General features: G+C 54.0%; 4 protein-coding genes and 2 non-coding genes across 7 annotated transcripts; 2 read left to right on the forward strand and 4 right to left on the reverse strand.

Moving 5' to 3' along the window:
* Nucleotides 1-7,761: 7,761 nt before the first annotated feature.
* Nucleotides 7,762-15,281, reverse strand: PPP1R15B (protein phosphatase 1 regulatory subunit 15B). Its single transcript, XM_009809067.2, has 2 exons — nt 13,722-15,281; nt 7,762-10,708 (listed from the first exon to the last, which is right to left on the reverse strand). The coding sequence occupies exons 1-2, from the start codon at nt 15,279-15,281 to the stop codon at nt 10,496-10,498; spliced, it is 1,773 nt and encodes a 590-aa protein (XP_009807369.2). The 3' UTR covers nt 7,762-10,495.
* Nucleotides 15,282-16,761: 1,480 nt separating this feature from the next.
* Nucleotides 16,762-32,147, reverse strand: PIK3C2B (phosphatidylinositol-4-phosphate 3-kinase catalytic subunit type 2 beta). Of its 2 annotated transcripts, XM_059831317.1 has the most exons (33): nt 31,236-32,147; nt 29,396-29,496; nt 29,121-29,275; nt 28,834-28,954; nt 26,485-26,596; nt 26,298-26,377; nt 26,155-26,218; nt 25,761-25,907; nt 25,423-25,456; nt 24,890-25,085; nt 23,800-23,922; nt 22,771-22,938; nt 22,476-22,587; nt 22,256-22,398; nt 21,353-21,409; nt 21,221-21,271; nt 20,978-21,071; nt 20,779-20,873; nt 20,522-20,702; nt 20,325-20,432; nt 20,146-20,238; nt 19,894-20,023; nt 19,504-19,640; nt 19,203-19,372; nt 18,872-19,028; nt 18,668-18,777; nt 18,336-18,537; nt 18,079-18,203; nt 17,884-18,001; nt 17,593-17,674; nt 17,390-17,496; nt 17,178-17,306; nt 16,762-17,102 (listed from the first exon to the last, which is right to left on the reverse strand). In XM_059831317.1, exons 1-33 carry the CDS (start codon nt 32,145-32,147, stop codon nt 16,914-16,916), a joined length of 4,803 nt encoding a protein of 1,600 aa, XP_059687300.1. In that variant the 3' UTR covers nt 16,762-16,913. The 2 variants fall into 2 exon arrangements, with proteins under 2 accessions (XP_059687300.1, XP_059687299.1); XM_059831316.1 differs by having other exon boundaries at nt 21,221-21,409.
* Nucleotides 32,148-42,632: 10,485 nt separating this feature from the next.
* Nucleotides 42,633-42,705, forward strand: TRNAK-UUU (transfer RNA lysine (anticodon UUU)). Its single transcript has one exon. It is a non-coding gene; the product is annotated as a tRNA-Lys (tRNA).
* Nucleotides 42,706-42,865: 160 nt separating this feature from the next.
* Nucleotides 42,866-42,938, reverse strand: TRNAK-UUU (transfer RNA lysine (anticodon UUU)). Its single transcript has one exon. It is a non-coding gene; the product is annotated as a tRNA-Lys (tRNA).
* A 426-nt stretch (nt 42,939-43,364) lies between these two features.
* Nucleotides 43,365-64,293, forward strand: MDM4 (MDM4 regulator of p53). The gene is made up of 11 exons (XM_059831213.1): nt 43,365-43,454; nt 49,812-49,918; nt 52,677-52,751; nt 54,198-54,331; nt 54,783-54,832; nt 57,741-57,802; nt 58,570-58,666; nt 60,048-60,208; nt 60,768-60,902; nt 61,461-61,541; nt 63,327-64,293. Exons 2-11 carry the CDS (start codon nt 49,844-49,846, stop codon nt 63,879-63,881), a joined length of 1,425 nt encoding a protein of 474 aa, XP_059687196.1. The 5' UTR covers nt 43,365-43,454; nt 49,812-49,843; the 3' UTR covers nt 63,882-64,293.
* Nucleotides 64,294-79,892: 15,599 nt separating this feature from the next.
* On the reverse strand, nt 79,893-81,983 carry LRRN2 (leucine rich repeat neuronal 2). The gene has a single exon (XM_009809013.2). The coding sequence runs from the start codon at nt 81,981-81,983 to the stop codon at nt 79,893-79,895; it is 2,091 nt and encodes a 696-aa protein (XP_009807315.2).
* Nucleotides 81,984-139,674: the final 57,691 nt, after the last annotated feature.

Genomic DNA, 139,674 nt, shown 5'->3' on the forward strand with positions numbered 1-139,674 from the left:
TCGGGCGCAGAGCAGCCCCGCGCTGCGAGAAGGGACAGCACCCGGCTTGGGAAGCGCCGAACAACTCCCGGTCCCCCCAGGAGCGAACACTTGCTCAGCTCAGACCTTCCACCCAGACTCTGTTTGCTGCAAATAACCAAGGAGGGAGGGAAAAAAAAAAAAATCCCAACCAAACCCATCAACTTAACCCCCTCGGAGCCGGGCTGCCACCCTGCCTGCGAGCCGGGGTTCGGAGGGCACCCTCCCAGCAGCACGGCATGGCTCTCCAAATGACTCTTCAGGGCTAGCCCGTCACAGCTTCCTCCACTGCCTACTCAGTGTAATTACCGTCAATTAACTCGGGGTGAGTAATTATGGAGTTGTTACTTCCCTCTCCTGTTCATTTCAAACAATGTCAAATTCTTCTCCCCGTCTGATCTCGCAGCCAAGCCGAGGCAGTATGTAGGGCACCCTGATGATTATCTGCAGCACTTTCGGAGCTGCCCAATGGGTATTTTCTCTCTGCTTGTTCTTAGCCGTCAATTAAATGTCTTTTAAGGGGAAAGGTGGGGTCTGGGAGGCACCTGGGCTGGGTGACTGCGAAGGAGGCAATCGCCCTCGTGTCTCAGCGGCGCCTTTGCAAAGCTTCTCATGGCACAAGGAGAAAGATGCTGGTTCGGGAGAGGCCTGAGAGGCGGAAAGGAAGGAGCTGGTCCCCAAAGTAGGGAGGAAGGGGCTTGCCCTACTGAGCTGAAGCGCAGTCCCCACATCAGAGCAGTTCCCTGCCAGGATTTGGGGAAACCAGTTCACCCGAAGCCTCAGGAAGGCTCTTCCTATAGTTCTTGGAACCACTGGGTAAGAAAAACACGTCTGGTTAGTCCCAGCGAGCCCATCGGGGGAGCATCTGATGGGACCCTGGCACAGCAGGGAGCGATGCCACAGTCCTGGGCATCGGTTCGCCCGGGGAAGCTCCATTTCGTGGAAGAAATGCTTGGCTGCAAACTGCGGGCCAAGCTCGTGTCCTGCCTGTGCCGTGGATGTGGCTTGAGGACCGCACAGGCGAGAATGTGCTCAGACCCCCACGCTTGCAGCCCCGGGGGGGCTCAGAGCACGGCTGGCCAGGATGATGTTATGCATTAGCTTTTTGCAAGACTGGGCTTTTTGCCTGGGTTTGGGATGAACAGGGATAGCGTTACACCGAGCCTGCCTGGCCCAGTCGGGTTACGGTCACGCCAGGGTGGCCGGGGAGTTGCCACCCTTATAACGTTCCCATCTGTGAACCCGGCTGCAGAGCTAAACGTCAATCACCGCCCGATTAACGACCACAGGAACTCCCGGGGCTTTGATGCTGCGATGCACCCCGAGATTGGGGAGGTCACGGCATGACACTGAGGGAGGCAGCTCCACTTCTCCTGCCTCCGCTCTGCCTCCACAGCCACGCGGGGTCCGCACGCTGGAGCCAAACCACGGCGAAGAAATCCCGGAGCTTAATGCTCGTGGGCAAACCTTGGGAGCACACAAGCAGCTCGGTGTGGTGGTGCTTCATCTCACGGAAACGCAGCCTGGGAGCCAGGACACGCCACTCCTCACCTAAAATAGGCATCTGTGGACAAAGCTGCCACGTTAAACAATTTCCATCGTGGTTTTTTGGGGGGAAACCCCCATAGCCAGCCCTGGCTGAGAGATGGCTTGCGGCACGTGTTGGCTCAAGGCAGAAATAGTTTTATAAAGTCAAACGCGGCAAGAAGTCTGCTCCTAAGCTGTCCTAATCCTATTTCAGCGCTGGGGGAGGCACTGTCGGGAGAACCATGGTGCTCCTGGAAACAATGGGTCCCCACCGCTCGCAGATGGGGTTTTCTTCACCGGGAGCAGCCTCTAACCTGAGTCACAGCTCACACGCGGTGTTAATCCCCAGCACAAACATTTTGGGGACCCGGGTCTGCGAGCGGCTCCAGGCACTGCTCCCGAGACGCTGCTGAGCTCTCCCCATGGTACACCTTTCAGGACTGAGCTTTCAAAACCAATGCCAATCTATTTATATAGATGTGAAATAGAAATCTTAAGAGAACCAGAACCGAACAAGCCCACCCTGCAGTCCCGGGGTTAGGACCTTGTGCATGGCCCTCACCTTCCAGCCCAGGGCAAAACCTCTCCGATGGTATGCGGGATCACGGTCCACGCCAGATAAGCTCATCTGATCTTAAAATATTTCCTTCCTTCTCTAGTAATCTCAGGGGAGGGATGCATTTCCCTGCCCATACATATTCTCAGGGTCCCCCTCGCTTGGCCATGGCAGTCACAGGGGACCCACTCATCAGACACTAACATCAGAAAGGAGGAGCTGGGGCAGCCCCCAGGGTAAATAACGCTGAGGATCTTGGAGGGCTTTGTAGGACCTTCAGCCAAGAATCCTGAGCAGCTCCAGGCTCTCTTCTGCCAGGTAAATAAATCAGCTTTTATTGCTTTCCACAAGAGAATTTTTTTCCCTATTTCTTTGTATCTTAATCCAATGGAAATTCAAAGGGGAAATACCAGTGGGGCTTTTTGTTTTCATTTGGTTTTAAATCCTTTTAAAAGCTCCTTGTTCACAACCACCCAGGTTAGGAAGGAAGGGGACAGCAAGCAAGCACACACCGAGGTTTTCTTTGCAAAAACACCCATATTCACTCTTTCTACTGATGGTCTCACGGAGGCTCCCACAGCATCGGGTACTGCCACCTCGGCCCCGTGTCCTTCCTTTAGCGGGGACACGGAGAGACAGGGAAGCCACTGGTCTCCCATGGGACCATCCTGAGAGCAGAAGCCCATGTTAGGGGCAGCCCTGCCCACCGGTGGGGAAAGGGATTTGTGCCGGGACCAGGCACAAGGAGGAGATGGAGAAGAAAGCCCAGCAGATTTATTTGCCATAGCAAAAACTAGCCCCAGCACATCAGCCGTCTTCTGGAGACGCGTGGCCACTGGGAATTCCAGGGGCACCAGGTCACCCTTGTGTGCGAGACACTGGTTTGGGCAGAAGGATTTTGCTTGCCCACATGCCAGGAGCAGCCCGGCACCGCCGTCGCCACGGAGCAGCCACCGGCAGCCACCTCCTCCTACGTGCCCGCAGTGCCGAGCCTTCGCTTCCAGCCACGGTGGGACCACGCAGAGAACAAAAGGCAAAGGGAGCGAAGCATGAAGAAAAGGGCTGGGCTGGGTGAGCAACGGCATGACTCTGGCACCGCTGCGGCTTGGTTGCGGTCAGAGAGGACGTCTGACCCCGGCTGCTGCCTGACACCCAGCTCCCAGCCCATCGTGGGTGACCTGCCCTGCCGAGGAAGGCGAACGAAGGCTGAGGAAGTTTCCTGCGTGGAGCCCTCATGGGTCAGATGTTAGGAATGCCACAAAACTGGGCGTTTCTGTGCAGAAAGGGATGGTTATTGCACTTGCCCCACATTTGCCCGTCCCGCCCTGATGCTCGCTCCAGAGCAGGATGGCACACCACCTTCGGGCCACCGCGGAGGGGTGGGTGGGAGGGGGCTGCACAGGGGGACCCACTCGGCCAGAAGCGCCTTGGGGTGGCGGTGGCCCCGGCAGCGTTGCTGGCTGCGAGTCCCACACTGCCGTACGGTTCTGGCACCATCTCCTGGACAAAAGCTTCTGCAGAAACAAGACCAGAAATGCAGTTGCAGAGCGAGTCGGCCAGGGACTTCACCCGGCCCATGATGCACCCCGAGATGCGCGTTGTGCCCCCTCCTCAACTGTCAATAGACAACAGCCTGCCCCCCGTAACTTCAAGCTGTCATCTCCTTCCTTCCCTTTACTCCACACGCTGCCCATCCAACTGCTCGAAGACCCCACCTGGGAGCCAGGCTGGGGACACGACGGTCACCGCACCACCGTGCTTTGCAATACCGGGGCAGGCAGGAGCACACCGCTCCCTCTTGGCTTTCCCAGCTCAAGCGCAGGGACCAGTAATCACCTCAAGCGAGAGGGAGCTGCTAAGCAAAAAAGCCTAATTGCTTCGTATTCTTTATGTCTGGTTGTAAACTGCTTGTAATTTGATAGATGGTGCCAGGGAACGCCGCTGCCGGGAGCGCTGGTGGGTGCCGTGCCGTGGATCCTACCATGCTGCTACGCTGCAGCCCGGACACCCAGATTGCAAGCAGATGTTTAACAGCCTTTTATCACCAATCTGAGTAACACATTTACCACCAGGCACGGCAACCCACCGCTCCCACATCCACCCCGAGAACGCCAAACCCAGGAAGGGCTCGTTACCATAGCTCCCACCAGCCGGCACGGGAGGAGGCATGGAAAGGTGCCAGCAAAACATCCCCCCCAGCTCTAGAAGTGAAATCTTTTTAACCTGCTCTTGCTTCCCCTTCGCCGGAAGCCTTGCTTAACCTCAGATCTGGCCTAAATTCTCTCAGCAACCTGAAACAGCAAGCCTAAAACAAGAAGCCTGGTGTGTGAGAAGGAAAGGGGAGAAGGTGCCGAATCCAAATGCCCCCGCGGGGTCTTTTCTTCTCAGCACAAAGTCCCTGCGAGAGACCTGGGACCGTATCCCAACTGCTCGCAGCCGAAGGCTGCTCTTTGCATGCAAAAGGGCGGCAGTCGGTAGCTATTTTCTGTTTCTGATGAGGCGCCTCGTCTCTCGGTGACGGGGAAGGAAGCTAGCCAGCGTTTCCCACGGGGCGAGGAGCAGCTCCCGCCGGGCTGTCACGCAGCAGTGGGGTAGGAAGAGCTGCTCCAGGGCAATGTTAAACACGCTGCTTCCATTACACAAACCTCCACAGACCCATCGAGCATCAAAGCCCTATTTCCCAAGCAGGGCCCTTCTTTGCTCTGCACCTATCAGTTATTCTTTGTGGCAGCTACCTTCCCTGAAGACAGGCTTTTAGATTTAGCTTAAGATAGCACCATCCAGAGCTGTCCAGACCGTACCCGTGACAAAGATAGCAGGAATTTATCTTCAACAGCTTCGTTTTACAGCTGGTGGGCTAGTGCAAACCAGGTTTGTCCCTCGAACAGTAAACCGTGCTGAGAAAGACCTCCTTCCCCACAGCGCTTCAAAGCTCCGCGTCCTGCCTGCCGGAGCTGGGCACCCCAAACAGCACGTTTCTACATCATTTGTTGGATTATTGCGGGTTTTTTTTTTCCAGGAAGCAGCACACCTAGCGATTGGAAGAGGAAGAATGAAGACAGTTCACGTGTCTAGCAAAACGCCGCATGTCATCCTGAAAACAAGAGATAGGCAAGGAAAGCAATGAATATCCGACACGCTCCTACACAGCTGGGGCGGCTACAAAGCAGCCAGCGTTTTTATTGCTAACAGCCTTAGCGTGAGCATTAGCAGGAGGGGCAGATGGATGCCTCCTACTAATGGGCTCTAATCCTTTATACCCTCAAGACTAATGGACAGCTTTTACAAGACTTCATTTCCCCCCCCCCCCCCGCAACACACACGCTGAAATAAACCTTGGATTATATCCGAGTTGCAGCCCGTCAGGTCGGGGCCGTGCGGCTGCAGAGCAGCAGACTCTCCCTGGAATTGCAATCACGCTGTGAGTCACAGTGTCATTGCCTTCTCCTGCCTGCTGGTTTCAGAAGAAACCTGCTTTTGTGGGACCAAACCAGCTCCGCAGCACTATTAATTTGCAAATGGCATTTTAGTGGACGCAGTCAGTAGTGACTACAAAAATAGCAGCTTATTTACTCCCCGTGTGCTTTGCTGACAAACAAGTTCTTAAGTCCCGTGGAGAAGACACAGCTACCAGAGCAAGAACAATCCTACTCTATCACAGATAAATCGTCAACTAAACTCCAACTGCAGACCTCAGTGCTGATAGAATAAAGAAATCCAGCAGGATTTCTATGTTCCAGATGGCATCTGGATGCTCTGCCAGATACATTGAAGCTTTCATTCAGCACACTAACTGTATTTCTTTAAGCTATCTCACTGAATAACGAGAAATTACAATGTTCATTTTTAAGGCAGGTTTTACAGCCAGCAGAACAGGTGAATGTGACTTTTTAAAACCACTGCGGTTCATAATTATTAATGTTTACTATGTTCAGCTTTGCTCACTATTTTAAACAGAGTATTGCAGGAAGTTCAGACGATGTTTTTCCTGGTCTAGTCCAGCACTTTGCTACACATACAGAAACATATTCTTACAGAAACAAACATACATACTCTTATAGAAACAAACAAACATACATACTCTTACAGAAACAAACATACATACTCTTACAGAAACAAACATACATACTCTTACAAACATACATACTCTTACAGAAACAAAACATACATACTCTTACAAACATATATACTCTTACAGAAACAAACACTGCCCAATGGTGTTTTAGAGATGCCCAGACAAGATGCAAGCACAGGGTGAAACATGGCTTGTGCTGCAAGACAGGAGCAGATAGTCTATAGCACCATTGCAGTGCTGAGCTCTAAGCAGCACTCTTCTTTAAGGCATAAACTAAGTAACTTGAAAGCTCTCCCCCCAAAACGTTGCTCTGGAAGAGGCCTGACCCAGCCGTGGCCCTTGAACTCATTCCAGAGATTCCTATGCCATGACCACGTCACACGCGGAGCATTAGCTACTAGTGACACTCATCACCGGTATCCTATCGCTGCTCCAGGGGAAGTTAGTCAGCAGGGATTTGGCTGAGGCCAAAATCCTCTGCCCAGCCAGGCCAGCCTCGCCCCCCAGCAAGCCCCTGGGAACCCCTGGAAAAGCTCATCTGTGCCTGCAAACCTCTCCAGGCACCTTCACCCCTTTGAGATAGGACGCCCACGTCTCGTTGCCGCCCTGGTCTGTGCCCGCAGCAGCGTGGAGCTTCCAGCCTCCTTCTTTCCACCCGGCAAAGAGCCACTGACCCAACCAGCCCCAGCCCAGGGGCAACAAGGCCCTGGGGAGCACCCAGCTCCTGCGAGGCATTTTGGCTTCATGCTCATGGAAGACTGTGCCAAAATTATGGTACTGCCTAGTCTAAAAAACACGGAGTGATAGACGCAGCTTTACAGAACATGAAAATCCTTCATTAAAAATAATTTTGTGGATAATGCTGTGCAGAACTAAGTGTCACTGGGCACTGCCACCTTTCATGTATTCTGAGCTCCTTACCAAACATTTTACTCCGATTCATTAAAATGTAAACAAGGGAATAAAACATTCACTGCATTATAGGTCAATGCTACATGGCAAAACACAGGGAAGTGCTCTGGCTCTTCTCTAATTAAAGACAGAATCAGATGTTTGACACCTTCGAGTCACTTCTACTCACAAGGCAACGCCTCAAATTTGTTTCAGTGCAAAGCCTAAAAATACTTTAAAAAAACCCCCTGAAATACCTTCAAAACCATGTATTCATATTTAAAGTTATGCTAATCAAGGAGCAAACTAAAAACCAATCTCAACTTCAATTAGGGCAACAAAATGTTTAAATCCTTGCTTCCACCAAGCCAACCCCTAATTTGAATACAAGTAATTGCACTTGCACACTTTGTATTTCAGTTTAAAAGCTTCATGAGTACACGGAGCCCTAACGATCACGCAGAGTTACTGGTTCGGAAGGGAAGTCACAGGAGTGCCTGCTTCTAGATTACCATCACCTCCTCTGAAACACAGAACGTGATAAAAAAAATTAATATCCTCCTAAAGCTAAACACACATGCACGAATTGTGCTTTCACACAGCTACCCGATGTCTCCTCTAAATTCTTTCAAAGAAAAAGAATTTGGCATTATCTTGCAAATATCTTTATTACAATTTACAGATTAGTTCTGAATAGTTTTATTATGTACAGAAATATAACTTTAGATATAAAAACCCAACAAACTCGACACAAATCAATTAAAATCTGTATAAAGCCAATGTTGAAGGTTTTCTAACTTTCTCTAAATTATACAAAAATAAAATCTGGTAATTACAGTTTCGATTTAAAGTTCAGCAAGTGTTATTTTTACTGTCTCGCTCAAAGCACTTACACATGTACACATCCTGTATGACCATTTTAAGAGATGCGATAAGGAAAATGGTGACAACCAAGTTTAGCTTCCTTTTAAGATGATGTTTATGGTGATGAATTTAGTGTTAGTTTCCTGTCACATTACACTGGATACTTTGAAAACATGAGGGTTGAGAGGGGGAAAAGCTTACCCAAGCAGGTATCTTTCAGTGAGAATCAGCAGTGTTAGAACAGAGTGCATGACACACTGCAAGTTGGAAAAAAGTAATTTCTCAAATGTTAGAAGGACTTTGGAAGTAGCAGGTTCTAATCTAGTTTACATCCAATTTGTCAATCCTGTTCGCTTCCAGCTGTAGCCTTTTCCAAGCTTCTGCAAACAGTGGATCGGTTTTTGCAGGTGTTAAGTCACACCACTCTAAAGCTTCTTACAAGCACCAGTAAACCAAGGGAGTTGTCCAGAATAACTGAAGCACCAACAAGTTCTCCAAGATCGAAGAAACTAGGGGAGACATGGAAAAATGACTCTAGTGTATTTTACCATGAGCAATGAACAGCATTTTTGCTTTCCAGTCACATTTGGACCATAAGTCAACAAATTTTCTATTGTAATTCTACATTTATCATCCTGCGTGCTTTTCCTAAACTAAAAAGCAGAACACCTGTTATCAAATATGACACAGGAAAATGAACTCCTAAAATTTAAAAGTTATTTCACAGGATTTGAAGGCATGATTAGAATTATGATTTCACAACTCAAACTATCTTTTGTAGGAAAGGAGAATCCAATTCCCTTTTTATGCCATGGGGATGAAGAACGACATTGCTGCATTGCTTCCAAGTAGCCAGTCTGTAAGGCTGTATTTTAACTTTACATGACAACTCTACTGTAGTTCATGGTTAACCCTCCAAATTTCATAATTGTAACACTTCTAACTTGGAGCAGAGAAAGGGAATTTTTAAATTCAAGGAACAGACTTCATGCAATAAGAATAAAGTATAAACCCAAAAACTCTGAAATTTTTGAGAAAGAATTAAAAGTAACGGCCAAAAAGATGGCACGATAAAGCAGAAAAATCAGTAAAGCTCTGTGAAGCTCTTCTGTACCTGTGATTTTCTTTCGAATTAAAAATTGAAGTCATTACTGAGATGACAAATCTGAAGTACTTTAGGTTTCTCCCTTAAAAAAGGGAAACTATTCTAGTCAGCTGAATGAAACAAGTAGCAAATAATTTATTCACACAACTTTGTGCCAACAGATAGGAATTCTTTGATGTTTGGTATTTATTCCATTGCATGACCTCGTACCTGCTTGGGTAACAGCCACACAACATCATTCAGGTCCAAACACATATCCAAATGGTGCTGTTTTTTTATTTTTGACTGAAACAACAATGAAACATTTTAAGTTAGGAACATAAATAAGGAGTGTTTTCCTTCCACCGAGGACCTCAACTTTCACCCCAAACGTGAAATGTTATTTTGGTACCAGATGAACAAAAGTGCAGACACATAGAGGTATTAATACTGGCTTTTGGTGAAGAACACAGATTTGTAGCCTTAGATTTCCATAAGTCAAAGATAATTTTCCTTACAAGTACCAGAACAAGTGTATCGGGTACAAGAAATATGAAGAATCCTCCACTTCAATCCATCTTCAGAAAGCAGAATCAATTACAGCAAAGTTACTCTAAGATTAACTAAAGAACTAGGGCCTAGTTCCCTCTGTGTGGCTACCTAAATTCAAACTATCAGCCATAGCCTTGATAGTACCTTGAAGCTTTAATCATTGATCAGGATGAGGCCTTCCATTGCCCTAAAAGCAAAGAGGTTTGGTGCACAAGCAGCCAACACCCTTTGGGACAGTACTGGATAAAGGTATTTATTTAAATAAAGACAAACCAAAGGGCTTGTAGTGCACCAGAGTTCCCCTGAATCCCCCAGTGTGCTAGACTGAAATATTAAGACATCAAAGCGTCGCATAAACACTCAAACATTAGATTACATGCAAAACTGGGATCGTAAAAGGAAGGAATAAACTATCTGCTTTGCACAGTAAAGTTAACGTTATTAGCTAACAAAATTTTGAGACTTTTGTACAGGTTAGAGAAAATGGAGAACCACAAGAAAGTAGCAGATACCTCTAGAAACTTTAAATCAAAACTGCAATAACTAGGTTCTGAGGCCCATAAATATTTCCTTCAAAATAGGTTTTGCTTTTTCAAAGTGCAAAAATCCAACTTAATAGTCACCACTTCTCCACATACGGCAGACAAGGCATTTTTGGAATGGATTTAACCTAAAGCAGTCTGTTTCTCAAGTGTTACTTAAAAGGAATGCAATTATACCACCCTTACCCTTGATGATACTCAAAAGGTTTTGTTTGGATATCAAAATGGGACATAGGTATATTCATTGGCTGAATACCAAACTGGGAAAAAAGTGTTAAAATCCCACTTCTCTCCCCATTTCAAAATAGCACATGCAGCTGCCACTTCTTGTTTTGAAGATGTTCATGAGTGCTTAGGGTCACACAACTACCAAATCTTTTAAGGTGCTAGAAGAGATCAATGCTCTTGTAGTAGGTTTCTTGGAGTCTATTAAATACTCTTTGTCTATGCTCTGTTGTGAAGCAGTATCCTATGGCTTCTTCTGTTTCTTGGATACGTTTCTGGAACCTGCATCCATCTCGTGCAAGCTCTTCCCAGGGTCCTTTACGATCCTCCTCACTGCTTATGTAATACTCGGTTACTTTTTCAAGGAAGGTTACCTGGAAAAGACAAGTCGTTTAGTAAAGTGTTAGCCAAACACACATGCAAAAGGAGCTTGGTATTTATTTGCACATGTGATTTTTTTTTTACTATTTTACTATTATGCCTAAAATAGCAAAAAGCCTGAGATATGCTACCAGTTCATGCTAGGTCTCTGCACCACCTAGGCCAGAGTATATTTCACCTCTCAGCTTTAAAAGCAACCAGTTACTGACTTCTCCCTCTACCAAAAGTAGTGCTCAAACTACTACAGTTTCTAAACTGCGGCCTAAGAGGCCTCTTTAGGTTGATAGCAGATCACACAACATTCCCTGTGAAATAACACCCCCTGACATCAACACTGGGTTATAACCTCATATGGTTCAAGCAGGTTACTCAGTAGGACATGCCAGGACATTCACTTAAGGCTAGAAATACGCTACCGGCCAACATCTCCAATTACTGAAGCTTACATAATAAAAAGGAGGAAGAATCATTGTTCTGTGGAGTAAGCAATCATGTGAGTCAGCTCGTACTTCAGCACCAGGAAAAAAAAAATAAAAAAAGAAATCACACTATGCTACAAATAAGGAAGCAACACTCATCACTATGTGAACAGAACAAACCTATCTATTTAGAGCTGGTATCAAATTCCAGTGTATTTAAGTTCATGCACGGAAACTCAGTCGAAGTCATGGCACTTTAAAATACATATAAAAACTTTCCCTCTTTGCTACTTTTAAGAACTGTTAAGCTATTTTAAGAAAACAAAGAAACTTACAGGCTCAGGATCGAAACTTGACAGTATTTAGACTATTTCTATATTAAGGATTTAAGTCTTTCTGTTATTGAGCAATGAGCAAAAGCCAGACTATTTCAGGCTCCTACTGAATTATGTATTGCTTTTCATTTAGCTGTACAAAAGGCACAAAACTGAAGGACAAACTAACTAGCTGTCAGCATCCATCAGCTCTCAGACTAGGACCGATTCTTCAAGACAAGCCAAACACTGTTATTACAGACAACTCCACTGAATTTGCTGCAGGACGGCTACTTCTGGAAGGTCAGAAAAAACGTGGGGAGGTACGAAAAAACTTGCTGCTCCATTCCTACGTTTTATTAACACAGAACCCTAGTTTCACACCCCGTTCATGCTAATGCAATGAGGAGTGTAGAGCGAGACTGCTTTTTGCAGTAGAGCTATCTTCCGACCTTCACAGAAAACACGAAGATAACAGTTACAGAAGAGATGACCTACAGGAATAATCGGCAGTCGAGGATACAGAGCCAGAAGAGACTGGGTGAAAGCAACCTCTAGAAGTTACCTAATTCTAGCGCAGTGATCCCAAATTACTGCCAAGTTGTCTGTGAAAGCAGGGGCATCAGACCCCACATCTCCTTGCATAGTATCAATGCATTGCTAGCTCAGTGAAACAAACCACTCCCAGGTTTTATGACTTTACAAACACGAATACTGCTGCTGTTTGATTGCAGGATGCCAGATAGGAAACAGCATTGAGCAGGATGAATGACTTGAAGATTTCCTGGGAATACCTCGGTCACTGCTCTGCAATCTCTGCTCTGTTTTGCAGACGGGCCTAATTAAGTATCTGCTTTCAAGCAGACGGAGTTGTTACATCAGCCTATCCCTTTGTGAGTTTCTACCTTACATCCTTTTTACATCAGTCCAAGACACCCTTGGGCACAATTACTGGATTTTGTAACATCAAGCTAAATATTGCGTCTAGATCATAGTTCTTTCACCATGTCAATAGATTACACAGAGTCAAACAACAAATTAGTAAAAAAAAAAATTACTATGGTTAAGTTTACATCCCTGACACACAACAAGATTTTAGGTCACAGCAGTATGAACTTATAGCAGGGTTCGTCAGTGCCACCTTACAGCATTTCACGCAGATGCTGTCACTTACAAAGGCCCTCTTGCAGAAACTGTTTGAGTATTTTCCATTTAGATTAAAATTAATAGTTTATCCTGTGTGAACCATTAAATGCCACTTGCTCTAGCAAAAGCAGGTATGAAGTTACCTCCAAGTGAGGCTCTCAATTAAAGGAGCAAGCAAATCCCTCCACTGTAAGAATGCTAAAGCAAGCATTATACAGCTTTTCTATTTCGATAACTTGTTACACTAGTGTATTACCCTGGGACCTGGTATCACAGCTCGTACGAATGTTTGAAGTATCAGGCAAGATTCAGACATTACACCCGAAAAGCCATCTTGTACATCTGTAGCACCATAAAACTCCTGAGAAGACAAATTTGTTCATTACTATTTACCGGAATCCTAGCACATGTATTAAGAAGTTTTTTATGGCACTAACTCCTCATAAACACATTACATGTCCAGTTTGTGCTCAAAAGCCCAGTTCCACACTACATCCTTTTAATAAACGACTGCTGAATTATAATGGTCTCTTAAATGAACATGGGAGTATTACTATATTCTCTATTGAAACTTCAGTGGCTTACTGCAGCATGTGTTAACCCACAACAGAAGAGTTCTTCCTACTCCAAAAGACATTTGTAACTCTAACAGGCTTGTCACAAGTCCTAAAACGTTTACAATGGTTTAAGTCTCGATTACACTACGTGCACACAAAGGTCCTAAAATACTTTGTCAACATTATTCATAACACAAATGGGTACTTTCCAGAGGAAAAACTTAAGTCACAGTTCTCATGTTTCTCTGATGACGAGAACTACATTACAACACACGTACAGAATGAAAACTACGTCTTAAAAGGAAAATTTAACTTCAAGTCTAGAAAAGAAATGTGAAGAAATTATCTGCCCTGTGTCACTGAATTACGAAATCTACCATCACGTGTAAAGGATGAGGCACGCTCATTGCAGTCAAATAATTAGACCATAAGCTCATGGGAGCATGATCTGCCTACTGCTGTGGCTGGAATCCTGGCACAAGTGACCTCACCCACTTTGTGCAATGTGGGTTTGTTGTGTTTGTTTTTTTAAGCATGCCCAAAACACAAAAACATAAATGAAATATATACCTTTTTCCGCTTGGTACTTCTACATTTCTCATCAGAAAGAATGCCATGCTGCACAAAGTCAGTGACCTCACAGTTATGTTTTTCCAATTGCACCCGACAGACAGTTAAGTGACTATGCTCAGAAGCAACCAAACACGACCTCTCTGCTCCTTTCAAACCAGGCGTCCCTTTTTTCTCTGCTGTTTGAAAGGCTGCCTTGAAATTCAAAGGATTATATGGATCATCTGAGGTACAGAACGAGTTCCAAAGTTTCAAGTTCTCTGCCTCATCCACACTGCTACAGTCCCATTCGTCCTCCTCTTCAGAACTAGGGTCAGGAGAGCCCGAAGACTCCTCTGCCCACGAAGAATCTTCCTCCTCCTCCTCCTCCACATCCGACATATCCTTTCCCGGATCGCTGGAAGATGTCTGAATGGTGGCTGTGAAGTTCTGAGGGTTGTACGGATCCAAACTATAGAAGGAATTCCAGAGATGAAGCCTTTCCCCGTCCTGGCTACTGGCATCTGAATCTGAGGGGAGCCCTTCGCTATCAAACCCGTCGTCGTCATCATCATCCCAGTCTTCCTCATCATCCGCACTCTCCTCCCCACTGGAAACTCCCCCTATAATATAGTCTATTAATTTATTCGCACAGGCAGGTCTGGCTGAAACGGGAAGGTTTTGCTCTATTTCGGAGTCCTCATCATCCTCTTCAGCCAAGGCTTCCCCCTCAAGTGGCCCCTTCTCAGCTGAACCCCTCAACCCCTCCTGCTCCAAGGGACCACCTCCAGGTTGTCTCCCGGCGTCGCTCGGCTCCTCGGGCCGCTTCAACTCCCCGGCGTCACACCGCTGCTCCCGCCGTCGCCCTATCTCTTCTTGACAAACGCCCTTGTGCTGCTGCTCCTCCTCCAGGCTGTGATAGCCGTGGTCCGGGTCTGGCACGGCCAGGCCACCGCTCGCCAAATGCCATCGCTGGAGAAAAGCCAAGCGCTTGCTGCGGAGGAACTCAACCTCCGGCAAGCCGCCGCGGGCAGGGCAGCCTCGCCAGGCCTCCGCGGGGACCTCGGCGCGCAGGGGCTGGGGCAGATGGCTCTTGCCAGAGCAGCAGGCCTGGCCCTGCTGCGGGCCCAGCACGTACAAGTCCACACGCGGTACGGGGAAGGACACCAGGCTGCTTCGCACCAGCCCGGTTCCCCAGAGGCCCGGCGGGGGCTCCGGGCCGCCCTCTCGACCCTTCTCCAGGGGCTCCTCCGGCCACGGCAGCGTCTCCTCGACCCAGTCCAGCGAGGCGGCCGGCTCCGACAGCAGCAGCGGCGGCTGGGGGCTCTTGGCAGGCGGCTGCCCGGCGGCGGGGCAGAGGGCACTGCTCAGCGCTGGGCCGGGCAGCAGCCGCTGCAGCAAAGCGGGAAGCGGGGAGAGGAGCTGCGACATCAGTCGCAGCCAAGAGAAGGGCGGGCTCGCCTGGGGCGAGGCGCCGGCGGGGGCCGCGCTGGGCCCGCCCAGCTTGGGCCAGGCCGCGGCGAAGCCCAGCCGGGCCCGCCCCAGGCCGGGGCCGGCGCGTTCCCGGCCGCTCGGCTCCATGAGCGGCGGCGGGCAGAGGAGGCTCCTTAACGTTCCCAGCGGTGCGGTCGGGCCTGCGGAGCGGCGCTCCGTCGAGGGGCTGCGGGGCGGCGGGCGGTAGGCGGCTTCCCTCGGGTACTCGACTCCATCCTGCTGCGGGCGGTGACACAAAATGGCGGCGCGGGGGCGAGCGCAGCGCCTCAACCCACCCGCGACCGGCGCGAGCCCCGAGGGGCGGAGCGCACCCCACGCGCAGGCGCCTGCCCGCCTCCTTATCGTCACAAGGCGCCGCCACCACCCATTGGGCACCGGCGCGGCGTCGCAAGGTCCCCGCCTCCCGGGGGGCCGTCGCCAGGGCGGAGGCCCCGCCCCTCCCTCCGCGTGGGGATTGCATCAGCCGGAGGGCGGCGGGCGCCGCGCAGCAGCGCCCCCCCTGGCGGCGCGGCGGGTCGCAGCGGGGCGGCCCCGACGGGGCGGCCCCGACGGGGTGCCCCGGTCCCGGGCAAGGCCGCCCCAAGCGCGGGCAGGGGCAGCTGCCCGGCCCTAGCGAGGGGCTTTTTGGGGCCGCTCCACCCGGCTGCCCACCCCCCGTTAGTGTTAATCACCTGTTTGTGGGTGCATTTCGTCAGTCCACGGGGTAACGGTGGCCCCCCGTGGTCAGATAATTACTGGGGAGATGAGTTGGAGGGGACGGGGTCTCCGCGTGTGCCAACGGGACAGTGCCTGGGGACCGAGAGAGCCAGGTACCAGTCCCCCCCAGGGCTCGGCCTCCCGGGCCCTGGGGTGGGCAGCGGTGCGGGCAGAGGTGCAGGCAGGGCCCACACACCACCCCATGCATTTCATCTCCTTTATTTTCACGCCACCATGTTACAGGCAGGAGGGTCCCGACGGCGAGAGGGTGCCAGCTCCAGCAGCCCCAGCCGCCGGCGGGGCCAGGCTGCTTCCCCCCCCTCCACCTCCCGCTAGATACAATATTTAAAACTTTTAATATAAAGGTTAAGTTCATTATTCTCGATCCTGAGAAACATTTTGTCCGTTTACGGAGCTCTCGCTGTAAACAAAGCACCACAGGCACCAAACCTGCACCGCGGCGCAGGCGTCCCCGGCTCCGGGGCTGGATGGCAGGTGAGGAGACGGATGTCCCCACCGGCACGGGGATGGGAAGGGTGGCCAGCGGTCCCCTTCCCGTGACGTTGAGGAGATCGGCCGCATGGGACATGGGACGGCTCCATGCACAGCCCTGCCACACCGCTCTCCTTTGGGAGCGAATTCCCCGAGATGGGAATTGCCCGGATCCAGGCAGGCAGCTCCTGGCTGGAAATATACCCGGGGCTCTGCGGGTACACACACCCCCAGCCCAAAGTGAACCTCCGCGACGTCTCCCCTCTCCTCTCTGCCCCGGTGCCTGGCCGCACGCTACTTGTTATTAAAAAAAATTAAAATACGGATATCCCAAAGGAAGAAATACCCCCCGAAGCGCCCACCGGTCCTCCCTGCCCCTCCCTCCCCACATTGCTCCCTTGACACAAGGTAAACTTAAAAAAGAAGACGCCTGCGGCAGCGCCCATCGGTGCCCAGTCCCTATGGGCACATCCCAGGGCAGGCAGAGCCGCGATGGCAGTGCTGTGGGTCCCCAGCCCTGGCAGTGGGACCTCAGAGGGTGCCGTGGCCACGGGATCCCAGGGCGAACCAGCCCATCTTCTCCTGGGCCAGGTCGAGGTCCCGCAGGCGGATGCCGACCTCCCCGAGGAGGATGTTCTCCCAGAAGCCTTCCTCGCTCAGCACGCTCAGGCGCAGCTCCCGCTGCTGCAGGTCCCCCCTGGGGATCCCGTCGTAGACCAGCTGTGGGGCAGAACAGGGCAGACCCTGAGCCACGGCCCCCCCGGACCCCCCCATCCCCATCCCCATCCCACGTACCATCTCATTGTAGGTGGGGTTGCAGGTTTTTCGGGCCACTTTGGTTTTCCTCTTGGTTGTTTTTTGGGGGTCAGGCAGCAGGTAGGTCTTGACGTAGGGGTCAGGGTCATTGCCATCCTGCAGCGGCGGCTGTGGGGCAGAGCAGGGGCACCCCGTGAGCCCGGCAGTGGGGCGGACCCCGACCCCGCCACTGCCGGGCACCGCACACCTACCAGCCCCCGGATGTGCATCACCATGATGAAGAGCTTGTTGTTCTTGTAGGAGATGGAGAGCTTCACCTCCCCGCCAACCTTCCCCAGGGGCCGAGCCCACGTGGCATCTGCAGAAGAGAAGAGGGGCGTGGGTGGGACGGGAGCCCCCCACCATCGCCCGTGCGGTGCCAGCCGGCTGCCGGCACTGCCGCCTGCCCCCCTACCTGCCGGCTTCGGGGTCGGGTTGGTGCCAGCCGCCTTCTCGTCCCGTGGCAGAGGGTGGAAGAAGGTGTAGATGAGGTCGCACTGCGGGGCGAGGAGGTGACGTTAGCAGTGACGGTAGCGACCACGTCCCCCACCATTCGGGACGGGTGCACGGTGCAAACACTAATGCTTTTCGTGGTGCATTGGCCCCCAAACTCTTTCCCACCTCGCTGGCGTCCCCAGTACTGTCCCCACCTCTCGGGAGGCAGCAGTCCCCCTCCGCCCCACTGGGACCCCCCCCAGCTCCGTACCTCCGCCACCTCGGGAGCTGCATGGATGAGGTGCCAGATGTAGCCGTTCAACTCCTCCTTCCGCCGCTCGGCCACCGCTTCGCCCCGTGACCGCCCGATGACGAACCTGCTGGGGAAGCTGCGGGGACCGACACTCAGCAAAGCCCGGGGGGCAGTGGGGAGCCCCGGGGGTCTGCTGGGGGTCTGCGGGGGTACCTGGGCAGCAGTGAGGAGGGGAAGAGCAGGCGCAGCTTGTTGTGCAGCTCCTGGAACTCCTCAAAGGTGCGCTGCACAAAGGCCACCTCGCCCGGGCTCTCCCGCTGCACCTTCACCACGTAGGTCTGCGGGGAGATGGGGCTGTGATGTGGGATGGGGACCACGGGGTGCCCCGAGCCCATATGGGGCCAGGGAAGAGCACCGGGACAGAATCGCACGAGTTGTCCCTTTGCCTGTCCCCAACCATCCCCACTCACGTAGCCCTTGCTGGGGTTGAAGACCCTCTCGTGGCGGCAGAGGAAGACATCGCGGATCCGGCCGGACGTCTTGATGGTGTGCGTGCGAGGGGCGAAGGAGAGGGTCGGGCGGGCGTCGGAGCCCGTGAACTTCATCTGCGCCAGGTTGTGGATGAAGAAGTTGAGCTTGGTGGCGACGCTGCCCAGGCTGGACTCGATCAACCTGCAACAAGGCTACCACACGCTCAGCACAGAGGAGCCCGTCAGCGTGCCGAGCCGGAGCCGGTGCCTGTGCCTCCGTCCGAGGGCTCCCTCCATCCTCTCCTGCCCCATCACCCACCCATGTCCTCTACCTGGTGAAGTAGGTGGTGGCATCGGCATCAGAGTCCTGTGGCCTCAGGGCATCGTAGACGTACTTGAGGTCCTCCAGGTCGGAGAGCTCGGGGATGCCACAGGACAGCATCTGGGAGGCAAGGCAGGGGGTGAGGGCAGGCAGCGGCAGGAGGACCCCTCTGCCGTGCCTGGGGGGGACGGGCATGCGGCCCCCCGGCTCTCACCAGCCCCAGCAGGTTGAGGAAGAGGTGGGTGTGCTTGCGGATCAGGTTGTAGGCCTGGCAGCACAGGTCGACGAAGTCGTGGAAGCGGCTGGAGGGCTTGTCCCCCCCGTTGATGACGTACGCCATGTCTGAAGTGAAGACGAATGGTGCCCGGTCCCTGCGCCGGGGAGGGAGGGACAGAAAGTGAGCATGGCTGGGGGTGACCCACCAGCGGGACCACAGCATGAGATTTCACCCCATGAAATCGGGGTGAACCCTGATGCTAAAGAGCCACAGCCCCGCAGGGACGAGCCCAGGCGAGGGGGAAGGGGATGCCGGAGGCATTTCTCACCTCTTGATGTTGCCGAACATCTGCGCGTGGCCCAGGAACCTGCCGAAGTCGATGTGAAACATGTGGCCAGTGGTCTTGAGCATGATGTTGTCATTGTGCCGGTCGCAGATCCCCAGCACGTAGGTGGCCACACAGCAGCCAGCGCAGGAGTAGATGAAGTTTTCCACAGCCTGGGAGGAGGGAGGGAGGGAGAGGTGGAGCCACCAGGCATGGAGAATGGCTGGACACGTTGGGAAGTGAGAGGTCTTGCTGCTGGAGAGTGGGGCACGAAGAGCAGGGACCCTGCCAGGCTCTTTCTCACCTTCTCATACTCATCCTCCTCAGGGTTGTGTTTCTGCAGCCAGTCTGCCAGCGGCCGGTCTTTGAAAGAGCCCGTCACGCCGTGCTCCACCTGGATTTTGCGTAGGGTCTCGGCGTTGGGGATCATCTCCACCATGCCTGGCAGAGCCGAGACAGCAGCGTGAGACGTCTGTTCTGCCTGGGGGGCACCGAGACCCCAGCCCCCCTTTACCACCCACCCAGCCGCTCCCCGGCTGTCACCGTTGAGCGACAGCCTGCAAAGCCACCTTCAAAGAGGTGGGATCAGACCCGAAGGTGGATGGATCACAGCTATCCACAGCAGCTCCCCTCTAACCGACCCCCAGGACCTCCTGGGACCCGATGCGGCTGGGGGATGCCGATGCCGGGTTACCTCGTCCGCGGCCGGTGGAGAAGCAGCGGAAGATGACCATGCGCATGTCCAGCCCCTCCTGCACCCAGATTTTGTTCATGATCCGGATCATCTGCAGCGTCAGCATGTCCTGCCGCAGGTCGTCGCCACACTGCGAGCCGCAGGGGAAGAGCCATCAGAGCCGGGGGGTGGAGGGGGCAAAGCTGAGCTAGCCCCGTGCGGGCTGGGGCAGCCGTGCCGGGGGTTCGGGCACCGCCGGCAGGACAGGCTCACCTTGAAAATGACTCGGATGTTTTCCCCGAGGGGATCAACGTTCTGGAAGGAGAGCTTCAGGGGGACGGCGTTGGAGTTGAAATAGGAGCAGTCCTGCCGCGGGGAGGAAGGCGCAGCCCGTCAGGGTGAGCCGGATGCGGGCAGAGGAGCCCCCCGATGCCCCCGGCTCTGGCACTCACCCGGGGCACGATGCCCTTCACCAGCAGGCTGGGGCTGAGCGGCAGCCGGCACGACCCGTTCGCCTTGAAGAACTGCTTCACATCCTCCAGCCCCTCGCGGAGGATGCCCTGTGGTCAGGGTCAGGGTGGGCATGGGACAGGGGGCTGGACACAGCCCAGCACCCCCCTGCACCCCCTCCCACCACCCCGGCACCCACCTGGCGTGCGGACGGGGCGGCATCCCGCACTTGCTGGGCCAGCCTGGCCAGCGTGCTGACGAGCAGGCACTGCCGGTCAAACTCCTCCCGCAGCCCCTTCCCGCAGCAGCAGAGCAGAGCTGCCAGCAGGTACTGGTAGCGGATACTGAACTGGGAGTCCTTGAGGCCGTCCTTCAGCAGCCTGCTCAGAGCAGGGGCACACGGTGTCAGGTGAGCCCCAGGGTCCCCCCCACTACTCCCAGCCCCGCCAAACCCACCAGAAGAAGTAGTGAGTGATCTTCAGGTCGCAGATCGCTCGCTTCATGAGGAAGCGCACCAGCGGGCTGTCCAGGTAGCACTCGTACTTCAGGGCCTGGAGAGGGGACCGTTTTGGGGCACAGTGGGACCGGCATGCACCCCATGCCATGTCCCGCTCCCGGCACGTGCCCCGCACCGTGTGCCTGTCCCACCACGCACCTGAACCAGCTGGGGCAGGTAGTCCAGCAGCTCGGTGTCGGAGATGGAGTCGATCCACTGCACGGCCGTCCTCCTCACCTCCTGGTCCGGGAACCTGCGTCCGAGACAGGCGTCACGAGACAGGCATCACGGGGACAGCATCCTCAGCATCCCCCCCCATTCCCACCGCTGCCCTCTCCCTGCCTGCACAGGGAGGGCAGCGGTGCCCATCCCATGGCGCTCGCAGCCCACCCAGTTGCTTACGTGGCGTGCAGAAGCCCCAGGGCATCCTGGTGGCTCATGTAGGTCCACTGGCTGAGCAGGGCGTAGATGTCGGGCAGGCAGGCCCACTCCCAGCTGGGCGCGCTGGCCAGCAGCATGGGCAGGGCGCCGGGCGCCGCGTGGCAGTAGTAGCGCTTCTCCCACAGCCGCTTGCGGTCGGCGTCCATCAGCCTACGGCAGCGGGGGGACGGGGGGACGGGGGGCACGGCTCAGGCTCGGGGCAAGGGAGGGGATGGCATGGATGGGATGGGGCTGGCGGGTTGGGGATGGGGCATCCCTCTGCCCCCACCATGCATGGTGCACGGGACATCGACAAAGCCCTCTGAGCCCTCCCTGCTGCCCCACCACAGCCCTGCCCATGAAAAAGAGCAGTTGATGGAGAGCAGGATCCTGCCTGCATCCCCCCTGGCTGGGGCAAGCTCAGCAGACAGGTCTGCGTGGTGCTGCAGGATGCTGGGGGCTCCTTCCCATCCCCACACTGCACCCCGTCCCCCAAGGGACAGCCAGGACCCGAGCACCCCTGCACAGGGGTGACTGAGCTGCTGCAGGGACGGCCCTGGCTGTCCCCCTGCCTGGGGACCCCCGAGCCAGCCGGGCTGGCCGTGCACACTGGGCATTTTTTGCAAGGAGCGTCAGCACCATTCTGCGCAGCGGATCCCGGCGCAGCTGCCGACACCTGATCCTCCCGTTTATAGCCAGTGCCGGAGGACTCTGGCCAGCTCGGCTGTGCTGGGCTGGACGAGGGGCCGGGCAGCTGTCCCTGCTGGGGGGGACGTGGCCGGAGAGACCCTCCCCAGAGAGGGGCAGCCGGGGAGGGCAGAGCGCAGGACCGACGACAGGCAGCTGTGGGCAGGCAGCTCTGCCAAACGCCAGGCTCCAGCCTCATCTCCGGCCACCAGCAGCCAGAGGCAGGGTCAGACCCTCAGATACCCCCTCTGCGTGCCAGGGCAGTGCTGGGGGTATATCAGCAGAGTCCCTCCTGGCAGGGTGATGCCATCCCCCCCTCCGGTTGCTTACCAGTAGAGCGATTTCTTTTGCATCGCCTCCCGCAGCTTGCGCTGGTCCTCCTCCCCCAGACTACCGAACTCGTACTTGGGGCTGAATTCGGCCGCTGGTGGGCTGGTGAACTTCACCTCGAAGGCGGAGGTGGGGAAGTCGATCTGGGGCAGAGGTAGAGGGTAAGCGGGGACCATGTGCGTGTGTGTCCCCCCCGGGACCCCCCACCGCCGGGACACACCTGCAGGATGACGCTGTCGGGCTGGTTGAAGTTGGGGGCACTGGACCTGGCTCTGGAGTTGTCCTGGGTCGCCGGCCACAAGCCCAGGAGCTTTCGCCCACAGGTCAGGACCCTGGAGGAGAAGGAGGGGTGAAAGCCTTGCACTGGGGGCTGCTCTGATGGGGCAGGAGGGTGGCATTGCTGCAGTGATGCTGTCCCCATGCTGAGCCAAGGCGCTGGGGACCCTCCTGCCCCACCCTGGGGATGCTGGCATGGTCCCTTCACCATGCCCATCGTGGCAGGACACCCCACGTACTGCCTGAAGTTGAAGAGAGGGGTGGTCACCCAGCCCAGGGCCTCGGGGACCCGTCGCTGCTTGTTGGCGTCGGAGGAGCTCCCGGGGGGCGGGATGGGCACGGCGAAGAGCGTGACACTGAGCAGCGTCTCCCGTGGCAGACGGTTCACCTGGACGGGGAAGCAGATCCTGCAAGAGACAAGCCAGCAGCTCAGCCATGCCAGGGATGGGCACTGCCAGTGCCCTGTGGCACCAGCCAGCCCCCCGCCGTGGGATGCCAAGCGTGCCCTGGGCCAGCCCAGCCCTACAAACGCCTTTGCTGCTGGCACTGGGGGTGCCACGTGCCCCCTGGCATGGGACGGAGGTCCCACGTCATGGGCAGACACCCCGTGAGAGGCAGCAGGGTTCGGGGAGAGCTGGCTACTGATATACCCCTATCCTCTCCCAGCACCGGGGAGCCCTGCTGCTCTCTGTCCCGGGAAGGTGACCGCGGGGCCATGGGGGGCCCCCGCCGCACACTGACCTCGTCCCGCGGCCGGGGTCTGCGTGGGACCCCGGGGCTGAGGCTCCTCTCCGATGTTCCCGGGGAGCCCAGGGCGGCAGCTACATCCCACCCATGGGTGGGCACGGGCAGGGGATTGCCCCACGGAGGGGACCGGCACGGCTCCGGTCCCCGCTGTCCCGCCGGCCGCTCTGCGCCTGTCCTTGGGGGGCACCGGCGCCTTCTAAAATTATCCTCTTCCCATCCCCACCTCCCCATGCCGCTGCAAATGCCAGGCGTGGCGAGGGCTTGACACAGCCTCTCTGCCTGCTCCCGGGGCTATTTTTGGAGCAGATCCCCTTTCCCGGGTGCAAACACGCAGGTCCGGGGAGGGCAGGGCTGGCGCTGGGGCTGGTGCTATTCGCAGGGATGACACAAGAGCTTCTGACACCCAAAAACCCGGGAGAGGCGCGGAGAGGAGCCACTGGAGCAGGGGAGGAGGAGGAGGAGGAGGCAGGGGATGGCACTGGGCACCCCCTGCCCGCCCCATGGCTGAGGTGCTGCCTTACTGCTGGTCCCATATGATGAGGTGGAAGAGGTATTTGTAGACGTGGGCTTTCCTGGTGAGGAGGGGGCTGCACAGCTCCTTGCCGCCATGGCTGAGGGAGCAGGAGAGGTAGAAATCTTCATAGCTGCAAAGGGAGCAGAGGGAGCCGTGAGCCGGGCGGGGGCTTTGCCTGGGGCAGGGGAGCCGGCACCCAAGGGTTCACCCCACCATGGGGCAAACCCCATGCCAGTGGGGTGGAGAGGATGGAGGTGCTGCCCCTCTGCGTCTTCCCCCGGCTGGGCTTGGGAAGGGGGCTGCGCCAGGGAGGGGGCGCAGAGCCAGGAGCCCCCATCCACATCACCATATGCCACCACGCATACCATCACACGGGGGGCTGCCGGGGGGGCCCTGCCATGTGGCAGGTGCCGAGCGACAATCCGGGGAGGGCTGCGGGGCGCCGGAGGTCAGGGGATGCTGGCATTTCCCAGGCTACCCGCTTTGTTCGGAGCCAGTCATCAGGGGGAATACATTAAGGACAGGACAAAGGCGAGGGGTCCCCGGCGGGGCGGCTGCTGCCGGCACCGCTGCCTCGCACGCCCTCCCCGCGGCGGGCTCCTGCCACCCGCCTGGACCCCCACCGTCCCCCCACGTGGGGCCGAAAGCGGGTACGGGCACGAAGGCACCTAACAAAGGAGCACACCACTGATGTGGGGCGAGGGCAGCCTGGCCCCGCTGCACCGGAGCCATCTGTCACATCCCCACGGTGATCGTGAGCCTGGGAGTGATGATGCAGCCCCGGGAATTTGTGGGGTTGGGATGGGAGAGCGTGGCAGAGCCCGTCTCACCCGCTTGCACCCAGAGCCTCAGGCATCAGCTGGCTCTAAGCATCCCTCACCACCCGTTGAGCACCAGCATCCCCATATTCCTGCCCTTTAGGAGGCTTGGGGTGGGATAGCTCTTATTCCTTCCATGCCTGCTGAATGTCTGGGACAGGGACACACTGCTCAGCCGCCCTGAGGGGAGAGATGCCCCCCCTACGGTGTATTTTACATGGGTGCGAGCCCCAGGACGGGCAGGCAGAGGCTGAGCAAGGTCCAGGCGGCTGCCCTTACCTGGCAGCCCAGGTGATGGGGATGCGGTGGGTGGCGTAGACAGTGAAGGAGAGCGGGCAGGAGAGCAGGCGAGCCTCCTGCACCACGCCGTGCTCCCGGCTCCCGTGCACGGCCGTCTGGAAGTCGGCATTGAAGGTGCTGCAGTAGAGCTCAACCAGGTCGAGGATGGCGGCCGTCAGGCTCTCCACGATCCTCTCTGAAGGGGAGGCGGCAGAGGGGTGAGTCGGGGCGGCTGCCGGCCCCGCTGCCCCCGCGGCATCCCTCTGGGATGGGGTCAGGATGCTGGAGGGATGCTGAGGCCAGACCCTGGGCAGGTCTTCCCCAGGACAAAGTGTGTGAGAGAGAGAATTTCAGGCTTCCCATTTTGCCGAGTTCGTGGGGAGGAACAACAGCCATTGCCTCCAGAAACCCTCTTTTTTTTAGCCAGAACGGTTTCAAACACATTTTTTGCCTTAATAATTGAGGGGGAGGGGTTTGTGGATTAAAAGCACCAAGAACTTGAGCCCAGAAGGGGAGGAGGAGAACAGAAATACCTCGATTTTCCCTCTTGGCCAGAACATTTGGATCCTGTTGAGGAAAAAAAAAAAGAAACCACAAAAGCAACATCAGAATCAGCCCCGCGCTGTCGGCAGGGAGCAGCTCGCCAAGACAGCCGCTTTACGTAACCAGCCTGGGCTCCTCGGCTGCCGGAGCAGGCAGCACGGCCAGGCAGCTGCCTGCTCCCAGCTATTGAGGAATTTTCCACGTGGTACAGCGGGAGGAAGGAGGGAAAGAAGTCAGATGTGAAAACGTGTTTCCCCTCTGCACCTCCTGGCCGAGCCCCCTGGTCCTGCATCCCCCAGGGACCAGCTCCCCGGCACCCATCGCTTACCTTCTGGATTTTGGGCTGCATGCGGGAGGGGCAGGGGGGCATCTGGTTGAGGGCTGCCGTGATCTCCTGGGACTCCACGGCAGCCAGGGCGTTGCAGATGGCCATGACCGACTGGATCACCCGCTCTGCCTTCAGCGGGAAATCTCCCTGAAAGGAAAGGCAGAGGGGGGGCTGACATGGGACCCCCAGGCACCCGAGGGGGCAGGGGCTTCTCCCCGCAGCCCACACACCATGCATGGGGAGGTGCATCAGCCCGTGCCTCAGTTTCCCCTACTTTCACAGCCTTTCCCCTTCTCTGATGCATCCTTAGAGCTCCACAATGAAAAGGGGAAAAAGTCTGCAGCAAATAAGACAAGGTGACCCCAAAAATGCCCCCTCCATCCCCGCTGCTCACCTCGGCTGCCAGGAAAGCATCCACCTCATTGTGGAAGGTGTCGAAGAGAAGACTCAGGGCCTGCCTAGGGGACAGAGGGCAGAGCTCAGCCCTGGCCAGGCGGGCACCCAAAACGGGGGCCGGTGCCACCGTGTCCCCCCTACCTGCTGATGGTCTGCTTGATGGGCCTCTCCTGCAGGTGGATGTAGTGGTTGAGGGTGGAGGGGCTCTGGTCATCATTGGCCTGGAGATGGAGAGATGCTGTGCCGTAGCTCGGCCGCGCACGGGTGCTCCCGCAGCAGGGAGATGGCATGGGCATCCCCGCGCTGCTCCCCGCACCCGGGCACCCACCGTCCGGGCCAGGTCGTTGCGCACCCCCTTCCTCTTCATCAGCTGCAGGCGGATGTCGATGTCAAACTTCCTGCAGTGCTGGATGTACTCGTGGCTGCCCAGCGCGTGCTTGCTGCGGGGACAGAAACGGCACGCTGAGCCCGCAGCCCTCTCCATCCTATGTGATACCCCGAAATTCATCCCAGGATGCCCCACCCCAACACCCTGTGGCCAGGCACGGTGTTGGCCACAGCCACCTTCACTGCAGACGGACATTCGTGGCACCCAGTCGCTTGCACTAGGAAACCTGAAGAATAAACTATTGTTTTCCCTCCTTCCCCTGCGCACTCAAAACGCCGTGCCTGGCCCAGCTGGCGCGACGGAGCCGGGAGCGGAGGAGCCTGTCGTGCCTGGACCTGCCCGCCGATGTGTGGGAAGCAGAGCGTGGACCCGAGGAGCCAGAGAATGCTCCGGCTGACAGTGGGACCGGGGTGAGCCCTGGAGCGGGGGGTGACAGCCTGGTCCCACCGTGCCCACCGCCACGGGCAGCCCCCCTGGAGCGGGAACCGCAGAGCTCACCGTCCAGACCCGCTTTCTTTGCCAGCTGCGGGGGAGAATGAGCCGATTCAGCCCTGGCTGGCGCGGCAGAGCCATGGGCACGGTGCTGAGGGGGTGCGGGAGGCTCCAGGCAGGATGGAGCTGCAACGGCAGGATGCGGCGGGAGGGGTTGGGATAGGCACCCACCGGGGCTCACGGGGCTGCAGCGGATGGGGACACGGAGTCCGATGGGCGCGTGGCCACCGGTGCTGAGTCCTGTCCCGTGGGCAGGAGGACGGGGAGGAGGCATGTGGGGAAGGCGCTGCAGGAAGCCTTGCCCGCAGCCAGAACACGCTCCCGGGGCCGGCATCCTGCGCACCCCTGCCTGGTCCTGCCTCCCCCCTGCGCCTTGCAAAAGTAAATGGGCAGCAAGTGACAGCAGCTCAGGCTGGTTTGCAGAGCCCAAGGGCCTGACTGGCTCCACACAGAGGGTTTTGGCACTTCCAGCATCTGGGGGATGCTGGGGGAAGATGTGGAAAGAAAAGATCGGCAACAAAAGGGCTTTATGTCCCAGGGCTTTCTTAAAGGTCCTTTGAGGGCCCTGGGAGATACAGCAGCGCCTGCCCACACCGGCTCCCAGGGAAACGCTCGCTGGGCATGGGCTGTCCCGCTCCATGCCCAGGATGCTGTTCCCTGCCAAAAAAGCAGGAGGTTCATCCCTTTGGGAAACGGTCTCCAAGGTGGCTGGATCCATCCTACAGCTGGGTGCTCCCCAGCAGCCCTGAGCCACCTGCAGCAGAGGTCTGCTGCACAGGTCAGATGTATGGGAATGCTGCTGTACTCATGGCTAGTTAACAGCTTGCACCCCTGCTGCGTGCAAGCACATGTGCACACACATGCACACACGTGTACACACGTGCACTAGGCTGCTCAGTAGCACGAGGGCTCAGCACCGATGGGAATAACCCCTTCAGGCGGCCGTGCCAGGCAGCCAGGAGCAGAGGCTGGGCTCCGCTTGTTTCCGCACGGGTGCGGCGCAGGCTTTCCTGGGCTGAACAATTCCCAGCCGCCCCTTTAGGGCCTAAATCGGCAGCTCCTGGAGGCCATGGCAAAGCTCCTGCAGATTTCCCACGGCAGGGCCAGGCCCAGGGCAGCTCTCCAGCAGCGGGAGCTGGCTCACTGCACCGAGCCGCCGGGAAGGATGGCGTGTGCTTTTGCACGCGTGGCTGCTGCCGCTTCCCCTGCAAAGAGCTCTCCTGAGCCGTCACACCCCAAAACCCCTATGGAAACGCAGCCTTCCTCCAGGAAAGGCAGCAAGGCAGGGAGGGCAGGAGGGATCTCTGCAGGTCTCAGTCCCCATCACCCATCCCAGGCTCTGCAGCCGGAGGAGCCCACTGCAGCGCTGATGCTCCCGTGCCCCCCACACCCGCTCCCCCCCAACATGTCCCTTTTCCACCTTCTCCTGCAATTTAAACAGCAGGCTGGGAGAAGCCAGGCTCTGCCGCTCCGCTCAGTGACACGCTGTTATTAATACTCCTCCAAAGAGCTTTTTTGGCAGCTCCCTGGTTTTCAGGCCCTTCTCCAGGCGCGTGGGGCTCAGCGTGACGGATACCCTGCCACCGGGAAAGATGGTCCCAACATGCTGTTTTTGGCAGGAGCATTGCCGTGGCTCAGGAGGCAGGAAACGGAGCGGAGAGGCTCCTGCTGTGCACGCTGGGATCAGCCCTGACCATCCATCATGCCTGGCCGAGGCCACGCGTGGGGCGAGCACGGCCGAGCACGTGAGCCTCGGGATGCCTGGGTTGTGTCGTGTCCCCCCCAGCTGACACTCACTTCTGCAGGAACTCCTCCAAGCCGCAGATCTTGAGCACGAAGTCCTCGACGTCGATGGTGTGCAGCTCGTCGTGCGTGTAGCACAGCGCCTGGTAGATGAGCAGGTCCACGGTGGAGGAGCCTGCGGGGAGAAGGAGCAGCGTCCTGAGCCCCGGGGATGGTGAGACTCCCCCCCCGATCCCCCACCCAGGTGTTGCTGGGGTCTGTCCCTGCTTCCCATCACGCCAGGTCCCCCCTGATTGCTGCAAGGGGGAAGGGCAAGCGGCTGCACGGCACGGGACACTTACAGTCGCAGGTGAAGGTGAGGGGCTCCCGCAGGCTGTCACACACCACCGTCACCTTCAGGCTGACGCCGTGACCCAGCTGCTCGGGGCTGAGGTTGACGGCGCTCCACACCAAGCCGGTGAGGGAATAGTCCTTGGTGCTGTAGCCAGACCGCAGCCTGCGGAGGCAGGGACAGGTCAGAGATGCTGCCCTGCTTTGGGTTTCACTCCACCCCCTAAAACCCGCCTGTTTTGGGGCATTTTGCAGTGGGATGCTCCAGGTCTGGCCGGGTACTCACACGTCCAGCATGTGGCAGAAAGCAGCCACCTCCTCATCCCGCTCCTCGGAGACTTCGAAGAGCTCGTAGCCATTGGCGAAGGAGTGCGGCCGGGGGGCAACCTACGGGGCAGAGCACGAGCCCATCAGCCGGCTGCAGTGTCCCTGGGGGCTCCAGCCCACCGCCCGCCCGGGGTGGGGTTTGCCAGATCCCCCCGTTAGAGCACGGGGCACCGAGAGCCTTCGCTCGCCCCGGCATGGCTGCGGCAGGGGGAAAGGCAGCTCTGCAGCAGTCCGGGGGGGACGTGGTCCAGCACCGGAGAGGTTTGGGCCAGGCGGGCACCAGCCGCAGGACGCATCGCCCATGTCTGCACCAGCACCTTCCCCACGGCTGGGAGAAGGGAGATCCGAGGTCTCGCTGCCCCCAGCCCCTGCCCACAAAACTGGCCGTTTCCAGGCAGTTTCCAAAAGCCCCAGAGGGAAGATACCCCAGCGGAGATGAGGGACGGGCAGAGACAGACCCCAGGATGCGGCAGGACGGGCAGGGACTGTCCCCAGGCCACAGTGTTGTGCTGCAACAGAGCCCTGCCCTGCATGCTGCTCTCCTGCCGCGGTGCCGGGGCAGGCGGCACCGCCGTGCCAGGCTCCCCCCGCACATGGGGGTCTCCGGGCCTCCATCGCTCTTTCGCAGCGAACAATGGCCCCACTGTCAGAGCAATTAACCCAGCCAACAGCTAACAGGAGGCAGAGAAAGGCAGAAAACACAGCAGCCGCAAAAGACAATTTTAATGCTCTTTTGTAATTAGTTTCTGGCACCAAGAAAGCTGAGAGTGACTTACATAGCCCCCACCAGCCGTCCCCGGCTGCATCCCTCGCTCCCCAGGGAGGAAGGTGACTTCTCCGGTTGTTTATCTCCTCCTCTTGCCAGAGGCGGGATGAGCCACACCAGAGCCAGGGCTCTGCCCCTGCAACGGGCACCCCGGCGGGGACAGGGGACCTGGCAGCCCCGGGAGAGAGACGGCGCTGCCAGCAGCCCCGCAACGCCTCCGTGTGCAGAGGGGAGGTATCCCACTCACTGCTCGACAGAGGGAAGAAGGGAGCTGGGATAGGAAAGGACATTGCGAGCCGAACAGGAAAGCGATCACCCGGCTCTCAGGAGGAGACTCCCCACTCTTTCCGGAGGATCTTGTGACATTTCATGAGCTGGCGGGACACGAGCCCGCTGCAAAACACCTGCAGCATGGCCTCCGGAGACAGCGGCACTTGGATCCCTGGCACGGCAGCTCCCAGGCGCTCGTGTGCCGAGCCAGCCGTGGGGCCGGGCACTGCCCGTGCTCTCCTGTGGGCAGCGGGCTTTGGCTGTGGGGTGACAGCGATGGTCTGGGTGCCCTCCGAGGCTGTGGGCAGCCCCAGCGGTGTCTGGGCATGAGGGTGCAGAGAGGAGGCAGCGCTCCGGACGGCTGCGCATGGAGCATCCCACCTGCTCGGTGGCAGTGGGACAATGACCAGGTGGGACTTGCCCTTCTGCTTGGCTTCCCGGCCCCGGTTCACCTGCCCTGGGGGGTTTTGGCCATGACTATGGGATCCTGCACCCCCTGGGGAGATGTGCAATGTGGAAGGGTCTTATTAACCCCCAGGGACAGTGTCTCAGGGCGCAGATGCCTCCGACCGTGATGTACAAACAAGACTCTGAGGAGCCCCAGTGATGGGACAAATAAAACCAATGCAGATCAAAGGAAACACAGCAAAGCCGCAGGCACCCATGGCCCCGTTCACACCCCAGCGCTGCGTTTCCAGCTCTCCCCAGCACCTCGGCTCCATCCCAGCCCCACTTCCAAGGCGGGGAGAGAAAAGCCTCTTACCGGGTCGATGGAGATCCTGCGGTTCTTGTTCGGTGCCAGATTCTTCCGATTGCCAAAGCGGGAGACGTATGTCCGCGGTGGCACCTGGGGGGGCATGGTCTTGCTCCGTGCCACCGGCTTGCCACTCGATTCCTTCTCGAAGATGCTCCTGCCCTCCTTCCAGCCGCGGGCAGCTTCCCGCAGCACTTCTGACTCGTAGGTGGACTTCAGGTTGAGGCAGGTGATGGCATCGTTGATGCCACTGTAGTCAGCGATGCCGTACGGGTCCTCCTCGGAGATGCGGCGGCCGAGCAGCTTGCCGTGAGCCCGCTCATGGGCCGCCGAGAACATGTTGATGTCCCTGGGCTGGGGTCCTTTGGAGGACGGGGGGGATCCCTTCCCCGAGCGCTGGTTCCCCTCGGGTGAGCTCCAGAGGGGGTGCCGGGGGGGCAGCGGGGGTGGCGAGAGCTTTTTGGGGGAGCCGCCCCCGCCGTCATGGGGCGAGGTGCCGTTGAGTGGCTCCCCGAGGAAGTCTCCCCCTGACCCCTCGAAGATGTACAGGTAGTCCCCGGCCAGGGGTCCCTTCAGCCAGGGCTGGGGGTCTGGCTGGGGGGGGCTGGGACCATGGGGGAGTCCGGGGGTGGGAGGACCCTCGGGCACCACCGGGATGTTGTAGCTGAGCGTGGGGTCGGAGCCGGAGAGGCCACGTGCCGCTTTGATGCCGGCACAGCCGTTCCTCTCGGCGGGGTCGTCCCAGGAGATGAGAGGCTGGTCTCCCCGCTGCTTGGCCTGGCTCTCCTCCTTGTCCTGCCGCAGGCGGGACAGCGCGTCGTACTCCATCTGCAGAGCCTCCGCCAACGCCAGCTCCTTCCGGCTGATGCCCACCGACTCCAGGGACTTCCAGTGCTCCCCATTGCCACGCGTGGCGGACATCTCTCCGGGGACCAGGACCTCTTCCTCCCGGGCTCAGGGGTCAGGAGAAAGGCATGCTGCACCGCCGGCCACCTGGGCGGAGGGGAAAGGCAAGGGTTAACGGCTGCGCAGGCTACGATAAGGATAATGAAAGCTGGCTAAGGAAAGCCAAGGAGGGTCAGGTTGGCAGTGTCAGTGGTACAGCCCTTCCTCTCTGCAATGGAAAAAAGGAATCGCTCAGCAATGCGACGGGTTAAATAAAGATTTTGCTGCTGCCCACTCCCCCAGGACCCCATGGCCAGCAGGCAGGCAGCGCAGGCAGGGCTGGTCGGCCCCACAGCAGCTGCTGGGGCTATTGCTGGAGCCCGACGTTATTTCCCCGAGGACAAAATAAGACATAGAGCGGGGAGGGCAGCGGGGCCAGCGCCTGCAGCTGGGGCTGACTCAACCTGCAACCCCGCTGCCGCGGGGAGCCTGCCCCGGCACGAGCTTCGCAGTGGTGCCGATGCTCCAGCAGCGTGCTTCAGACATGGCTCTGAGCTGCCTTACTCACCTGTGACCATCGCAGCTTTGAGAAAAAGACAGCCTCTGGCAGCAAAACTAGGGCTTTTTGAAGCAGAAAGGAAAAGATGAGAGAGAAGGGCAAGGAAGGGACAAGACAGGGTGCTGCCCCCCTTGCCCCACCGTGCCGAGGTGGAAGAGGATACTGCAGCAGCCTGGGCAGCGAGGCACCAACCTCCCGTGGCTGGTCCCACGGGTTTTATCCGGCAGCACGCTGCTCTCTCCCTGTCTGAGGGCCGCGGCATCCCATCCCCAAACCACGTTTCCGCAGAGAGAACTATGCACGGCCCGGGACAGCCGGGAGCACCCGCTGCTCACCGGATCCCGCTGCTGTTTCCCAGCACTGATCAGCCTGGGCTGCTTCAGTGAGCAAGAAATGGGGCACGGTGATGGGCACCCAGGCATCACGCTCAGCTCTAATACCCACCGGCAGCCCCAGCCCCTCGAACGGACCCGTGGGTCCCTCCAAGCCTCTCTGCAGTGCCCGGCGCTGCGCAGCCTCCAAACCCAGCTTTTTGTAGCGTACAGCTGCACAAGCAGAGAGGCAAAACAGCCGAATTGGAAACCGCTCCCTGGCCCCTGACCAAAACCCGCGGAGGGCGGTGACCGCAGCGGGGGCTCTGCTCTGCCCGGCCAGCAGCATGTTCCCCGGGGAAGGATGTTTCACCTCCTCTTCCCTTCCTAGCAAAATAAATAAAGAAGTGGATGTTAAACAGAAGAGTGGAGTGAGCCCAAAGGCCCTGGAGATGGTCAGCACTTGAAATCTCTAGAGCCAAGAGGCAGCTGAGTATTTTCAGGCTCCGGCCAGGGCTGGCTCACGAACCTCAGCACGGGGAAGACACGGGACTGCCGCTGCCACCCGGAGCTCTCCTCTGCCCCACGCCGCTCGCTCTGCATCGTGCAGGGCTCTGGTTGATGCCCTGATTTAGGGCGAAAGGGTGCGACCGCTCTTTCCAGGAGATTGCAAGCGTTTCTGCTGGAACGCGCTGCTGGGGGCTGCGGGCATCGCTGAACCCAAAGACCTTCCTCAGTGCCCGTGGTAGGGGGGGTGCGCTTGTGGGGCAGGAAAGCCCTTAACCACGAAGTGCAGGAGCGGGGAGAGGACTGGCAGAACCCGCCGCTGCCTGCTCTCACCCCCAGCGATGGAGGAGCCCATCTGGCACAACACGTGCCCCCCACATCCCACCCCATGGCATGGGGCAACCACCTCCAGCCTGGGCTACGCCGGTGACCACCCTCCTCTGGCACATGGCACCTGGTGGAGCATCACCATTGTCACCAGGCTGGTCCCCTCTCAGCCCGGTTGCTGATTATCACCCGTGGCAGCCCCCCCCAGACACATCACCCCCTCCCCACCCGCAAAGGGGCCCTCCTGACCCTGGGGCTGTGCAGGACCAGATGGCTGCTAATTAGCCCAGCCCAGGCTTCGCCCGCTGCAGACACTTTTCCTGCGAGCGAGGCAGGTTTGACCCCCTCACCGGCACGGGTACCCTCTTGGCCCCCCAACACCAGGCTGGCCAGGCACCTCACTCAACCAGCTTCCTTGTGCTTTCTAACTGGAAAAATGGCTTCGGGGGGGGGACAGGCTATAAACATTCCCTTCGCCGGCATTTCAGTCCCTGCTGGCAGCCGTGGGCTTTTCCCGGAAAAATAGAAATCCCAAAAGCTGGCAGCCTTGGGTTTCTGGAAGCTGAACAAAGAAAATCTGCTTTTAACCCAAAAGCAATAAAATCAAACTGATTTTTGTGGCTGACAAAGCCACAAACCCATTCTCATCTCCAAGAGAAGCATCTGCATCTTGCTGACATTTTGAGCAGAGAAACTCTCCCGCACGGTCGAGCCGAGGCTCCTGCATGGATCGGTGGGATGCAGCCAGACCCACAGCGGGGCAGCAACAGCAAACCTGGTCCTGCCTCCGCCGTGAGCCGGGCAGGCACCATCGGAGCAGCCGGGAGACGGGGATGGGGAAGCAGGCACAGCGACCCCGTGGTGCCAAAACCAGCTGGAGAAAAGCTGCGCAGGAGGGGACCGCATGCAACCCGGGGGACATCGCCTCGGCTTGGGGACACCATGAGCATCTCCTTGCCTCCCGAGCCGGTGCGGCAGCCGGACTGAGGTGATGCAAACCCACGTGGAAGAGCCCCAAACTCTCCCAGTCGCCCTCCAAGTCCTTGGCCAGGGGCAGGACCAGTGCTCAAGCAGCACCTCAGTGGTGCTGCCAGTTCCTGTTCCTGGAGGTTTGGTGAGCGGCCACTCGCGTTTCCACTGAACGCCTCTCTCCCCCCAGCAGCCTGTTACAAAAACTACCCGGGACTGCAAACCATGGGTTCGGTCTCAGCACGGGAGCTCCTGAGGCGGGAGCCAAATTCCAGAGGAGCAGAGACAAGCAGATTTTTTTCCTCTTTAAAATACTACTACTAATAACATAGGGATGATTTTCTGACTTTAAATTTCCTGGCATTGGCCATGGTCACGTCAGCCTCAGGAGACCCATCCAGCCTGGGATCCCACCTTTTGGAGAAATGCTTCGCTGTGCTGCCTTACTGCGGCTGCAGCACAGGGCTCGGCTGGAGGCACACAGGAGGGAAAACCACTTGTCCACTGGAAACCCTTTGCCCTAAGCCCGAATTATGGTTTAACACAATTTTCTTCACCGTTTGCACCAGCATGGGCCTGTAAGGCAGATTGCAGCCTTGCAGGGAGCCACACGCAAGCACCACATCCCTCCTGTAACCCACCAGCAACCACTGCTCTGCTCTGCGTGGCCACATCAGCAGAGCGGAGGGACGTTTCCCCATCGATGCGCTGCCCAGGTGCACAAAGCCAACCACCTCTCGGGGACAGCCCTCGAGAGCATCAGCGCTGAGACCAAAGGGCAGCAAAACCAGCTCCAAATCCTCTTTCGGAACCTCTTGCATTTTTAAACGTGATTTCAGAGCATCTGCTGGTTGCACCACGGCCCCTTGTCCAGCTGCCAGCATTGGCACCCTGCCTGCCAGCCTGGTCAACACCCTGCCGGGCTCCGCATGCCCTGGAGCACCCTCAAGGATGGGAAGGAAAGGGAGGCTTGGGGTGAGGCTTTCACGCCTGCATGCTGGCAGATCCCACAGTTTATTTCTCAAATACCAGAACAGTGGGATCCACCCAGGAGCAGCCCAGCCCGACGGCAGCCCTCAGGTCCTCCCCCACGAGGGCTCAGGGGCTCCGTTATTCCCCTCAAAATCCCTCCGCACCAGTCAGTCCTACTCTGCAGTGGCTCTTGGGGACAGCCTTTCTGCAGGGCTTTGGGGCGGAGGATGGACGGGCTGTCCATAGGGCTCTCCCTGTCCCCACACCCCGCATCGGTGGGACAGGGAGGGATGGTCCCAGCCCTCGTGCAAAGAGCTGAGCATCAGGTTGGGGCAGGCTGGGGGTGACCCGGGGCGGGGAGCTCAGCACTGCTGCAGCCACCCCATGCCCATCCCTGCTCCTGGCAGCTGAGCAGCACCTTCTCCGTGCAGGGAGGGATGAGGGAAGCCGAGCAGAAAATAGCCCTACGGGATCCCACGGCGGAGCAAACGCCGCAGCCAGCCCTGCCTCCCCATGCCTGGGGATGGGAGCCCGGGGCAGAGCCAACGTGGCTGGCGGGGGCTCGCTGCGCACCCCCGGCTCTCCCCATCCCTCCCTCCCTCCCTCCCTCCCTTCCCCCTCGCAGGCAGCTGCGTCGGGAGCAGATAGAAATGTCCGAAGCATCTGGGAAGACATCAAACATCTGAGGGCGAGGAAGCAAAGCAAGCCCCGGAGGGGCACCTCCCCGGGGTGTGGGAGCCGGGGATGGAGGTTATGCCTATCAGGGGAGACAATTCACACCCATTTATAATCTGGCGGAGGGAGGAGCGGCCATGAGAAGGATAAAGCACCAGCCTTCACCTCTGGGGCTGCGGGTCCATCCATCCATCCTGCCGCCCCCTCTGAACAGGGCGAGCCGCTGGGTTCCCAGCCGCCGGAGCGGCCCCTGCCCAGCCAGGAGGATGGCGGGGGCTTCCCTGCCTTGGGGACACGGAGCCTGCTCCTGGCTGCGTCCCCAGCCACATGCCATTGCTCTCGCTGCAAGTCACAGCACATCGTGGGGCGACAAACCTCCCTGGACACACTGGACCACAGCGCTGCCCTCCAGCAGTGAGGATGCTCCTACATCTGCGAGGTAGAGCCAGCCCCTCGTCCCATGCAGCTCGTGGCATGGGGGATGTCAGGTTCCCAGGGCCCCCACCAGCTCCAGCACCCCCCAGAACAGGTGGGACGCAGCTCCCCCCACTCCAGAAGGAGCCCTCTGGTCTCTATTCTCCTCTTCCCCTCCAAACCTGGAGGGAAACAGGGCCTTTTGGGACCTCCCGGGCAACGCCATAACCATGGAAAGCCCTTTGGGTAGGTCTCCAGGTGGTGTTTCGACACAGCAAAACTCAGGATTTTCATCCCAGTTTGGAACTGGAGTTCCAGAAAGGGAACCTGGTCTCAAAGGTCATTGAAAAACGAAACCGAAACCCAGAGCATTTCATTCCTGGAGCCATACTCAGTGCTGCCAAAACACCACCGTCAAACCCAAAACCCTGCAAAACCAACACTCCGGAAGTGCTTGCAGCGAAAACGGCATGATTGCCCCCAAAACTAATCCCAGCAGACATTCTCAGGCAATTCTGTTTGTATTCCCCAGTTTGCAGACAAAAAGCCGAACTCCAAAAGCCAAAGGAGCTGCGCTCCTAGGAGTTTGCAGAGGGGGTTTGGAGCTGGCTCCCCCCACCAGAAGCTGTCACCAGCATTTCTTGGCAGGGCGGTAGGAAGGGCCTGGAGCTGATTCCTGTCCCCCGGGATCTGGCCCCGCAGCTGGGGTCCCTGCACCGCGCTCCAGCCCCGCTTCACCCCCAAGAGCCGCCCTCACCGCGGGCTGGGCACGAAGGACACGGCTCCTTCCACGCACCCCGAAGCCTCCCATCACCGGGGCAGATCTGCAGCACTCGCCGCTGCAACATAGAGACCTACAGCATCCAACCAGTTCGTTATGTGCAGCAAAATAAAAGCAGGCAGCTGCCGTCCTGCACACGCCGAGCTGAGCAAATGCCTTGAAAACAGCCAGCGTCACTCGCTTCCAACCTGTTGCCTTACGGCAGGAGTTTCTTCCTCTTCAAGCCGATACATCTCCTATTAATAGCAGAGCAAAGTCCAGTCTGGTCCAAGCTCTCCGGAGGAGGCAGGATGTGAAGCTGGCTGATGCCAAAGGCTCTTCCATCATTTTTCTACGTATTTCCACCCTCGGGAGGAAATCCTGCTCTGGGAAGATGGGTCGGGTTTGGGACGGGAAAGCCCCCAACTTGGGGCAGCCAAAGGAGGGAGCTCTGCAGAGGAACCACCCAGAGCCCCTCGCAGCGGGAGCCTAGTCTGTGATGGGGACAGTGGAGGGGACAAGGGGGTGTCCCAGCCAGGCGTGGGGCAGGAGGCAGCCTGGGTGGGGGAATGTCAGAGCCCCCCTTTGCAGTGAGGTGCAACAGCCGTACGCTCGGCTGCACAGGAGATGCTGAACCTCACCCAGCACCTGCGAAGCGATGGGGGCGTGGGGAGGAGGGAGGGTGGGTCCCTTCCGCAAAGCCACCCACCGCTGCATCCCACCCACCCCCGGCGTTCCCACGTGGCAGCTCTGGGCCCCACAGCAGCTCTGAAAACGGGGGCCAAGACACCCCCGTGCCTCCTCCTGCTCCCTGGCCCCGGGGCACAACCGCAGTCGGACTTTCCAAATGACTCAACCCTCACTGCTCCAGCGCCCAGCACCCATCCCCAGGGTCAGGTTTTCTTGGTGCTCGGCCTCTCCGGGGGATGCTGGCAGTCAGGCTCTCCCCGACGCAGCAGCTCTGGCACTCGGCTCCTATGCAAATCTTGGCTTCCTCCGCGGCGAGCACCCGGCGTGGTGTGGCTGACTGCACGACGGCGCGGGTGTACGTGCACCCAGCTGCACACCAGCGTGCCGGCAGTGATCTCGCGTGCACAGCCTGCACAGGGGCTCAGCTAGGAAAGGAGGGGCTGGAGTCCTATATAAGCCCAGGACAGCCGAGCAATGTAAAGCACGGCACCTCCCGGGCCTCGGTGCTCCTTGCTGCACCAGCACCCAGGGGAAGAGTCCTGCCTGCACGGCAGAGCTGGGATGGGCTGGCGAGCGGTAGCGTGCTGCCCTCCCTGCCGGTGCTGCCCTCTGCCCCGCAGCCCAGCAGCCTGGGTGAGCCCCAAGGGACGGATCCTGCTGCTGTGATTGCAGCTGGACCCATGCCATGCGCTCCACAGGGCTGTTCCCTGCTGCCACGGGGCTCTCCCCAACCCAGATGTTCCTGCAGCTGAAGCAGTGGGGTGCACTGAGGACACGCAGCAGCTGGGGTGCACCCCCCTGCCCACAGCACCCTGTTGGGGTGCAGGGTCCTGGCTGGCCCCACGCTGCATGCCGGACCCAGCCCGGTCTGCAATGGGAACCAACTCCTTAGGCTTCTCAGCCCTGCTCTGCCCACAGGATTTACATGCCATAGAAGAGAGCCGCAGCCCAAGGAGATGCCACAGGCACAGGCCGGACACATGCAGCTCCTCCAGAGCACCCGACACGCAGGGAAACACCTCACTCGGGACAGAGCCATCGATGATGCTGCTGCTACAACCCTGGTGGTCCCTCCCCACGGCTCAGGACCGCAGGACCCCCGGCCTCACCGGCACCCTGGCCTCGCCTGCGCCTCCCCTGCCCCGCAGCCCGGGGTGCTGGCGGGCACCGGCTGCACACACATCCTCAGTGTGCATCCAGGCAACGCTCCCGCACACACACACACGCACGGAGCACCTACTTACACTGCAGCACGCAAAAAGGACTGGCGCCTGGCTGTGTGGCTGCTGGGCTGGAAAGGCAGCTCCTTTTGGCTCCGGGCAGCGGCGTGGATCCTCTCCCCGACCTCGCTTCACTTGGTATTTAGGAGGGTGCTCCCGAGGCGAGGTGGGGCAGGTGCCTTGCCGGGGCAGTTAGCCCGGGAGAGCCGGGTGCCCCATTTGCCAGGCAGGTTTCCCTCACCCCACAGCTCCCTGCTACCCCATCCCTCCCGCTTTGGGAGGAAAAGATTGATTTTTCCTGATCACACTGGTGCTGGTTCACCCCGGCCCAGATCCTGTGAACAATTACATTTGTGCTTGGCCTTACACACACGAATAGCTGTGGTTAAGTCAATATATCTCCTTTGCTTAGGGGTAATAGCTCGCATATCTCTGGAGTTTACTGTTAAATACACGCATGAGCATTTCTGCAAGTTCAGGATCCAGAGCACCGTACCGCAGGAGCGGAGGGAGCATCGCAGCTCGCTGCAGCACGCCCAGCATCCTCAGAAGTGCTTTCTGCCCCCACGCACCGTACCCAGAGCCCACCGTGGCTTTGGTGGGACGAGCTGACCCTTCCTGGCCGCACACTGAGTGCTGGCCTGTCCCCATCCCTGTCCCCATCCCGGTCCCGGCGGGGGGACCCTGACATGATGGGAAATAGCAGAAACCCCAGCCCTGCCTCTCTACTTTGCTGATGGGCAACTTTGCAATTTGACGGGGACCGTTTCATTGTTCTGCTCATAAAAATAACCCAACTTCCCCCAACCCCCCCAACCCCGCCCGACGGTGCATTTCAAGAGACCGGACCCGCACCGCGCCCTGGGGGTGCAGCGCCCGGCCCCCCCCGCCCGCCGCCCCGGGGCTTTTGGGGTTTTCAGCCCTGGAAAAACACAGGGCTGGGCCGGAGCTTTGGGGCAGCCCCGTGCGCGACCCGATGGAGCTCCCGCATCGCCTCCCAGGAAGGGAAAGGATTTATACGTATATAAATCAGTATTTTTTTCAAGGGGAAAAACCCGGAACGAGTCGCTCGTTGGAGGAGCCGGTCTGCTCCCACCACCCGTGTGTGTGTGTCCCCCCCCGCCGCCGCCGTGCTCCCCCCGCTCCCCCCGGGGCGCAGCCCTACCTGCTCCGAGCGGGCTGCGGCGGCGGGCCGGGCCGGGCTGGGGCCGGGCGGCGGCGGGGCCGCGCCGCGGCGGCGGCGGGAGGAGGAGGAGGAGGAGGAGGAGGAGGAGGAGGGAGGGAGGGAGGGAGGGAGCGCGGCGGCGGCGGACAATGGAGGGGCGCAGCGCGGCGCGGGGCCATCTCCCGGCGGTCCGCCGCATTGCACGGCGGTGGGGGCCGGGGGCGAGGCGGGACTGGCCCCCGCCGAGCCCCCGGTGCCCCCCCGGGCTTCCCCCTACGTGTCCCCGGGACGTTCCCAGCTCTCCCCACGGAGCCCCCGGGATGCCCCCCGCATCTCCCTATCCCGCATCGCCCCCGCGCCGCTGCCAGCGGGACGGTCGGTGGGCGATGGGACGGTCGGTGGGCGATGAGCCGCTCCCGGTGCGCTGCCCTGGCCGCGGCCCCGGCCCCCTCCACCTCCCCAAAACGCCGCAGCCCCATCCGCGGGGGCATCCTTGGGGTCCCCATCAGCGCCCACCTCCCGCTGCTTCCTACGGGGCCGGTTCCTCCAGGGGCGCGGGTGCTCCTCTGGGGAGCTGCAGGAGGGTGCTGAGACACCCCACTGGGGCCAGGGTGCTCTTGCTGGTCCCCAGAGCCCCCCAGATTAGGGGGAACACGCTCCCGCCCGCAGCAGCCAGCCCTCGGGCTCGGGGGGGAGCAGGGGCAGAAGTGGCTGCAAAAGCACATTGTGGGCAACAGATGTGCTGGAGCCGTCGCAGCGGTAGCTGCAATTTGTTTTTGCAGGCAGCTGGCCCTGCCAGGCTCTCGCAGACGGGGGTAATATTCACCTCCAAAACCCTGGTGCCGTGCTGGAGAGCCACAAGCCGCGCTGGGAGGGCTGCGGGTCACAGCCTGTGGTTTGGGTTTAGTGGTGACATGGTATTATCCCAACCTCCCTGAAGATCCCCAGGAGATGGGAGGATGGAGGTTGTTGCAGGATTCACCACGCCATGTGGGGGGAAGCCGGGACTCAGGGGTCTCCTGGTGCCGCTGGGCACCCCCAGGCTCCATCTCCCACCAGGCCCCGATGGAAAAATGGCCCCAACCAGCACCGCATCCGCCTGTAAAACCCCACGGACATTGTCACTCATGGTGTGGGGACAAGCTGCAAGCCGGGCTGTGAGTGGGCGTGAGAAATCCCACTAATTAAACGCACCCCAGTATCCCCTGTGCTGGGATGGATTATTCCCTGCGCTGCTTCTCTTCGCACTTTCCCTAACTCCCTCTGAAACACCCCAGGTTTCTCCATCGCTGCCCTCCCAGCCGCACCGCCCTATTGAGCTTTGCTGCGGCGGGGGGAAGCGGCAGTGGACCCCCAGGGCCCGCGGTGGGGGCACCCCCCGCTCCTCCGCAGGGCACCCCGGGCCCGACAGCCCACACTGCACCTACGGTAAGAGTAAGGTGCGGGATCAGCCCGCGCTGGTTTGTTTGTGTCCCAGGGTGTGCGATAACCCTGGCACTGACCAGCTGGCTGGCGAGTGTCCGTGGGGCTGGGGGCTGTAGGGGGGGGCAGGCAGGAGGGGGGTGCAGGCAGGAGGGGGGCAGGAAGGGGGTGCGGGCAAGAAGGGGTGCAGGCAGGAGGGAGGTGCAGGCAGGAAGGGGGTGCAGGCAATGGAAGGGGGTGCAGGCAGGAGGGAGGTGCAGGCAGGAAGGGGGTGCAGGCAGGAAGGGGGGATAGGCAGGAGGGAAGTGCAGGCAGGAAGGGGTGCAGGCAGGAAGGGGCAGGCAGGCAGGAAGGGGGTGCAGGCGGGTGTAAGCAGGAGGGGGCAGGCAGGAAGGGGCAGGCAGGAAGGGGTGCAGGCAGGCAGGGGGTGCAGGCAATGGAAGGGGGTGCAGGCAGGAAGGGGAAGGCAGGCAGGGGGTGCAGGCAGCCGTGTAGCGTGATGTACAGGCAGCGCAAACAGTCTTTTCAGAGCCCGGATAGCTCAGTCGGTAGAGCATCAGACTTTTAATCTGAGGGTCCAGGGTTCAAGTCCCTGTTCGGGCGGTAAATTTTTTTTTTCCCCTCCCGGCTATTTTTTTCCTCCCCTCAAAAGCCTCTTACACCGCGGCAGGAGCGGCTCTTCCCGCGGGGGGGTCCCGGCTGCGCCCCTGGCAGGGAAATAAAAAAGAAAAAAAGGGAGGATGAGAGGGGAAAAAAGACTTATCGCCCGAACAGGGACTTGAACCCTGGACCCTCAGATTAAAAGTCTGATGCTCTACCGACTGAGCTATCCGGGCTCTGCATAACTGTTTACCGGGCCGCTGTTATCACCGCGCACCGGGCCGGGGGGGGCTCGCCCCGGGCTGCGCGGGGGTGGCATCGGGGAGCTTGTACAGAGCCAGGGAGGGGGCGCAACCCTGTACCGGCGGGGTGGAGGGAGGCACGGGAGGGCCTGCACCGGGCGGGAGGAGCGGGGTGCAGCTCCGCAGCTCATTAAGCGGTTCCGGCGAGGGGGGGCTTGCGTGGGGCTGGGGGGACACGTGCTCCGTCCTACAACCCGGTCCTCCACCGCGGGGGGGCGGGCGCGCACCCGGCGCGGGGATGCCGTCCTCTCTAGGGGCAGCTTCCGGGGCGCTCTATGGCGCGGCCCCGCCGGGCCGGGCGCCCCCGCGGAAGCGCCCGCGCAGCCATGTTGCCTACGAGGGGAAGTGGCGGCCCGGAGCCCCGCTAAGATGGTGGAGAGGAGGCCTCGGGGGGCGTAGGGCCCCCCACCCACCCCCGGGGCGACCTGGGGCCCATGGAGCAGCTATAGGGTGAGCCCGCCGCGGGAGGCCGGGACTCGGAGGCGCAGTGCTGTGGTGTGGAGCAGGCCCGGCCGGGGGAGCGGGGAGGGCGGCGGGAGCCGGGGTGAAGGCGGCTGAGGAGCCAAGAGCGAAGTGCGGTGAGGGAGCCGGAGGGCCCAGGGGTCGGCAGAAGGCTCCCCCCCACCCCCCCCCGCGGAAGCGGTGCACTGTTGGGCCCGCGGTGCCCCCGGGAGGGGCCTGGGGGGGGCGGGAGCCTGGCAGCTGGCTGCTGACAGCGAGGGCTCTGCGTCTGCTTTTACAGCCACAGGAACCGTTGCTGCGTCTTATTTTGAAAGCATTTTTGCTTGAAAATTAACTTCATGGGCAGGAAAAAATAAAAAATCAGGTGTCAAAACCAAGTTTTAAGCCTTGCCGTTTGACCGAAGGAATCGCGTTTCAGCAGCATCATCCCGCAGACTAGAGCGGTGCTGTGCACCTTCGCTTCGTTGTGCTGGAAGCACAGCAAGGGCTCTGTCTTCATGAAGCCATGCTCCGAGAGCTGTGCAGCTGCTGTTCCAAAACATCCTTCCAAACTTTAACTATTGTTCTGATCATATTTCCTGCTGAACACTTTTAAGGACGTCTTACTGTTGGCTGACAGCTTATGGTTTGCAGTTAGCTGATGCTTATACCATCTGTTCCAGTAATAAAAGGAGATGCAACAAGTGTTTCTGCATTATTGCATCTTTTCCAGAGCACACTTTGCTTTCTAATCTTCTGCATACCTAATGGTTATCTGCAGCATTGATAACTTTGGCAGCATTTAGAGTAAAATTTTCAGAGAAATGTGATATATCGTGACCACAGCAGAGCTGACTGGGACTGTTTGTTGCCATGTGTCATCTTTTGCACCATGATTTTAACCTTAAATGCAGCCGTGCTTTTCCAGAGCAAAACACTGCCAGAGGCTGTGCAGTTTAACGGTTGGAAGTAGCTGCTCTGCTATTATCAACAAGAAAGTATTTTCAGGGAGGGATTAATAACTCAAAGATCAGATGTGTAATGTTTCACGCATTAAACAGATGGACTTTAAAAGATGAAGCCTAGTTTCTAGGCTGATCAGTTCTGACACACCCTGTCTGGAGTAGTGCAGAATTTAGGGCTGTAACACTCACCGGGTTATAACGAGCTCAGCTAAACCTACAACTATGCAAGACTTATGACAGAAGCAGAGTTTAATAGATGCAAATGATGAACTTCTAGAGAAGAGATAACAAGTGAAATTGAAGGGGCCACTGAAATACAAACACAGTGTTGCTACAAGAACTTGGACTTGTTTCTGCTCTGGTATTTGTTCGTTTAATGTTCTCGAGCAGCTCTAAGTTACCGCATTGCCAGCGTGGGTGGCCCTGCTCCAAGCAGAGTAGCATGGGCTGTTCCTTCCAGGTCGGGCAGGTGCCAAGCACCACCCTGCGTTACACCCACTGCTAGGAGACTGCACGGGAAACGTGCTCATTGAAAAAGGTTAAAATTCATATCCCAAGTGCTCTTCAGAAGTGTACTGTGGACTTTGTGTGGCAAACAGACTTGTAACAGGACTTTGAGTGCCTATGCATTTAGCAACTCTGTTAGGAGTAGAGCAAAAGCCCCTAGATGTTCAGCAATATGCAAACTTGTAAGTGAAACATCACACAGCTAGTCTTGCTGAAGATGTGATTAAACTAAGGGCTTTTCTCATTTTTCACTGCTGCAAAAAATAGGTGATTATTAGCTTCAGTTTGACTCAAGTTCTAAAGTACTTGGCTCAACACTGAGGAGAAAGACAGGAACAGTCAGCATGGTCACTTCAGGGTATTATATAGCCCTTACCTGATGAAGAAGCTTGTTTTCATGATCTAAGTACTTCTTGCTCCATGGTTGAACGCGTTAAAATAATGACAGTGATTTGACATTCTCTTGGGGAAGTATCATGCACAGTGGGGTGGAAGTGCTGCCCCATTCCAGACATCACCAGCAACAAAGCAGCAGCAGCTGATTTAGGGAGATTTTCAGAGCAATTTGCCAGTGTGCCTTTTTTAATTGACACAATCAGTTTTGCTTTTCCTCCTACTAAACATGTTTTGCAACAAAAAGAGTGTTGCATAACATTTGTATTTGTTAACTACTAACATTTGTCAAAGGTTGGCTAATTTTGGTGCATTATTGGCAGACCTTTGGGGAGCAGCACACAATTTGTGGCAGATGCATCATGTCAGCAACAAAACTCATGTCAGGTGAAATTCAGAATGAAAATGTTTTTGTATTAGAAGATCTGGATTTTACTCCAGAGCAGTTGCCAAAAAAGGAACTGTTTAAAAATCAGTGTTTCAGCTAAACATTAAAAATAGTAGCCCTGCCTTTTGTTGCTGTAAGTAATGCATTAAATGACTTCTCCGTGGTGAAATTGAGCTTTTCTCTGGATACTTCTCCTAGCAGAGGAGATTTTCCCTGATTCAATGCCAAGTCAATATCAAAGCAACAAATTAGAGCACTTAACTGAGCACAGGACAGCAAGAATTGAAGTCAAGCAGTCTATAAAGTGTGAAATCTATTAAACCATGTCATTCACAGCCCAGTTCTCTCTCCTCCTGCTGCTGCTTCCCAGCCCAAAGCTCCCAAATAACCTGCCAATACTTGCAAGGTCTCATGACGCAAAATCGTGACAAGGCAGCATTTGTTGGGAGGTGGCAGCAGAAGGGCAACTTGCACGTTTCCTTGGCTGGCATCGCATGGCTCTCGAAGGACATGTATGAACACAGTGATGTGATCAGGTGAAATGAAAGGTAGAAGCACTGATACAGCATTGATGGAGCTGAGGATGTAGTAAGGCATGGTTTACAGGGAGGAGTAATGGTGTTTCAGTTGCAAGCCAGGCGAGATAAGTGAGCAGAAGGACTTGCAGGCATGAAAACTTACGAGGACTCACACTGATAGGGACAAACCTAATTAGCTCTGACTCAATTGTCAGATTAGTGCTTGTTTAAAGCCTCCCCTCCAGGGCTGCTCACTACATGATACTGTACATGAGACTGCAAGTTTGTTTTCAGTAGAAATTTTGCTTTATTTGAAAGCATGAAGAAGGACGATGCTGAGGACAAGACTTAAATGTCAGACCTTAACCCACTGTTGAAGTGAGCCATTAGAGAGACCACGGATACACCGAACAATGTCTAGTTTACACTCCCTGCTGTGTTTTGACTTTGCACAGAAGTTAGAAACTGTATTCTTTCCTTAAAAGAAGGAGACTTTAAAACAAAAACAGAACTTGAATTAGAAGTTTAGCTTCAACTTTTCAGACACTGCTATCAAGAAAAGTCTACACACGCTATGCTTGCACTCTTCTGGGACTATTGAGATCTTCTGTGTCAAACCTTTCCTTCTGCAAGCATCAAAAACTATGGTCTAGTGGCGTTTTGATCTCTTAAGAGAAGGAACTTTTACTCACAAAACAGGCAGATGACTTGTTCTTGCAGCATGCATGACCATATAAAGTGTTCAAGTGGAAAAAATGGTTGTTTCATGACTCCTTTGTGATTCATGGTTTCCTCCAAGTCATTACTCCAGTCCAGTGTCATTTTCTTATATATGCAGCTCCAAAGCTATAGAAGGGAACAGCACTAAGTTCACTGGTGCTTCGTTAAGTTGCCTGCAAATTAGTTTAGACACTTCCAGGGTTGTGAGGTAAAATATTTGGCATAAAATAGGCAGGAAAATAGAGTTGCAAGGGAAGGTTCAGTAGGGCTCTCTGAGCAAGAAGCTTCTCGGTTCTCTAGGAATTTCCACCATTGGTGTTTCTGGCCAGCCTCTGTACTCAGGGTGGTAACATCAGTGAGATTTGATGACTGGTGGCTGCCTCCATAAATCTTGTGGGTACCTGCAGCCTAGACATGTTTTAGAGCTTGAATGCTTGGGAAGATAGCATTCGGTCATCCCAAGATTAATTTCTAATTAAAGGAGGTTAGTAATACTAAGAATCAAACTTACCAAAATACAATTTATCTGTAAAAACTGGAGTCAAGGCACTAACTTGCCTGCCTTTCTTTAATAAAACCAGTATTGAAACAGTTAAAGTGATCTTTAGTTGACTCTCTTAACCCAGGGGTAGGAGAGTCCCTTTCCAGGAATGCAGGGTGGGGAGAGGAAATCCACTGTTTTCTCTTATTTCAGCTGTTTTTCACACCAACTCAAGCGCTTATCAGAAGCTGATGTATTTAGCGACTCCCTCTCCTGACTAGACAGTTGGAGGCAGGAGCGGTTTTTGAAAGAGCGACTCAGAGCTCAGAGCAGCAGCAGGACAGGGAGCCCAGCCAGACGTGGCAGAGCTTCTGGGGAGGCTTCACTCCTGCGCCAGGACCCGCAGACTCCTTTTGGCAGGAGCAAAGGGACTGCCTGGGAAACCGAGGCGGCAGCTGGCCCATCCTAGTGATACTCCTTATAGCAGAGAAGTTCAAGGTTGGTAAGTTGGTCTGCAGCTGGTACAAAGTACAGCTCAGCTTGTAAAGCGTAAAGGATCGTGTGGGCAGCTTGTGTTGCAATGTGTTTGGCATTATCAAGTAGAAACCTTAGTTAAAATTTAAGACACTGATAACTGGAATTGGTTTTAGCTGTTATAAGTCACTTATTTTGACTTACTACCTAGATCTGGTCACTATCACTGTTATTTACCAAACCTGAACATTTGGTATGCTTCAGTCAAGCTTTCCTAAATATTTAGAGATATATTTGATTTTGGGAATGATTTATTCCTGATAGTGATTTAACTTCAGAGAAATGTAACGCTATAAGAACTATCAGAAGCCTCTAACAAAGTCATTATAAGTCCTGTTTAATAGATGGGGCAGGGGAGGGATAAGGGTTAAATGGTTACCAGTGGTTAGTAACTTGAATTAGTGCTAAAGCTCAGATTTTTGTCATTACTGAGGTTTCTGCCTTGCCTGCTAGGTAGATGCTCAGCCGGTTTTGTCTACATCTAAAATGTCTGGTTACATTCCTCAGGCATAAGTCTGACTACTTTGCTAGTATTCACTTTTTAATGTAGCTCATTATACTGGCTCACACTCTTTATAACTGATGTAGTAATAACAAATTCATTTACTACATCTGGAAAATTCTGCGATAGACAATTTAGATATTGCTTTGAAAGTTTTTGGCTTCACATTTTCAAATCTAATTTAAACTACTGCATGGTTTAAAAGTTGACACTTCTTCCAGATTCCACACGGTAAAAACTTTCCCAAAGTTGCATCTCTGTCAGCAGATTCGGGAGCCAGTCTTTTTAGTTCACCTCATGCACTAGCCTTAAGTTTACCAAAATGGTAGTTGCAGAGCTTGTTTCAGTATTGCCTGCAGAAGTGCAGCCAGATTCACATTGAAATGGAGATTTTGTTGTAACTAGGTCCAGGGACACACAACAATTTTACAGATACATTGGTCTGAGCTTTAGTGCTGAAACTAGGAGGTCAAGACTTAAGTTTCTTCTCCAGCAGGTTCAAGTTACTTTTTTCCAGTGGCTAGTTAATTTTAATTTATATTAATTTAAATATAAATAAACTTTCAAACCTGTTTGTGGGGTAGATTAAACTGGATTGTGCTGTGAACATGAGTCATTACAGATCATTCTGCATATGAAGCTGTGCTCTTTCAGTGGATACTGAAACTGATAGGGCTTGACAAATTCAAATAGCTGCAGGACTTCCCCTTTTGTTCCTTTCCAGGAAAGGATCATGTCACCTGCTCACCCAGTAATGCTGCTCAAACTGTTAATTTACAGCCTGCATCTAGTCATTTGTGATGAAGGCTGCAGCAGCTTTAGCAAGTCTTCAGCTCTTGGAAAGGCAGGTGGGGAATGTGTTAATCATTGCCATCAGCACTGACTACTCCTTTTGGGCAATCAGGGGGTTGCTGTGTTGTGAAGATTTCCATTGTGGTTGATTGTGACTCAGCTTCTATTTCCCCCCCTCTGACTCAAGGATTTCACTGTGTTAAGAGTTTGCCAATGGCTTGATGGAGACTGGCAGTTCCCCAAGTTCCTCACCATGCTGTGCCACTCCTAGAGATGGGCAGAGTCAAAGAACCCTCAGTGCCACAGCAGATCTGTCCCAGTTGTTCTCACATGGCTGTTTGTCAGGCACTGGGCAGCTGGATGCAGCTCGGGTAGGACAAGGCAGATCAGTTTGGACAGAGCAGGTGAGGGGCACAGTAAGATTAGCATTATACAGCAGTCATTTAGGACATGCCTGCAGGGCTAATTTTAAACATTGGTTTCCTGAAGCTTCTAAGAAGTGGAAGTGGTTAAACTCAAGACCAGGTTTCTCAGCTTAACTGGTACACGACCCTTCTCATTTGTAGGTTTGTACTATAAACAGCTAATCACTGCCACAATGACATCTTCAAGCTCTGCCCAGCATCCAGCAGCTGAGAATGCCTGCAGAACTACGCTCGGACAAGTTAACCAGGTAATTATCTCTCCTACTTATCTTCACTGCTTTCTCTTCACTAAAGCAGTAATCCCTTCCATCAAATCAAAGCTCTCTGAGTGCATTTAAGTAAGAATAATTTCACCTGATAGAGTAGGGCTTTTATCCTGAGGAGTTGTGTTAGCTTTCACTATCAGATCAATGATTTATGAACATTTTTAAGGGAGAGGAGGGGAAAAAGCAGTTAAAACTGGCCATACAAGAAATCGTATGATGCATATTTTTGTGCTGGACCTATACTTGAAGAATTCCACATACAGCATTGCTCCTAGCGCTGGACTCTGTGACAGCTGCATTGGAGCTTTGTAACCCTGTATGCTGAACTTTGTCTAGCCAGTAATGCATCCCCATGCCTTTTCTGCGGTCAGCTTAGGTAAGTATTGAACAGGTAGTACTCCCGTTATCGACTGTTCCTAGAGTGTCCCTGGAACAAGAAGTAGTTGTAGCTGCAAGCCAAGGCCAACGTGGCAGGTGTGTGGTTTGAGTACATCAGTCTGGCTCTGTCACATCATGTTGACAGCCAGTCAGAGAAGAGAAATGTGCAAACAATAACTGGACAAATCTGGTCTAAAAATCAGGAAGGTGTCTCTAAAACAGGCATCCAACCTTCCAGAGCCAATTCATTATAAAAGACATCTCCACAATATGAGGGGATGTGGCAGGAATGGAAATAAGCTGATAGGAAGTTAAGACATCCTTCCATTTGAGGCTTAATTTAGAAGCTTTGAAATGTAGCCAAGTCCTGGGCAGAATTGATGTATACACTTATTTATTCAACTCACTCTGTATGAAAAAATAAGTAGGCTGTGATATTAGTAGCAAAATATTGATTGTCAACACTCAGTGTCCTAAGCAGTGTGCAGAAAACACTTCCATTTTGGCTGTACTGTAGTAGCTGAGGGCCCATTTTAAAAATGATCAAGCTAACTAGGTTGCTTCTTTAATCAGAAGGAGATATATAAGAAGTTACTTCAAAATCCATTTGAGAGTGGTTATTAGAGAAATGAATGAATGCAAACACATAATTTCATTTTATTATAAAGCATGTGCTGATTCAAGCAGTTATTTGAGTTGCACTGAGCTTTTTCCTAGTGAAAAAGCTGTTCTTGAGAAAGAGAGACTTGGGGCTGGACACAAGCTGTTCCATTTGAGATTGAAAATGCATTTAACAAACATAATAATGAGAAAACAGGCAGACCAGACACATTCACAGAGGAGGTGATTTTTTTTTACAATACCAGAAAACTGCAGAACCAATACCTTGCCAAGATACTGTGATAGCTGAGTGACAAATTACATTTGTGACAAGCAACCAAAACCTGCTCTGCTTACCTTGTGCAGGAAAATGGTGCTGCAGTTGAGGTTGTCTCTTGAGGTGACATTGCAGGGCTGGAAGCAGGTTCTGCTCCTTGGGGAAGGAAATGGAGATTGCAATTGCATTTATATAGGCAGAAAGGAGGGGTGGGTATGAGACACAGGTGAACCCACCTAGCATTGATAGGTGAAGGCCTTTACTAGCTAGCACAGATTATTACATGCCTTTGGAGGATAAGCCTTGTCAAAGTGTAGGGGAAACAGTAATGAACATCGTGTGCTGAGGACTGGACTTTCTGTCCTGTGACAGCTTGAAATATCTTGCTGTTGTAGCATCTGATAGACAAGGAGAACGGAGGAGGAGATTCAGTGTGGGAAATGTGTGCATTAGTATACAATATTGCACACAATTGTGTAGCATTCAGAGAACAGTGAGGGCTTTCTGACGTTTTTAGGGAACACAAGGCATCAGATCATATGGTGGCACTCTCCTAGGAATTGTTAAAATTCTTGTGAAATAGATGAAGTAGCAATGTAGGGGGAAAGTAGCTATTTAAAACTTGCTGCTGTTTTATGTAGCATCATCTGCCGCCTCTGCCACTCAAAGCTGCTTGGGGGTGTGGGTGAAACCTAAAGGGGTTGTGGAGCAGTTGCATCGTTCCCAGGGTGCTTTATATTTTATATAATAAAGATTTTGGCTGATGACTGAGATCCACAGAAAATACAGGTTCTGATCCTTGGTGTTAATTAACCACACCTTGTGTTTAATGCAGTCTTATTATTATGTGCCTATTCATGGATCCTAATAAATACATACTCCCTAAGGTCTGTACAAGAGCAGACCCGATTTGTTTGCTGCACTCATTGAGAAAATTCAGGCATGCTGCTCTTGAAGTGGCAATCTGAATGCACCATCATTGCTCCTCAATGTATGACTCAGTACATTTGGTTAGTCACTGCCTAGGACTCCATACCAAGGGTCTGAGTTTTCAATCTTCCCTCACAGGATGAATGACATCAAAGTTAATGGGACAGTGTGAGTGATTAAAGCCTTTAGAGCCGGCTGCCCAAATTCCTTGGCTTTTTTTGTCTTGCATTTGAGTCAGAATGATTGTGCTGATTTTCAGTCCTTCTAGCTTCTTTTTAAGCATTTGTCCATGCAGATTCCTTGTAAAAAAGAATACCAGCCTTCAGCAGGTTGGCCTGAGGCAAGCAGTGCTACTCCACGACCTCCAACTCATACCACCAACTCATACCACGTTGTCAGCTCTGTGCTTGGTGTGACAGTCTTACACAGGTTGACTTGGGCAACTTGGGTTTGTTAGCTGTGATATGCAGTCACATGTGCCAGGGTGACCGTGCTTTCTCTCAGCAGGGCACTGCTTCGTGTCATTCGAACAAAACTCTGTGCTTTGTGTTTTAGGTGCGACCCAAACTGCCGCTTCTGAAGATTCTGCAGGCTGCAGGCGCCCAAGGCGAAACCTTCACACTGAAGGAGGTGAGCTCAGTTTCTAGGCACTGAAACTGTGCCTGTCCCTGGTTGTTTGGGAGATGGCGCTTTGTGGGGAAGGGATGGGACTGGCTATTAATTTTTCTGTACTTTGAAGCTCTATCTGCAAAATTGGGATACCTTACCTGTAGGGCTGTTGTGATTTGTTTGATCAGAATTAGTATTGAGACCCCCTGGGGGAATTGGAATAGGAGTGTGAAATATTAAAGAAAATTATTTATCCTGGAAAATCAGAAACCTCTTTAGAGAAAGGCGAGGTGGGATAGCCACATTCCCGAGAGCGTGTAGGAGATTCTGTTCAATTGTCTTGCTTTCTGCTCAGTGCATGAAAGCCTTAAATATTGAATTCTAGCTGATACTTTTCTCTTAACTTTCCTTTGAAATGGCTTGTCAGCTAAACCTAAGAGACCCTGTGAATTCATTTATTTTAAGATTAAAATGCAATATGTGTACAAGATTAAAAAAATGACACTGACTGTGATTTACAAGAGTATCCTGTCTGCAAAGAATTAAATGCAGTGGCTTTTCATTATGAATGTGTCAGATACTCCTGCAGAGCCCTGTGACTTATTTTAAACACTTATGCATTTAAATAACTTACTTAGCTTCTAAAAATTTTTGCAAAACCAAATTGAATGGTTTAAATGGGGGGAGTTGAGTATTAAATGCAGGTTACTTGTATAGATTAACATTTTAACTCAGTTAAGTCAGTTTTTTCTGCAGTGGAGTCCTGTTAGCAACTTTTTGGTGACACTATCATTCAGGAGGGTTACTTTGGTGGGTAATGGGGGGTGGAACCTGCCCATATTTTGCTCAACGCAGTTTGCTTTCTCCTCATGTACTCCGGATTCCTCACTGTAGCAGGCAGTGTCCGTTAGCTCTCAGAGGACGTTTCCTCTCCATCCTTCTTTATGATACTCATGTGCTTATTTTTGCATCTTGCAAACTGTCTCCTGAGGGACAGCGCTGTAACTTGTGGTCATCCTTTAGTAATAGCTTATTCTGTTAACTGGGAATACCTTCTGCCTCCTCCCCACCCACTTCCTTCTCTTCTTTACTCTGAGTCGAACAGCAGCAGCCTCCATCTGCAGCTCTCACTGAGGGAGACTGCCCAGATAATACTGTTACCACCCATGTCGTGTTCCGTTTTAATGTGGGGTGGCAGAGTGACTTCTGTTTATCCATCTTCCACTCGATTTTCCTTCTTGTCAAGGGTTAATAGTTACAAACCTTACAGCAATGTGGTAAAGTATAATTCTCTTGTAGTTGGGAGGCACTGACAAATTGCAGATGTGTATAAAAAGCAGGTACTATTTGACTCACACTGTATAGGGTAGCAGGAGGCAAGTATCATAAACTAAAGCAAGTTTCCAGGGTCTTTGGTGTTTCAGTTTCAACTGCAGATATGGCTAATGATATGTTATGTATCCACAGGTTATGCATTACCTAGGACAGTATATAATGGTGAGGCAGCTATATGACAAAAGGCAGCAGCACATCGTCTATTGTGGAGGAGATCAGCTGGGAGAACTGCTGGGACTGGAGAGCTTCTCTGTAAAAGATCCAAGGTAGGAAAAAGTGACCTTTAGCATACGTTGTGTTACAGAGGTTGCTGAGACACGAGAGTCTTGGTATTGCTGTTTCTGTTCACTGTTGCATAAACCTCCATGAATACCAGGTGCCCTGCTCAGTGACTTACTGGTAATGCATTTGACAAGTTTGAGTTTAGCTCCTTTGTTTTGAAGATCCAGTTCTGAATGGTCCAGGCAGTGAGCTGCTTGAGGTGACATCTTTTCTGCATCTTCTTAGGCCCTTGATCTCACACTTAAGCTAAAATCTGCATCCTTCAGTTAAGTTCTGAGCTAGACTTCTCTGTAGCAAGCATTTAGGAGTGGCAAAAAAACCACTGCAGTTTACAGCATCTCTCTGGATAATGAAAGAGAATTTCTGTCCCTGTTTTAAAAGGGTAATGCTGTTTGGTTTTGTGAGTATAGTCAACTGTCGCCTTCTTTTCCACAGCCCAGTCTATGACATGTTGAAACGGAACCTGACTTCTGCTGCAATGGCAGGTAGGTTTGTCACAGTATGGGCAAGTATATTCAATATAGTGTTGATGTAACTTGGGTAAGTAATGATATTAGAAAAAGAGAAATGTTTCTGAAATTGGAACAAACTGCTAATGAAGGCTTTAACAAGACAATGTCTTTGAATATGTGCTTTTTCTGTGTGTCCGCCATCAGTAGCTGTGATATGAAATCAGTTAGCTGTTTGAGTAGCGTGGCTGCCTATAACCAAACCTCGGAGCAGCAGACTTGCTCTGTCTGGAAGCACTCTGACAGAGTTAAATACAATGGATGTACAAATCAACGTGGCTGAAGTATCCCATCCAAATCATTATTGATTTCTCAGTCTTTTCTCAGTTTCATAGCATGCTATGACTTCTCGCTCTCACCTCGTTTTATACTTTCATAGTCTTGAGACTGAATAGAAGAGTGCTGGAAATCCAGCCTAGTTCTGCAAGCCAAAGAGGTCTGGACTTTAATGAAACACTTGAACCTTTAAAGGTCACTGTTACTTTCCCAGCTCATAAGAGAAATCAAATGTAGATACATCAAAAGTCCTTCAGTCATAAATTAGAATTTATTCTTAAATTAATCTCAGCTGATGGCTTCCTTGCAGCCAGTTCCCATTGTACAGCCGGTAATCTTAATTTGAAAAAAAACTTCTGATGAAACCACAAGCATGCAAATCTTGAGGGAGCTGCACCAGGAGAGTTGTGGAGTCTTGTGCTGTACTTCCTGGGGTCTCTAAGCAGATAATATGGACTTAGTTCTTTATAAGGGCTTAGTCTATTTTTGCACACATACATAAAAGCTTGGGCAAATTTAGAAACTGAGAAAACATGGCCCTAAACTGCTTAGTCATCTGCTTTGAGCCATGTATTGGTGCCTCTGAGGTCCCCCCTTCTGTATTTATATAGAAGAATCTTCCTAAGCGGACTCTCATCTAAACACATTACCTACAGAGTAACTGTGTGAGTGCTGTTTCCCTCGCTGGTGATGCCCTGGCCTCTTCCCTATAGGCAGTGTATGTGGAGAGCGAAGGATCCCAGCGAAACACTCTCTCCTCTGCTGCCATATCCCCTTCTACTTGGTGTGTGCATCTGTCTGTGAGCATGTGGCTGGGTGTGCGTGTGTGGTCCAGTCATGGTGTAACTATTTTTAAACCTGCCAAAGGAAATACTGTTCCTTTAGGGAGATGATCACTGAGTTATACCACCGTGTCTGCTTGTGTATGTGTGTGACTATAAAACGAAACAAGCTTGGCAGACCAGACCTTTGATGAATGCATAGTAAGGATGAATGTAGGTATTGTTTTTCCTTCATTGCAACACAGGAATAACTAGAAGTGCCATAGGGCTTAAAGAGGTCTTCATGTTTCATGTTTTGTAATAGCCGCTTGTATTCATTAGCCCAATCAGTGCTTATCAGCACATCATTTTGCAGATTATCTCAGCCAGTTCTTTAAAGTACACTCATAGAAAGAAAAGTGACTGCAGTACATCTTGGTAATAAAGACTACGCTCTTACGTAATGCTCTTTATCAGATGGTGTCCTTACTTGGCTAGCTTTCACTCTGAGTATGACTCACATGAGGTGTATTTAGGAATACCTCACTTTAAGGACATTTTGTGTTCAGTTCCTAGTATATGTTGGCTTGGAAAAAGAAAGCCTTCCAAGAAGTGGAGTGTCTTTTCACACAGTGTTTAAGGCTAGTTTGCGTTATTTATAAAGTGTTAGAAGGGTAAGTCTTCACCTCTTCTAATGCCCCTGCAGAGCCAAAACAATTATCGATGAGCCAATTGGCTTCTGTTTTCCATCAGGTATTAAATAATCAGTGACTGCAGAAGCTGTAGGGTGATAAAAGGGAAGAAAAGAAGGCTGAACTAATGCATGGAGAGCAAAGAATATGGGATAGAGCCGTGTCATTTTGTGATCCTGTGTTTTGGTCCATTTTATGGACCACTTGGTGGTCCACTTTTCTGCCTACAGCAGCAGTTTTCAGTATCTTCATATCAGTGCCATGATTCATGGTGTGAATCGTACTGTTCATGTCTCCCTGGCATTCAGCAGGGAATTTCTCTGCTAAATTGAAAGGGGAGCAAGTAGGAGCCATCCTTGCATCTTTTGTTCTCTAGCAAGTCATTCTGTTTGAAGGGTAGACTTTCTAAGTGCAGCTCTCCTATTATGTAGAAAGATTTCTGTTAATATGATTGTTCTTGCTATTTAGATTGGCCTTCTAATTAACTCTCAGTGCCAGCATAATAATCTGGATTAAATTGTGTTATGGATGTGTACACAGTTACCCAGGAAAGAGCTTGCTGTGCATGGAATTTTCCCTTCTTCAGTCCAGCCGTTGTTCTTCATGCCCACACCCTTTAAGAAAGGCATTTTTCCTGTCTCAGCCTAAGCTGAAAGAGATGATGTCCTTAGGTATTTGTAAAAATCTTAGTCTTATCAGTTCACCTTCTTCATCATGGATCTCATCCAGCCTTCAAGTGAGAGTCCCCACCCTCTGCTCTTGCTCTGGGTTTCTGCCTCCATGCAGACCTCTTGCATAAAGGACCTAAGACTTGTGATGGCAGGACAGCCTGTTGGAAAAAGAATAGTTTTTCTACTATTTTCTATAGGTTCTTACATGCTGTGAGGTTTCATCAAGCTTCATCTCCGAGGAGGCACAGACTCCCTATTCCATAGGCTGCTGCCTCCATATGTACCTCGCGAAGCCTAGGGAATACTGGAGTAATGCCTCTAGGAAATGGCCAGCTTTATAAGGAAGAAAGGGCTCTGTTTCTCTTTAAGGTTTACTTAGAGGTCTGCCAAGCTTGGCTCGTTGGTTGCTTGCTGAAGACCCTCTGTGTTGTGAGAATGGTTATTACCAGGGAAGGTTTTTTCTTTTGTTTTACCTGCCATCTAGATGCTGCACAGAATCTCGCAAAGGAACAGAGCGTCGATAAGCCAAGCCAAGACCAGCTGAAGGTAAACCCACTGCCTGGTGGTTTCTTTTGTTGTACAGAGTGCCCCTTCTCTGTACCTGTGCATGGTGGACTGCCAGAACTTTGTGCTGCTTGGCTGCCAGGTCCTCACCTTCCTGAAAAGTTCTTGGAGTCCACAGAGCAGGGACAGAGTGACCCTTCTCTGTTCTCTTCATAACAGAGTACCAGTCTCTGAGCGCGTTTCTCTGGGGTGTAGCACTTCTAGTCCTCAGTTCCTCCAGCGTGCTCTGTATTTTCATGTCTTTCCCCCCTCTCTCCCATCCCCTCTCTGAGTAGGAATTGCCAAATAATTAAGCTTTCTAAAATGTGTGAACAAGTTTTGTGTTTAGTAGGATTGTTTTCAGAAGCTTTCAGATAGAATCTGAAACCTAGGAAAAATCTTTGCACATCCAAACTTGTTTCCAGGTATATTTTGGGATTAAGGTAGTCTGATCCGGGAGGTGTCTGTTCACACTGGGAGCCAGAGGGTCACAAAGATCCCAGTATTACTGCATTAGAGATGGCAACTTCTGGACTTTTGCCAATTTAAAGATTTTTCCTAGGTTGCAAGTATATTGTTTGTGCTGATTACAGATGCATTAGCCTTCTTAAAGGGTTAATAGTGTGTAGTTTTTGTTCAGAAACCTTTTATTTCTCTTCATAACTTCTTGATCTTGTACTGCAGCTGGTGACTCGGAATGGAAGTGCTACATCCCCTTGTCCCTATAAGCTCTGATGGACTAACATCGGTTTTTTCCTTCCTTCATGCAGTTTAGCCGTCAAGAAGGTTCTGACACTGGCATCATGGAGGGTGAAAGCAATGCTTCTGCTTTGTCTACCTCAGAGCAAAAATGTGAGAATTACGAAGGTGAGTGCCAGCTTTTCCGCAGTAACACAACGTGTACAAGCTTCGGCTCCTTCTCCAGTGTGACACGCTGAACTCTGCATCAGCAAAATGCTGGAGGAGGGTGTTGGGAGACTAAAAAAAACCTATTGTGGAATATTATCTTTAAAAATCATCGTTTTATGCTAAAAATTGAAAGAACTGTAAATGTTCACCAAAGGTATTCCATGATAGACATGTTTTCTAGCTTGGATATTTGGTCTCATAAATAAACAAACATTTTGAATAAAATGGCAGGTTAAGCCCCAAAAGCACATCTATCACTAAACAACGCCATGAAAAATCTTACAGACCTTGCTGGAAGGGTATTTTGAATGCTGAAATTACACTTGTATCTATTTATCTTCCCAAGGGAGACTCTCCTCTGATTACATAGAACACAGCCTGAGCCGTCTGCAGTCATTACCTGCAAACCAATCAGGGAACTGAATAACAATGGAATTTTTTTTCTATCCAGCTTAAGTGTAATACAGCTCCTTCATATTTAGACATTTCCTTTGTTTTAATGTCTGAGGATTTCTTGCTGGTTCACTCATACCGATTTCTGATGTTATGGAAACAATTTTCCTGTTTTTCTACTTTCTATTCTCACGTTGTTCTCATATCAAGGAATCTAATTTGTAAAACCAAATCTTCTTTGCAAGTGTGAGTATTTCGAGATCAAATGAAAGTGGTAGATATTTTCCTGGCTGCATGTACAAAAGAGGTAGAAACAGTCCTTGTCTGTGCCTTTGAAACTCTTGGCACTGAAGAGAGATAGACTCAAGGTTATCTTGAAATTCAGACCGCTGAGTTTAGGATCATAGACTAAACTGCACGGGCTAAAAAGGAGGCTGAAGCATGAGGTTACGGAGGACGGATTCTTACCTTCCTGCTTCCTATTTTGGGCCTGGCTTGGGAATTCAGGAGCTCCCATCACTGGAAATTTGAACTAAATTCAAACCAGTTCTTTCTGCATCTTAAGTCACTCAAGAAATCTACTCAGTGTTGACTTGGTTAGAGCTCTGAAAGAAGTGTCTGTGTTTCTGTATTGAGTCTTAAAAGGTAAAGCTAAAGAGAACCTGTACTGCTACAGAGATGCTGGGAACACTGGGATGCTTCCCTGACCTCTGATGGCTGTGCAGTGACTGTTTTGCCAGGTTCACTTGGGTAGATACGTGAGTACAGATGTGCAGCAGATCTAACATCCCAGTACACTCATGCAAACCCCAAAGCTCTTAGCAGTAACTGGCTGTAAGAAGGAGCAAGAAAGGTTTCTAAAAATCGGATGGCGCCAAATTTTTCTCTGCTAGTCTCTTAAATAATGTAGGTGTGGCATGACTTAGATTCTACTTGGCTCTTACAGACAAAGACTTAATAGAAAACCTCTCTAAAAGCAAGAAGCCTAAACTGGACCTAGTGTTTGAGGAATGGGATGTAGCTGGTCTTCCATGGTGGTTTTTAGGCAACCTCAGAAGCAATTACAAGTCCAGAAGTAATGGATCAACAGATATTCAGACTAACCAGGTGTGTAGACATTTTAAATAGGTGCGCTGTATTCTCTTCCTCTTCTCTTTTGGGTTCCAAGTAAATAAAATATTCTTTCTTTCCCCTTCCCATTCCAGGATTTTCAGCCTCTCCCTTGTGTGTTCCTGTCCCAGCCTTTCACATCAGGTCATTGGTTACCTTTAGTGTTCTTAAATAAACTAGGCGCTCTCTGAAGGCTATGTTCAGCCATTGGAGGTCCTTCGACACTGTAGAGCATTGGTTGTATTTCAGGAGTTGCCCCTTTTCTGGGTTGAAAGTTGTTACGTGGTGCAGATGGCTATAACGTGGTGGCCAGCTGCTGTACAGCCGGCTAGCAAGGGGAATAAGCATAGTGCTGCTTGCAAAAAGGGGTGTCTTTGTGAGAGTAGTGAGCTGTCCCTTTCTCTCTCAGGGGTGACTGGAGAAGCTGCCCAGGGCTGAGAAGGCTGTTAGTGAGGAAAAGGGGAGAGGCGTTCTCTGTGGCGATGGCTGCGGTGCTGGTACTCCTGCTGCTGATAACCTGAGCTCTAAGTGGTCTCTCCTGTTTCTTTTCCAACAGGACATAGACACTGCCGTTGTTTCGGACACTACTGATGACTTGTGGTTCCTCAACGAATGCCCGTCGGATCAGAGCAGTGCTGCAGTCAAGGTGGAAACGGTTGACTGCGAGGAAGTGAAAGAAGGTGACAAAAAGGTACCTCTTCAAACAGCCACAGTGCATGTGTTCCACAGGTTGGCCTTGTTTAATTGATCTCATGGTGCTGTGCTGATTTTGGAGGAGCTAAATCTATAACCATCCAGAGTTTAAACTATGTTTAGAAAAGGCTGTCACCATTCCATACATGGGGTGATAGCTTTCCTGTGTAGTCAGTCTGCTTGGGTTTTGGTTTAAATGCGTGTATTTTCAAGGCACAAACTTCATTTAAGATTGATTAAAACTCTAGCAGCAACTTTACTATATTTCTAGCCAATATCTGCAAGACTAATAAATGAAAAGACTTGAAGAGGAAAATCTCGGCTGACGTTGTGTTAGCATGAGTTGACCACAGGCAAATACAACTGTAAAGCAGCCCAGCAACAATTATCAACATTCAGGAATAGATACAGTACATAAAATGGCTTTTCTTTCACTTCTAGAAATGGCTTAGTTCTCATGACAATGATGTAGACATGTCGGTTTTGTTGTACAGTGCCAGGCACATTATAAACACAGATTGCTGTGCCCCTCTAACAACACATCCGCTCTTTCCAGGTGACCGAGGATACATGTTTGCATGACTTTGAGGATTCTCAATGCTTAAGTGATGACACAGATACAGAAGCTGCTTCTGAGGTAGGCATCCTTTAAGTCAGCGTTCCTTGCTCGGAGTGTGCTGCATCCTAGCTGTAGTTGGAGAAACTTGTCCTACAGCTACTACTGGTTGTGGTAGGAGAAGCTGATTCTTGCATGGGTTTCAAAGGCCAAGAAAAAGAAAAATCAAGCAAAACCCCCTTTTTTGTAACCTACATGAAGGAACGTACTGAAGTTGGCTTGACCTGGTCTGGTTTGTTTTGGATAGGGCTCTGCTAAATTCTAAACTGGATGGGGATTGAGCACAGGCAGCCCATGAATGCTCTGACCCACCCAGTCCAAAGACACCAAGCGTCTCTCCTGGCCACAGAGCAGTCCTGGAAGTTACGTGATTTTGGCCACTTTTTGTGGCAATGTGAGAGAATTTACACATGCTCTAGCTAGGAGGGGTTTTTTGACTAGGAGATTAGGGTCCTTGTTTCTACATTGTTTGTCCCTTTTGTGCAAGGTAATGTAGTGTCAGCATGGGCAGCCACTGGCTTTTTCCTCATGATTTAACTTGTCCCTTCACACACCCAGGAAGTGAATGAAGATTAGGCCAGCAGTTTCCAGCATGGTCAGTCTAATGCTATATGAATTTAGCATTAACAATATCCATGCATGTTTTAATAAGGTTAATTCTGTACAATTCTCTATTGTCCTCTGAAAGGAAATCTAGAGTATAGTCCTTGGCAGAGATTCGGAAATCTAAAGTAGGCACTTTGTAATCACTGAAGTGCTCATACTCAAAAAAAACTTAGTGGAAATTTCTGTGTCAGGATCAGGGTTCCACTAAGTCCTGGGTGTCCAGGCCAGCTCTGAAGCTGTCACTTGGTTTGTTGTAGTCTCTGAGATGAGAAGAGAATCCACTTCTCATCTCACCCCATTTTTCTGAGATACTTGTATGGCCTTTGTCAGGAGGAGAGCCTGCGTACCTGCTGGTGTAATGTCTTTGCCCTTGCAGTGCCTCTGCAAGGACCACAGAGAGAGGACCACACCTCTTTTCCCTGTTTAAATGAAAAAACAAGGTGGAAAGAGAGAATAAGCAGTAATTACTGGGTTGTTACCCCTCCCCACTACCCCATTCCTCTTCTGAATTCCCTCATGATAGCTACTGAGGGACATCAAATTTGTGTTCTTTCATCTGTCCTTTTTTTCTCCCAGTGCTGCAGGCTGCCTTTTGAGGTTTTGTTGTAAGTCAGCAAAAGTGCATCATGATACTCTTTGCAGCTGATGGCACCAAAAATTTTTAGCATAATTTTCTAGAGTGTGCGTGCTTGACAAATGAGGATGTCCCTGGCATTGGACAGCTGAATCATAGCTCTGAACTTGGGCAGCTCTTGCCCTTGCTGTGTGGGGTAATCAGGTAAGCTGCTATTAGTTGTGCAGATTCAACAGATGCTAAGTGATTAGTGAGTCTGGGAAGTATATTCCTGACTGATTCCAGGAGCTCTACCCTTGAATTTAGAGTGAGTTACTGAAAATTCAATAAACTGCACAGCTTGAGAACATTGTATTCTTCCAGAGGCTGGGAGGAAGAAAGGACAGATTTTAATGCTTAAGAAGAGATCTGCATCTGTAGAATGCACAGGGGTAGTCAAATTCTCCTCAGACTTTCTGAGGTGCTGATAATCAAACTAGCAATCATGCATTCGCAAGCTTATACTCGGTAAAAAATGTCCTTTTTTGATGAAGCGTCTTTGCTGCTTTTCCTATGTAGAGGAAACGAGTTGTACGCAAGAATACACTAACTTGCTGCTGTTTTTGTCTGCCTCAATCATTCCTCAGGACTGCTGGCAATGCACCAAATGCAAGAAATTTAACTCTCCAGGCAAACGGTACTGTTACCGCTGCTGGGCCTTACGGAAAGACTGGTACTCAGATTGTCCCAAACTGGCTCATTCTCTTTCTCTGTCCAACATCGATGCTATACAAAACAAAAATGATGATGAAGGGATAGATGTCCCAGACTGCCGAAGGACTATTTCTGCTCCAGTTGGCCAACCCAAAGACCTGTACATGGTAGAAAACAAATCATGTGTAGATCCCTGCAGCTCTATTGAGTCTTTGGATTTGGCACGAGGATGTGAAAGCAAGGAGTCTCTGTTGCATTTCACTGAGCATAAAAAGGAGGAAGAGATACAGTCTTTAGAGAGTATAAAAAAATTACTGAACCCTTGCTTCTTATGCCATCACAGACCACGGGATGGGAATATTGTCCATGGAAGGACTGCTCACCTTGTGGCCTGTTTCAAGTGTGCAAAGATGCTGAAGAAAAAGAGATCACCTTGCCCAGTGTGCAGGAAAGAGATTGAGATGGTGATCAGGATCTTTATGGGGTAGTTGTGCCAGTTCAGGCATTCTCCACCAAAAGGTAGCATACAGGCTTTCTTGCACTCATACAAACCCTAACTTCAGAGCTCGGCCAGTGAATACCAAAGAGAATTAACATTCAAATCTGACCAAGAACACTGAGGAATTGTCCGCATTAAATTGAAGCAGCATCCACTTTTCAATGTCCATTTAAATGAAAGCCTGTGGGGAGCAGGGAGTGACTAGCACGTTGGTATCAATGCCCTAGCTTTGAAATTGTCTATACCTTCTGATTTCAGCTTGGTGGTGTTACTAGGGTTCTCTGTTCTGACAAGTGGTCCTTGCAGAAAACAAGTGTTCGAAAGTTATAGCTTTGGCTGTTGGAGTGCTGTTCTCCAGTAAGTCAAATCCTGTGCAATGCCTTCTAAGGGGGGAGTCTGCATCTGAGATTATATATATGCAGGGGTGGCAGGGGTGGGAAAGAGGGCGGGAGGGAAGGGTAGACCAAGTTGTCTGCAATTTAGATAAGCCATTTCTCCAAGGATCAGTTCTCCTGAGGGCAGTGAGAAGTAAAACATCTGCTTTCTGAATTTTTTTTTTTTTTTTTAATTTAATGTAGGTTTGTTAGATAAGGTGAAGGTCCTTTTGCTCCCAGGCTTGAAGTAAGTCCTCCCAAACTTATAGTCCATAGCTACGTCGGGTCACATGTCACATGGCAAAAGAATAGGGTGTTATACTTTGCTTTGCTATTGGATCTTTTAATTTCTCCTGATTTCTTTTTTTCTTTTAAATACAGTTCTATGTCATCTTGCATAGCTTTGCTGAATCCTGTCCAAGGTTAGCTCAGAATCTGGTCTGACGGCTGGATTAATTTATAACAGCTCTGTGCATGTTTTGGGATGTTCTCCTAACTCTGTGCTTACAGCACCATTGCAACTTCTACCTGCCTCATCTCATCAGGCCAGTCTAGATAGAAGATACTCAGTTTAGAGGGTGATGTGGCTTTAAAAACAGGATATGGGCCTTTGAGAGAAAAGAAATAATTCCTGTAAAGCACTGATTGCAGCTGGTTAGTCTATGGGCTGTATTTGGTGTTAGTTTTTTTAATTTTCTCCGCTGTTTTTTTTCCCCTGTGATTTAACGCTTCAAATCTGTTTTCAGCATTTACGTTATCCTTCAGAGCTGTGTATGTTGCTCTACTGGCTGTTAAAACTCAGCTAGAATTGCAATTTCAAAACATCTAACCCTTTTCTGAGATCGTATCCTAGAGTGTGCTCAGATCTTCCTCAGCCTTCCTGTTCTCCAGAGCTTTGGGGGGCCTGCGTCATGCAGCAGTAGCAATAGTGCCTTCACCTTTCAGACGTACAGGTATTTGAATTCAGTACAGTGTGTGGAATAAACCCTGTTTTGTCATCGTCCCTGTAATTCCCTCTCTGATCTAGGAAGTACAGCTGAAGACAGAAAAAAAAAAAAAGAGACGATAGCGCTCATACCTCAGTGCTTCTTTAGGCTGTTCCCCCTCGTTTTCCACACTCCTTGTGCTGGTCCAGCCCTGGCAGGTTCAGGCACGCAGTGGAAGGCCCCAGAACCTGCCCAGCAGAAGGTCCCAGCAAACTGCGATGTCAAAGTTGTTGTTTCTCTGCAAAGATGCCAGAGTAGGTGCTATATGCAATCACTGCCAAAAGTCAGATCTACTATATATTTTGCATAGTATTGTGATTATTTCTATGTTGGCTATAATTTAGACTAGTATTGTTGGCTGTTATTTGCAGTTGTATTTTAAAAATCAGAGGGTAACTGTCCAGTGTTTTGGTGCACTATCTGTAAGTCCATGGGAATCAATCCACATGGAAAAGCTGACTTATTGCTCCCTTAGCTAAAGGGCTGTTGAATTGCTGGTGATGCACTTTAATCATGCTAAGATCAGCAGCGTTACCGTCTGGAATGACAGAAGGGAGCTCCTGTCGGGTAATTTCTTTCCTTTTCAGGTAGTTTCTTTCCTTTTAAGGGCTCAACAGTGTGTTGTGGCACTTTGTGGCACTTCTGAATACTGTGAATTCCCCCTCACCCCGATTGCTTCTGAGAACTAAATGTTTTGCTAAAAGCAGTTTTTACTGAATTGTTCAGATCTGGCCGCACTGAAAAGCATGTAATTTGTGTTGACCAAAAAAAAAAAGCGAGGAGAGTTTAAGTTCCAGTAATGGGGTTGAATATGCCTGCCAAAATCCTACTGAGACCTGTATGTAGCTTTCATTATTAAATGAAAATTGTTGTCAGTGTGGCGGTTTATGATAAAAAGCAAATCTGCAGGATAACTTTCAGTGTAACGACGTTTGGATCTGTGACTTCTTATTCGGTGTAACCACGGTGTTTACAACATGCATTTGTCAAGTTCTTAATTCTTTTTAACTGAAATAGTTAGTGGACATAAGATATCACAATGTTACAGCCGATTTTCCTTCCTATAGAAGAATAAGCTATTGCAGTGCAAGCACATTGTGTGGAGCTGTAACTGCCCAGGTTGTAGCTGGCGCTGGGGGGGGGGCGGGGGGGCAGAGTTTTGGTGCAGGAGAAGGTGAGAAGAATGTTTTATTGCTTTAACTTAAGTCTGAGTCTAAATAAGTAGCAATTTGGCAAGAACTGCTCTTCTGACACTTTTTAGGAAGTGCAGCCTTGAGGTATGGGTTGAAGAACTAGCTCAAAGCACTCAGCTACAATACTCACGTTGCAGCGCAGATGACATATTGGCCAGGCAGTGCTATTACTTTCCTTTTCTACAGATGCAGCAGTGAATGTGAAGTCCTAATTCAGAAACCCATTTTTTGGAGCATTGAGCATTTACCTGAGATGGGTGTGAACTCGGGTTCTCCAAAAACATCATTGGTGTCTGGTAGTGGATGACAGTTGTTCTTTCTTACAGTGGTTTTACTATGAAGTGCAATATGAGAGAAGAGGTCCTTGGTAATCTTTAGCAGTCATTGGTGCACATCTTTTAGGAGAAGTGTTGAGCGCAGCTGTCTTTCAATGCCCAGACTAGAAAAGTTTATGTTTCACTGCTTTTTTCTTCAGTGACATTGGTTGCTGTTCCTCAGGAACCTGCTGAAGTCTCACTAGCACAAGTGTACCTGTAGGTCAGGTTTCATTTCCTAGATCCCTCAGCTTTTCAGCCAGAAGTTTGGGCACCAGCTATCCCCAGAACCAGCAGATTTCTTACTTTGGTGGTTATTTAAATACAGTATGGGAACCATGAGGCTCGCAACTGTATAGTGCCATTCAGCACATTATAGTGCTCTGCAGTGTGAAACCGTATGCGTATGTATGTAAACCCTGTATCGGCAGCCAGAGGTACACACTTTGCATTTACTCCTGAAAGTCTTTCTGATTTAAGTGCCTCTTCTCAGTTACCCTCCGTGACTCTTGTTTACTGACAACGCACAGCACATCAACCATTTCTTCAGCTCTCCCTTCAAAAATTTCAGTGTCTCTCCTCTGTTGAGATGTATTTTCGAGCCAATTTAGCCTAAACAAATCCTCTACGTGAATTACAAAGATCCTTTGGAGCAGCCCCCCAGAGTGCTTATTTCTTCTGAACGGTGGGTGTTTCCACAAAGACGACTATGAACTTTGTGCCTGTGTTACGTATTTATTACGGTGCATGACTATGATGGAAACCATAATGTAGCTTGCCAGGGTCTGCTCCATCCTTCTGGGTCCAATATAGATAGTATCTGCCACTGAGAAGCTGTCCTTGCAGAAAAAAGTGGCTGTTGGGCAAATGGAAGTGGAAATGGAGTGGAAACTTGAGTGTCTCAAAACCCATCGCGGTAACTTGCTTTTGCCTGCTCACACACTGCCTGTTCTGAACTTCATCTTCCAGTCCTGGAAGAAAAAATGCTTTCATGAGAGGCCTTGAGTGAAGGCTGACCATTTTGGAAGATGCCGTGCTTAAGCGATTGAAGGAAGAGCCAGGGCGCTGGTCTCCATTCTGTCTTTGTCTATAAGCTGATCGAGGAACTCCTCAAGTCCTGTGCGTGCTCTTTGGCCACCTGGACATTGGCAAGCAGCGTCAGGATCCTTGAAAAGGAGGTACTGCGAGGCTGTTCTATCAAGAGCAAGAATGAGGCCCACAAATGATATGGGGGTGATAAACTGTGCATTTGGAACAGCTCCAGAAGCACAGATGACCTTTGGACAGCAGCTTTTCTGCTCTGGAAATCCTTCTTTGGTTATCTGTCCACAATGGCTGGAATTTTCCTTGCTCCTTTGAAAACATGTAAGATGCTGCTTGTGCCTGCACAGTAGTGTCTGGCCAGCAGAACGGTCAGCTGCCACAAGCTGGGTTACGCATCCCATGCTCTCTGCACCTTATTACGAGTAATACAGGCAGCTGTTGTGATTGCAGTCCTGTTTTTCTGTGCTATTTTACCCTGGTAATGTGCACTTGCTGCCCACACATCTGTGGGCTGACCCCATGCCTGCTACGCTGAGCGGGTGCTTCAAGAAGACGCAGCCCACTGAGCTCGGCAATTACAAGACATAACCACGTCTGAGGATCAGTCTGAGAAGATACATGAAGCAGGCAGGAACGTGTTGTACCTCTGGCAAAGATAAAGACTTGCTGTTCTGGAAAGAGTGATTTCCAGCTGGATCTCCCCAGCACCCTTCCCTGCAGCCCGTTGTTCCCAGATAGATTTTTCTTGTTTAGAAAAACTCCACGTCTCAATATACACCCACACAGTCAGTGCAGTAACAAGCAGGAGCGCTTGCTGAACAGCATCTGTGTGTTTGCACTATTTAAAAAAAAAAGTATATGTCACAAAATTGATGACCTGTTTTTATGTCCTGCGCATAATGAATTTAATTAAAATTGAGCGCATTCTATGATAACTTAGGTTTATTTTTTCATTTGTACTGCGTTTCGAGGAAAACCTTTAAGTAAAGGCCTGTTACCTGTTAAGCAACCTGTGATTTTCCTGTGTGTCCATTTCCAGGGAGGGAGAGACCTCTTGTCCACCCCAGGATGCGTCTGCCTTGCATTTGGGAGGGGAGGCTGTAGCATGAATGTACATGTTTGCACAAGCCAGCAGGAACAGCAGCAGGGGAATGGCATAGGCTTCATCTCCTGAGCCAGCTGAAGTAGTATTTGTTGTGTTTTTAAGCTGATTCCCCAGTCCCATTGCCACCAACAGCTGTAGCCATTCCAAGGTTCCCAGGAGGGGCAACCACCCCATCATTCGCTTGTGGTAGTGCCAGGAGGTGGCTTAGCCCTTCTCCAACTGTTTTTAGTGCCGTTTGCTTTGCCTGTGGGATGGAAGTAGCCCTGGTGCAGGCAGCGTGCACCCACTGCACCCCGGCGTGGGGAGCTCCCCGGACGGGCGCCTCACTAGAGGGCACCCGCCGGCCGTGCATGGCATGGAGCGGGATGCTGGCAGTTCCCTCGCAGCTCACATCTCCTTGCCTCCAGGCTGTGCAGACCCAACCTTTACGGCATAAACAGGTTGCGCTGAGGGACATGAGTCCCGTGGTTGGGGTTTGGCTTTCCTTATTTGCCTCTTGGTTTACTGGTGGAGCCCAGCAGGCTGCATGTAATCGGGAGAAGACAGATGAGCGCGCTCGGCTCTTTTGTGTTGTAAGCTGGCCCCACGCATACCCAGCAGTGATTTATCACTAGGTGCTTGCCAAGGAGGAGGTGCTGCTTCATAGTGAAGAGCATCTTGATTGCTTTGTAGGAAAACAATAAAACTCCACCTGTGGTGTTGGAACAGGAGAACAGAGCCGGTTCCCCCACCCCAACATGGGGATACCTCCTGGCAGGGGCAGAATTGGTTGTATCGGTGGTCCTGCCCAGCTGCCCCTGCTTGTTCCCTGCCTGTGTTTCTACAAGCAGCTGGAGGTAGGGCTGGTGTCCAGGATGACCTGTTGGCGGGCAGCTGGGTGGCACCCAGCAGCCCTTTCCATTCTGTCCTGCAGCAGCTGTAAGAGCAGCAATTAGACTTGCTGGTAACCTCTGCTAATCTTCAAGCCTGCAGGGAAGTTTCTGGCTCTGCCCCCACAGTCCTCTGCCTGGGTAACCTCTCCTTGCACCCTGCCAACAAAACCAACCTGTCCCAACGTGCTCCAAAGCACAGGAGCTGCATAAAGCAGAGCATCTTCCTCCGTCCTGTTTGCCGGGGGCTGCGTTGTGCTGGTGAAATCCCCCACCCTCCCTCTGCCCGCCCTGGGTGAATGGCAGCTCTCTGCCAGCGGCAGGCAAAACAAATCCTTTAACAGAAAAGGTATTGGAGCAAGGTGGAGGTGTTCACCTCTGAATCAGACTTCTTAACAGGGGAGGCTGGCCAGATGCGTGCTGAAAGGAGATGGCTGTTCATCTCATACAGGAAACAACAGCATTTCATCTTCCTCGCAGGTGCAACCACGATGTGTTTCTGTGGGGAAGGAACACTATTCTGTATCTTAGAAAATAAAGGATCCTTTTTTGCTGTAGGCTGTCGAGTAGCCAGAGCTTGATATTCCAACCCTGCTCAGCTTCTGCCCTCTGAAGCCCCTCCACCTCACCATGCCTCTTTTTCCTCATTTTTTGTAGGAAGGTGATGATTTTGGGGCAGCGTTTGTGGCACGCCCAAAGTCCCTTAAGCAGTTGCAGGACTGTGCAGCAGCACCCTCTAAAACCTGAGCTCTTCAGTCTGTTGCTGGGAGCCAGTGGCACTTTTTTCCTCTGCCTTGGGGTAACAGACAGCAGAATCTGGCCCACTGAAAATAAATAGTCTTGCTTCATCTAAACACCTTCCACAGAATTGTCAGTGACCCAAATGTCGACACTGGGAAAAAGAAGAGCTCTCTGAAAGCCTATCTTTCTGATGTGAGCCACACCGCTGCTGTCCCAGCTGCCAGCACAGGCTGGGTGACCCCCTGAAGGTCTGTTTGGGTTCTCCAGCTGGAGCTCACTGGGGCGAGGAGGCAGGCAGTGCGGAACCTCGCCAGCAAAGCAGGCTCAGCACCACCGGTTCGGGCTGCCAGCACACAAAAACCAGGGTGGTTTTCAGAAAAAGTGCAGCTTTCTCTTTTAGCAGTTAAAGCCTCATTAATTGGAAGATTGAAATGGCCACACAATTGGAAACTGGCGTCACAGCCCCAGCGGTGGGTCTGAACGGGGGTTAAAGGGACCCAGCGTGAGACCCCGAGCTGATGGGGTCTGGGGAAGCGGAGGGAAGTGCTGCGGGGGCCGAGCCGCCTCCTGCACAAAGGATGGCGGGCTCTTAGATCCACACATACCTGTTGTTTCTGGAAAGCCAGACCAGCCTCTCTGCACTTTGCCTTTGTAGCTGTGTTTAATGAGACGGCGGTGCTCTGCCTCAGAGAGGAGCAGAGCCCCGATGCCCGCCGAGGACTTGCACTTCCCCGTCACAGCATCAGAGACATCCCCATACTGCAGCAACCTCTAGTTTAGCCAGCGGTAAATTGGGAAGGATTATTTACCGGAGTGATTTAGTGAGATGCTTTAAATGGCATGTAAATGTTTGCATATTGCTTTGAGCGTGGGAACAGCTTTACAAGTGCTAGCTATTGTTATTTTCCTTTGGAAACCATGTTCTCCTTAAAATCAATATCACAAAGAAGAATGCGTGAGCAAGCTGGTTAACTTGCTACAGTACTCTTATTATTGCCCTTAGCAGAGAGGATTATAACCCACGCCGCCACAGCCCTTCGAGCTCTGGGTGTTACTCTCATTTGGTGTAAAACATCGCTTACTTCATCACGAGAGAGCGCACTTACCTCTGACCCTTGCTTGCAGAACTGTGTTTTCTGCTCATACCTAGAAATACAACATATTGCAGTCAGGCCTTTAAACTATAAAAACCCCCCCAAAACAACTGAATGCACAGAGATTACAGTGCTCTGGCTGAAAACACAAGTGCAGAAACATTTTGCCATCCATCAGCTGTGCTACGGAAGAGGACAGCGAGCGTGGTCTCTTCGTCGTGTGGGCAGAGCAGGCTCTCTGTCCCTCACTGGTAACCCTGAGCTGCTGCGCTCTGTGGAAGGACCTGGGGGTTGCCTGATGCTTGGTGACCTGGAGTGGGCTTAATGGTGGAAACGTTCGAGTATCCTCCCTGGCCCCGATTCTGCGCGTGCTTTCAAGTCCCGCTTGCTCCCCAAGTGCTTGGGTAGGTGCTTTGGGCTTTATCCCGAAGTGGGGCTTTATCTGGTAAGCTGGGAAGCGTGAACCCCCAGCTGCAAACTCTCATTTTTGGGTGTCCCCCCCCCCCTTTTTTTTTTTTTTTGCTCATCCCCCCTGCTTTGCAGGAGCCCCAGTGCAGCCCTGAGCGGTCCATGGATGCCAGGGCAGAAGGCCGGTGCCTGCCCTGGCTGCTCTCCCAGCGCTCCCCGCAAGCTGTGCTCAGCTGCCTGGAGGAAGCAGTTTATTCCTGCCTTGGCTGGAAGGGGATATTTTATTTATCTCCTTGGTGACTTTATCTGGATTTAATGTTCTATAGGTGCCACTTTTATCTGTCTCCTCCCCCCTTTCCCTTAACCTTGTTTGTATAATCACTGTGCCCAAATTAAATATTTACTGTTTTATCTGTACTGGTGAGCCTCCCACTTCCCTTCCACTTTCAATTAAAGATTTACTAGGTGGGCATCAGCACTTCTGCAAGGCCAACAAACCAGCCCCCCTCGTTAGATTTTTTTTAAGTGCTTCGTTATCATAGTTCCACAGAGCACATCATAAATCAGATCTAAAACACACCAGCACGCACGCACTCACCCCGCAGCGCCTGGCTTCAGCCGTGCAAGGCTGAGCCCGAAAGCTGCAGGGTATGAGGAGCAGGACGGGCGGACGTGTGTCTCTGGAGGGGTCTCCGGCTCCCCCAGGATGCTGGGTGGCGGCGGGGGGGCTGGCAGGGATGCGGTGATGCTGGGCTGCACTGGGCAGGGCTGGGTCAGGCACCGCTCCCACCACAGCTCTGGTCTGAGAGAGGGAGGATGGCGGTCTGCCAGGCAGAGCCGGTACCCAGCCTCAGGCCACGTTAGGACAGGGCAACTTACTGCAAAACAGGCAGAAACAGGGGACTTTCTCATCACTCTGCTGTAATATTTATAATTAACCAACTTTTTAGATCAATATTTTATTGGGAAGGTTGCTGGGGTAATTCATGCTTTGAGCCTATTCCCTCCATGTGAGTGAAGCCTGGGCTATTAGGAATAATGAACTTTTTGCTAGTTACCTTTAGTGAACTAATAAATTTTTAATGCTAGCTGGAAATTTAATAATGGAAATTTAGTCAGTGACCTCAAAACTTACAGAAAAAGGTGAGGGGAAGCGGACGAGGCAAAGCAGTAGGAACGAAGCAGCAGGCAGGAGCAGGCGAACGAAGCCCAACCCAGGCGGCTTCGGCAGGGGATGCCAGAGGGATGCAGGCGAAGGAGCCGGAGGACCTGCAGCCCCACGCACGCTCCGTGCTTGGCACAGCCACGCAACTGTTTGATGGAGAGCGGGAGAACAGCAGGATTTCCAGGCGAGCTGTTGAGCCGAGGGGTTGAGAGACACCATCAGCTTCTGGCCCTTCCTCAGCTGCTGGGCACCGCTGCAACGCACGCTGCGTTTTATTTCCAAGCAGGAGAGAAAATGCTTTTACCCCCCACTTTTTCCCCTCACCACCCTGGGCTTTTTGGGAAGAGCCCAGGGCTCGGCATTGCCAGCCTCCCCCCCAAAGCAGCTATTTCCCCCCCTTGTCAGCAGCCGAGCAGCTGTCAGGGACCTGCATTATTTATCTGCTCGGTAACATTTACTGGGATCTAGTGTTTAATAACTGTCACTCCAATATATCTTTTCTTAATCCCCTCAGATCTGTCGCTGTGGCAATTTTAAATATTTATCAACACAGTTTGTGTGTTCACCGTTAAGGTTGCAATTTTCCTGTAATTAAAGATTTACAAGACACTGCTCAAGATTTAGAGAGGATTGACAAAGATCAAAGCTGTTTGGTATTCGCACGAGAAACCACCAGCTCCCCGGAGGTTTTCTGCAGGACCCCGATACACGGGTGACAGTGCCAACCCCCCCTTTATATCTGGTTATTTTTGCTGTTGCTTTTAACCGGTTTTGCTGGCTCTCATTGCCAAGCCACACTTTGCAGAGTGGGGAGCTTTTGCCCCCCTCCATGTCTCCCCATATCTTGCTAACACAGCTGAGTCTCTCTCAAAGAGAGAGGTTCCTTGGGGCCTCATCCAGCCCTGGGGAGAGACCCCCACCCCTGAGAAGGGCCCTGCTCACCCCACAATGGCCCCACCGGTTCCTGCCCTTGCTGCCTGCTCCTGCCGCCACCAAGCTGGGCTCTGGCTTGTTATTCCCTATTAATATTCCCTCCCCATCAGTGTGAGCCCTGCCTGCCTTTCCCTACTCCGGCTCTCTTCCCATTTAGCCACATGCAAATCCAAAATCAAATCTGCCCCTTACCCCACCTAATTAAGATTTAATCTGGTTCCAGGACAAGTCAGGAGCAGTGAGGGTACCAGGGGTGCCCCATGCATCCCCCTGGGAGCAGACCCCAGGATGGGAGCAGGGTGCTCTGCCCCTTGCCCTGGGGTGGGCACAGCCTCCCGCACCCTCACTCGCTGTGGGGTCGGACCCCAAGCACCCCAAAGTGCCACCTGGCTGCACATGTTTCTTAATTAATTATCTAAGCCTGTCTGGCACAGGCAGCACGAGCAGACCCAGTGGGCAGCAGCAAGCACCCATCTCTCACCAGGACCCACAGCATCCATGGTCTGTTGGCACCACTGATGTCTCCTGTGCTGCTGCACGTCCCCAAGTCCTCACTCCTCCAGAGACCCCCTGCACCACGGGACAAATCCAAGCCGCAGCCTCATCCGCTACAGCATCCTCTGCAGATGGCTTGGCCATCAGGAGAGGAGCCAGCGCTGGGAGGGGAGCTGGGCTTCCCAAAGTGCTGCCGGGCAGAGAGGGAAGGCGAGAGCTGCGAGCAGCCAGCCAGGGCTGTGAAAGCAGCCAGAGCAGTGAATTGCAAACCACCCTCAGAGAGGTCAGTGCTTTTCTAGCTTCAGACAGCTCCGAACTGACGTTGTGCCACCTCTCCTGCCCTGCTGCTTTCCATCAGCCTGATTTTAGCCTCAATTGCCCACTTGAGCGCAGCTGAATCCATTTACTCGGGCCAGCCGGGCTGCTCTAGCAGGGGGCTGCTGCAGCTCTGAAAGGCTGGAAAAGGCAACGGGAAATAAATGAGCTGCAATAATTTCTCCTCTGTGACTCCTGCCTTCACCGCATCTTCCTTTCTTTGGTGACTTCTGGATGTAAAGGCCAAAGAAGTGCTTGTCTCCTGACCCCAGCACATGTGCTTGGAAGGGGAAAAGGGACCGAGGACCATAAGTCACTAAGCAGCTCCCTGCCTCAGTTTCCCCACCTGTAGATTAGTGGTAAAGGAGGGAAGGGGAGAAGTGATGAAGCATTTGGAAAGAGAGCTGCTTGCCGTGGAGACTGACAGGTAGATTTTCCTGGAGGTTTTGAAAGCTGCACCTGCTTCATCATAATAGCATCATGCATATGGATAACACCGCTGACATTTCCCAGGGAGGTTGGGTGTTTTAATTTAAATCATTTTTGAGGAAGTGCTGGAGAGAGGAGGAGAGGTCTGCTTTGATTCTCTAACAAACTAATAAATACGTGCCTGTTGTGCTCCTCCCAGAGCCTGAAAGCCTTTGGGGCAGGCAGGCAGGTAGGTAGCCCGGTAGCCAGCCCGCCCGCCAGCCCTGCTGCCCAGTGATGGGTGCTGAGAATGGGGCGTCTCCACCGTGGGCCCCTCGGTGGGTGCAAGGGCTCTGCAAAAGAAGGACGCAATGATGGAGCCACTCCAAAAACCCTTTTTATTAGGTGCTTAAAATAGAGCCTGGCACACAATGTTGTCGGTTGGCTTTGTCGAGAGAAGCTCCGTTGCGTATGAGATCCATGATGCTGTTTGCACTGAGAAAGAGGAGGAGGAGGAGGGGTAGAGGGCAGAAGAAGCAGAAATGAGGACTTTTACTGCTAGCCTCAAAGTGAAGGTAATAAAAAAATTTAAAAAAGAAGAGAGAAATTACACCTGCCGAGCAGCTAAGGGAGAGTGGTTTATGGGAGAGAAACCAGTGCCCGGGGGTGAGACCTGATGGGACAGACTGGAGGAGAAGCATTTCCCGAAGAAGCCTTTGACATCCCAGATGGATGGAGGGGGAGGACCAGGAGGTGACGGGGTGGCCTCCCCCCACCCATCGGCCCCCCCCGCACCCCTGGGCTCGGCTGGCAGCAGCCAGGAGGGATCTCAGGTGTTGGTGACAGCCTCTTGGGCTTGAGAAATTTGGGAGCCGCTTTACTAGAGCATCTCTTTGAGAGCTGCATCCCCACGTGGTGCTCGGAAATGGAGACTGCTGCCCCCCGCTACCGGTAAAGCTGCTTCAGTGCTTAATGACTTCTGCTACTTAAAAAAAAACCCCAACATCTTGTTTGTAATTTGAGTTGCCCTGGCTCTTGCCATGCCTTTGGGAGGCAGATTAAAGAACCCTCTAGTCGAGAGCATCCTGGGTCAGACATTACTTTCCCCCTTTCCGAAGCATCTCTGGTTCCTGCCACGTCCTTGCTCTCTGGGCTGGGAGACGAGACCCCGCAGAGTGAGCCCACCTCGGTGCCCGGAGGGCTGCTCCCCCTTGAAGGGAACTTCAGATACCATTAGATTTTGCTGTGCCTAAAAAGCCCCGTTCCCCCTGCCTGGCACCCCAAAATAACCCACGTGCACCAGCAAAGCCTCCCTGGGTGCAGAATCCAGCTTCCAGGCAGAGGACGAGCTGTAAGTCCCCATCACGAGCCCTGTAAAACTTTGCAGCCGCTGTAACTCACCCGGCGAGGTTCATTTTTGGCCGGATACCTCCTGATGAGGAGTGTGAGCATCGCTCCCCTGTGCGGGGGGGCTCGATGCCGCAGGGAGGGTGGCAGCCGGGGCTGGTCCCCCAGCAAACCATGCTGGAAGCCGCAAGATGTGGAGGGTGAAACGTGCCGCAGGGCTGGTGTGAGACGCTTGGCACTCCCCTGCCTCCTCCAGCGAGGGCTGGCTTTAGTTCAGCCGCCTGCCTTGGACGCACCCGGTTGTGGCCTCTGCAGGAGGAATGCTCTCCGAGCAGATGGGACCTTGTCCCCAGGGATGACAGGGGACGGTGCTGGTGAGGCTCTGCCCACAGCCGCTCCATTCCATGTGCCACATCCAGGCTTGGGTGCGGGGGACAGGGAAGGATTTATGGAGCATTTCCTCCAGCACGGCGCCCAGGAAAAGCTGGTTGGTGCTTTAATAATAAATAACAACAGCAATAAATAGTCTGTGAGGCACCTACGGTGCTCTTGGTTGATGTCCTCAGAGGATGGGAGGGGATAGGAGTGGTTCACAGCAAAGCTCCTGTTTTGGGGCACTGGGGGGGGTGATTTGGCCACCCCCCTCCCATGGGGAGCCTGAGCTGGAGCACCCACGCGGGGACACCCGGTGCAGGGGACACACCGGGAAACGAGTCCTGCAGTGGTGGGTGCCTCTCTCTGAATGCACTGCATAGAGCTCCTCGGGTTGCTCTGGTTTCAAAGGAAATCAAATTAATTGCATGTATCTTGCATTTTAATCTCCGGCTCGCAGGCACGGCGTTTAGATGGGAACAGACAATTCAGGCAGCGGCTGAACCCTCACTTCCCATCCCAGCGTGGTGGCAGCAGCCAGGATAACCGTGATCAAAGAGGCTTTGTCTCTACACCTACAAAATTACAGCCTTTAAGGGCTCCGTCCTTCCTTTGTTTGGGAACTGATGCTGTTTTTTGCAGGGAATGGGATGGCAGAGGGGAGGGGAGATGCAGGCGCTGCCCGGCTGCCTGGGGCTCAGCCCATGCGTGACAGGGATGAGCAGGATTAAATCAGGGACACGTTTACACCGGGGAAATTTCTCAGCAACTATTTCCACATGTTCCAGCACCAAATTAGCTGAATCACAGGGAATATATTTTGCATTTAAGTTTCCCTGCTATACAACAGGCAGAGGAGAAAGGCTGTTTCAGGCCCTGAGTCTGCAAACACTGACGGTTGCACACCTGAGTGGAGCCGGCGGGACAGCCGAATATTCAAAGCAGATCATGACTCTAATTCCGTGAAGTATTTAAGCCTGCACTTAACTTTCAGCTTGTGCTTAGGGTGCCTGGAGATCTCGCTGGGTCCTGAACACATGCTGAACCGCTTTGGCGAGTGGTGATGGTGTGCTGAACAGGGACCGGGGAGAGCCATTACCCTCCAAAATAATTACCCGGCGAAGGCGCAGAAGCTGTTTCGCGTGCCTGGCTGAGCGCGGAGCTTATCCAGCGGGGAACCGTCTCGCCTTGGCTGGAAGATGAATGAGAAGTTCAAACAGCTTTTTACTGTGTCAAGGTTTTCTAGTCCCTTCAAAGCCCCGTGCATGCAGCAATTGCGCTGCACAACCGGCTTTGCCCGAGGGGGCACCACGTCTGCATGGAGACGCTACCTCCTTGGGGTACCTGCACCCCATCACCCCCATCAGCCCCCCAGGTCTGCCTGGGATGTTTTTCCTTGGTCTTTCCCGTAGAAAGACCCCCAGGTGAGGTGCCAGGCAGGCTCTGACTGCGCCCATGCCCACACCACGGGCTGCACTGGGGGTCTCTTGGGGCCGGGTGTTGGTCAAGGCACGTTTTGTTTAGACTTGCAGTTAAACTGACCCCCAAACCCCCCACCTCTAACAAGCAGGGATTAGGTTTAGGCCCAAGCAAAGGGATGGCTTGTTCACGTTAACCAGAGAGGGGAACGTTGCCGGCAGCATCAGCGCCTGTCAAGCGGGAGGGGAAGGGCTCCTTCAAGCCTCACCGATTTGGGTTCGCCGTGTCCCTTGGTTTGGCACAACCTGGGGGGGGGACTGGTTTGCCCACCGTCCCCTTTCATTTGCAATTTTAATTGCTTATCAGAGAAAGAAGCGGCAACAGCCCAGGTTTTGCATCCTTCCCTTCACCTCCCACCAGGTGTGCAGTGATGCACCGGGCACATGCAGGGGCTGTGTCACACGGGGACTGTCCTGCGGAGCCCCCCAGCCCCTCCTGCATCTGAAGCAAGGGGTTCCTGCCATGAGGCTCTCCAGCTGCACACTGGAATACAAAGGATTTCCTTTTTTTTTTTTTCCTTTTTTTTTTAATACAAAAACAGAAAAGCAAGAACTCCCTCCCCCTCTTTTCTTCCCTTTTTTCCTCTTTTTTTCTTTAACATTATCCACAAAAGTTTACAAAATAGCATTGAGATTACGCTTGCGGGATACAGGACCCAATCAACTCTAGCAGAAGCTGGCCAGCCCTGCAGGGATGCCAATTAAGGGATGCGTCACCATCATCATTTCTGTCTCTTTTGCCCAAAGTCCCCTCCTTTCCTCTCTGCTTCCCTCCGGCTGACGGCAGCGAGGAAACGACAGGGCAGGGGGAAGGCGCCAGGGGTGGGTTTGTGGCTGATTATCTGAGTGCTCAAAAAAAAAAAAAAGAAACCCAAAAAAGAAACAAAAAAAGAACATGTATCCCAAAGGGAAAGGCCTTTTCTTGTATTTCCAAAACAGGGACTGTCCAGCGAATGAGCTGACACCTCTGGGGTGTTTCATGGTGCCAGGGGGACGTGGGGAAGGGGTGATCTGCTGATCATCTGTATGGCTCTTCGACCGCTCGGGGCACCATCCCCTCAGGCTCGGGCCCCTCTGAGCCCTCCTGGCTGCCCAGCGGGTGCTTTTGGGAGCCATGCACAGATCCAGACCCTACACATGGATCCAGACCCTGCCAGGACCACAAAGAGGCTCTGCAAGCCCCGTGGCCAGCTCTGCTCCTCTCCATCTGCCACGCCGCTTCGACTCTTGGTCAAGTCCATGAAAGTCCTTGTTTTGTTCAGTTTTGTAGTTTAGTTATTTTTTTGGTAAAAAATAGTTTCTCCCCCCCCCCCCCCCAACCAGCCCACCCCACAGTCAGCCCCACCAGTGTATCAGCCTTCAGCAGTCCAGGGGGGCTGCTTGCACCTCCACGGCCAGGAGCTGCCCCCCACGCTGCCCCCGAGCCCAGGGCTGGGCGAGGGGGGGATAGACCACGCGCACGGCTGTGACATCCAGGAGCAGCTCCCCGGCCCTCCTGGGCTCTGCCCTGACACCGTAGCGAGCTACGAGGCTGGCGGCAAGGAGCAGGAGACAGAGGACCAGCACCGTCAGGAGGCTCTGCCTGCCCTCCAGCAGCCGGTAGCGGTGGGCAGCCTCTTTAGTCCTGGCGTTCACGCAAGCCACCTTGGCCTGCAAGTCTACAAAGGCCACGTGGAGGCAAGCCCAGTACTCCGTGTCCTGGTGGAGCCGGGTGATGTTGTATGTGTGGGTCCCCATGGGGATCCGGGCCACATTGGTCATGTCCAAGTTGGAGCTAAGCAAGAAGCTGGACCAGGTGAGATTGGAAGAGATGGTGTTGAGATGCGGCTTCCAGGCAACCAGGATGTGGTACGCCTGGACATCCACCACCACCAGCTCCAGGCTGTCCTCGCTGAGCGGGAACGAGTGGTTGACCATCATACTAACGCTTTTGGTGTCTGCCCCGAGGAGGTTGTGAGCCACGCAGGTGTACAGCCCGGCCTCCCGAGCTGAGATCCCATGAATCTCCAGCGTCCCTTCAGGGTGCACCTTGTACCGCCTGTCTTCTGCGTAGGGGATCAGCTTCACCCCTGAAGGGGTGACCCAGTAGATCTCCGGGTCCGGCTCTGCCAGAGCTCGGCAATGCAACGAGACATTGTCACCGTCCGCCACCTCTAAGTGGGAGGGGAAGCTCTTGGTGGAGATGAGAGGCAGGCACCGATCTGTCATCTCCCGGAAGGGGACATCCCGAATGTGCCTCCTTTTGAGGTCGGGGGGCTCAGCGCACAACGTGGACTGGGGTTCAATGAAGCGGATGTGGTTTTCCGTGCTGTTGACCCAGCGGATGACACAGTCGCAGCGGATGGGGTTGCTGTGGATACTGATCTCCTGCAGATTGGGCAAGGACTCGACCGTCTGCTTATGCAAGGCACTTAGGGCATTGTTGTTGAGCATGAGGGTTTCCAGTTGGGGAAGGTGGTGGAATGCGTTGGGGTGGATAAAGGACAGCTTGGGGTTGTTGGTCACGTCTAGCTTGGTCAGCTCGGGGAGGTTGATCAAGGCAAACTGGTCTATGGACACCAGCTCCTCCATGTTGTTGAGACCCAGCTCTTTGAGGTGCAGCATGTTCGTGAAGTCGCTTTGCTTGACCCTCTGCAATGGGTTTTTGTTCAGATCCAGGAATTTGAGGCCAGGAACTTGCTGCAGCGCCCGCTTGGGGACATTCATGAGTTTGTTGTCATAGAAAGAGAGGCTCTCCAGGCTCTGCAGCCCTTCCAGCGCATAGTCCGAGATCTCCCTCAGGTTCATCCCAGCCAAAACCAAACTCCGCAGGTTTGACAGGGGCCTGAAATTCATATCCAAGATTGCGTCCACCCTGTTGCCTCCAATCATGAGGATCTCCAGGCTGGGGAGCATCTGGAACCAGCGGCTGTCGACTGTCCGCAGCAGGTTGGAGTTGAGGTGGAGGCGCAGCAGGCTGCCGAGGCCAAAGAAGGCGCGGGGAGCAATCCTGCGGAGCTGGTTGTGGTTCAGGTAGAGCTCCTGCAGGTTGCCCAGCCCGGGGAAGCTGCCATCGGGCAGCTCAGAAAGCTGGTTCTCCTCCAAGTGCAGGCTGAGCAGCTGGGGCATGCTCTTCAGGCCAAAGTCCCAGACATCGGAGAAGCTGTTCTGCGACAGGTCCAGCTCCGAGAGGTTTCTGAGATAGTCCAGCTCACTCTGCTCAAGCCTGGCGATATTGTTGCTTTGCAAGAGCAGGGTCTGGGTCCCCTCCGGCAGGTCTTCCGGCACGGCAGAGATAAACAAGTCATTGCAGTCCACCGTGGCAGCCTCCCGGTACACCGAGCGGGGGGTGTACCACGGTCTGATCTGGCAGACGCACTGCGGTGGGCATTTGACCTTCCAGGGCACAATGGGGATGGCAGTGGCGGCCACCACACAGAGCAGAAGCGAGCTGGTTTGGAAGCGTCTCATTTTTGGCTGGTGGGACCGGCTTCCTCCCAGGCAGGAAAGGCTTATGGGGCGCGTCGGAAGCAGGGCATGGGGCGACAGCCAGGTGGGGACAGCATCCACGGGAGAAGATGCCCCATGCAAGCCCCTGGCACCGATCAGCCCCTGCTCTCAGCTGCCCTGCCTGGCCACCACCTCCGAGAACACATAACACCGTGACCAGGGCTGGTGCCTTCAGTCAGAGCTTCGCCTTTTCTTCCTCCCCAAATGATTCATTTCTGCACTTGGCTGCATCTTCCAGGTTCCTTCTCAAGGTCATTCCTGAAAGAGGCCAGACAACAAGTTGTGTTAGAGGAGACCTCATGCATGTGGCAAACAAGTATGTCAGAGTTTAGTCTGTTTTACATCCATAGCATTAACGGTTCCCTCCCAGCCCAAGAGGTTTGGAGTGTAATTAGCCCACGGATGCTCTGCCCAGGGCCACCAGCAGCCCCGGGACCTCGGCCCAGCCTGACTCAAAGGCTTTGCCATGTGCAAAGCTGGAGCTGCAGACACCAGGAAGAGAAAGTTTCCATGGGGTTAACTTTCCTCCAGGCTCCCAGGACTCTGCTTTCTGCCCATTATCCTCCCCAGCACCAAGTGCCCCCATCCAGGAGCTCCCAGCCCTATTCACAGACCCCTAACGTGTTTGTCCCCAGGTGGGCTTATGGAAGAAACATGCCCCCAAGCACAGACCTGTTTCTTGGCATCTCTTGCAGAAGCCCTGCAGCAACACAGGTTCCCAGGCTCAGAGCTCAGTTTGCTTTGCACTGGAACTGGTTATTCCAGACCCATCTCATCCCTTTTATTTCTATGTTAGCAAAGCAGCAAGCACACCTACCTTCACACAAACTCGGGGCTCAAGGCTTAAAGTAGCCAACACTGGGGGGGCTGGTGGCCCAGAGGGCTGATGCTGAACAGAAAGCCAAGCTTTTAGGGAACGAGTAGGACATGAGTGAGCACAGCCCCCTGCATGATCAGGCTACAGCAGCCACACGGCCCCCTACACAAACCAAACCCAACCCAACCCAACCCAACCCAACCCAACCCAACCCCCAGAATAAAGCCCCCCAGCTCCTTTTAAAGCACTGGCCTGGGGTGGGGGCAATTTCATGGGAGCAGAAAACCCTGACTGGGCTCATTAGAAGCTCCTGGGGGAATGCAGAAGCCCCTTAACCCCCTCCATGCTGGGTACGACCCTGGATTTGCCCCCTCGCCTTGCACCCTTTCTGGGGAAGAAGGGTTGGGGGTTCCTCGGTGGGGCGTTCAGCGAGGGGCTGGGGTGGGCGTGAGTCCCCCGGCACCTCCCTGCCCCTCTCCCTGTCCGACTGTGGGGTTTGGAGGAGCCAGAGCTGGCCACCACCCCACCTTCGATTTTTTTTTATTTGCTACAGCTCTCCTGACCCATGCTGACACAAATCAAACCAAGCCCCAAAGCTTCTCCCCATCTTAAAAGACTCTCACGCAGCAGGAAAAACATTAAAAAGCAGCCAGAGTGGGAAAAGAAAGTTTATCTCCAAGCAGCTCTATTTTATCACCCCCTCGTTCTCCCTGTAAAGGGCTTCCAACCAAAGTTTATTCAGCATCGACTGATCTAAGCCTTGTGCCAGAATTGATCCCGCGCACTTCCCCTCTTGCCTGCTGCGAGGGCATTGGCTTTTAAACCATCTCCCAGAGAAACAGCATTAAAGAAGAGGAAGGCTGTATTGATTTCTGCATCCTTCTGATGGACCCTCATCTTTCTTTTTAAGTGCACAAGCATTTCTGTGACTATAAATCTCTCCGGCCATTAAAATATTATAAAATCTTTTCTCCTTAAAAAAATAATATGGAGGAATGGGGTTTTTTTTTATTTCCTTAAAGCTGTGATGAACAGCCCAGAAAAAGCACCTTGCTTCAAACTCCATTTTACAGGGAAGACTCCCCAGCTCTGCTCTTGGGTGATATCTCTACAGGGTTTGTGTCTGTAACTGGGTTTTATCACTTTTGCCCAGCATGGGATGGGGTTGTGGCACTGATGGCTGTGGAAAATCTTGCATACAAGATGATGCTGTAACAATCCAGGTGTTTGTAGAAGTAATAGGATCAGAGCTTGCAGAAAAATGTCATTTTTTGGAAACTCTGGGTACTAAACTTCGTACTTCATGGTATCAAATGGCACAGAGCAAACCAAACAGGGAGGGCATCGGCAGCGTGTGGTCCCTGCTGTGGGGTACAAACCCCGGGGAGGACAGTCCTTGCGAGGGACGGAGCTGACCCCCCCTCTGCCATGACAGCCCTGCTCTCTGGTGACAGGAGTGACACCCCAGGGACCTGCACCATGAATTCCTGCAGTTCAGCCATGGGGTGGTGGGGAGATAGGGAAGGAGAGGGCAGGAGCCTGCTGGTTCTCTTTTATTTGTTACCCAGTGAAGTCAGGCTCATTATTTTTTAATTAGGCACCGCAGAAGCCTTCAGGTAGCACGCAAACTCATTTAGCCTTTTATTGCGCTGCACCAGAGGTGGATGGCGGGATGGACCAGGTGGTCCCGCAGCTCCCACGGCCACGGTTTTTGCTTCTATCGCTTTGTTATTTGGGTTCAAAAGCCTCCCCCTGCGGAGCCGCATCCCCGCCAGCCTGGGGAGTCAGTGCGGGAGCCAGAGCTGGCGAGGGTGAGGGACGGGGGTCCCGGGAGAGGGTTGGCCCAGGGGAGACTCGGACCTTGAGGGGCTCACGCAGGGGAGCGTCGTCGTCGATTCCCCGTGTGCAGCTTTGCAGTGATTCATGTGCACAGACGCACATGCACACACGTACCCTGAACTCCCACCCACCACATCCATCCGCAACGCCCCAGCAGCACCAAAGCACCCACCGTGCCCCAAAAGCCCTTCTTTTCCCCCCAAACAGACTCAGGACACAGAACAAGACAGGAAAGCGGAGGGACCTGGAATCTGAGGCTAACAAATAGAGAGATCAGGCTCGAGACACGGCTGAGGTTGGGAGGCCAAGTGGTGTCTCCCAGGGAACCCAGATTTCATCTCCTCTCCAAGACAGACGGATTTGTTGCCTTTGCAGGTGGTGGGAAGATGCTGCCCCAGATAACAGGAGCCTTGGTAAAACCGGAGAGAGGAATGGGGACAGCAAGGATGAGTGGTGTTGTGGGTTGCTGGAGGGTTTGCTGGGGACAGGGACCCCCTCTGCGGCCAGACTGGGCTCTGGCGAGGTCACAGGTCCCACATTCCCCCCCAGCAGCGACAGCCCCCGGCTGCTATTTCGGGCTCTTCCTCCGCGTGGGCTGCGGTGCGGCGAGAGTGACAGCAGGGAGCCGGGTGACATTTCTGTTTGGAGTTTATTTTTTTCCAAAAATGTAAACCCAGGGGGCTGAAACATTTGCTGCAGCGCCCTGAACATTGGGAAATGGAAAATACCCCCAGTTTCCTTTTTTGCCCCAGCAGGACCCAAGCCCGGTCCCCACAGCGGGGATGCCACTTATGTCTTCCATAGTTTCCCAGCAGTTACCCAATTCCTTGGTCTCCCCAAGGCATTTCTGTGAATTCCACCTCCAAGGCTGGATTTCTCCCAGGTACAAAAGTCCATCTCCCCTTCCACACAACTCAAGCGTGATGGCAAAGAAGCTGGAGCCTTGGTATGCCTTTGGTAAGGATTTTATCCGGAGGTGGTCCCCAAGGACACGAGACACAAAGTGCCAGAGCCAGGCAGGAGGTCTGTGGCACTGCCCCAAACAGTACCAGCCTGAATTTGCAAGCCCATGACATTGTCTGCGGTGTCACTTGCTGATGGGGGGCTCAAGGAATCTCTTTGCATCTCAGCCAGGTGTGCTCAGGGATGGAGAGGGGGATACAGCAGAGAAACGTGGAAGGAGAAGGAATAAGGGGGAATGAAAGCACCACAAGGAGATAAAGAAGGAGGACCAAAGGTGAAAAGGAGAAAGGAAGGGACAAAGAGACCGTCAGAGAATGAGGTCGGGAGAGGGAGATGAGACGTGGAGTGCAGGAGAGATGGGGTACGCAGCGCCGGGGAGAGGGGAGTGCGGCTGCGTGAACAGGCGGCAGAAACCCAGGGAGGGAAAAAAAAAAAGTAGAAAAGCAATGAGAATGAGAATTGATGAGGCACAGAGAAGGGAAGAGTCTTTTCATCAGCAAGTTTGCTGGATGAAGCCAGGAGATAAATCACCCAGTGGAAGGAGCCTTGGTCTCAGTGCTTGCACCGGCTGCCTCTCTCCCTCTGTCATCTGTCTAATAGCCCGGCTTTGGGAGATAAATGGCTGCAGCTGAGCCCCGGGCTCTCCTGCCCTTCCCTCTCCCTTTCTGCAGCCAGAAGAGCCCAACGCTTCCCCCAGCGTGCTGCTGGGCGGGAGGCGATGGACAGCCCCTACACCCCGAAGGGATGGGGGGGACCCCGAATACTCCCGGGGTCCCTTGGCTGGGGAAAGCCGGGAGCGAGGCCGTGCTGAGCCCACAGCTCCTCTCTGCAGGCAGCAGCTCTCCCACGGCGATGTCCCCAAGGGGTAGCAGACGCCCCAGCCCGCGCCGCGTCTCCCGGGGGGCCGTGAGCTCCTGCCAAGCCCCTGTCTTTTCTGGGTGACGGCTTTAAGCAAGCAGTGCACACAGCAGCCTGTGACACGGCCATCGCTCTCGAAGCTTTCCAGCGCTGCCGCACTTCGGCGGCTGCTAAGCCTTCACGTCCCTGTCACCGGCCCTGCCAGCTGCCGGCGGAGGCAGATGAGAAGTGGCAGTCGGATGCTGTGGGAAAATCCTCCCCCACCCCATCCCCACTGCCTTTTGCTCTTTTCGACAGCGCGATTCAATTCTGCAGCCAGCCCTCGGGAGAAGACGTGGCGGCAGGGAGCCGGCGGCTCTGCTGAGTGCAGGATCCGACCTTCGTCCTGCCCGGGGTGGGAGGATGGGAATGACCCCGGCGTCGTGCCCTCCGGCTTTGCCGGGTTTGCAGCCGGAGGCGTGCACACACTGCTGGTCCAGCCTGGTCCAGCCTCTCTGCTGACTGAGACAACTCCAGACGGAGCCGTACGGCCCCACTGTATTCCCAGAAAAGGGATTTTTTTGGCACATCACCTCGCCCAGCTTTCAGCCGCGTCTGCTCTGGGCTCAGGACTTTCCACGGTGGCACCCAGCAAAGTTTGTCCTCTCAGGCTGAGGTCACATCTCCCCTGTTTAAACCTTTGTGTAAAAGCTCCCCTTTTATTTGTGATAAAACCAACAAGAATTAAACAGGGTTCTGTATCAATTACTCGTAAAACTTAGAAATAGGGTACTCTGCTGTTATCAGAAACGCTCCTGTATCACTTTTTTTATCTGGAAGGAGATGCTGTATTAAATCCTGCAGGGCTTTGCTGTAATGGCCAGTTTTATGAGGTTGGCTCTGGCGTCTTATTGTCTGCAAGGCTGTCACCATCCCCTGCCCCAGAGCAGCCGGCATGTCTCCTCCAACCACCATCCCTGCCAGATAAAAACTCCTTGGGAACACCTATTTTCAGCGGCGCTGAGCACCCACAGCGTGCCTGGCAGCTGGAAGCAGCTGTGTGCGGTTCACCCGTCGAAATCCAGGCTGGGGGGAGAGAGGAGAGGGACCGCGTGGACTCTGGGGTCCCCACAGCCCAGCCCTGCCCCTGCTGCGTCGCGATGCCAGCTGGGAGCGTGACTTATTCGTGACATTTTTATAGCGGTAACAGCCTTAGTGCAAACGCAAAACAAGCCCTTTCCTCCCCCGGGGTATCTCCTGCCTTCTGGGAAGGGAGCACAAATGATGCCGGCACAGGCACTTTGTGGATCTGTCCACCCTGGGCCAGCCGCTTGCACCGGGACAGCTCTGGGTCCCCATCACTGCCTGCCCCCATCGCGGAGCGCAGGATCAGGCCAGCCTCAGTCTAGATCTAAAAGTACAGTTACAGTACAGCAAATACATCCCAAGGGATCATTAAATTGCATGCATTCTGGATTAGCCACTTATACAACTGTGGTATTAATGGTATCTATTAGGTAGCTGTTAATCTTGAATAAATGTTTTTAATGATCCACTGTTTAACATACAATAACTGATGTATTAAATTTCAGTTAAGCTGTGGAGGGCAAGTTATTATCTGGGGCTAATGGTGGTAGGGATGAGGCGGAGACGTAACTCCGGATGTCGGGAAAAGGAAATACATCCTTCGAGTGTTATATAGGCTCTTGAAAAGCTTTCGTGGTGTGGGGACCAGCCAGCGCCCTTGGGCACTACCAGGGATGGAGCAGCGATGGGGTGGCTCCGGAATGTGGGACAAGCCCTGGGCTGAGCAACCCCATGTGCCGGGGGGCAGAGGGAGCCCTGCAAGCCCCAATCCCCATGGAGTCTCACCCCTCTTGCTCATGGGTTCCTAGGGATTTTCTCCATTTGCACCACCAAGGGGAGGAAACGGTGGTTGAGAACCAGCCAGGCAGCCGGAGGGATGCCTCTGCAGGCATCTTGAGTTCGCTGCAGCTGATACGGGGATAGAAAATGGCAGAAACTGCTGTGTGAGATACCTGATGCTTGAGCGAGGAAACCCATTCAAGCACCATGGCCCAGCCGCCACCCAAAGCTTCGTTTTGTTGTGGGAAGCAACAGTTTCTCCCAGGCAGCTGTCCCTGGCTGGCAGGTCTCCTCGCCTCACCCACGACCACGAAGCCCAAAGCCCCCGGCCAGGTTTGACTTTCCTTCCCAGACCTCCCGTGTCGGGGGCTCTAATTTGCTCCTGTTGCTGATGGGAAACTCCCTCATGCGAAGACACGTACAGGGTGACCTCCTGGCGCTGTGGGTCAGGATTTCTGTGCTCAGTCCCCACCTTAGACCCGCGCTGGAACTGTGGCAAAAGAGTTCAGGCTTGTTCTTCCCAAGTGCTGTGTCCTTACAAACCCAGCATGCAAGGCAATGGCGAAGCAAGTGCTCGGTGTCTTTGGAAGCCGAATACATCCCCTCCCTCTTGCTGGTAAAACAGGGCTGGGATGTTTCAGCAACGCTGCTGGGGAGCTCATATCTCCGAGGAAGTGGCTCCGAAGCCCTGGAGTGGAAAAGCAGCTGCTCTGTTCAGAGCAAAGATCCCGACACAAACCTTGGCAGGGAGTTTACCGCCGCGTCAGAAAACAAACAAATAAATAAATAAATAAAGGACACAGAATCTCCCCTCCCCGTAACGTGGCAACCGCTCCCCCCGCATCCATGGCAGCCTCCCTCATCTGTATGCTCCGTCACAGCCCCGCACCATCCGCCGGGTGAGCACCATGGCAACACCGTGGTCTTTAAACACAGGAGTTTGTGCTGCGATCGCAAACAGCATTAGGCAATTTAATTAAGCAGCTGGCAAAAGGAAAAACTTTGTCTGTTTGAGGCGTTTTATTAAATTCCAGCATATTATGCAGCTCTGCGTCTTTGCTGTCTGGTTCGAGGGATGGGAGGATGCTCCCGCCCCAGGTTTTCTGCAGCTTCACCCCCGGCTAAAGCAAACAAACAAACCCAAGGCGTGCGGGTTGGCATGGCGTGGAGCACGGGGAACCCCCACGGGCCCCTGCATCCCGCCTTGTGTGTTCTCCGCACCCACGCATGGGGCCACGGCAGCAAAGCCATACTCTGGCCCCGAGCTGCAATTTTGGGTTGTTATCCCCCAAAAAGCATTTACACGAGACAGGGAACAGACCCCTCCGAAACCAGCAGTGCTGGGCTGCTGCTCTGCCGGCTTTTCTGGTGGTTTCTCTCCTCGGTTAAGCCTTGTTGTGTGCAGAGAGACCCAGGGATGTGGTCTGTGGCCCTTCTCCCGCATCTCCTCTGGCAGGGAGGGCGACAGCATTATTTCTGCTTCTCTAGGAGGAAGCCAGGAGATAAAAAGCTGCCGGGAGCATGCAAAGCAAACTGCTTAGCTGCCTGCACCTCGCTATCGCGCCGATCTGCCAGGAGCCGGGGGGCAGGAGCGGTGCCCGCTTCTTATCTGGATGCTTCTCTCCCTCTACTTTGGATGTTTTTTAATGAGGAGTGCTGGGAAATAAGCCTGTTGTTCTTCTTTTGCTTTTGGGCTCTGGAAGGGTTGCGGTGGCTCTGTCTACCTCCAAAACACTCCCACAGCTCCCTGTGGCTTCCCGGAGATGCTGCTGGCAGCTTCAGGCACAGCCTCCAGACTGGAGCATGCAGGATTTGGCCCTGCTCAGCCACAAACTGCCCACGCAGCGCTGAGCACATCCCAGAGCTGGTTTTGGTCCCACACTCATTGCCCGGGGATAAGCATGGTGCCATCCTGCTGGGATGCCGAGAGACTGGGTGCCTCGGTGGCCGGGGAGATGCTCAGGGAGGAGCCGGGATCCCTGGGCTGGGGGTCCCTGCAGAGCAGCTTCTCCAAAACATGCTTCAGCAGCGTTCAGGCTTTCTGAAGGTTTATTCCTCTTGGAGATAAGCACCAGAGCCTTCCCTGCCCCTTATCTCCATCATCCTTTTTTGATTGCAAAAGTTGAGACCATGACACCTTGTTGGGGAGCAGCACCGGGGCCAGGTGGCTGTGCACAGCGGTGGGGACGGATGCTGAGATGGCACCCAGCTCTCCCTGTGACACCCAGAGCCACAGCCGGGCTCTTTAGCGGGGCCAGGAGTTAAATCCATCTGCGCTGCCCTGCCTGCTTGGGAAGGCAGCTTTGGAGGTGCCGAGCTGGTGGCACGAGCTCTAAAGGCGGCAAGTTTTCTCCCGTGTCCTGCACGTGACATGCTCACGTCTGTGGGAAGCCTCAAGTCCATTACTTTTTGGCTGGACAGCCCTGGGGCCATCTCATTTTATCCCCGAGAATCAGAAGGCTGGTCTCCAGGCTGTGGGGTTAACTGGTGCATTTGTAAATATCTTGCAAAAGTCAACTGGAAAAGCTGGCTGATCTCCGCTTCCGATTGCCTGGGAAGATGGAGTCTCGGTCTCGGCTTGTAGCTGAATTGTCCTTTACTCTGTACAATTTGCATCATTTAACAAAACCTGTGCTGCATTGGACTGCAGCTTGCTGCATTTTTGGAAGCATCTCTAATGACTGGCACCATCTCCGGGCTGCAGCAGGAGCTGAACTCTGGCTGCGCATGGCCGGATTCTGCGCCTGCAGATCCCCTTCCCCAGCACCCTTGTGGTCCCCTTTCAAATGTCAAAGTCACGAACATCCCGGGCAGAAAGGGGATGGAGAAGGGGGGGAGCAGGGTCAGGCAGGGCTGGTGCTGGTGAAAGCCGGAGGGCTGCCACGCTGGGTTTTGTAGGCACCTATCTCACCCCCCTGCAACCATCTCTTTTGCAATCTGAAGAGCCCTGGCCCATTTTGCTTTTCACACAGGGCCTGCTTCACAGCTCTGGCCGTTGCTGTTCCCCTGCCCAGCCCCTTCCCGTCCGGGCAGGAGAGGCTGCCCGTGCTGCTCTGATCGCAGGCGTATCACCGGCTTTGGTCTGCTGCTTTATTTATTCCCTAATAATCCGCCGCCTGCCATTTGCCCTTTCCGACTGTTGCTGCACTGTGTCACTGTTTCCAGAGCTATCTCCATGATCTTCTTCCTAAGTGGCAATAGCTAATTTAGAGCCCTTCAGCCTGTAAAAGCCATCGCTGAGCCTCTGAGAGCCTAGCGCAGGGTTTCCAATGGCATTTGCCTCCTTAATCACCCAGAGGCTTTAGAAAATGCTCTCTGCAATCAACAAAGCTCGCAGTCTCCAGCACACGGGGAGCTGCGTGGAGCTGCATGCCCCAACCCCAGCACCCACAGAGAGGTCCTGGTGTGCCAGGATGCCCCGAGCACCCCGAGCCCATTCGAAACCCTCACCCTTCCCTTCTGCTCTGCTCGATTCCCACCTTCCAGCTCCGCAGTGACCCCCAGCTCGCAGGCACCCCGTCTTTGCTCCAGGACCTTTCTGGCGAGGCGCAGCTCCATCCTGCCCAGGTCGGAGGCAGAAAGCGCAGCTTCTTCCCCCGAACCGGCGTGCGCAGCAGCGATGAGCACCGCCCGGCCGCAGGGAGCCGTGCCGCAGGCGCAGCCTGTCCCTGACACCGCCGTGCCATGGCCGAGAGACAAACAGCTCCGGCCCGGTAATGAGCTCCCCAGTTCCTCCTCCCTGCCGTGCTGTGGAGTGGCATGTTCAATAATTCAGGCGAGCTCCTGAACTGCCTGGAAAACACCTCCAGGTCTTTTCTAATGAGCTCGCTACGGACCCGCAGTCCAAGGTTAGAGGAGCAGGGAGAGCCAGTCCCTCCACCAACGTGCAGACACCAAGCAAGCACAGGCCACCACTGTGTCCCCAAATGCTGTGGCGTGGCTGGCTGGCCGGTCCCCAGATCCCTGGGCCGTGCATGCAGCAGCACGAGCATCTCGCGACAGGAGGGAGGTGGCCGGGCCATGTCCCGGCTGGCGTAAAGCAAACCGGGAGCTGCATCGGTGCACACAGCAGGGCCACGAAGCACAAGCCGCAGTGCCAAAGCCAGGCAGGTTCAAATGGGACAGGAATGCAACAGAAAACAAAACATGGAGCAAAGTCCCCCCAGGGAGATGGAGTCTGCTCACTGGTGCTTTCAAAGCCAAATCCTTTCAGGATGGCCCAAGCCCAGGTAGCGGGCTGGATGCTGGGGCACTGCACAGAGCTCGCGGGTGGAGCAGGGCACAGCCTCCCTCCAGCATTGCTTCTACCTCAAAAGCCTCGCGCCGTAGGACAGTGGCATGGCTCGCTGGGGGGAACCACACCGGACCCCGCAAGCAGCAACGGCTCCAGAGAGCCGCTCCAGAGCAGTGCCAGTAAGCCTCAGATCAAGCCCTGCACCACTGGCATTTCCCTGTGTCCCCTCGTTTTCCCCCCTCCAGCGTCCCTTTTCCCTTGTGCCAAGCCCTGCGGTGCCCTGGGCAGCGTCTGGCCGTGTCCCGCAGCCCGGCGGGGGGGACAGGAGGGGAGCATTGCGGGCGCAGCCCCACCGCCCGCTGAGGGATCACGCAGTAATGTCACTCATGCCATTAGCAGGGTCCTTGTCCTCCTATTGCCTGTCATTTTCTGGTTCTCGGTGGCAGGCTCTGATGACAGACACGGCTGCTGCGACGCGACTCCCTGGGGGTCTTGGGAGCACCAGGGACAGGAGGAAGAGGAGGAGGAAGGGGGAGCAGGGTGGGTGGTGGGGGCACGGGGCAACACATGCATCTTCCTGGGAGGGAGCGTGTCCAGGAGGGAGGATTCGGGCTCACCAAGGCTGTCTACAAATCCAAGGTGTAACGTTTGCTTGGCAACCTCCTGCAAGGGGGTTAAGCCAGTGGTAACAGAGCCTGTTGCCTGTCAACAGCGTTTTGTGCTCTGGGGCTACGGGAGGGACAGAGGGTGAAAATGCACGTGGGAAGAAAGTGGTGGGAAAAAGAGGGAGATGGAGAGATCCCCCATGGGCCACAGCTCACTGCAGTGGGCTGCTCTCACTGCCCAAATTCCCACCCAACTTTCGTCTCAGGGGGAATTTCCTACAGCTGCTGAGCTCCTCTGCACTCTGGGGAAAGTCCCAATAGTCCAAAGGGGCTCTGGGAAAACCACATTAATCCCTGAAGCAGAAAAATCCGGGGGATCCCCAACTCTGGAGGCACCAGCCCCAGCCCTGCTCTAGCAGACCGTTCTGCCTGCTTTGCTCAGCAGGACCTCAGGGGTGGGTGCACCCACGGGTGACACCGTGGCTTGTCCCACTTGTGGTTTCTGGCTGGAGGAGCACTCCTGCGAGCTGAGCCCGAGCTCTTTGCCCACTGCAATCGAGAAACTGAGCAAGACCAACGCGGGCTTGTCTGGAGAGTCCTGGCCTTGAAAGCAGAGCAGATGCGAGTCCCAGACGGCCCCGCCAATTCCATCTAATAAAAAGGATATTTCACACGTCAGGCACTTCGCAGACACGTTAATGAGAGCAAACAAAGGCTCCGTGACACAGATTAGAGGATGCAGGAAAGCAGCTCCCAGGACGGGCACCGCTGGTCGCGGCCAGCCCAGCTGCTGGGCTTTGCCATCCTGTTCCCGGGGGACACCCCCGGGGGCAACCTGGGGACCGCGGCCGGACTCTGCCCTCCGGCAGCTCCATGAAGCTGAAACTCTGCTTTGGAGGGTAGCACCATGGGGCTCAGCCCTCCCCGATCACCCCCAGCAGCTCTGACCGGGTGCTGGGGAGGGAGTCGGGCAGGCTGGAGCTCCCAAAATCATCCCAGGGGCTGGGGAAGGGAGGGATCAGCGTGGTGCTGCGCCTGCTCCCCCGAGAGCGAGAGGAGGCAGGACGCCAAGGAGCCGTATTTTTCAGGCAGCCAAGCACCGCATAAATACAAGGGAAGGCGAAAGGGTGAAGGGGGAGCCTAAATCACCACCCCTGCTCCTGCCAGATATTTCAAGTGTGGAGGGAGCGCCGGCGGGCAGCAGAGCTGCCCAGGATGCTCGCTGCCGGCCGAGGGGATAAAGCACATGGCTGTCCCACTTGCAGGCAGCAGGTACGGCCACAAGCCAGGTGGGATGCAGCAGCTCCCGTCATCACCCTGACGGAGCAAACGGCAGCGCTCAAACCGATGCATCCCTGCCCTCCATGTGGGTGAGGGGGAGAGAAGGGTGCTGTGCACCCCGAGGGGCTGCACCCACTCAGGACACGTGTCTCAGTGCTGTGAGATCCAGCGTTGGCTCTCATCGGGCCAGTACGACTAGATCTGGACTAGGATCCAGGATCTTGCAGTTGCTTCAACGCCAGTGACATCAGGAGCTTTAAACTGTGCAAATGCCACGTTAAAGCCTGATTTCTGCTACTTCCCATGTGGACTATCCAGAAATGGAAGCATCGCAAGAAGGGTTAATTCCCCCCTGCCTTCCCCTTTGCTAAAGGAGGGATTTCATGCCATGCTGAATAAATAAAATAATGTGATATTACAAAAGACTGCAGCACAGTATATTAGATACCACAGCACTGTTGCAGGGCGTCTGTCAGCACCAATCACAATGACTGATGACTTATCAAGAACGGACCTGACATTTCCAAATGAGCTGTTTTGATAGAGTTGTCATTCAAAGAGGATCTAAAATAAAATAATAATAATAATAAAAAACCCAGATAGAAACAGGAAGAGAAATGGAAAACATTTCCCGCCTCTGTCCCACCTATTCTGGGGTTCCCAGCTTGGCAGCAGGACAATTTGGCGTACAGCATCGGCAAGTCGGGAGGGCCGTGCACAGAGCCTTCGCTAAGGCACAGCTACAGCCCAAATCTCCCTTCCAGATCCAACCCATAGCCAGGGTGCAGAGGGACAGACAGCCCCGGCACCCTCGTCCACGCAACAGGGCCGGATGCGGCCACCCTGCTAAAGGAGGGGGGTCATGCAGCCAGCACGTGGGGGCATGTGCTCCCATGTCCTTCCCCTCAAATGGCTTTTAAACTCTCCAATTTCAAAGATAATGAGGCAGCCACAAGTTTTCTGAAAATAGGCAGCTGGGGAAGGCTTGGGAGGGTGTTTAACCCCACCGGGCACTGGCGGCATCGAGGAGAGCAGCCCTGCCTGACCGCAGCCGGCACCTTCGGGGTGCCAGAGCTGCTCAGCGTCCAAACGCACGCCGGTGGGACTCCCAGCTACATCTGCTCTGATGCTCACGGCACGGTGTTGTCCACCTGAACACCGGAGATCTCCATGCAGACATTGCACATCAGACCACTGCGACCTGTGCCCGGGTCTGTGCCGCCGCTGCCACGCTCGAGCAGCTCCCGGGGCAGACCCTGCAGCTGAGGGGCACTGAACAGGCAGAGCTGTTTGCGCTTCGTGGAGTTGCCTTTGGGGAGTGTGTTGCTGTGTCTCCTTGCCTTTTCCTCTAGGCACTGCGCATACACTCAAATTACTTAAATAAAATAATATCGCAGTGTATTATTGCTCTTCTGGAGAGGAAAATTTGCAAAGGATATGAAGTCCCTTTTGAAAACCTGCGGCTGTGTCAAACTGCAGGCAGCAATATTGCGCTGGCCCTCGTGGCTGGGAGCCGACGAAGCCCTGCCCGCAGGACAGGCTCTGCCTGCTCGGGAGCCCGTGGAGGCAATCCGGCACCTGCAACTCTTCGAGGGGTGAAGGAGAGAGCTGCCCGGGGCTGGATGCGGTGCCTCACCGCAGGGAGAGCCTTCCCGCAGGTGATGGGGCAGCTCGCAGCACGGGCAGCCTGGCTATGCCGCATGCCCCATGCCGGAGCTAGCTGAGCATGGTGCAGGGCTGCCAGCCCACTCCCAGCCGGCCCCTTCCCCTTGCAGCCAGCAAGAATGGGGCTGCAGGACCCCCGGGAGCATATCTGCAGCTGGTGGGTGCATCCCCCAGGTGGGTGCATCCCCTGGGTGGGTGCTGCTGCAGCCAGAGCACCCGGGAGCTGCGTGGGGGGAGAGACAGCCCACCACCAACTTGTCTTAGGAGGAACTGACAAACCATTGTTTTCAAAAACCCACCGAAGCTACTCTCTGCACGACTTGAGCTCTGAGCAGATCTTTATCCATTTGTGTCGCAGAAGGAGGGAGAGGGGCTGTTTTTGGAGGAACTTTTGGATGTGTCATTATGGGTTTAAAAGGACTGTAAAAAAAGATAAACCTGGCACAGAATGTAGGGATGTGTGTGCATATGTATGTGTGGTAAGAGCAAAGAGAAATTCAAGAGCCATCTTGAAGCAAAAACCTACAGTGTTTGCAACATGCACAAAACCAACATGCTAAGTTGTTCTTCCTCAAAATGCAGAACATAATAAAGGACTGACTTCACCTTTCCAATGCCTCCTCCGCAGCCACCTCCAGGGTATTTACACCAAACACAGCAAGGAGAGGAGGAAAGATCTCAAACACACCATCGAGGGGCCAAATTTTGGGCCAGGCTTCTCCAAAGGTGCACAGAGTGCAACAGCCCTGAGGCTCTTGGAAATCAAACCACCACGGACAAGCACTCCAGAAACCGCACGGAAAATAACACTGCTCATCCACAGCCACCAAGATCCTCTCACTGGCTGTGATATATCTGTGATGAGCCCCTCAAGACCGGGAGTTAATGAGCACAGAGGCCAACTTCTGCATCTCCAACCTCCCCAGCAAAGCAGCACCACTCAGCACCCCCCTGCACCCACACCCCCCAGCACCTGCCCAATTAAATAGGCAGCTCCAGGATGGCTCTAACGGGGTCCTCTTGGCCCTGACGAAGCCCCATCGTTACGTGACTGCTGCCAACCCCAGCCGGACACTCCCGCACCTGCAACAGCGGTGAGCGACCACTCCGCGAGCTGCCGGTCACCATCCCGGTGACAGCATCAGCCGGTGCTGGTGACACCGAGATGGCTGCGCCAGGGCTGGGTGGGCATCGCTGCAAGGCTGGTGTGGTCAGCTTAGGGGAAAGTTTGTGACCCCCGGAGCCGGGCTGGTCTGGCTGGGCATGCAAGGAGGGCCAGATGCTGCACAAGCTGCCGGCGTGGGCAGCTGTAACGGAGCTCGCTGGAGCAAGGGGATCGGGTAGGATTGGGGCTGAGCAGGTGAATGGGCATCCTGCAAATTGCAACCCTGACAAGGTGCAGCGGGACGCGCTGTGCGGGGCAAGGAGGGAGGAGGGAGCTGCCGGCTGCGGCCGAAGGGATGCTGCGCTGCAGGCAGGCGGGTCTGTGCTTAGTCCAGGAGTGATCTTAATTGTTTTTAGCTTCAGACAAGATGGGCTTTGACCTCAATTGTGCAAACAGCCAACCGAATCAGCCCTAACTGAGCCCAAGATGTCTGCAGGGTACATTAGTCATAACTCCGGGCGAGGGCTGTGGAGCGAGTCGGGGACACGGCTGGGGCAGGATCGCCTCCGGATCCTCCCTGGGTGGCAGGAGAAAACGGGGAAGCAAACTGAGGTGGTGGCAGTGCCAGGCAGGGCTGGCCAGGTTGGCACGTGTGGGTTAGGTTGCGGGATGCTGCTGCGGACGGCACGCTGGGCTGAAGCAAGGGGGTGAGCAGGGAGCAACTTCACTTACTTTAACTGGCCCTGGAAGACATTTCGCCTTCATCACAAGTTCGTTGCGACCCCCCCTGCGCCAAACTGGAGATCACACTTTTCCCTGAGAGATGGGCTTACGTAGCTGTCATTTAACCTTCATCTTGCTAATATACTTATTTCTCCTCTTCCCTTCACCCTACTCCTTCTCACGACTTGCTGCCTGCTGCCTTTAACAGGACAAGGCAGCAGGGCTGTTGGATGCAGCAGAGCAGCAGCGTCCCAGCATGGGGCTCGAGGGCATGCCGATACTCAGCCTCGCAGGTTTTGGATAAGCTCTGAAACCAGGTTTCTGTTCATCCAAAGGTCACAGAAAGTACGTTTTCCCTTTAAAGCAAAGCTATTAAAACTCATGCTCGGGCCATACTCCAGTCTGGGTGATTACCGCCTGCCAACGCCTCATTCCCTCTGCAGTTTTAATTGGTGCTATTAAAGAGCTGCAATGCTTCACCCCAGAAGAGGCTCACTCTCTCTAGCAGGATGAAGGAGCCCTCTCCTTAGTGCTTGTGTTAAAATTATCAGACACTTGAGGCTGGGGAGGAGGGAAAGCTGTGCAGACTCGGCGTATGGCAAAGCGCCTGCTCCCTGGCTCGGGAGCGTTTTGCTGTCACTTTGCCCTGCGTTAAACGATGCACAGAAGCTGCAGAGCAGGAGGGGGCCGGGGTCGGGCTTCTCGGAGGCGGATGATGTGACGTGCGAACAGATCCAGCGCCTAGGGCTGCTGTATCCCGATGACAACTCGTGCGTCTGCTTCGTGCTGAGGATGGAGGAGAAGGGAGGCTGCAAGGCTCGGAAAGCAGAGGGGTGGTTATGCAAAGTTCACCAAACTCGGATGGCTTTACTCATCCCAACCCCACCGGGCATCATGCAACTTCCAGCAAAAGCTACATCACAGACTCACTTAGTATTCGACACCCAGCGACCACCTTCTTCAATCTAAATTAAGTATTAAAATGAAAGGCAATTCAGTGAGACCATGAATTCATCAGAAAACATAGCTAGATCCAAAAGGCGCTGCAGACGATAACGCATCGGGGAGGTGGGGACGGGGAGGGGGGAGCAGGGTGCAGACAGAGATGTACAAGCAGCAGCGAGTTAAAATCAGAAAGGGGAAAAAAATCAGTGCATTATTTTAGATGAAGATTAAATCACAGCCCCTGCTTCAAAGGGCAAGCGCGAGAGGCTAACAGGCTGTGACAAACCAGGATGCATGGACACAGGCAGCCAATTCCCTTAAATAAAACTTTTATTGGCCATGATATCTGAAAACAAGCAGTCCGCAATAGGGATTAATGGTTTTCCCCAGCCTCCCCCAGCATGCTCCATCCCAGGGAGGGCCACGGCTGCGGGTCGGGTGCTGCCTCCCTGGGTGGCCCCGCTGCAGCTGGGGATGCCAGAGGGCCGTGGGGCCGAGGGGAGGAGGAGCGAGACGGAATCACTTAGCCTTCATTAGGCCAAATTAAAATCAGAAGTGAGATGACAATTACAATTTGTGACCGGCTAATTGTTCGCCTCGGAAGCTGATCGTTGTGCAGATTGGGAAAATTAATTGTTCGCAGTCCCAGGTGGGTTGGCTTTGAACCCTGCTGAAGAAGTGGAGCTCCTGCCGGCGACGCTGCCTGCTCTCCAGCCAGCCCCTGGGATGACGTCCTGCAGACTGCATCGCCGGGGGTCTCCAGCCAGGCTGCGGAGCCCCAGGGGGCTGGCAGACCCCCAAACCCCCTCACTGCCTCCGGCTTTACCGCCTGGACCGGAGCAAAGCACCCATGGGGCCACCCCTGTGTTAAGGACCCGAGCGCCTGGCCATATGGGACGGCAGTGCTGGGACCTGCTGCCTCCACAACGGGAGCACCCACCGTCCTCGCACAGCGATCTTGCCTGCAAACCTCCCTCCCTGCCCACCCAGCCGGGGAGGGAGCTCCCTTCCCGCTGGGGCTTGCGAGCGCCGCAGCCGTCGCTGCTCCATCATCCATCCAGCGCTGAGTGTGGTGTGTCAAGCCCAGCTCCCATCAATCAAGCGTACCCCTTCGGAGCATCCTTCTTGATTTTTATCCCCAGGGTGCTCGGGAAAGGGTGTTGCGAACACTCGGATATAATTATAGCTTCTAATGGGGCTGCCAGGGAGGGGGAAGGTGCCAGATTTCAGCGGAAACAGAGACCTCCAGCTTCTGCCTTCGCTCTGGCTCTCCCACCTCCCGGGTTTCTGGCAGGCTCCCCGGCCACGACGCTTGCTGTGTGGGAGCCAGCTCTCTGCCGGGGGCTGCAGAACCGGGGCTCACATCAGCCCCCGTGTCCTGGGAGATGCAGGCTGGAGTGCAGCGTGGGCTTTCCCGCAGGAAGGCATCCGTTGCAACGTGCAGCTGGGCCCTTTGCAATCCCCTCTCCATCACGCAGTGCCCCGGCGGAGGGACCTTTTCCCTCTCCATCTTCCCAGGCTGCTAATTAGCTGTGAGGTTCACCCGTGTCTCTCTGCTAACGGGGGACAGCTCGGCGTTATTTCCCTCCCGTGTTACCCCCGTCACAGCCCTGCTGCTGCCCACGCTCTCAGCAGCAGGCAGGCTGAAGGGCCAGGCAGGGAGAGTAGCAGGCAGCCTGGCATCTCTGCAAGCCCACTGCCACCCCATCACGACCGGCAATGCAAGTCTAAAGCATCTCCCACAGACTGCAGCTCCTCTCCCTGCAAAGAGGCTCTGCGCTGGGTCCCAGCGAGCTGTGGGGGGTCCTTTCCCCCACGCAGCTCTGAGACACAAGCGGCTCCTGCAGCTCCCGCAGCCCGGGGGAGGCTGTCGGCACGAAGCGAGGAGCGCGGCGGCTGCCAGGGGCTGACAGCAGCCGGGCACTGGGATGTGATAACTCCTGTGGCTGTACACGCCTGTTGAGCTGCGACAACATGACAGCAATAGTAGCTCATAATCCGTGCAAGTGTGTGTTTGTGCCTTGCAGCAGTGTGCGTGCTGGAGAGACAGGTGCATGCCAGGAAATTATGACATATATTTCCGTGACATACCATTTCCCTCTGTTGTACGTTGCAGACACAGGGAAAGACCCCACAGATCGTTAAGGTGGGAGGAAATGCCGCCAGCCTGCAGGGAAGAACAGCTCCTTATTAACCATGTGGGACAAGATTTTCAAAGGGCTCATCTCCCGTGCGCCCATCTAAATGGTGCAGACAGCTCTGAAGCTCTGGACACTGAGTCCTTTTGAAAAATCAAGCCAGTTCTGCATAGGAGCCGGGATTGAAGAGGGATGCTCATATCTCTTCCATTTATTTCTTCATCTCTCTAATCAAACAAACAAGTAGCATGCCTAGAGCTGCAGCGGGCAGGCAGAGGCTGTTTGAACCTTCCTCTCCAGACATGTTAAAGCCCAGAGGAAAGTGTCCATCTCTGTGTTGCTCCTGGCTGCTCGGGCAGCCCAGGGTCCCCATCCCATCCAGCACAGAGGCTTGGTCCCCGTCCCAGCCTGTGGGCATCTCCGGCCCTGAAACCGGCAGACTGACGGCCAGGGTAACCGGCAGACTGACGGCCAGGGTAACCGCCGTGCTGGCAGCATGACTGCAGATGCTGCCTGTGCTGCATCAGCCCGAGTGACCTTCCGCAGCAGATCGGTTTGTGAACAGGAGCGATCGATAACCCTCGGCACGGTCCGGGGGCTGGGGCGGGGGGGTGGCCATTAAGGCTGGCTCATTTGCAGAGCAGCCCCCCAAAACCTCCCCCCCTTCCTCTACCCACACCAAGGCCAAGGGCAGCATCCTCTGAGAGGGGATGCTCCGGGCAATGTCAAAGGCTTTTGAGCTCTGCTACCCACGTTGCGCTCCGCAAACCAGCCGTGAAGCCAATCTGAGCTACAGGCTCCGAAGGGGACAGAGACCAGGGATGTCGCTTGGGGAGGGCACATCCATGTCTGTCTGTTGGGCCAAAAACCCCTAGGTCCCTGGAATAAGGTATCGACTCCCAGCGAGACAGTGAAAACACTGGTGACGGTGGCTCACGGCAGCCAGTGTGCCGGATCGGGTGCAGACCGAGGGGCTGCCCGGCACCCGTGCCGCCCCCTGCCGCGGTGGTCCTGTCTGGGTCCAGAGCCCTGGAACGGCCAGGGGCTGCTCCAGCCTGTCCGCCTGGGATATTTTAGGAAGAAATATTCTGCCACCACAGTGTTTTGATGTCAGTCCCTTCAGAGGGATAAATTGAGGGTCTTTAAACTTTCTCCATTAGGGGAGGAGCGGGTGGGGAGGAACAGGTTGTTAAACAAACCTTGAAAAAAGGAAAGAATTCCTGAGCATAATTAAAATCTAAACCATGATGGGATATCTTCTGTTATTTCTCTAGAGGTGTCTGTTGTTGGAAACAGTATTTTTTCAGCTAAGCAGTATTGCTGCAGGCAGGGAATGTTGCACAGACGGTGCCAAGAGAAGAGGCGAGGGCCAGGGGACTGGGGACCTCGCTCAGCCCTCGTTGTACTGGGGGCTCAGCTGGTCCCTTGCCATCTCCATCTTATTTGTCTCTTCATTCATGGATTGAACTGCTCTTCCAGGAGCGGAGGGAGCCAGGAGCTCGCAGGGGCAGCTGGCCACCCACGCCGCGGTGGCTGACCCGGGCAGGGGCAGAGGCAGGGCTCAATGCCAGCAAACCGATGGGCAGGTGACCCCAGCATCAGTGAAGGGGCAGCGGAACGGGGTCGCATCACGCATGCAAACCCGGCAAGAGCCGCCGCAGCTGGAGGCCAGCCCTGCTCCCTTTGATCTTCAGCAGAAGAAAGGTCAGGATGGCAATGCGGCTGCTTGTAAGCGCCGCGAAATCAGGCTAATTTCTAATTACGGGGTGGGGGGAAGGCTTTCCCTGTTATCTTGCTGGCACATTCTGGCCTCCTTGGGCGGTGTGGCTGTGATAAAGGGCTGGAGTTACAAAGCACATCCTGAGGGCTTGATGACCCCACAGAGTGACACAAAAAAGCATCTCAGCAGTGTCTGCGGGGATGCGAGATGCTCCTGGGGGTGGGGGGTGGGGGCTGAGCCTGCCCTGCGGAGGTCTGGACTCCCCCGCTGCTTCCCACCATAGACCACATCCTGATGAGCTGCTGCTATATTGCCATGATGCCCCTGGAGATGCCATAAGGACGTGAGGTCCTACCAAACCCCTCTGGGCTGGCAGATGCCCAGGGACAGCAAGAGGTAGCTTGGTTCTCCCTTCCCCGTGCTGCCGGCCAGCAGCAGCCCCACTGCATTCAACAGCCGGGCTCAGTGGCCGCAGGACAGGGCGAGGAGGAGGGAAGCTTCAGCAATAAAAAAGTAAGGACAAGAGCAGATCCAGGCTGGTAACGACCCATCAAACCAGGGGAACAACCCCCCGCCCCTGTGCTGCAACAGCTTGTCACTGACCGTAAAATCCCCAAAGTCTTCCCATGATTTTATCTGAGCTTCAGTGCCACGCAGATTCCTGCTCAGGGTTAAATATTTCGGCTGGTAATTGCAAACCCAATGTTTCAGCAGCTCATTAGGACACGACAGCCAGAAAGAGCACATTGGTGGCATTAAAGGGTTGGACATGAAGCTGCTCATGGCCATGCCGGTAACTTTGTCCCCCTGGTCTCTGCTTGCCCTCCATGCTCTTTCCACACACACGGCAGCCTCTCTGCAGGAAAAAACCAAGGCGGGCGGCTTGCATGGCTTGTGCCTCGGAAGGAGTTAGGCAGAAGAGCTCAGAGCCACACATTCACCTGCTGAGAACCCTGCACTGCTCTCAGGGCCCAAGCACAGGTTCAGCAGCCAGAAATGGGCCCCCAGGTGAGGGCAAAAAACTCTCCGAATCTCTGAAAAAGCCTCCAAATGTTTGCAAAGCCGGCCCTGGCCGTGCCTGAGTCCAAGCCCTGCTTTCAGAGGGAGCCGGGCAGCCCTGCCGGGCATTGCTCCAGCCTCGCAAACTGCTCAGTGATGTTCGTGAGCAGCTAAGAAGTATCTAATCCACCCGCATAAATCTCGGCAAGGTATTACCTTTGGTATTAAACATGGGTTTAAAAAAGAGGGCATTGATATTCTCTCTGTGCTGAATTTCACCGAGGAAAAGCTCAGATGTCCTACCAGCATGGCTGGAAATACAATACTGAATTCGCATCCCTGCACCAATTTGGGGGTTTGCACAGCCCGGCACCCCTCTTGCTTCTCCTGGGGCTGTTGTTCTCCACTCTGTCTGGCTCCCACCCAGTAAGAGCCATTCCTCCCCAAAGCCCGCGGCCCTCCTAGCCTCCTCTCAGCCTTGCCGGGGAAAAAAACAAGCCATGATTTAGCACCTGCCTCTTGCAAAGGGCTGGCGGGTGGCTCCTGTCTCTGCCGCTCCCCGGGAAGCACCGGGGATGCTGTGCCCGGAGCAGGGGGCAGCACCAGGGCAGCCCCCCCAGCCCGACCAGGGCTCCGGCACCGCACGGGATGCGCCTGCTCTTAGGGGCTGAGGGGAGACGAGTCAATCTCTGGCAGCCAAAAAAGCCGTAGATTAGTGCAAATGCCAATAAGTCATTAGGAATCATAAGAAAAATGTACGGTTGCCATAGCAACTGCCAGGCACGGCTTTGGGGCTGCTTCACCCCCTCCTCAGGCGCAGAGCAGCTCGAGGTGGGGATGGAGGCAAAGCCCTGTGCCATGCCCCGAGAAGCCACCGCGGCCAGGAAGGGCTCAGCAAGTTGGGGGTGGCTCTACTGGCAGCGCCCTTATGGGGTTTGGGGGTGCTGAGCCCCTCCCCGGGGAGCAGCGGGGCTTTGCCACCAGCAGAGACCCCAGAGCCGCTTTCCAATGGGATGGGGACCGCTCGGTCCTTCTCGAACATGGGACTGACTCTGCCATCACGAGCCAGGGGGGCTGCACGTCCCCCCCTGCACCCACCCGCCGGGGAGGAACCAACCCCCCCCTCAAAACCCCCCGTTTTCTGCACTGGGGTCTGTGCCCCCCCACACCTGTGGGCACTGCCCTGCCCATGGCCAAATCTCGGGGCACTCGGTGGCTGATAAAGGTCCCTCCCCAGACTGAAGGGGATGGAATAACCCTTCACGGGTGAGGAGTTGTGCTTATTCTTAGCAAAATCCACTTCCAGTTTATTGTAAATAAAATCATCTAACTGACCGCTGAGAGCCTGGGGGCAGAGGAGGGGAGAAGGGAATTGCTAGCGGAGAGGGAATTAGCCCGTAGGAGCAAGACTGCGATGAGCCGGGGCGACCTGGCTGCCGGCATTACTGTTTGGAGGATGCTGGGCTGGAGCCGGAGGCTTTGAGCCGAGAAGTGACCCTGAAGTCCCACGTGTCCTGGAGGGGCTGCAGGAAGGAAGAGCATTAAGGATCCAAGGTGCATCCCAGCTGCTCCTTCACACTAATTGCAAAGCCCCTGGTTTCCAGGGCTGCTGTGGCCCCCCCAGCCCCGGAGAGACCCCGGGGAAAGGCCACGCTGGGGTGGCGATGCTCTCCCACTCACGCGGAGCTGATGGACCGTTTCTCCACCCAGCCCGGAGGAGCCCTGTGCCTGGCAGCGCCCAGCCTCCCATGCTGCTCGTTTTCCACAGCTCATTCTGACAGATGCTTTAGAAAGATGCAACCTCTCCCCATTCCCCTTCTCCCCCGCTTTATTTCCTTCCCCCTCCCTCCACCCACAGCATCCTGCCGGGGGCCCGGGTTTCTGCCCCCACCGATGCCACCCTTCCCTGGAGACCTGCCTTCCTCAGCATCCGCAACAGGAAAACCTCGTTCCTGTCCTCGTCACACCGAGAGCTGGCTGTCACCCGATGGAACGAGGCTCCCCGTGATCGCTGAGCCACCGCATCACCCGGCGCCAGTCCGCCGAGCGCGGGCAGAGCGTGAGAAGTTGCCGCTCTCCCATCATCTCCGGGAATTGCAGCCCTCGGTGGCCCCACGCGCGTCCCCCCTCCCCGCGCTGCAGCTGCACATGGCTGGCGGAAATGTCACCCACTTTGTCTTCAATTCACAAACATTGTCTCCCCCCGGGGATATTTTTTTCCTTTTTTTTTTTTTTTTTTTTCCGGTTTATTCACAGAATTAGATCTCTTCTGAGTTTCCATGAGTGTCTCATGGCCTCTTAGTCACCCCAGGCTGATGCAGAGATCGGGGAGCTGCACCCCGGGCAGTCCTGCGGCAGCACGGGGAGGGTGATGCCTGGCTGCAGGCAGCCCCACAGGCAGGAGGGGGGGCAAGGGGCTGCCTGGCCCCCAGCGCAGTGGGGTGACCCCCTGCCTGCACCCCCTCTGCAGCTGGTGCAAAGGGAGGATTCAGCCCTGGGAAGGCAGGAGCCACATCAACCCTCTCCATTGCCTCTGGCTGCAAACTTCCCCCCCACCCCGCTGTGGTTTTTAAACCCACTCAGCTCTGCAACTCTATTATTTACAGGCGCTGCCCAAGGAGACCATCTGCACCACGGACACCGGGAAAAATAAGATGGCACCAAGCCCTACACAAGGCGGATGGAGTTGCACCCACCTCTGCCCGGCAGCAGCCCCCGCCGGAGCGGGACCGGGGTTCGGCCGCCCCGGCTGAGCGGGAGAGGGATGCCGTGCGGCGGGAGCGGCTGCTTCGCGAGGCCGTGGTGCATCGCCCATTCCCCTTCCCAGCGCACCCGCCATTTCCCAGGAGAAAACGACTTTGACAGGATGCTGCTCTCTTCCCCCCATCCCTGCTCCGCACTCTTAAAAATATAAAGCAAAGCAAAATGCAACATCAGGCTGCTCTGCTGCTCCGCGAAGCCCCCCGGCTCCCTGCGGCCCCCGCGCTGCAGAGCTGCAGCAGTCCTGCCGCTGCCAGCAGAGATTTCGGCATGATAAGTGACAGCTTTCAGATGTAAACAGCCCTGTTCATTTAACTTCCCTTAAAACCTGAGCAAAAGAGGGAAAAATATGCCAAGCCAGGGAGGACAACCATGGCCAAGGAAGAGGGGACAAGGGGGTACGTCTGCGGCTTCCCGGGAGGGTGTAACCAGCAAAGAGGGAGTCAAGAAAATATTAAAAAGCCATAAAGCTAGCTGGAGAGTGTCACTGAAATCCCTTTTGTCTTGTATTTAAAAACAGCTTCATAAAAAGGAAAGAACAACAGGCGATTTCAGCGCGGAGCAGGACTCGGGTGCAAGCGATGGACGGGCGTCAGGGCAGCCCTCAAACCCAGCAGCACCGCGACAGAGCCGACCCCGGCCCTGCTCCTCCATCCTTTCCAAGGCTCGATGCAGGGACGAATCCTGCTGCGCGTCGGGAACTAGAGGATTCGCCGACTGCACGAGCTGCGTCTTGCTGCTGGAGGGTTGGAGCTGCACAGCACTGCAGCCAGCCAGCCCTCCGCCAGCCCGGGCTTTGGGACAGCCCGCCCGGCTCCATCGCTGGCTTTCAGCAGCAGCACGTAGGAGTTAGGAGAAGTGACTCAGAAATAGGACTCGGCAGAATTTTCCACGGGAATAAAAGCCTTCGCTGAAAAACGCAGCTCCTGATCAACCGCAGCAATTTGCAAATTCGGATCAAACGCTGCAGACCCTTTTTGGGCCAACGTCTCTAAAGTCCAAATGGGCTTTTCAAGTCAGGCGAGCAGCTTTGATTATGCGTTGCCAAACAGTGGTTTGAACAACCAAACCATTGAATTAAATTTAATAATCATACTATGAACGAGTGACAGACACCCGATTGAAATGCTTATTCCAGCACAAAACAAATTTTTAATGTTTCACAAATAGGAAAAAACTATTTTTTTCCTTTTCTGGTGACCAGATACTTGTACTTTTTATTCTCCCCCCCCCCCCCCCCCCTATTTTTTCAGGCTGTTGATCTCTAGCCACATGGTCCTGCTGGGGCACAGGGCAGAGCAGGGAGAGGAGCTTCCCTGAGCTTTGGGGCAAAGACACTTTCTTCCCCCAAAGGAGAGAGCTGGAATTAGTTCATCTCTGCCTTTGGGAAAGGCTGGTTAAAATGCAAAACCCCTTTTATGCTGATTACAAATTCCTCACTGATGGAGGCTTTTAAATTCAAAGCAAGCGTTATTAAGTCTCACAGAAGCACAGTGGCCTGTCTTCATGCAAAACAATTTTCTCAGCTTGAACCTGAAAACAGACTCGACTCAGCTTTGGTCAACAGGAAGGACAAAGCCGGTCACGCTCCAACCTCACACACCAAGTTTAATCTCAGAGTGATTTTTTTATGACTGGTTATAAATGCCACAAAATATGGTTTTATAATAGCGCCTGGGATAGGCTTTTAAAGCCGATGGGTAGGTCTGGAGCCGGGATAGGGTCAGGAGATACCAGAGCATTTATAAACCGCTGGAGGGGGAAGCTGACATTAATTCTGAGTAGAATTGGTGAATAATTTATCACAAGTAATTTATTGACTAAGTTTGTCTCTTTTCCCTGTCTGGGTGAAAAGCACCCCAGTGCAGAGAGCCAGCACAAGACTTAGGCGCCACTTAAGTCCCAATTAAGCCCTTTGTGAATTGTCTGGGAACGGATCCCAATTTTCCCATATTTATTTGTTATTCAGAATTACACACCAAACGGAGCCGACACATAATTCCTGCTCTGCAGCATGTTTGCAAACAGTTCCCAGGGAGCACCCACTGCGAGGACTCGAGCCGTTTGGAGGGGCCGGGGGGGTTGCTCAGGCCCCCGTCCCTCCCTGACCGGGATGGTGTAATTTGTGGGACCCCATTTCCCACATCAAGGAGCCCCAAGCGCTCGCCACTGCGGGGGGTATGGGGGGGGGGAAGGCAAGGGGTGCTGGGGCTGCCACCCCCCTGCTCTGAGGTGCAACCGGAGCAATTTTCGCAGCCATTTATTGCCTTTCTAAAAGCCACCCATTGGAACAGCCTTTTACAAAACCCACTATAAATATATTTATCACAAAATACTCTCTGCCGTCAACAACCCCTCAACCTGCACATGTATTTCACCGCCTATGAGCTGGCTGATGTGCTGGAACGGTGTCGGGCATTTCAGCAGCTGCCCCGGTCCAGCACAGGAGGGATGCGGGAAGGGACACGTGTGGGGACCAGCATCCAGGGCATGGCCATGGGCTGGCACAGCAGGAGGACCAGGGGGGATGCCCTGGGCTCCACGAGGAGCTCATGACTCAAGAACATCAACAGCCAAACCCTAAACTCAAACCCAAGGTCCCCATGCAGAGCTTTATTGACAGAGACTATCTCCCTTCCCAAGGAGAAGTTTTAAACTCATCTAATTTTAATGTTTTTCCTGATGCACTCCCAGCACAGCTGCCGCCATGCGCAGAATGCTGTCTGCTGCTCAGTTCTCCTTCTCGTGGCTTTCCCCAGCCAGGGCTGGGCAGAGCTGCAGCTTTCCATGCAGAGCCCAGGAGAGGGCATTTGCCCCTCCCCCCCCCCAGAACAACAATTTCATTTCCAGGAGATCAACCAAAGTCACAGTACCTCCCATGCATGCCGAGCGGAGGAACAGTGACCATCAGTCAGTGCTGGGGGCCTCGCACCTCGGCTTTGGCAGAGGGCAAGGAAACAGCCCCTCGGCGTGTTTCCTGGCCAAAAGGATGCGAGAACAAGAAGGGAGGGGGTGGCGAGTTTACGTGCAAGGAGGGGATCAAATGGGCCCTGGGGTGGCATCTCTGCTCTTTAAGAAGTCAGCCCTGTGTCAACAGGAGCACTATCCCATGGGTGGCTTTTAGGACAGAAGGGAAGAGACATTAGTGACTGGGGTCTACCCTGAAGGCGATTTAGGAGATACATCATCTACTGGGAATAAAGAAAGAGAGAGCACACTGTGTTTGGGCTTCCCTGCATTTGGAGAGGTGCCGGAAGCGTGGTGAAGTTCCCAGCCTTTCAGGTGCCCACCTGGACCAAGCTCTGGACCTTCCTAGCATCTTCCATCCCTATCCTAGCTGGGAAATTTAGGATCACATCCCTAAATGGCAGTGATCAGCTACAGCGAGGAGCAGGGACGAACCCTCTGCTGCCCTGAGCTAGCACGGCTCTTCGAAGCCGAAGGAGCTGTCTGGTTAGAGGAGCCGAAGCTCTGCTCCGCATTGGGAATCAGAGCCTCCACGGCACCTCTTTTGAAGCACTGAGCAGAGGGGCCGCCCCATCTCCCTGGGGAGGCAATTACACAGCTTAATATACCGTGCTGTGGGGAAAGTGGTTTCCTGATGCTCTGACACCCCTAGAGAGGTGGGATGGGTGTAGGTCGGGGTCCTGCCCAACTCACCGCCCTCTTCCCCTGCACCAGAGACATTTTGCAGGCTCTGCGATGGGTGTTGGCACAGCTCAGCCCCAGCAGCTGATGCTGAGCTCCTTGTTCTACATTGCAGAAGATGAAGGTACCACCCAAAGGAAGGGTTTTAAAATGGCTGAGGAGCAGAGATTCATCCCCAGATTTGGCCCTCAGCCCTGCTCTGCACAGCCACTAACGCCAGTGCCAAGTGGGTGCCAAAGCAGCCCCCACTGCCCACAGAGAGGACCCAGGGTGCTGGGGTAGCAGCGCTCAGCGCTGGCTCTGCACCAGGGAAAGGAAAGCCAGGAATGCCAGGAAGAGCCATATCCCTAGAAAAGAGGTTGGGCCAGCAGGACTGGGGTCCTCTGCCACGGGGAGCCAGGATGGGAGCTGGATGATGGTGCCCCATGCCCCAGTCATGAGCTCCAGGGACTGACGGACACCCACAAAAGAAGCCCCATGGCAGGGAGCAGTCAACGCTCTGGGAAACTTGCACTGAGCCACATCCCATCACCCCATGGCTGCACTGAGCTCAGGCTTTGAGACACAAAAATGAGCCATTTGCTTCCCAGCCTTGCTACGAGCTCTGCCTGCATCCAGGCTGTGGGATCAGGGCTGCTCATCCTCAGAGCAACAGCTGGGTCCTGGCTCAGCATCGGCACAGCATGGGTGAGACAGGCAGCATCCATGCATAGCTTCCGAGCCTCCAGCCCTGGTAGACCATGGCTTGAACCAAATCCTCATGCCCAGAGGTGATGGCAACATCTACATGCAGCTTCCAGCAAAAGCCTCCCTGGGAACACTGCTCCAAGAGTCCTTTTCCCACCCTGAAGCGCCCAGCCCCGAGCACCCTCTCCTCCCCTCCGGGGTCCCACTGCCGGGCTGGGACAAGCCCTGGGGAGCAAAGGGCTTCACTCCCCTCCTCACTCATGGGAGAGGGGCATTGCCGAGATCTCAAATCCCTCTTTCCAGACTCCAGCAGGAGGACATGAGGACGGCCAGCGCCTGCCTGAGCAGCAGGGAGAGGCGAGGACAGCCAATGCCTCAGCCACACATGGAGCCATCGGGTTCCTCCCAAACCTGAGCACCCTTCCTGCACTGGGTCAGCACAGGTGGGTGCAAGGCTCCCTGCAGCGGGTCCCTCCCTGCACAGAGACCCCCAGGAGCCCTGGTGCCCATCACTCCCCAGGCTGGCAGGGCACTGCCACCCACCCCACAGCTGCGGGAGCGGACGGTTGCTTTGCACAGAGGTACAGGCACCAAGATTAGGGGTGGGTGCGTGTCCGGTGTAGCTGCATCAGGGAGGCACATGCATAGAGGAGCAGGGTTAGGAAGGGTTGAGGTAAACACAGAACCAGCACAGAAATCATTAAAATGACACCATGGGCCACAGGCAGCTGCTCCCAGGGTTGATTTGCCATCGCCTTTTGCCTGCCAGCCCCTGGGGAGCCTGTTCTCTCCCTTGGGTGGGCTGAGCCTGGCGCCGGCAGGCAAAGGTGGGTTGGGAAGGAGGGAGGGAGACCAAAGGACCAGGCTGGTTTATTTAACACAGACTCTTTTCTACACCTAACTTCACTCCTTTAATATTTTCCACGGAGCTCAGGCACAGAGGGGTTAATGCATTGGAAGCGCTGCTCCTGGCTGGATCGCATCCTGCCAGCATCCCTGTGCAAGGCTGGATTTCAGTCTCAGCAGCACCATCTCCAGCGCATCCTATGGGGTTTGCCACAGTTACCCCACATTCCCATCGGTGCCTGGGTGGGGATCAACTCGATCCCAGAGGAGTTTCCAGGACCGGGAATCCAGCTCCCAGCATCAGTGCCGAGGGAAACCTCCTTTCCCTTGGCTGCCTCACGCACCCCTTTTCCCCTCCTGGACCACACACCAGCGAGGCACCAATGCTGGGTGCATTTCCTATTTTCACCTGCTTTTTCCTTTTATTTTCAAATACACCATTTATCCTCCATGCCAGAGATCAGCAAAAGCAAAGCTCTGGAAGGAAAGGGAAAAAAAAACCCAAACAAACTGCCAAGCAGCCAGCTCTGTTGCAGAGCCCCCAACCACAGGAGCCCCCCCCAAAGTCACAACCCGACCAACAATACAGTTAATGGGGCTGGAGCCCAACTTACCCTTGGACTCTCCTCCCGTCTCCCAGCGTCGCTGTCATCCGCCTGCCTGCTGCCCGCCACAGCTGCCCGCACATCTGGCTCGGGCAGAGCCCCCGCCAGCAGACAAAGGGCCGGGGTTGCGTTGGACCTGCCAAAGCTGAGGTGTCCGTCCTCGTCCCTTTGGGGCTGGGGGGACAGGGACAGCAGGCCACCCCCTGCCAGGCTGTCCCCACGCTCACCCTCAGCGCCCGGTCTGGAGGCAGCAGGGAGAGACCTTCATCCTTCCCTCTCACGGCTCCCTTCCAGCCGCACACCCGCTGCTCCCTGCTGCCTGCAAACGCTCCCCCCTTCTCCTCCTCCTCCTCTCTTCTCCCCTCCCTTTCCCCATCCTCCTCCTCACTCAAGTCTTGTCGCCAGGACGTGCCACCCACCTGAATCAGCTCCTGCCGGCTGCGCGCTTAACTCCTGCAGCTCTGGGGAGCACCCAAGGGGCAGCCCTGGCACCCCCAGCCCCTTGGGGCGATGCTCCCGAGGACCAGATATAAAAAGCTGCTGCAAAGGCTGAGCCGGCTGCTCGCACCCCTCGGCATCCGCAGTGCATCCTGCTCCCGCTGCGGCACCGGGGTCCCCTCCCCACGGGCTGGGACACTGGGGTCACTGAGCCCGGGGCAGGGGGTCTCCCACAAGCACTGCATGGCCTCACCTTAGGAGGGAAGTGGGAGACTCGACAGGGTGAACTTGTGGCCCAAATCCCCTCCTGCCTAACAAGGGCTTTATTTGCTTTTGGAAAGATCTGGCTGTGTGTGAGCCCGGGAGCCCCTCGCACCTACCCCATCCCCAGCGTGATGCTGCAGATCCCCCATTGGGTTTTGTAGCACCTTCCCCTGCCCCTCTGGGTGGGTGCTGGCTGGGTCCCCAAGCAGGACACGCTGCCAGTGGCTCACCTCCTCTGGAAGGGGATGCTCAGAGACTCTTAACCTTGAAAAACACTGGGGAAAAGCTGCCTTCTGCTCTGCTATGTCTCAGATGGAGAGATCTGGGGTCCCAGTTGCCTGTCACCCATTTAAGAGGTGAGGGATGGAGACCCCATCCACCCTCGCACCCAATGCGACACAGGGAGAAGTGTCTCAGAGCCAGGCTCTGACAAATGCAGGATTTGGGGTGGGTGCAGCAGAGCAACCCCAGCTTTTGTTTGCTCTCCAGCAATCGCTTCCCAGAAATGCTTTTCCCAGCGGCTGTCAGAGCCCTGCGGATGCCACATGCCTCAGGAGTGACAGTGGCCATTGAATCCCCATTTCATGCTCAGGAGCTTGAGCGGAGCTGGGGGTCTGGCTCATTCCCAGAGCATTTGCCTGGGGCGGTGGGCTGGACCGCAGGGATGGAGAACAGACGCGCACACACATGAGAGAGCCAGAGAGGCAGAAGAGGAGAAATTGGAGTGACCTGATTTAATTGGCAGGACTTCAATAACATAAAAATCCCTGCCCATGTGCCCAAACCAAATGGGTGATGTTCTGGCATGTTGGCCCCCATTCAGTAAAGCATTTATGCAGATACTTAATGGGAACACATGCTTAATGTTAGCCTCACTTAAATGCTTTGCAGCATAAACTGAGAGTTAAAGAGGGGTCTCAGCTGGAAGGTGCCCTCATGGCTTTTCAAATAGCAAGGGGTGAAATGTGAGGCTTCATCCAAGTACTGGGGCATGCAGGGCCATGGCCCTTCATTTTGCAAAAACCCATAAGCATGCTATGAAAGCCACTTCTCTCCGAGACTATGGAGCTCCCAGTCAGCTGGAGAAGCCCTTCCAGATGGTCTTTGTGCCAATGCCAATGTCCTGCTGCTGCTGCCAGGACCACGGGTACTTAGAAGGAACAGGGGCTGGGATTGCTTCTGGTTTTCACCCCCCATGCTGCGGGGCTGGCAGGGCACATTCCTCACACGCTCCCCTCCCACTGGACTCAAGGCACAGCGGCTGAGCAGGCAGCTGGCCACACCAAGCCACTGCAAACCATTCAGTGCCCATCCCCAGTGCTTCATCCTTGTGTGCTTGCAACATAGCATGCACAGATCGCTGCAAGCTGCCTTGGGCTTTCCATGGTGCAGGAGGCATCGCAAGCCCACTCCAGGCTGCTGCAGGGAGCAGCCTGTCGCTCCCGAGGGCACAGGTAATTACTCAGTACTTGATGGTGGCTCTTGACCTGTCTGCCCCAGAGCTCAGTCTGGTGGCACAGCCACACAGTGTTGCTGGAGGGCTGGCTTCAGCTCGGGGAGGAACAGGGAAAGCTTTGCCTGCCCTGGCCATGTGGCCACCGGTGGATGCTCCCGCGCTTGGCTGGGTCCCTCTGCAACACCCTGCAGCTCCTGGGGACTGTTTTCAGGGCACCCATTGCCCCTAAACATGGACCTGGAGGAGGTGGGGCGGCAGCAGCAGCTCCCTCCCCAGCTGCCAGAGCACCATCGATCGGAGCAGCCAGCGCTGCAGAGACCTTGCTCAGGGCTGGACCGACAAGCAAACTCCATAGAAACAGCTGAACCCAGATGAACTGCACAGGGCTTTCATCCAAGGCTAGGTGGAAGCTTGTACAGCACCGTTAAGCCCAGGTCATTTAATCACTTCTCATTCCAACTACAGGGGGTTCAAAGGTGCTTGTTTGGTCTTAAGACTAACTGAGTTTCTCCTCTGCCACAGACTCCCTGCGCGACCTCAGGCAGGTCCCTTACTCAATGACCCCCTTCCCATTTGCAGGATGGGGACACTAGTGTCACCTCAATCCTGGTGACATGGGACACTTTCTGCCTCACAGAGGGGAGGTATGCTGGCCCACATTGGCAGCGTTCCCCCACATGCTTTAGGTGCAGGAGGAGAAGCGTTGCTGTAAACACATTTACAGTCAGCCTGAGCTGCCTCCACTGCAAGCAAGGGAAGGAGATGGAGACAGGCATTTCCTCCTGCTCCAGATACAGGCGGCACACTGCCAGGAAGGAAAAGCTGGCCCCCAGTAGCCCGGAGCCCTCTCCGTCTATCACCTGGCTCATAAACAGGCTCCTCCCGTGCACTAAGCCAGCTTGCTGCAGATGATGACTAATGCATGTCACTCTCAAGATGCTATCTTCAGGCAGATGAGTACAGCCTGATCCAGGTTTTAATTGTGTGGGATTTTAGCCGAGATGGCACTAATTTATTTTCTCTGCTGCTTCAGCAGTTCTCATGCCTCTTCTGCACTTGAAGTCACCTGGAACATATTCCCCTGGTACAAGGGGTTAAAAACTTTTCTTACTGGAGAAGCAGCTTGCAGCCTCAGGATGATTTTTTCACCTACAGCAAGTTACACATGTAAGGTTGTAAGGAGCTTCACATCCCCCTTCTTATCCCTTAAGACAACATTAGCTCCCTGGGGAGCAGCACTAAGGCAGTCTTATAAAGAAGCAGTAGATTTGGAGGGCTAAGCTTGGGCAAGCCATACTCAGCCAAGCCTTAGCTCCAGCAGACCTGGATGGACAAGGGCCCTGGGGCCTCTGCTTCCCCTCTGGATCAGCACAAACTTGCCAGCCTTCATTCATGGAGGACACTCCCTGCAAAGACTGTGCGAGCATTTGGGGGCACAAAGCATATGGCACTGCTTCACTACCCCTCCCATTCCAGCAAGGGGTAGATGCCACCAGAAACCCACATGAGAACAACACACACTGGGTGCCTTTCCTTGCCACCTATGCCTTCAGGGTCTAAAATCTCATCAGTAGCTTCAATTTTCCATCCACAGGGGACACAGAGCAACAAGACCTGATCAGGAACTCACCAGCATAAAGAATAGCTAACATAAAGCAAGAAACATCACACTGACCGTAGCTCCTTGTGTAACAACACTCCTCTGCCATGGGTCCCCCGGCTGTTGCTGCAGCTCTGCCCACACTGGCTCGTGCAGCAGCATCCCAGCATCAGGCCCCCCCAGAGCCTCCCACTGCAGCTCCCAGGGGGTTTCCTCCTGTGGAGCCCAGCCTGCTCCTGCAAGCCCTGGCACTAAAGCATCTCCTGCGCTGCCTGTCCAGCACTTCTAAAGCCTGGGAATGTTGCCTGTTTTTTCCCCCAGCCAGAGCCCACCTGCTTGGGCTGCTCTCATCCCACCCCTTCAGCTCACATGCCCTGCACCTGGAGCAACGAGCCAGGCTAAGGAGGGATGAGGTTTCCCATCCACAGCATCTCCTGGGGTCAAAGGCAGCATCCCAGCCTCTCCATGGCCCACTGTGCCAGGGTCGGGCAGGTCCTACACCCACTTGGGAACGCTTGGAGGGCAGGAGGTGATGCCCCCAGTCCCTGGTGCATGATGGCAGGGTTGCTTTAGACAGGGTCCATTCCCAGCGGCAGTTTCCTCCTCTCCTTCCTCACAGGCATCGGCCGAGCCAAGCCCGACTCTGGTACCTCCCAGCAGGGACGGGAGCTGCTGGGCAAGAAGTACCCACACCTCCCGGAGACTTGCGTCGGCATTATTCATATGCGGGAATTGTTCTTGGTGTCACGGTTATTATTACTCTTTAGTGATTTAAGGACAGAACAGCAGCTCCCTCAGGCAGCATGATGGAGTCATAAACCCCAGAGGTGTTCAGAAAAGCCACCTACAGCCCTTTCTCAGAGCCAAAAAGGAGACACCCCTTCCCCTCCCGCATCTCTCCTGTGCAGAATAAACCAAATCACATCCTAGCAGCAGGCAGTAAGTTATTGCAGGCCTATTGATGGTGCAGGGCACAGCCGTAACTCAGGCGATCTCCGGCTGCTCCTGAGTTACGGCATCTCTGCTGCCCGTGGCAGGGCAGCTATATGTTACCCTCGGCACCCAGGGCTCTCCCGTTGTGCGTTGCTGGAAGCAGGGATCAATAAGCCTTCTTCCTTCAGCAGTAATGCCAAGAAAAACCAGCTGGGTAAAACAAACCGGCTAGTACAGCCCGAGCCCCAAAGCTTCCCTGATCTGCCTTAGAAAAAGAGATTTTCAAGGATCTACTATGTGTTTTCCTCCTACTCCCTCTTTCCCTCTCTCTGCTGCAAAGGTAAACACAGACCTCGCTTACCCTGTGCTTCCTCCAGCCTTGATCCGGATCCGTGACTCCTCCGCGGAGCAGCACGGAGCCCGGGGACTGTGGCTGCAAACCCAGGGGGAGGTTCTGCACAGCGTGGGGCCCCGGAGCTGGCGGTGACACAGGCTTTGCACCTAGGATGAACGTTTGAATAATTGCCATTTTGGAGGAGTAACATATATTCAGAGTTTAGGAGGCAGGAGGAGTCTTGGGGAGGCTTCGTATCGCCTGAAGCCGTCGTGTACTGACACCACGCTTTTTCAGGGTTATCAGTGAATCCTCACTCCCACTGCAGGTATCCGGCACTATTAACATTCTATGATTATGATGTTCATAATCATATTTATATATACTTGTATAGTGTCTTTCAGTACTTGTTTTGGGATAATTTCCAAATCCCTCCAGATCAGCCCATGCATGTTAAACGCTGCCCAGAGACACCCCCCGTCCCCTCCCAAAAAGGGGGAGCAAAGATGCAGCAAGGCGAGGTGACAAGCCCAAGCCCATGGAAGCAGTCAGTGCCGGGGTGCTGGCTCTGGGGTACGGCAAAGCCCTGCACTGCTCAGCCACGGACACGAGTCCGAGCTTGCGCTAGAGCTGGGGAAATGAGGCACAGCGAGGCTAAGGGCCAGATCAATAAAGACATTTAAGCATCCACCTCCGAGCCCCCATTGATTTCAGTATCTAAATACGTTTGGAGTGCTGGGTCTATACGGCCAAGGCAAGGTCGCACCAGAAGTCTGTAGCAGCGAAGGGAATTGGACGCAGGACTCCTTCCCAAGTCAGAGGCGAGTGTCCTGAATTATGGGTCTGTCCTTCTCCCTACCCACAGGAGCTAATTTCAAGCTGATTAAAGAACGCTCTCTCCCAGCCTCACACCACCTTCAGGAGATCAATACCAAACCCTGTCTTTTCATACAGACAGACACGCAGAGCCCTGATTAACTCCGCTCACGCCATTTCAGATCAAAGCAACATCCCCAACTTGCCGTCTCGCGGTTGCTCGCTTGGCTGCTGCGGCAGCGATGGAGGGACGGCACGCTGCATCCGCTGCCGCTCCAGCGCTGCTGCACAGACCACCTTGGGTGGGAAGGGGAAATGTTCTTCTGGTTACTTGATTTCTCTGCTTTGGGGCTGGTTTACAGCTACTATAAAAGCTGATAATAAATCAGGGGTGATGCTATAAAATGCAGGAACAACCATAGTTAGAGCCCAAAAGAGACTGACTCCCTCTGCCAGCCCCAGAAACGCAGGAGGAGCAGCTCAGTTTATTTTTCCCCCTCCCAGTTGTCTTTACAGCCACCCTGGGAAGCAAGTTAGAGGGGTGAAGCGAACCTGATGGAGTCCCCCATTATATGAACACACAGCAAGGCATGCTGAGTAATGTGGCCTTTTTTTGTAGAATGCACTTTGCATTGCAGAAATTTTATATTACTCTCTCTTCCTCTCTCTTTTGCTGTCTTCGCCCCCACCCGCTCTCAAATTTACAGGCAGGAGATTGGTCCAGGGGGAAATAAACTTCCTAAAGAGCACAGCGTTTGCTGATAAAGAAGGGGAGAACCAGTGAAGAAAATGATTACGATGCCTCATGTGTTACGTGCTGCTTTAAGAGTCAAATTTGTTTCTTTTATTGCCAGACAAAAATGTAATTAAAAGGCTGCAGCGTCAGCCAGTTGCAACTGAACTTGTTGCATTTGTTAGCAGACAGGGCCATTAACACTTTTTGTGTCTGGGTCTTTTAATCTCCCAGGACCAGTTATCTCTTCCACTGCCTCCTCGCAGATGTATAGCCAGTCTTGCGAGCTAGCAGGGACGTACCGGGTGAATGGCACCGTGTCGGCTTCGGGCGCTGCCTTCCTTCCCATCTTCTGGACTGAAAAATTAACCCTGTGCTTTTATTTTGTTTTGCCAAGACTCTGCAAGGATATAAAAGCGGCGTTCCCGAGGGAAGGCTGCCAGCCCCTTCCCCATCCCCGGGCTCCCACCCCACACAGGCTCATGCTGCCACCCCCTCGGGGACCCTGCTTGGGGACATCAGCCCGTCCTGGCGACAAATCACACACAGAAGAGAGAAACCCTGCAGAAATGTGAGGGGATGAGCAAGAACAAAGAACAAAAGGGACGGCCTGGGAGGGAGGGCTCGTGCGGTGCTGGCACGTCGGTGTCTCCCACCGGAGCTTGGGGCAACGGGGCAGCAGCTGAACCAGGGTCCCGCTGCCTCCCCCGGGCTGGGGTCCTCCAGCACCCTCCATCCCAGCTCGGCCTGGCAGCGAGCAAGAGGGGCGAGAAAGGCATGGGGGCATCCAGGCCAGGCAGGGAACCGCGGGACATCACTGTCGCAGGGGACCCCACTGCCCTGGGTGCGTTCTGATGCTCTTCGCCTCGGAGCTGCTGCTCAGAGAGAATTTCGGCGCGAGGCACAGCGAGTGGTGTGTACCCGCGTATTGGTATTTGTCAGCGTTTCCATGGCAATGTGAGCCACCCTCTCTCCCCTTGTACACGCACACGCGCATACGCAGGCACGCTGCCGCTGCGGGCACACGCACAGGCTCGCATGCGGGCGCACATGCACGTGCACCTGGTCAGCACACGTGTGCACACACAGGCGCGCTCACCTGCATGCACGTGTGCTCACATACTCACATGCCTGCATGCATGCACGCACATGCACGTGCACACACATGCCCGCTCACGTGCACGCACACGAGCGCACACACAGGGAGCTTTTCTCCCTCTCCCTTTGCCTCCCCTTTCCGTTCGAGGGCGGGTTCCGCAGGCCTCCAGGCTTTGCTTGCTCCTCACAGGCACTAACAGCAGGCTGCTGCTCCTGTCTGCACTGGCGGCTGAACACTGATAAAATAAAACTACAGCGGCGAAGGCTGCGGTTACAAGATGTAGCATTTACTTGTTTCTCTGTTGTCGGACCGTTCACACACGTGCTCTCCGTCGCTGCTCTTCGGATGCTCACCGGGGCTGTCACCGCGCCAGGTCACCAGAGAATGGCTCATTACTGGCATTTCAAAAAAATTTTTAAAATCATCCTTTTTTTCCCCAGTGCAAGTTCCAGCAAAGGAGCTAATTACTTGGGGTAGCTCTGGCTAACGTCGTGGTGGGGACCGGCGTCCCGCTGGGGCGGGCGGCATGTGAAGGGAGAGAAATATTTGGCCCCCGGGGTTTGCTGCTGTATATCTGAGGCAGGAGAGAGAAACGGGGCAGCGATGCTCAGCCAAGGGGTGCAGGAGGTGCGAGGGGAGCTGGGGGTCCTCCAAACAGCCCAGCATCGGTGGGGCTGTTAAAGCTGGGAGACGCTGGGTGCTGGGGCTGGCGATCCCATCCCTCGTGCCCTTGCGGGCAGGACCCCCGGCGGAGCCGGTGCCGGCTGCCTGGCCAGCGCTCGCAGGGCTGCCCCAGCCTCGCTGCAGTGTGACCCACAGCGCTGCCTCCGTCACCGAAACAGATCCCTCATTAGCCATCGCCCCGGGCTCGGGTCATGGCTCCCCAGCCTCCCTAATCCTGTCAGCCTCTCTCCCTCCCAGCTCCTCCGGGGCCTCTTACCAGAGGCTTTCCAGGAGCCCGGTGCAGGGGTGCTGTCCCCCTCCGCACTGCTTCATCCCCAGAAGAGCCCGGAGGCGAGCGCGGGGCTTTCTTCCCATCTTATTTTTTTTAATTGGAATCTCTGCTGAATCTGCTAATTAAGTTCTTTGCCTGCAACTAATATTGTGCTGCTAATTCGTCCCCAGAATGATTCCTCCAGCAGTCACCGAGGTTATGTTCACTGGCATCCTTCCACGGCTCCTTTACAAAAAAAAGAAGAGCCCTTTTTAATCACTGCGAATGACTCATCTATGAGCAGCCCTCGTCCTCGTCCTCTGCCTCACTGTGGCCGTGGCTCCGGCGTGTGAGGGAGCGGCGTGGGCAGGCGGTGAGCCCTGCCTGCCCTGCCAGCTCCTGCAGCACCCCGGGGCTGAGTCCTCGCAGGATGGGGCCACCCAGCACAGCCAGGCGAGCAGGCACCCGGCAGCACAGCCGCAAGCCACCGCGTTGTCCCCTCTCCCCGCTGCGGCAGCCGGTGCTCAGCCCCTCTCCCCCCAGCTTGCCGGCTGCAGCCCTGCGTGCAGGGACTCGGGGCGAAGTTTAAGCCTCAGCTGCTTTGCCGAGTGCAATGAGTCCTGCCCAAGAGCCTGGGCTGCTCCATGCACAGGATTTGGCCCACGGAACCCTGTTAGTGCAGTGCCGATGGGGCTCAGCTCACTGCACCAGCGCTCCGTGTCCTCCCAGGAGCACCAGGCTGTGATCTGATCCAAAAGGCTGCTTGCTCACACGCAGTATGAGAGAATTCAAGAGCCCTTTGATATTTTTCCTCTCTCCCTGTTTCTCCTGCTTTCTATTTTTACAAATAATACCTGGTCTCGAACTGAACAGAATGCCAAGCGTGCAATTAAATCCCCGAGCGCCAGCGCTGCCTTTGAGGAGGGTTTCGAAGCATCTCTTCCCGGAGGCGGCGATGCCACAGCAAAGCCACAGCTGGCTCAGACCCTCACCAAGGAGCAGGAGCGCTTAGCAGGGCCTGACCCTGCTTCAGCTGCCGCCAGAGCCCGGGCACAGCCCTGGATACCCTCGCTGGAGACAGGATTGGACCCGTGCATCACCTCCGAGCTGCACCCTGGCTGCCCCAGGACCAGGGCTTACCCCCCTAATTTCTTTGATCTCAATTCCCATTAATGCCAGCGAACTGGGGTGGGCACAATCCTTCTCCCCGCCTGTTGCGAGCTGGCTTAAGCACTGCATTGCTGGAAGGCAAAACCCATCAGAATTAAGAGGATGGAGCAGGGAGAATAATGTACATTCTGCATGTGCAAAGTGGGGAGAGGAAACCTGGGACCTGTGGTTTTTTGGTGCACGAAAATATATTCATGCTGCTTTGACATATCTCGGGGTGCTGATAGCTACCCAGGTGGGGCAGAATGAGCCCTTTGCCCCCGCTCTGCTCCCAGCTCCTGGCAGCGGAGGCAGCTGGGCTGAGCACGGGGCGGAGCGCGGGGTGCTGGTGACAGTCACAGCTGCCTTAGAGCCACCCTGGGGGCTGCTCTAGTGCCATCAGCCTTGGGCACGGTAGTGCCCAGTGCTAGATAACAGGGACAAAACCCGGTGGCAGTGCCAGCTGGACACGCAGCCAGGGCTGATCCAGGGAAACGGGGGGGATCGCAGCCCTGTAAAGCAGATGGAAGCTGGGGGAGATGCTCCCCGCTGGAGCTGCAGCCAGCTCCCCGACACTGGCAGGCAGCTCAGGAGGAGGAGGGCTGCGGGGTTGCCATGACAATCAAGCATCTACAAATTCTCAGATTATTTATCTTCGGTTTTGTTTTGGCTGGGTGAAAGTAAGTCTTGCTTCTGGGCTAAGGGCTATCAGCGGGCTGCGGACACAAGGGAAACGAGTGTGGGAGCTCAGCCCAGCTCTTGGTAGTGTGGGAATGCACATCATAGAAGATAAGACATAAAATTAAAGGCATGTCTGTAAGTCACCTGCTCAGCTCTGAAAAGGAGACCTTTACCAAAGAGAAGAGCTCACAAGCATGAACACTAAAAAAAATGCTGAGTTTTGGCTGGTTTATTTGCCTCTTGATATTTATTTGCCACCTTCTCAGATACCCTGTGGCCCCAAATCTCCCACAGATCTACAATTATCTGGCACCACGAGGCCACGTTGTTACATCTGGCACTTGCAATACAGCTTTAGGCTTCTTCAATTAGTTAATTTTGATGTCCAGATAGATTTGGATTGGGCCCTAGATCTGCCTGCAGGGCCTGAATTGCTGCTGGATGGCTGTCTGCTAGGAATGCTTTCCAAAGCAATTTCCCAAATTCAAGAGAGGTGATTGAATGATACTCTGATTTATGGTATTTCACACCACCTCCCTCGCTCCCTTGCTGGAGCACCAGAGCATCACACACGCTTTGAGCCGTATCCAGCTGCAAGTTCCTTCGCAAAGACTCAGTCAGTGTCCTCTGTCTCCAGGGCTCAGCCCACCGCGGCCGGGCTGACAGCGCTTGCAGAAATTAAAGATGCTTGATGCGGAGCTCGAGCTCCTTCCAGATGTCTCTCTGCAAATCTGCTGTCACTCAGGCTATGGAAAACAAGGGGACCGTGGGGAGGTTTGGAGTTGCTGGTAGCTGGGAACTTCTCAGCGAGGTGCAAAACAGAACGAGTGTCACTTCTAGAGCTGGGGGAGACCCGAGCATTTACCAGCCCGTGTCACCCGCTGTCAGCTTCTGGCCTCCTGCCCCTTTATAGGGACCATTGCCGTAATTGCTCCTAAATCTAATAACCAATTCTTTTTGATGCCTTCAGTGTCAGTGTTAGGTAAATCCCAGTGTGAGGATGCTGTACATTTCATGGATCATCGTCTGCCAATGTCCCCGAGTGTGCGTGCAGCTAAAGGGATACCTTTGATTGTCAGATCAAAGAATCACGAGAAACGTTAAGGACAATATGAGAAAAGAAAAACTCAGGGAAATCAGGAGCCTGTGGTTAAATTGATTTGATTTGATTTTGTCAATAGAGGTCAGTATGAAGTATTAAGGCTCCTGAAATTGTACAAAGAAATCCCATTACTCAAGGAACAGACGGGCTATTTTCAGAGAGGAAATGATGGGAGGGAGGGAGCGAGCGAGGGAAAGGTGGTGAGAGCCAAGGAGCTCAAGGTGGTTTAGGAGGAGATGTTGTACTTATAAACGGAAATATTCTGGGTACAAACTCCAAGCTGGTGGAGCAGGGAGCCTGAGCAGTGCTTTGCTCAAAGGGGCCCTGTAGCTCCTGCGAGATGGCTCACGGTCAGACCATCACCGGTCTCACCGGACCATGAGAAGTCAAGAAAGGGCCGTGGCAATGCCTGCCCTCTCCCCAGCCCCAGAGCTTCCCAGGGGCAAGAGGGAGAGGAGAGCTGGGGTTTGGATGCAGCTGGTTATAGGGAAAGGGAGGAGAGGACATCCGGATGCAAAGCCCCTTCCTCAGCCCTTGGACACAAGTTCTCCTGCTCTGACCTCGTCTCCAAAGGGCTTTGCTGCCCTTCTTTCATTGCTTCAAGCAGCTTTTGTTTTCCTGGGTATTCCCAGGCAAGCCGTGCTGCTCCAGATGGTGACCTGCTCAGCTATTTCAGGCCATCAGCTTGACTGGACTTCCCCTGCCCACGGCTGACAGCCCGCCGGGGTCTCTGCTCGACAAGAAAGCAGCTGCACTCGGGGACGGTCTGCAGAAGGCGCTGGGGTGGGAGGCGGCTGGCAGACGGGCACCTCGGTTTATTTTCCGCTGGTGCAGCTCTGACAGTGAAGCCTCTGTGAAAGTGCAATGCAGAGGAATAAATGAAGCTGACAGAGCTTCCCCCCAAGCAGCAACCCCATCCCTTATCTGCAGATGCCTTGAGATCGTCAAGGAGCATCTGCAGGCTCTGGGCTGCCCGGTGTTGGGGCATGCGCAGGAGCAAGGCTCCCAGCTGGAGCTGTCACCCATGGGTGGGAGTAGGAACAAGGAGGACCTTCCCTGGCTAGGGACGGGTATGAGCTGATGATGCTGGAGGAGCCTTAGATGAAGAACACCTTCACAGAATCATCGAATGGTTTGGGTTGGAAGGGACCTTTAAAGGTCATCTAGTCCAACCCCCCTGCAATGAGCAGGGTCATCTTCCACTAGACCTTGTCCAAGAGCCGGTGGGTCTGTGTTTCACAGAAAGCTCAGCTCTCCAAGCTGCCACACAGCAGTGTCAACGCTCCCACAGCTTAAAAAATACAGGAGATGTGTGGGATTTGGCTAAGCGACTGGAAGATGGAAACAACCTTTAGAAAGCACTTCTTGGGAGGGGAGGGAAGGTTTTCCAAGAAATGCCACCCCCTGTGTGGGGAGGACAATGACAAATGAGGTGAATTTGGAGGCTGCAGAGAAAAATTGGCAGAGTGTTGAAAATCTGCTGCCAGGTTTGGGGGAACTTTAAATGGCATTTAATTAGCGGCATTCAGGTGGTCACAATACTGTTGAGGCACAGTGGCAGCAACAAGACAGTACTGCAGTTCCTGGCATTTGTTAATTAAAGCCACTCCTGACAGAGACTAATGACTTTTTAATGAATCTGTTGTCTTAATGTCTTATTAAGTTTTGACTTTCCCTTTCTATCCCCTTCGAGATCCTCTGCCCAATCTCCCCCCTGCAGCCAGCCATTTTCCTGGGAGCATCAGCATCCAAAAGAAGGGACCGAGGCTTCATCGGGAGGCATGAGGATGGCTCCCCTCCTTTCTGCCAAGCGCCAGATCCAGCTGAGAGGAGCAGAGGGATGGCATGGCTCCTGCCTGCAGGTGACAGAATGCCAGTCTCCTAAAAAAAGGGAACACATGGATTACAGTGGAGAAACGCTGGCTGAGAGGGGTCGGAGCGACTGCAGCCCCACATCTTGGTGAGGTGCTGCTGCCAGCAATGCCACGCTTGCTCCTTGTCTCTGGTTCCCCCAGCCCTGCGGGATCCCCTTGCCTCTTCCTCTCCTGCTTTGCTGGTGGAGATGGCAGGGTGAATGTGAACGCTGGAGAAAAGCACCTTTCCCCAACACCTGAGATCAAGAAGGATGCAGAGGGACGAAACCCAAGTGAATCCATTAATCCGTACCATAAAAAGCAGAACATATCCCCCTGGAATGGGTAGCTGCCCTTTGGAGATGGGCTGCGAGAGCACGAGCTGACACAGCCCCTGCTGCAGAGTGACCCAGGGAAATGGCTACATGTGGGTGGAACGGCTGCTCTTATGGGTGGCTTGAAGTGATGCACAGCCCCTGGACAGAGGAGCAGGGAGGACAAGGGTGGCCCCAGGGTATCACGGGTGGGTGTCGGAGATCAGCCCCAGCCCCTGCTGCTGAAGCTCAGTCTGAATGTCTGCCGGGGAGCCACATTTGACCATCTCTCCTCATTATACCAGTCCCATGGACCAGGAGATAGGTAATTAAGCCCCTAATTCTCCTTCATTTGGGCCACACACGTACATGAAGACGTGGCCCTGCAGATGGTGAACGACACACGTATCTAACATAACAGTATGCTCCAGGAGCACAGCACCAGCAGTCTCCAGCGCCCAGGTGTGCACACACCCGCACCAGGGAGATGCACCTGACTGCACACGCGTGAACACGTGTGTGCAGACTGGACTGCACGTGCGGCAGGCACACAGGAGAACACGTGTACACCGATGCTCTCTGCCCAGGTATGCATACATGGACACACAGCATCCCTGCGGTCTCAACCCCGGGACACAATTAAGCTCAGTGCAGCAGCATTTTTAGTGATGAGATGCCGTACGAGTGCTGTCAGAGAGCAAAAAAGCCACTAAGCCCAGGTATCTGTCAACAGGCCAGCAGGTTCAATACATCAGGCATTAGCCCTCAGCAGAGCTCTGCAGAGCACTTGGCATTTAATCCTCCTTTCCCAAGCCTCTGCTCAAGGACATGCATGCTTGGACATGCTCAGACACCCACACACAATTGCACACTCATGCTTGTCCAGACACTCTTGCCCGCCAGTACGTTTGCACGGGGACGAAGCACGCACATCCCCTGGCTCCAGCTACGCGGTGGCTTGTGTCACCTGCTGTGACATGCACACAGTGTCACGCAGACACGCATCGGTCACACGTGTTTTATAACCTGGATGAGCACATGGATTCAAACACCGTTGGGGATATGTCTGGATGCTCTGGGACTCACACACCCACCCGGCGCCTCAGTGACCCCACAGAGGTTCCCATCCACAGGTGGGCATGTCCCATAACTCCTGCCCTGTCCCACTCCCTTACACTGAAACGCAGGCAGCGCTCGCTCCTCCCGCCCAACTCTGTCCCCAAATGTGGCCAAATGCCGAAGCATCCAAGGCTCAGAGCCCAGCAGGATGGCAGGGGAAGGGTACCGCTGCCACCCCTAAGGCGATGAGACACGGGGAGCCTGGCGCCCGCCTCCCTGCCAGCCATGGGAAAAAGCATTAACTGGGGCTTTATCTCTCAGAGGCACCGTCCCCGCTGCTGGCGCTGCCAAGGGATTTAGCTCCGGCAGCCTCCGCTAATCTGGGCGGCTGGAGGGAGGCACGGGTCTCTGCTCTCCCCTGCCTTGCGCCTGGGCTGGAGCAAAAGCATCTTACTCCATCCTCAGTGCTGCGGCAAAGCCCCCTGCAAAGGAGTTAACTGCAAAGCTTTTTTACAAGTGCTGGACTGGAGAAATCTCTGGACAGGTAATTGAGGACAGAGCCACTCCACGTGTTTCAAATCCTCTCTGCTCCATGGCCAGCTGCTCTCCATAGGTGCCACTACCCTAACTGAGACGGAAACATTTAGTAGAGTGGATTCAACGGGAGGAAGGAGGGAGGGAGAGAGAAAATGCAGAGAGGACACGGAACAAAGGTGCACACAGGAGGAAAAAAGGGCTCTGAAAACAGGGAGCATGCAATGAGGAAAGCAAGGACTTCTGCTAGTCCAAGGCCCAAGAAAGAGATGCAAGTGGTCCCTTACATGGAGGAAACCAACTGCCTCATGGTTGAAGCATTGGGCAGGATTCAGCCGATCTTGACTCAGCTCCTGGCTCTGCCACCAATTTCCTGACATGACTTTGGACAAGGCACTGTTGGAACCACGTATTTAACAGGTTTTCCCCAAAAGCTGAGTGCAAAATATAGCAGGATCCTAATTGCATTCATTTGTCAGGCATCGCTCTAGCTAAACAGATTCCCAAATGCTCTGGGTAGGAGCCCACGTCCCACTGACTGTGAGGCTGACGCTCTTCTGACAGTCCCCGGTGTTGACATCCTTAGGAAGAGCAGCAGGCAGAATCCGTTTCAAAGAGAGCACAAAATCACAAAAATAGATCCAATTTCTACATCTATATTTAACACTCTGTGTTCTCGTTGGAATGGACTCAGGCTACGGCAATTAACTAATGATGAGGATGATTAAGGTTTGCTCTTGTGCTTTACATTTATAGCATCTCTCCCACTTCTTTTCTGAATAATAATTCCTCTCCTTTGCAATACCAGCAGAGCATTCCCAGGAAACCAAGAAGTAAAAGGCAAGGTAAATTAGGAAGGTGACCCTCTAAATGGATCAGGGAAATGAATAATTCTGATGTTTACCTAGCCCCAAACCAGGACGCGAAGATCAGTCCCGGCCAGGATTTCCCAGCGAACGGCTCCAGCATGGGCTGTGCAAGCACAGAATTGTCTCCAGCTGCTAATGGAGCTTAAATAATAAACAACTGGGACTGCCCGTGGGGATGCATTCAGACTCCATCCTCAAGAGCGTGGGGCTTGCTCTGGGCTGTACTGGCTTTACCTGATCTCTTTTCTGGTAAGGGCAGAAAGTGCTGATTGCCTGTGCAAAGATGCCATTGTATCGCTGTAAGGGTGGCATGGAGGAAAGGAGAAAAATAAAAAATCACCAGAATAAAAATAGATGTGAGATAAATAGGAGGAAGGAATCAGGCTAGCTATTGAAGCCATGCTTCTGCTACCCCACTTGAAGGGCAGGGGAGTGAGCAACCACTGCTCGTGGGGTGGCTGGAAAGCATGTGAGTGACCATCACTTCTGCGATCTGCTGTTCTGCTAGACCCTGGCCCACCCCAGCCTATTCAGCATCACTTCAGCGGTGAGAAATATTGTTCGTCTCCCTGAGAGCGAAAACAAACAGAGCATGAAATAAAAAAAAATCAACTAAAATAATTACAGGTTACAACAAATCAATTGGAACTGTGTAAATAGCCTTCAGGCAGGCGTAAGACACAATGTTCATTGCTTAACATGCTCAGTGCTCGCTCGCCTCCCCGGACGCTTCGGCAGCCGCCACAACTCGGCGATGGGATGGTTCAGCGGCGAGGGCTCACAGGGCACTGCAAACCGTCATCCCCCCAGTGCTCTGCCCTCCCATGCCGGGGTGGCGAGCGGGAGCTGGGACAAAAGGACCCAGAGGATCAGCCCTGCGTGGTGCAGGCTGGAGGACATCAGCCCATCGCGAGCCCAGGCTGCTGGTGGGGAGCACTTCTTGTGCAGGATCCCAGTGGGGTTTGCACCGCTCCTCCTAAAGCCCCAGTGCAAATCCTTCCAGAAAGCAAATGTTGAAACCTGCCATCGCTAGAAATCAAGGCTGCAGCTTTAGGTTTCATCATGAAGAAGCTGGGGAAGGTTGGAGGGAAGGGTCTGATATTTGCTCCTGTATAATCCTGGGAAGCAGATGAGGGGCCCTGGGTGCAGATTTTGGGCAGCAGCAGCCTGCAGGAGCCCAGGTGCTCGAAGGATGCCCTGCCATGCATTCATAAGCCTCTCGTAGCACAGACTGTCTTTAGGTGTTCAGGCAGCTAATTCTTAGAGACACATTGCTTGAAATGAGAAGGCAAAACTGTCGTAGCAGTGAAAATTTTATGGCTTGCAAGCCTCATTACAAAACATTTTGAGGAAACAAGACAGGAACAATTTTCTAGGGTGTTTCTTCTGCAACCAGAAACCCCGATGAGTATCAGTGCCGGGCATTAGCTGCCAGCAGCATCCAGGTGCCCCCCTGCCCTGCAGCAGCCACGGAGGTGGATCTGACAGGGTTTCTGGTTGAATGTGTGGTGCTCTAGACCCATTCAGGGCAGGTTTCTGGAGCAGGAGTGTGGACAAGGGCACAGTCTGGTCTTCCCCTTGCAGCCATCACTGGCTGGACTAGTGTGTAGCTGTGGGTCATCCATGGCTTGGTCCCTGCTAAATATCCTGGCAGGTGACACATGTAGTGCTTATCAGGACCATCACAGGTCCATCTCACTCTGCCTTTCACAGGATTGTCCCACCTCCAGTGGCTCCTGGCTGGTCATCACCGGTGGCAGCTCCTCCTCGAGCCCTGTGCCTCTGGTGGGGCTGAGCTGCTTGATTCCCATTAGCCCTCTGGGAGACTTGGGCACATGACTGCTGGGTCCCTGTGAGGTCCCACCAGCATTGGGACCCTCTGCCATGGTTCTGCATGTCCCTCTGTGGAGGGGCAGCCAAGCACTGCCCTGTGGATGCCCTCGCTGCAGTGGTGGGACCTCCCTGCTCACCCCGTGTCCCCAACAATCTGCAGCTGATCTATGGCCACCAGAGACTCATTCCCGCCGATCGATCTCCTGCAGCTCCTGTGCATGCTTAACCAGATGCTAATTTAATGATGCGGTCAGCTGGCAGTGTATGAGGATTAATGAGAGCTAATTCTGCAGAGTGCTGCTTGCGAGGAGACAACCCCACACGTGCAACGCTGCTCCGGGGTGTCCGGGAAGCTCAGGACTCATGGACGGGGCCCGTGAGGCTGCCCACCTTCCCTCCGCTCCTCTCCACACAGGAGGTTCGGGGAGACGCTCCAGTTCAGTCACAAACCATAAGTGTAAGATGCAGGAATTTCATGGCTGGTGATGCTGGAGCACAGGCTGGGTGACTGCAACAGCCTTTTCAGGCTGGAGCGTCGTGGACACCATATCAGATTTATTAGGGCAAGGTTGGAACTGAGTAAATGCCTCCCAGAAAATAATTTTCTGGACAAATCTTGGCTTGAAACTTGCTTGTGAGCAGCTTACGAGTTTCCTGGCCAGATCTTCTTTTAAAAATCAATCGTGGAATAACTTCTGCACCAGCTGCTCGAACAGTGGCTAATGCACAAGCAGCAGACAGGAGATTTTCAGTATGAACTGCCTCGGTGAGCTCTGGATCAGTTATTCCTCCTGTGACTCTGCTCCCCAGCAGGATGGCTCTTTGAATGCTTGTGGTAGTGAGCTCTGAATGCACTTTCTGGAAATATCTCTAAAAGTTGCTTTGAATTTGGCTGTTTGCTCAAACACACATGCCAAGAAATTCATTAGTAAACTATTAATGGAAAAGAACACAAAGTCTGAGTGCTCGTCAACGAGCTCACAAAGGAGACCCTTGGCAGTTGGCTGCTTTCATCAAGATTGATGTCCAACACCTGAAAAGTGTTGGAAATTCAGGACAAGGAGCACCTGAGTAAGAGCTGCTCTGCAGATAAAACTGCTGAATCAGAGAGGCTGCTTCTCCTGGGTGCTGCTGCTGGACCTGCAGTGCCCAGATGTGGCACTGGTGATGTGTTGGGGTGGCATGTCCCTCCTCCTGAGTGAGCTGTAGCTGCTGGGCAAGTCTTGGTGCCAGCTGGGGTGGCCATGGATGCAACCAGAAACTCTTGGTGTTACTTGCTCCCAGCTCCTGCAGAAGACCGAGGATGGGAGGTGCGGTGGTGATCCTGGGCTGCCCTCTGGGCATGTGTGATAAGGTAAGGAAGGAAACCTTTTGGGTGGGAGGAAGGGGTGCAGTGCTGCTGCCTGTGCACAGGTAGGAGCTTTTGGGGAGGAGCAGCTCCTGAAGGGTTCAACTAGTGAATAGGTTGTGGTGACTGGCTGGATTTGGAAGGGGACAGCAGCCATCAGGTACTGCTGAAATGGTTTAACCTGCTGAACCCTTCCCAAAATGGAAGGTGCTGACTGGTAGAGTTTGGTATCACCAGGTCTGGCTTTGAGAGACTCCTAAGGGAAGTGAAGCAATGGGCAGACTACCATCACCAAATGACTACCTTCTTGGTGGTTAAAAACAGCCAGTAAATCAATGCCTGCCTGGCAGTCCATTAGTGCAGCTGGGTTTTGGTGGGTGTCTCTGGGTAGTAGGTAGCCCTGGTTCCCTCAGCTCCCTCTGATCACTCGGTTAGAGCTGGTGCCTGACTGCGTGGGATGTCCTTGGTGGAGAAAGTCTGTACAGGCAGTTCTAGCTGAGGAATGTCACAGGCAAAACCCTCAGTGCCTGGAGATGTATATTCCTCCTTTCCTGGAAGGAATAACATAGAGCAGGGAGGGAGGCACTGAATGGGTGACACTCAAGTGTTACTGAAGAAGTTGTAAATAATATTCCACACTTGAATCCCTTTGCAGTGCGAGGTGTCGGCTCTGTTGTCTGCGTTCATGCTATATAAATATTTATGGCTCCTAATGCAGAGGTTTGTCACATGCAATGACGTGAAGCTAACTTGATGTTGTCTATAGGTGACATACTGCACCAACGGAAAGCAGCTAAAGTCCTCCTTGGCTCCTGGGGAAAGTGCATTAGCAATGTTTTCCATGTAGCTGGAGGCCCAGGGAACTGTGTGTGGAAGAGTGATTTCCTCCCCAACATGATACTTAGAGATAAGGAAGGGGAAGCTCAGAAAATTAGTTTAGCCTTTCTGATGGCTCTAAGACGGGAGCTGATGTGAAATCCTCCTGTGAGCATCCCTTGCTGCAGGACCAGGGCAGCCGCAGCGGTGAGCATGCCTGTGGTGTGGGTGGGAGGGAAGAACCCCCCGGGCACTGCTCGGAGGCTCTCCAGGCTTCTCCCCCCCAGCAGCAGCTCTGGGCCACTGCTGTCTTGGTGGGAGCAGAAAGGTCTCCTGTCCAGAGCCGTTCCTGTCCGGGGGAGCCAGGGCTGCTGCACCCTGCTCCATGCTGGTATCCCAGAGGTGGGGGAAGAAGGCATGAGGGGCCAAGGTGGCTCTCCAGCTCTCCTCGTGCATGTCCCCTGGCATTAGTACTTGCAAGGCTGAATCGGGGCTTGGGGTGACCTCTGGACAGTGACACCCTCCACAGAAAGCACTGGGCTGCAGGTACCCCTCTGCAATGAGGCTGAACCCCCAGACCACACCGACACGTGAGCCATCAAGGGTGTTGCTATGCTGTGCAGCGGGGTACAGCCCCCCTCACACATGCCACTTGTAACCCGCTAATAATATCCCTGTGCCTACTCCTCAACCACACAATATTTTTTTCTCTTCTATTGTTCCGTGTATTTCAGCTGCTGGAGGCTTTGAAACAGCCTCCCAGCCTCTCTGATAACATCACCATTGTTCTCCTCACCTACCGCAGCTCCTCTGAGTCATTCTGCTATCTCGCAGGGCAAGCATAAAGGTCTCGGAGACATCAGATGCAGCTCAGCCAATATCTGGCTGTTTGGTTGAATTTTTGCATCTGCAATTCATCTTCAGAGAAGTTAGAGGCTGGGGGAAAGGAGGAAGACTAATAGGATTAATCCTCTGCATTCATTATGCAAAAACTTGGTGCCTCGCCAGTCTTTCTCCTGAACAAATGGTCAATGCTTTTCTTTAATAGCATTAAGCAAAATTACAAATCGCAATGTTCGTTAATCAATCTCAATAGGTTTCTCTGTATGAAGTTTTTTTAACTGTCTCCTGGAAAAGACTGTAGCAGCCGATGCTTTTCTTCTCCCAGTTCTTGGCATTAGCTGGAATTGCTAGAGAGATCCTGGTTATTTTTGTCTCTTCTGAAGTCCTGGGCTGGATGGCTAGAGGCCTGCATCCAAACCAAAAAGAAAGAAATAAAAGGGACTCTGCAATGTGCTCATCTTGGCACCAAGCCTTGTGCAAGCAGTGAGAACCGGGGCTGGGTTCAGGCCTGTCTCGGAGCCCTGGAGCTGGGAAGGGCTGTGCACCGAACCCACAGTCCCCCAGCACCCTTGGGCTGAGCTGGGTGCCAGGCAATGCCCACCGCAGGGTTGCAGTGAACTAGCAGAGCTGCTACCCAAGTAATATAAAATTTTGTAAGTAAAGATATTTTAAATGCAGGAAGGCGTATTTTTTTTATGCTTGGCAACAGTTTGGAGCCAAAGAAAGGCACGCTTTGGTCTTGTTTTTATTTCGGTATTGCTTTCTTATGTGAGCATATGTATATCTGTATTAATAGTCAGTGCTGCTTTGCTTACAGTATATGGATATATAACAAAAATGCTAACGCATGACTATATATGCATGTAGCACATGTATAGCTCTGTACTGCATGTCCCTGGGTTGATGCAGATCTGTCTGAGCCATTTGCCCACCTGTGGGTTTGCAGTGTGCCTGCCAGGGGAGTTAACTTGCTCTTTATCGGTACACCAGGCTGTGGAGTGGGTGCTGCTGGATGCACCAGCAAGTGCCCAGGTGTATTGGGTGGTGTATGAGTTCGGAGCACGCTGTGGTGCTGGGATGCGATGCAGTCTAGTGCCTGTAGTAGCTGCCCTTCCTTCAGGTTATGTGTAAAAGGTGGTTAAGGTCCAGCTGGGGTAAAATAGCTGAAATGATGAAAAGAGCAGCCCAGGCTGGCAGGGAAGGGAGAGATGTATGCAACAGGGTCCCAGGGCTGACCGGGTGCTCCATGGGTGGCACGGTCTGGGTGAGCACAGGGAGCCAGAAACATCACAGCAGCAGGCAGTAAAGGAGGCAGAAAACCCAAAAGAGCGAAGGAAGCCCTGTGAACCCAGCCCCTGAGAAAGCTTTCCAGGGTGAGCACTGGCTGCAATGAGAAACTTGGGAAACTGGGCTCTGAAGCTGCCTTCATTGTTTTCTTCCTGCAGTCCTGGAGGAAGGACTTGAGTAATAGGCATTTTTTTGAAGCAAACCTGCTTATTTACCACCTACTTCACGTTCTTATAAGAACAACCAAAATGTACCTCTTGGGTCCAAAGTACTAATTATGTTTAAGGTCACTTCCAGCTTATTTTATGGGTTTTTCTTGCTAAGGTATGAGTATTCATATCTATATATATAGATGAGTGTACTGAGCTGGGACATGACTATGCCCAGGCCTGGGTTTTTAAAGGCATTTCATTTTTGACATGTTTATAATATATCAAAAGGAAACTATCTCAGTGATATATGCAGTGCTGGAAGGGAGAGGGCAAGCCAGCCCACCTGGGTTAGAGACCTACCCTGGGATGTGAGAAACCACACCATCTGCTTTTCTCCACTGACTATACGAAACTGGGCGGAGAAGCTCTGAAGAGGGCTGGCTGCAGGCTGGGGCAGAGGGATCCCACCGGCAGAGTCTAAGCGGATGAGCTGGTGGCTTGCGGGGCTTATGGGTGACTAATGAAGTCGTGGCTGGTCTGGTGCAGGGATGCCTGAAGCCTGGCATCCTCAGCGGGGATGTGCAAGCACTGGGGGCCTGGTGCATGACTGCGATGGTACGGCCAACTGCAAAGGACCTGGCAGGCTGAGACACTTCTATTAGAGAAGCTGAGAAGAGAAATCTAGCACTGAGCTTCCCTTGGTGCACCAGCTTCCTCCTCACCTAATCTAAAATTAACTTCACTGTTCAGCTGCATTTAAGCAAAACCAGTTGCCATGGCCACGCCAGGGGCTCCTAGATATAGCAAACGAGGTAATCAGTTAAAATGAATAGCCACAGAGCTGATGCTTGCTGTAGGTTACATGTGAAGTTCATTCACTTGTTAAACCTAATGGACTGTATTGCCTATGAATTGGAAATGCAAATTCTCTCTTTTGGTGGCTGGAGTTTGAATCAGGCTGGGAAAGCTGGAGGAAAATGTCAAATTAAAAGAGCTAGTGCTGCGGATGTGAGCTCCTAACTGATCAGAGGGGATTTCTGTGTAGGTTCAAGCCTTAGGTTTGCTGCAAGGCATATAACTGAAAGCTGAGCCCCCCTTGCTGCTTCTGAGAGGGACACTGATATTTATAGTACCTTATTAATGCTTGCTTTGCTGGTGCTTGTTGGCTCTGCTATCCTGTTCTGAATAAAATAAGCTCTCTAGTCCTGTTGGTGGCTCACACGATTTTTAGAAGAGGCAGGAAAAGAGCCCAGTTTCTATGGCATAGCCTGCGAGCCATCAAGAATCTCAAGACACAATGCGATGTGATAAATCTGCTGGAACAGGCACCTGTCTGTTCGTCACCTCCACGCAGTCAGACCTGGGGTGAGCCCGAATGCTCCCCTGGGCTGGCGAGGGGCTGGAGACTGATGCTGGGCAGAGCCTGCCGTGGGGATGTCGGGAGTGCTGAGTGTGTGAAAAGGCTGCCAGCAAAGTAGCTGGGCTGTTACTATTTTAATAAGCTCACTCCTGTAGGAAGATCAATCCTCAGGAATGGTCCAGACCTCCATTTTGTCTCAGATGAAATTTGGCAAGTGTCCTGCTCCAGAAGCTGGGAGTCCAGCCCTGCCTCTGTAAGGATGCAGGGAGCAGAGTCCATGGCACAGCTTTCTGCAGCCTCAGCCCAGCCCTCGGGGGTGACAGCCCCTCGCAGAGCCTGGAGCAGGGGACAGGATGACCTCTGTGGTCCTCCCGCTCTTGCTGCTGCCCAGGACAGTCACTGACTGGGGATGGCTGCCTTGTTGGCTAAAGCAAGTAGTCCTTGGGCTTGAGATGAAAACTCCTGCCACATAAATCTGTCAGTGATACAGACCAGTGATGCTCTGCTCCCCGGATGGATGGGAGGCTGCTGTCGGATGGGTGGGGGATAACCCAGTCGGAGCATCTCGCAAAGCCCTGTGAGCAGCAGGGATGGGAGCATCACACTGACTTTTGATGGGATCCCTGTAGATCAAGCCCAGCACAGCTCCCTTGCTTGCTCATCTGCACAATACAGACAGAAGTGCCCCGTACCTATCTTGCTCTCTGTGCTTAGTTTACTGTAAACCTGCCTTGAACCTACTCTGTATAGTCTGAGCCCTGGGATTTCGGGAGGTTCGCGCTTGAATCAGTGCATGCTCGTTCTTAGCATCCCGTGCTCCCCAGGATTCCCTCTGAGGAGGCTGCAAACACGTAGGTAGGCACAACATCCTCTGCTTGCTCATGCTGTGTCTCTACTGAAGTATGGAGGAGGCTGAGTCATCTCCTGCCATCCTCCTCCTCACTCGTATGCCCCCTCCCACCTCCTGGAGACAAGTGGCTCGCAGCACTGGTGAAAAGCTGGTCCAGGCACTGGAGTAGCTTTTGGGAGGTCTGGATTCAGGTCTCTTGCTCTGCCACACGTTTCCTGGGCAGTAAAGTCACGCTTTGCAGTGCCTGTTCTAACCTTAAACTAAGGTGTCCATGTCTGCTGTCGGTATGTGACACTTCCAGTGTTGCCGTGTTGTATTTATTAACTTAATCTCTCTCGCTAATTCAGCTTCAACCAACTTACAAAACAAAATGGACATTATTTTGTCTACTTAGGGCCTGTAGCAATTGGACAATTTTACTCTTCTACTAGCCTGGGACTTTTGATGGGCATATAACACATCATTAGCCTTTTTTATTATCTTGAATCATAACTGTAACAGGCACAGTGGTAGTTTTGTGCAGAATGTCCGTATCTGTGTCCATATGGATAATTATAGACCCATATGGACATCATGGACTAGTTCATCACCTGGCATAAATCAGAGCTGTCCCATTCTCTAACATAGTTACACTGATTTACATCAAGCCAGAATCCACTTCTAAATAAGCTTGTGACATTGAGTAATAAGCCTCATTGCAAATCTAGAAGAAATTAGCTTTGCTGTGACATATGGCACAACCTTCAGGTCCTAATTGTGCTGGCTCATGCATTCATAATACTACCAATTATTTATATGATGAGGCAAGATAGTGTGTTTATCAGTAATTTTCCTTCACTGACAGTTTATGATCGGCTGAGTAGCACCCATTGGAATACTCCAGGCAATTAGCCACTCTGATGTGTGTGGTGTCATCAGATGTGTCGCATAATAAACAAAGAGAAAGATTTTTATGCGTTCAAAGGGAGCCCTGCTAGAGCTGCCAGGTCAAAAATACATCCTACATGTTGTGACCATAATTGCAGGAGGGTGTGTAATTTGTCATTTCTATGCCTTTCTCCAAGCCATTCTTGCACGCAGATAGGGAAACACATTAACTACAGCCACAAAACTCTATAGCCTGAGAGTCTCAGATTTGTCTTGTGGTCCACAGGTTTAGGATTTGCTGCCGTGGCCGAAGCCATGGACCAGTCAAGCTCCATATCTCCCTGCAGCACAAATGAATCATGGCATGCAGGCACTAAGTCTTGCTGCCTCTGGAGAGGGCTTTGGTGCTGGATGCACTGGGTCTACAGGGCACAAATGGAGGTGCCCCCGTGGTCCCTCAGCTTTCAGGGGTGCCAGCAGGTCCACCATGCTCAGCATGTAAAATCCAGTTGCCCTTCCCTTGTGTGGTAGGTCTGACCTGGTGCCTTGGGGCTCCCTGGAGTGCCTCTGAGATGGGTCAGTGCCTCTGATGTAGCTAAGGATCTCACCTAGGTGCCTCCCAGGGAGTTTAAAGGGGTATTATTTATAGACTTCCCTGTCTCCTGCAATTTGTGGAGAAGAAAGCATTGCTGACTGACGTTGCATCTTCCGCTGAATCTTATGTATTCATCTGTCAGGATAAATATGTATCTTCAGGTTCTGGTGAACACGCTGATGTTCCTACGTGAGGGTGTCTGTGCTCGCATCTGTGCTGCCTAGGCAGGGCGAGTGCAGTGAAACACAGACCTGCATTATCTTGGTGTACCCAGGGTCCTCGCTTATCTCTTGTGTTCCTTGTAATTTCTCTGGTGAGGTGTCAGCTCTCTCCCATTAGTGCTAATCAGCTGTTCCTGACTGCCCCAGCAAACTTACCTGATAACAGGGGCTGATAGGGGAAGGCAAGGTGGGAAATGAGGAAACATGGGATTTGGGAAGATGTAGTCCTGAGGCAAGGAGAGCTCTGGTTGCTGCCACGTGGAGGGACTCGCTGTGCAGCCTGTGCTCAGGTCCTCTGGTGACAAAGGTGCTCTGTATTAAAGTGCTGCTGCCTGCCACGGCAAAGCATCGCTGCTGAAGGATCCAAGAGCTCAGCTCTGCCAGCAGCCAGCCATTAGTTAAGTCACTGCTGCTGCCTCTGTCTCAATGCTTGCCCTCTTAGTCCCTCTCATCTTGAGGGCACGGCTCTGAGACACTGTCCCTGCTCCTCCTGCCTCATGGAGCTGCCTTTCCAACTGGGGCACTTGAAGAGTTGGCCATCTCCAAGCCTGCTGAGATAGTGGAGTCTTTAGTAGGGCAAGCAGACAAACTGTCACAGAGGGAAAGGGGAGTCTGTGTAACTGTGCTCAGGCTGCTGACAGCAACTGGGTTTAGCCAGAAGAACACAAGGTGAGCTGTGCTTTGCCCCATCGTCTTATGCAGCTGATTGCCCTTATAGTGCAATAGCACAGGGAGAGGTACTGGCTGCTCTCCTGTCCAGATGGCAGGGCCCATTTCTTGGCAGCTTGTGCACTTAGAGGGGAGATCAGACCCACTTGGAATACCTCTTCAGCCCCATGTTGACTTTGGCAAATTTCCCCTTGAGACTGTTGCACGGTTTCCTTCAGTAAGTGGAGGGGAAGGCAGTAAAATGATGGCTGTATGCAGCTGTATCACGCATCACTGCTTGGACGTCTGCTAGGAGGCATGTGCGCTCAGCAAACAAAGCTCTCCTTACCGGGGTTTAAACATTATAGTGACACTGGATTG

Source organism: Gavia stellata, chromosome 30 (genome assembly GCF_030936135.1).
Source record: "Gavia stellata isolate bGavSte3 chromosome 30, bGavSte3.hap2, whole genome shotgun sequence".
NCBI lineage: Eukaryota > Metazoa > Chordata > Aves > Gaviiformes > Gaviidae > Gavia > Gavia stellata.

Bases quoted from the DNA above. Each gene is read 5' to 3' on its own strand.
- PPP1R15B (XM_009809067.2), bottom strand. From the start codon at position 15,281: ATGGAGCCGAGCGGCCGGGAACGCGCCGGCCCCGGCCTGGGGCGGGCC. The intron at 10,709-13,721 runs GTATATATTTCA...TGTCTTTTCCAG, and splicing joins GAAGTACCAAGCGGAAAAAG to GTAACCTTCCTTGAAAAAGT.
- PIK3C2B (XM_059831316.1), bottom strand. From the start codon at position 32,147: ATGTCCGCCACGCGTGGCAATGGGGAGCACTGGAAGTCCCTGGAGTCG. The intron at 22,399-22,475 runs GTGTGTCCCGGC...CCTCTGCCCCAG, and splicing joins CCGACAGCGTCATCCTGCAG to ATCGACTTCCCCACCTCCGC. The intron at 17,675-17,883 runs GTACGGAGCTGG...CTCGCCCCGCAG, and splicing joins CAGCTCCCGAGGTGGCGGAG to TGCGACCTCATCTACACCTT.
- MDM4 (XM_059831213.1), top strand. From the start codon at position 49,844: ATGACATCTTCAAGCTCTGCCCAGCATCCAGCAGCTGAGAATGCCTGC. The intron at 52,752-54,197 runs GTGAGCTCAGTT...ATGTATCCACAG, and splicing joins AAACCTTCACACTGAAGGAG to GTTATGCATTACCTAGGACA. The intron at 54,833-57,740 runs GTAGGTTTGTCA...CCTGCCATCTAG, and splicing joins GACTTCTGCTGCAATGGCAG to ATGCTGCACAGAATCTCGCA.
- LRRN2 (XM_009809013.2), bottom strand. From the start codon at position 81,983: ATGAGACGCTTCCAAACCAGCTCGCTTCTGCTCTGTGTGGTGGCCGCC.